This window comes from Moschus berezovskii, chromosome 17, assembly GCF_049115385.1.
Source record: "Moschus berezovskii isolate FMDL1 chromosome 17, NW_MosBer_1.0, whole genome shotgun sequence".
Taxonomy (NCBI): domain Eukaryota; kingdom Metazoa; phylum Chordata; class Mammalia; order Artiodactyla; family Moschidae; genus Moschus; species Moschus berezovskii.
In genome coordinates this window covers 51,739,379-51,883,557 of record NC_142476.1, presented here as the reverse complement: position 1 = coordinate 51,883,557, position 144,179 = coordinate 51,739,379, and the positions used below count along the sequence as shown (strand labels likewise).

The 144,179-nt window shown below is 39.9% G+C and overlaps 1 long non-coding RNA gene across 1 annotated transcript; it reads left to right on the top strand.

Moving 5' to 3' along the window:
• Positions 1-35,380: 35,380 nt before the first annotated feature.
• LOC148775154 (uncharacterized) lies at positions 35,381-98,761 on the top strand. The gene is made up of 3 exons (XR_016039477.1): positions 35,381-35,440; positions 49,283-49,585; positions 97,110-98,761. It is a non-coding gene; the product is annotated as an uncharacterized LOC148775154 (long non-coding RNA).
• The last annotated feature ends 45,418 nt before the right edge of the window (positions 98,762-144,179 follow it).

Genomic DNA, 144,179 nt, shown 5'->3' with positions numbered 1-144,179 from the left:
CTATTAAGATCTGCCTATTTTGGGATTGCTTTTTTAATTGAGCTGAATGAGCAGTTTGTTTATTTTGGAGGTTGATTCCTTGTTCGTCACTTTGTCTGCAAATATTTTCTCCCATTCTGGGTGTTATTATTTCTGATTATGGTTTTATTTGCTGTACAAAACCTTTAAGTTTAGTTTGGTCCCAGTTTATTTTTATTTTCATTACTCTCTGGTGGCTCAAAAAATCTTGCTGCAACTTATGTCAGAGGATTCTACTTATGTTTTCCTCTAAGAGTTTTATAGTATCAAGTGTTACATTTAGGTCTTTAATCAATTTTTGAGTTTATTTTTGTATATTTTTCATTCTTTCACGTGTAACTCTCTGTTTCCCCCACTTATTGAAGAGACTGTCTTTTCTCCATTGTGTATTCTTGCCTCCTTTGTCCTAGATTAGGTGACCATAGGTGGGTGAGTTTATCTCTGGGATTTCAATCCTATTCCATTGATCTATATTTCTGCTTTTGTGTCAGTAACATACTGTCTTGATGACTGTAGTACAGACTGAAGTTAGGGAGTCTGATTTCCTCAAGCTCCATTTTTCTTTCTCAAGATTGCTTTGGCTATTCAGGATCTTTTGTGTTTCCACACACATTTTAACGTTTTTTTCTAGGTTTGTGAAAAATGCCACTGGCAGTTTGATAAGGATTGCACTGACTCTGTAGATTGTTGGGTAGTATAGTGATTCTGACAATACTGATTCTTCCAATCCTAGAACATTGCATATCTTTCCAGCTGTTTGTGTCATCTTCAGTTTCTTTCATCAACCTCATAGTTATTGATGTATGAGTGTTTTGCCTCCTTAGGTAGATTTATTCCTAGGTATTTTATTCTTTTACATGTGATGACAAATGGGATTGTTTCTTTAATTTCTCATTCTGATAGTTCATTGTTAGTATAGAGAAATGCAAGAAATTTCTGTGTATTAATTTCATATCCTGCAACTTTACCAAATTAATTGATGAACTCTTAAGTTATCTGGTAGCATCTTTAGGATTTTCTATGTATAGTATCATGTCATTTGCAAATAATCTTCCCTTGTAGCTCGGTCAGTAAAGAATCTGCCTGCAATGCAGGAGACCCAAGTTCTATTCCTGGGTCGGGAAGATGTCCTGGAGAAGGAAATGGCAACCCACTCCAGTATTCTTGCCTAAAGAATCCCATGGACCAAAGACCCTGGAGGGCTACAATCCATGGTCGAAAAGAGTTGGACATGACTGAGCAACTAAGCACAACATAGCACAGGTTCCCTCTATGCCCATTTTCAGGAGGGTCTTTCTCTCTCTCTTTTTTTTTTAAATCATAAATGGGTATTGAATTTGAACTCAGTTTTTTCTGTGTCTATTGAGATGGTCATACAGTTTTTATTCTTTGTTATGTGGTGTATCACAATGATTTAATTGTCTTTTTATTTGCTTAAGTGACTTTTGCAGAGCACACGTTTTTAATTATGATGAAATTCAGTTTACCAATTTTCTTCTTTTTTGGTCATGCTTTTGTTGCCATATCTAGGAAGTCTTTACCTAACCTAAGGTCACAAAGATTTTCTCCTTAATTTTCTTCTAGGAGCTTTTTTGGGCTTCCCTGGTGGCTCAGCTGGTAAAGAATCTGCTTGTAAACCAGGAGACCTGGGTTTGATCCCTGGGTTGGGAAGATTCCCCTGGAGAAGGGAAAGACCCACTCTAGTATTCTGGCCTAGAGAATTCCATGGACTATACAGTCCATGAAGTCTCAAAGAGTCAGACACAACTGAATGACTTTCACTTTCATTTATGGTCTTCCCTGGTGGCTTAGTCAGTAAAGAGTCTGCCTGCAATGTGGGAGACTCTAGTTCAATCCCTGGCTCCAGAAGATCCCCTAGAGAAGGAAATAGCAACCCACTCTAGTATTCTTGCCTGGAGAATTCTATGGACAGAGGACCCTAGTGGGCTAGTCCACGGGATCACAAAGGGTCAGACATAACTGGGTGACTAACACTTTCAGTTTTAGGAACTTTATGGTTTTATGTTATGCATTTAAGTCTTTGACCTTTCTTGAGTTAAATTTTTTATATATGGTTATGATGTTTCATTTTTCTGGATCAGTTCAGTCAGTCAGTTCAGTTGCTGTCGTGTCCGACTGTTTTCCACCCCATGAACTGCAGCACGCCAGGCCTCCCTGTCCATCACCAACTCCCGGAGTTCACCCAAACTCCATGTCCATCGAGTCGGTGATGCCATCCAACCATCTCATCCTCTGTCGTCCCCTTCTCCTCCTGCCCTCAATCTTTCCCAGCATCAGGGTCTTTTCTTTTTTCTTTTGCATTTTCTCATTTTTTTATTCCCTAGAAGAGCTTGTATACATTGGAATCAATTTTGTCTTGACTGTTTAGTAACTTCTGTCAAATGAGTCAGCTCTTCACATCAGGTGGCCAAAGTATTGGACATTCAGCTTCCACATCAGTCCTTCCAATGAACACCCAGGACTGATCTCCTTTAGAATGGACTGGTTGGATCTCCTTGCAGTCCAAGGGACTCTCAAGAGCCTTCTCCAACACCACAGTTCAAAAGCATGAATTCTTCGGCGCTCAGCTTTCTGTATAGTCCAACTCTCACATCCATACATGACCAGTGGAAAAACTATAGCCTTGACTAGACAGACCTTTGTTGGCAAAGTAATGTCTCTGCTTTTTAATATGCTGTCTAGGTTGGTCATAACTTTCCTTCCAAGGAGTAAACAGTCATTATTTCTCCATAAAGTAGCATTAGTGTTATATTTTTTATAGCTGCCTTTTTCAGATTAATGAAACTTTCTTTTTCTTTTGATAGTGATGTTGAGAGTTTTTAACATGCTGGACGTTCAGTTTGGTCAAATATTTTCCTGCCTCTATTGAGATGATTGTACAGTTTTTCTTTTAAGTCTGTTATGATGAATTATACTGGACTGATTTTCAAAAGTTGAAACATCTTTGCATTCCTGTAATAAACCTCTCTTGATCATAGTATGTAATTCTTTTTATATTCTCCTGGAATTGATAAAATCTGTTGAACTTTTGTGTCCATATTCAGGAGGGATATTGTTTTGTAATTTTACTCTCTTGTAATGCTTTGTCTAGTTTTGGTATCAGGCTGACGCTGGGCTCATAAAATGAATTAGAAAGTTGTTCCTTCCTATTCTGTTTTCTGAAAGAAATGATATAGATTTGGTATTTCTCCCTCATACGCTTGGTTGAGTTTAATAAGGTATTTCTCCTGGCCTATATTATTCTCTGTTGAAACTTTTTAAACTTTGTATTCCATTTCTTTAGTAGAATATTCAGTTTACTTATCTCCTCATGAGTGATTTTTGGTAGTTTGCCTTTCAATAATTCATCCATTTCATTTAAGTTGTTGAATGGAAGCACTTAAAGTTGTTTGGAGTATTTCCTTAATCACCTTTTAGTGTTGGTAGTATCTATTGCGATGCCTACTCTTTCATTCTTGATATCAATAATTTGTGTTTTCTCTTTGTTTCAAGCTCAGTCAGTTTGACTAGAGGCTTATGAATTTTTTTTATCTTTAGATAAAATTGGTTTTTATAAATGTTCTTTATTCTATATTTTCAGTACTTTTTATGCTCTTATTGTATTCCTTTATGTTCAATTTGTATTTAATTTGCTCTTATTTTTCTAGTTTCTTAAGATGGAAGCTTAAAATTAATTTGAGGCCTTTCTTATTTTTCAATATAAACACTTCTACCACTTCTAACTTTTCCTGTAAACATTCTTTAGTTTGTCCAGAAATATTTGATATGTGATATTTTAATATTTGTGTAGTTTTAAGTATTTTATACATTCTCTTGAGACTTCCACTTTGACCAATGAATGAGTTAGGTTTAACTTCCAAAAATTGGGAAATTTTCAAATATCTTTATTAGTTTTAAATTTAATTCCACTATGGTCAGATGTGCTCTCTAGTAGTCTTCTCAGTTGACTCTTACTTGGGCATTGTCCAGAACAGAGGTAAATAATTTTTTTTGTAAAGTGTCAGATAGCAAATATTTTTGACTTTTAAGACCATACACTTTATCCCTCAACTACTCATTTCTGCTTTTGTGGCACAAAAACAGCCACAGAAGAAATGCAAATAAATAGGTATAGCTGTGTTCCAATTAGACTTTATTTATGAAAACAGATGGTAGATTGAATTTGGCCTACAGGTCATAATTTGCTGACCCCTGATCTCAGTGGAAACAGTGTCAGACTTAATTTTTTTGGGATCCAAAATCACTGCAGATGCTGACTGCAGCCATGAAATTAAAAGACGCTTACTCCTTGGAAGGAAGGTTATGACCAACCTTGATAGTATATTAAAAAGCAGAGACACTACTTTGCCAACAAAGGTCCGTCTAGTCAAGGCTATGGTTTTTCCCGTGGTCATGTATGGATGTGAGAGTTGGACTGTGAAGAAAGCTGATTGCCGAAGAATTGATGCTTTTGAACTGTGGTGTTGGAGAAGACTCTTGAGAGTCCCTTGTACTGCAAGGAGATCCAACCAGTCCATTCTAAAGGAGATCAATCCTGGATATTCATTGGAAGGACTGATGCTAAAGCTGAAACTGCAATACTTTGGCCACCTCATGTGACGAGTTGACTCACTGGAAAAGACTCTGATGGTGGGAGGGATTGGGGGCAGCAGGAGAAGGGGACGACAGAGAATGAGATGGCTGGATGGCATCACCGACTCTGTGGACATGAGTTTGAGTGAACTCCGGGAGTTGGTGATGGACAGGGAGGCCTGGCGTGCTGTGATTCATGCGGTCGCGGAGAGTCGGACACGACTGAGCGACTGAATTGAACTGAACTGAACTGATCTACCTTGGTGAATGTTCCATGTACACTTAAAAATGTATATTCTGTTGTTGAATGGAATACTTTATGAATATTAATTAGGTAAAACTGACCAATAATATTCAGGTCTTCTTAATCCTTGATTTTCTACTGTTCTGCTGATTATGGAGGTATTTTGATGTCCCTGAGAAAAATTGTGGATTTGTGTATTTTTCCTTTTAGTTCTCCATTTTTGATTCATATTTTGAAGCTTTTCCATATTTTGAAGCTCTGTTGTTTGCACTATACATATCTGGATTGTTTTGTGTTCTAGATATATTGACCCCTTTTTCTCCCCAGTAATATTCCTTGTTTTGACATTTACTTGGATATTAATATAATTCTCACTTTCTTTAGTTGTGTGATGTCATGTTTTATCATTCTCCATCCTTTTACTTTAACTTGTATATCATATTTATAGAGTTTCTCGTAGACAACATATAACTGAGCCTTTTTGTTTTTCCTATCTGACAATCTTTGTCTTTTAATTGGCATGTCGAGACCACTTACTTTGAATGGAATTATTGATATGGATTTAGGTGTACTCTCTATTTATTTTAGATTTTCCTTTTCTCTGTTTTTTACCTATTCACCATTTCTCTGTCTTTTAATTGGCATGTCGAGACCACTTACTTTGAATGGAATTATTGATATGGTTGGATTTAGGTGTACTCTCTATTTATTTTAGATTTTCCTTTTCTCTGTTTTTTACCTATTCACCATTTTTCTGGTTTTTCTCTGTTCACCATTTTCTGCCATGTTTTAGATTATTTCAGTGTTTTTTTAAATTATATTTTATCTCTTGGCTTTATGTCTTTGTATTTTTTTTAGTTGCTCTTTTAGGTCTTTCCAATGTACATATCTAACCTTTCACAGTCTACTTAGAGTTAGTATTTTACCACTTCAAGTAAGTGTTGAAGTTTTAATCATGTAGTTTTCTTTATTTTCCCCTCTGCCTTTATATTAAAGTTTTCATGTGTATTACATTTGGGCTCCCAGGTGGCGCTAGTGGTAAAGAACCTACCTGTCAATACAGGAGACATAAGAGATGCAGATTTGATCCACAGGTTGGGAAGATCCCCTGGAGAAGGAAATGGCAAACCACTCCAGTATTCTTGTGTAGAGACTCTCTTGGACAGAGGAACCTGGTGGGTTAGTCTCTGGGGTCGCAAAGAGTTGGATGTAACCGAGCAACTGAGCACACACACCAATGTATTACATTTATATGCACTGAAAATCCCATCAGACAATATTATAATTTTTGCTTTTAATAGTCACACCTACTTTAATGAATCTAAGAGGAAGAAATAAGCTATTTATCTAGATATCTATCATTGTCATTTATTATATTATTGCTCTTTCTTAATCTCCATGCCGTATCACTTTCAGTTAGCCTGAAGAAATTCCTTTAGTGTTCCTCTTAGAGCAGTTTTGCTAAATATGAATTGTCTTAGTTTTCCTTCATCTTAAAATGTCCTAATTTCACAATATTTTTCCTGCTAGGTATTTCATTAGTTAAACACAGTATTCTGGTTGGCTAGTTATTACATTATAGTTATTTTAAAAGAAAACTGTTTCACTATCTTCTGGTCTCCATGTTTTCTGATAAGAAATCCACAGTAATTTGAATAATTTTGCCTCTTTTTGTAATGTGTCATTTTCCTCTGGTTATTTTCAAAACTTAAGAAAAATCCTTGATTTCCTGTAAATTTATTATGATGTATGGAGGTATAATTTTCTTTGAATTTAACCTATCTGGGGTTTTCTGAGCCTTTTGAATTTATAAATTTATTTCTTTCACAAAGTCTGGAAAGTTTTCAGCCATCCTTTCCCCCTTTTTCACATTTTTCTGTGATTCCAATGACATAAATGTAAACTTTTTGCTATTTTCCTATAAGCTTGTATCCCCACCCCCTCCAGTATTTTCCCTTTCTATTCTTCAGGTTTGAATAGTTTCTGTTGATCTGTACTTATTTTCTGACTCTTTCCTTTTTTTTTAATCTCCCTTGAGACCACCTAGTGAATTTTGTATTTCCGATATTTTTCAGTTCTAAAATTTCCTTTTTTTTTTTTCTTTTCAGTTTCTGTTTCTTTATTGAGAGCTTCCTATCTCTACTTTGATTTCAGGAGTGTTTGCTTCTTGGAGTCTGGTTACTATCAGTTCAGTTCAGTTCAGTCGCTCTGTCGTGTCTGACTCTTTGCGACCCCATGAATCACAGCACGCCAGGCCTCCCTGTCCATCACCAATTCCCGGAGTTCACTCACACTCATGTCCATCGAGCTGGTGATGCCATCCAGCCATCTCATTCTCTGTCGTCCCCTTCTCTTCCTGCCCCCAATCCCTCCCGGCATCAGTCTTTTCCAGTGAGTCAACTCGTCGCATGAGGTGGCCAAAGTATTGGAGTTTGAGTTTTAGCATCAGTCCTTCCAATGAACACCCAGGATTGATCGCCTCTAAAATGGACTGGTTGGATCTCCTTTCAGTCCAGGGGACTCTTAAGAGTCTTCTCCAGCACCACAGTTCAAAAGCATCAATTCTTAGGTGATCAGCTTTCTTCACAGTCCAACTCTCACATCCATACATGACCACGGGAAAAACCATAGCCTTGACTAGATGGACCTTGGTTGGCAAAGTAATGTCTTTGCTTTTTAATATGCTATCTAGGTTGGTCATGACTTTCCTTCCAAGGAGTAAGCGTCTTTTAATTTCATGGCTGCAAGCAGCATCTGCAGTGATTTTGGAGCCCAAAAAAATAAAGTCTGACACTGTTTCCCCATCTATTTCCCATGAAGTGATGGGACCAGATGCCATGATCTTTCTTTTCTGAATGTTGAGCTTCAAGCCAACCTTTTCACTCTCCTCTTTCACTTTCATCAAGAGGCTTTTTAGTTCCTCTTCACTTTCTGCCATAAGGGTAGTATCACCTGCATAGCTGAGGTTATTGATATTTTTCCCAGCAATCTTGATTCCAGCTTGTGCTTCTTCCAGCCCAGCGTTCCTCATGATGTACTCTGCATAGAAGTTAAATAAGCAGGGTGACAATATACAACCTTGACGTACTCCTTTTCCTATTTGGAACCAGTCTGTTGTTCCATGTCCAGTTCTAATTGTTACTTCCTAACCTGCATACAGGTTTCTCAAGAGGCAGGTCAGGTGGTCTGGTATTCCCATCTCTTTCAGAATTTTCCACAGTTTATTGTGATCCACACAGTCAAAGGCTTTGGCATAGTCAATGAAGCAGAAATAGATGTTTTTCTGGAACTCTCTTGCTTTCTCCATGATCCAGCGGATGTTGGCAATTTGATCTCTGGTGCCTCTGCCTTTTCTAAAACCTGCTTGAACATCTGGAAGTTCACGGTTCACATATTGCTGAGCCTGGCTTGGAGAATTTTGAGCATGACTTTACTAGCATGTGAGATGAGTGCAATTGTGCAGTAGTTTGAGCATTCTTTGGCATTGCCTTTCTTTGGGATTGGAATGGAGACTGACCTTTTCCAGTCCTGTGGCCACTGATGAGTTTTCCAAATTTGCTGGCATATTGAGTGCAGCACTTTTTCAGCATCATCTTTCAGGATCTGAAATAGCTCAATTGGAATTCCATCACCTCCACTAGCTTTGTTCGTAGTGATGCTCTCTATGGCCCACTTGACTTCACATTCCAAGATGTCTGGCTCCAGGTGAGTGATCACGCCATCGTGATTATCTTGGTCGTTAAGATCTTTTTTGTACAGTTCTTCTTTGTATTCTTGCCACCTCTTCCTAATATCTTCTGCTTCTGTTAGGTCCATACCATTTCTGTCCTTTATTGAGCCTATCTTTGCATGAAATGTTCCCTTGATAGCTCTAATTTTCTTGAAGAGATCTCTAGTCTTTCCTATTCTGTTGTTTTCCTCTATTTCTTTGCATTGATCGCTGAGAAAGGCTTTCTTATCTCTCCTTGCTATTCTTTGGAACCCTGCATTCAGATGCTTATATCTTTCCTTTTCTCCTTTGCTTTTCACTTCTCTTCTTTTCACAGCTATTTGTAAGCCCTCCTCAGACAGCCATTTTGCTTTTTTGCATTTCTTTTCCATGGGGATTGTCTTGGTTCCTGTCTCCTGTACAATGTCACGAACCTGGTTACTATAACTGGTCTAAATTTTGTCTGATTCCAATATCTGTGTTATCTCACAATTGACTTTCATTGATTCTTGTTTTCCTGTAAGTTGTCAAATTTCCCTGGTTCCTTGCTTGTCAGTAGATATTTTTTCTCAATTGTACCCAGACATTTTGTATTTTACTTGAGAGTAGGTCCTATTAAACTCCTCTGGATAAGGTTTTTTTTTTTTTTTGGTAGTTAATCTTTAAATTTGGATTGCTTGTTTTATTTCATTTTCTCTGTGTGGCCTTTCAAGGTCTTTGCCCTTCTGCCTTCACTCTGTCCTCTGCCTGGGCACTCAGAGATGAATTCAGAACATCCACAAAATTCAGAGATCTCCCTCTCTGACTCTTTCTCGCCAGTGTATCCCCTAAATAATCTGGCTTCCGGGATCTCCTTTTCCTGATCATCTGACTAGAAAAAGTTTATCTGAAGTTCTAGTGACCTTATTACCCATAATTATGTATGAATGGGGCAACCCTCAGTTCCAAGTGGTGAGAATAAAAGGGGAGAGAGAGAGGCAAAAACATAAAAGTCATTTCTCCATTCTTTTTGTATCACAAGGTTCCCTTTATTTGAATTACTTTGGCCAGAAACATGGATTTTCTCCCAGGGATTTTGGTGCTGGAGTAATGGTGATTACAATGCAGATTCATGATTTGGGTTGCCCTTGGTTCAGGACTGGAAGGAAAAATAGGAGAAAAAAAAAAAACAAAACAGTGGGAATCACTTGGGTCAAAGTGGGAAGGCAAAAGAGGAAAAATATCAAAGAAACTCATCTGTATATGAATTTTTCAAGTTTAGGTTCTCCTCCCTGATCTTCTTCCAGGTAGTTGCTTTTGCGTGTTTGCCCACAGTTTTTCTGTAATCAATACAAGATACAGGCTGCAGTGGGCTTGCTCCACCTAGGCTGGCAATTGGGGTCCTTCATAAATATGAAATCATATTTTTGATGATTGTTAATTGCTCACAGTGTCTAACACCTAGATGATGACCAATGAGTATGTGTTGATTGAAAGGATAAATGAATAAAAAGTGAAGGAGAATAGAAGGAAAGGAGAAAAAGGAAGGAATAGGAAATATTGGAAAGAGAAACAGAGGGATGAATTTAGAATGTTTGGTTCCTAAAAGATTGCAATGGTTTCAGGCATAATTCTACATTATGGTCACTAGATGGCAGTAGAAACCAAGGTCTACTTCACAGTCTTTTAAAAACATACTCAACAATGATTATATTAACAATATACTTACAGATTAGGAAATGAGAGGAGTGGTTGTGGAGAGGGGGTGGGCATGAAAATTAATAAGAGGCAGTTTCTGCCTTTCAGGATTTCACAAATTAACAGAAAGAAAGACTGACCATAATATAACTCAGACTATGGTAATCCTACAGTAGAAGTGTAAACTAATATTAACGTAAGACAGGAAGGGGGATTAATTCTGATTTACAAAAACTGAAGAAGTCTTCACTGAACAACTTTTGTGATTGGCTTTGACAGTTGGGTAAAGGTTGAACATGCTAGGTGGGAGGAGGGAGGTGGTAGAGAGGAGGAGGTATTCCAAATAGAGGGTACAGATCTGGGAGGAATACCTGCTGCTGTTGCTGCTGCTGCTAAGTCGCTTCAGTTGTGTCCGACTCTGTGTGACCCCATAGACGGAAGCCCACCAGGCTCCCCCGCCCCTGGGATTCTCCAGACAAGAACACTGGAGTGGATTGCCATTTCCTTCTCCAATGCATGAAAGTGAAAAGTGAAAGTGAAGTCGCTCAGTTGTGTCCGACTCTTCGTGACCCCATGGACTGCAGCCTACCAGGCTCCTCCGTCCATGGGATTTTCCAGGCAAGAGTACTGGAGTGGGGTGCCATTGCCTTCTCCTAGAGAACAATAAATTCTGAAGTGTGGCTGCAGCATAACATATGTGAAGGAAATTGTGGAAATTGATGTTGGGAAGCTGAGTTGGCATCACGTTATGGGAATTCTTGCATGGGGGAAGGGTATTGTCTCCGAGTCCTGTGCACATGCTCCCGTCTCTGGCCTGGGTTCTGGGTGTGCTTGCAGTGCTTAGCAACAGTCCTCTGTGGTGGAGCAGCCTGGCCCAGAGCCTTGGACAGCCCCTGCTGGATCAGAAGCTCAAGACTCAACATCCTCTAGGGTCCTGGAGGGAAGTTATATGAATGCCTTGTCTGGGTGGGCTCCTTGCCGGACGCTGTCAGTCTGAAAGTCCTGGGTGAAAGCTTGTTATCACGTGGTGACCTGGACCCGGTATTACTAAGTCTTCCAATTTTTCAAGAGAGTTTGCAAACGCAAATTTATATAAAATTTCCTGATTTTTTTTTTTTAATTCATAGTTTGGCTCACTCTGTGCTTCCTAATCAAAACTATCTGTGGGCTGGAGCGGGCCCTTGGGCAGTCACTTCTTCCTGAGAGTCATCTGTAGGTTCCTTTCCTGATCTCTGTCATGGCTGAGGTCCAGACCTAAGTGTCCATGGAGGGAGTTCCTCTTTGCCGATTTTCCTGTCTGTGTGTGGAAAGGTTTCCTAATGGCGTGTCTCAGAGCGACTCCCCCCAGCCTTTCTATGAGCCACCCCCTACTCCCAGCCCTCTGCCTTCCCCTCTATGTAAAAGTCACGAGGCTGGCCACTCAGGGTGGAGGCTGGCATGCAAAGCACTGTATTCCTGGTGTTCTCCTTATGTCTCAGGTACATCAGTGCAGGTTTTAACTGTGACCCTGATGGTTCTTTGGTGCTCATTTAGAAGTTACTGTGGTCTTCAAAATTTTCTTTTAAAATCTATTGGTTCTTTAAGCTTCTAGGTTGCATTTAAAATAGGATAGTCTACTTATGTATCTATACATAGATTTTAATCACTTACTATTTCTTATTAATTAGAACCAGGGGAGAATTGGGAGTTTGTGTTTCTTTTGCTGATGCCTTATTATAGCTCTGTAAATCCCAAAGTGTGATCAGTATTCTTTGTTCCCTGAGTCCATAGAAGCTGGGAATCTGGTTCAAGGACTCTAGGGTGCCTGAAAAATGGAGGATGGAGAGGCAAAGGATGTAGGTTCAGAAAGGAAATAGGAAACTTTCCCCCCTCTTTTTCTTTTCCAGTGATCAGAGCCCCAGGTAGCATAGAAAGGGTCAGAAAGTCACAGCAGAAAAGAATAGATTCTGAAGCCATACTCTTTGAGGTTCTATTTCAGTTCTTCCCCTAATAATCTAGGTGACTTTGGGGACATCACTTAGCGTCTCTGTGCCTTAGTTTTCTTATCTGTGAAGTGGTGATATTAATAAATTATCTCATAGAGCTATCTTGAAGATTAAAATGGCCCAATGTACATGCAGAAGGTAAGCAGATAGGTATTTGTGTGTGTTTTAATATGAATGTTGCTGTAGCATTTACTTTTAAAGACCAATTACAGACAAAATTGAAGAATCAACAAAATGTCCTTAGGAATTCCAGCTTCACTTAACCCGCAGGAGTAAATACTTCCTTTGTGTGTCTATGTGAATGTGTATAGAGGTTGAAAGTCAGTGGTGACTTGTGTCCTATTTGGTTATGAATTTTCACCAGGTGGCAGCAGAGTATTATGAGAAGTCACAGAATTCAGTGTCCTACTGAGTAGAGACAAGCAAGCGATGGTGGCTTGAAGATCTGTCCATTGATGTCAGTGGGATGTTTAAGTTTCCTGCTGCTATTGTATTCCTGTCAGTTTCTCCCTTTATGTCTATTTCTGTTTATGTATTTGGGTGCCTATATGTTGATGAGTATAAAATCCTCTTCTTACATTGATCTTTTATTTTTTATTAAAAGTATTTATTTGTCTGCACCAGGTCTAAGTTGCAGCACGTGGGATCTTTGTTGAAGTATGTAGGATCTCTAGTTTTGGCATGTAAACTCTTAGCTATGGCATGTGGGACCTAGTTCCTTGACCAGGGATCAAACCCTGGGCCCCTTGCATTGGAAGCATGGAGTCTTAACCACTGGACCACCAGGGAAGTCCCTTGTGTTGATCTTTTTCTCATTATATAGTGTCCTTCTTTCTTTATGACCTTTGTTTTAAAGTCTATTTCATCTGATACGAATATTGCAACAGAGTTAGCAGATGCAAATTATCACATATAGAATGGATAAATAATAAGGTCCTAAATGGCAACCCACTCCAGTGTTCTTGCCTGGAGAATCCCAGGGACGGGGGAGCCTGGTGGGTTGCCGTCTCTGGGATCGCACAGAGTTGGACACGACTGAAGTGACTTAGCAGCAGTATAACATAAGGAACTGTATTAAGTATCCTTTCCATATGATGGAAAAGAATATGAAAAAGAATATATATATGTGTGTATGTGCACACACACATAACTAAGTCACTTTGATGTACAGCAGAAATTAATACAACATTGTAAATCAACCGTACTTGAATAAAAAAGGGTAAAGTAAATGAGAAAAGAGAGGGGTTGGCTTATTCAGGGCAGCCCTCATTCTGAAAATAATTCATTAGATCTGGCAAGTCAAGCTCCAGTATGAGTTCAAAAATACCATCTCCATATGAAAACTAGCAGAGAAATGTCAGGTGGATGAGAGGAGATTCTCTGTGAGGGGAGAGATGCTTGGAGAAATCAACATGGGAGTGACAAGAGTCACTCACTGAGTCAGTATGTGGAAGTTCAGTTGTGGGTATGAAATTCAGGGCCTGATCTGTATGTTGGAAGAAGAACCAGTTGTCTGTCTAGTTTACCTGGTGAAGTCTTGAAGGTGTTCTGTTCCACAGTTTAGCCCAGGGTCACCATTATGGCTCATCTGGGTCAGCTTTTGTCTCTGAAAGATCACTGTTATAATGTAAGTACAGGATATATCTCCAACCCCTTTAGGATAAAAGTTTAACTCTTATACAGTTCAGTCACTCAGTCATGTTCGACTCTTTGTGACCCCATGAATCACAGCACGTCAGGCCTCCCTGTCCATCACCAACTCCCGGAGTTCACTCAAACTCATGTCCATGGAGTCAGTGATGCCATCCAGCCATCTCATTCTCTGCCGTCCCCTTCTCCTCCTGCCCCAACCCCTCCCAGCATCAGAGTCTTTTCCAGTAAGTCAACTCCTTGCGTGAGGTGGCCAAAGTATTGGAGTTTCAGCTTTAGCATCAGTCCTTCCAATGAACACCCAGGACTGATCTCATTTAGAATGGACTAGCTGAGATCAATTCTTCGATTAGTTTATGCCACTTTGAAAGAGTGAATTGTCTCAAAGAAGGTAGTGGAAGCCAATAGTTTTAAGCCAAAAGTGGAGGGAAAGGTTAAAGTCATACTGCAGGATCAGAATTTAGGGCGAATTCCCACTCCTCATTTTGGCTGACAGCTAGGAGCTGGCCTTGCCCTATCAGGTAGTCCTTGGTATTGCTGGAGGTGGCCCTGTACTCTTGGCTAGGCTGTGGTGTTCTCTGGCTGAACAGAAACAATTTCACACAGCCAACAATATCTGACAAGGCCAGTCTGCAACCACAGGGGGCAATGCGGAAAAAAAAAAATTACTCGTTACTCAAGTCTGAACACAGATACAAATGAGAGCATGGTCAAAAGTGAGCACAAAAATGACCAAACATGCCAATAATCTGATGAACATGAGTGAGTGAGTTATATTTCTTTGCTGATTAAAGTTTGGCCATGTTTCACTCCTCATACCTTCTCTGGTAGCTCAGACGGTAAAAGTCTGACTGCAATGCAGGAGACTGTTCGATCCCTGGATCAGGAAGATCCCCTGGAGAAGGAAATGGCAACCCACTCCAATATTGTTACTGGGAAAAAATCACGTGGACAAAAGAGCTTGGTGGGCTACACCCATGGGGTCGCAAAGTATCGGACACGACTGAGTGACTGACACACAGCATACATTCCTCATACCTTTTAGGTAAGAGTTATCAGGATATGCAGTCATAGAATCCTGACGGTATCCCAACCAGACCAAGGCCTTGTTTCCTTAAATCCTCCCTCCAAATCCCCTAACACAAGGTTCAGTAAGAGAGTGCTGGATGTTTGGGAAGAGGATAGAATTGGAGAAGAACATGCCCCAGGAAATGGAAAGAAGGATGAGGCCAAAACCTCCCTGCTTCACAATGGGGCCTTTCTGTGTTCAGTGACCAGAAGCCAAGGACCCTGGCTGCATTTGTTGCTGACATTTATCCTCTGTTCCACATCTTAGCAAAGGAACCTGTGGTCCTCCAGAAGCCTGGCTGTCTGGAATGGGGAAGGAGTTTGTTCAGCCCACTGCCTCTTCTCCTTCCTAAGCAGCTGACTACTTCTTCTGATGTGGTTTTGTGGTTATATAGTAAGCAGCACTGCTCATGTGGACATGGTGTACTTTCAGTTTCTGAAAGTGAGTCACGTTGACTTTCCTCTTGGGAGTAAGAGTGACCCTTGCTGAGAAGGACTATATGACTAGAAAGAAGAAATACCAGAGGCCACCAGTGCCAGAGTGTTTACCACTGTAGGTAGTCACTAGTTTCTGGGAGTGGTATGTGTCATCTCTGTAAGCAAGGTGAACTAGGAAGAGGAATTTGATTTTGAATCTTCAAGTATTTGCCAACGTTTGAAGTCTTTCTTAATTCTCACTCATCCATTGGAGTGATGCTGATGGCTAAAGAGCTCAGGATCTATGGATGGACTCAAATAAGTTTATATTTGATCAGCTGGTATATGATGGGGAGGGTTTCCAAGAGGATTATTTGCTATGACTACATCTTTAATTTTTGTGTCTACTAACAAGCTCATGATACTGGACCACTCATAAAGTTCCTAAGAAATTATGGCATACCTGTTGAGAATTGAAGTTGAACTTGTAAAGAGCCAATAGACAAAAAAAGGAATTTCTTCTTTGTGGTTCCATTTGGTTAATCTTTCATGAAAGTGTGTAAAGCCAGGAGGAAGATATGAAGCAGTCATGTTGCTGCTTCTGGGCCCTTGATAAGCATTGTTCTTTAATTGTAGCGTTCTTTCACACTGAGCCAGGATGTAGCCTCAAGACACTTATCACTGTGCTCCAGACAGCCACTACCACCAGATCCCAGTGAGCATCTAGAACATCCCAATTTCTGTTCTAGATTCTCAGTTTAACTTTGTTCTTGAGTATCCAGGTTATGGGAGTGCCACATCAAGGAGGCTGCATTTCTTTCCTCAATAAGTAAATCCTTTTTAGTTGAAGAAAAGAGAAAATGGAATTATTCTTGAATTCTGCATCACTGATCCATCAACTATTACCTATTGCCTTGTTATTTGGGTGAGAGTAAGAGAGCTGAAAAGGCCAATAGTGGAGAAAGATGAGGCATTCTAAACAGTTTGTATCTATAAGTATACAAATATGGCGGCCACTTCATGGGGCTGAATTTTCAAGGCAATATGACATTCAATTCCTTTTAGGTATTAGGCCTGTCATTTGGTAGTTGCTGTGAGGTAGGAGGTAGCATCTATTAGAGAAGATTAGATTCAATAAAGAGACTTATTAAACTGTTAACATTTTAGAAGATTTAGCTTGTGATAGCTATTTATGCATTTTCCATAAAATGTACTTTTCAGTTTAGTCGCTCAGTCGTGTCCGACTCTTTGCGACCCCATGAATCACAGCACGCCAGGCCTCCCTGTCCATCACCAACTCCCAGAGTTCACTCAAACTCACCTCCATCGAGTCGGTGATGCCATCCAGCCATCTCATTCTCTGTTGTCCCCTTCTCCTCCTGCCCCCAACCCCTCCCAGCATCATAGTCTTTTCCAGTGAGTTAACTCTTCGCATGAGGTGGCCAAAGTATTGGAATTTCAGCTTTAGCATCAGTCCTTCCAATGAACATCCAGGACTGATCTCCTTTAGAATGTACTGGTTGCATCTCCTTGCAGTCCAAGGGACTCTCAAGAGTCTTCTCCAACACCACAGTTCAAAAGCATCAATTCTTCGGCGATCAGCTTTCTTCACAGTCCAACTCTCACATCCATACATGACCACGGGAAAAACCATAGCCTTGACTAGACGGACCTTTGTTGGCAAAGTAATGTCTCTGCTTTTTAATATGCTATCTAGGTTGGTCATAACTTTCCTTCCAAGGAGTAAGCGTCTTTTAATTTCATGGCTGCAATCAGCATCCACAGTGATTTTGGAGCCCCCAAAAATAAAGTCTTTAAAATCATATAAATATTAAATACAGTGCCTCCTGAGTTTTGGTTGCACTTAATAGATATAAGCTCTAGATTACATCAGCAGGAAAGGGACTTATTGGAAGGCAATTGCTTCAGAGAAGCAGCAAGAAGTTTAGAAAACAGACTTCCATCAAAAGATAGTCGCTACACTTATGTCAGACTGACACAGGAGCTTTGTGCTTGTCTGACTTCTCTTCATACCAGGAGTCCTTAATCTTCCGTAACATGAACCCATTTGGCCATTAAATGAAGTCTATGAGCTGATTCTCAGAATATTTTAAAATCTGTAAGATAAAGTATGCAGGCTTACAAAAGAAACCAATTATATTGAAATATAGTTATCAAAATATTAAAAAATCCCATGTGTGGGATACATAGCAACATATGCTTCTTTATTAATGCATTAGATAAACTTAACTGGTGATTCTAATTAATATTTCAGCTTCAGGAGTGATGAGCATAAGTGTACCTTGGGTATTTGCTAGTAGTTTACAATATCTGTAAGGATTATAAAGAAGATGAAAATACTTAATTTCAATATGAGACAAGGTCACAATTACTGCTAACACTACTGGGGTTAGTTTATTGCCTACATTCTTAATTGAAGGAAATGAAAAATTTTATTAGAAATTAGAGGAAATAATAGTGTATATATTTTCAATTCAATTTCATGGATTTCCCTTTATTCTGTTTATAGACTCCAGGTTAAGAATTCCTGTTTTAGACTGTGAGCTCCTTGATTTGTACCTAATTCAGCTTTGTGTGTATGTGATCCCCTTTTGTGAAACATCTGTATATATCCCTCTAGGTGGGTAGCTTTTTTGTCTGTAATGAGTGGAACATGATATTCCCCCCCCAAGCACTCATGGAAATAACTGAAAAACTGAAGCAACAGATCCCAGCCATAGTACAGATCATCATTCATACTGGTGGTTCTTGGCTTCCTTCTGTCTGGAAGAACTCCCGCTCAGCTCCTCTGCTGTCATTGTGCTCTGCTTGTTTTCCCAGTCATACCAGCCAAATGCTGCGGTGCAGTCTCCTGTGGTTCCACTGTGGGAGCTGGAAGCTCTTCTGGGTTGAATGGGTAGTGATGCCCTTGTCCTCGGAGAGGCCATGGGTTTCCCAGTAGTGGTTGTCCACCTAACCCTCTCTGAGAAAGGAAATTAACTTCTTTCTTGACAGTCATGATGATTTTCTGTCATCGTTATACTACTATCGTTGTCCTTGACTTATCAGAGGATTTCTTTCTGTCTCCCATTGGCCTACCTTCAGCTTCTCTGCCTTCCAGTTGCCTATTATTTCTTGTTTTACAATTGTGTTAAATGAACTTGTACTTTTCCTGTGTCCAGTACAAGTCTATTATGACAATATTAATTGTGTTGCTTGTCCTGTTAGTAACCCAAATATCTATTACTTACTTGGATCTTTATATTTACATCTGTGATGCTTTTGCTCCAGTGCCCCATATTACAGTTCAATGACCCTCTGGAAGGAAAAAAATTAGAACCAGAAATGACTTACAGACTGGACACTATTATGTTTGTCTCCTTCCTGCCGTCTTTATTTCAGCATGAAATATTGAAATAAAAACAATGTCAATTGTGAAAACATGGCATAGGGAAAAACTCTTTGAAATATCTGGTGGGTAAAAATAGTAACAATAACAGCAATAAATAAGTTTTCCCAATGACCTGAGCTTTGGAAAACTAATAGGTATTGCTGAATATTTTTCATCTCATTGATCAAAGCATCTACCTCCAAGAATGACAAAGATGCTTTGAACTCAGAAAATGAATGAAGAAAATTCATTCTGACCCACTCCACTCCATTTATTCCATAAACATTTTTTGGGGGGATTGTCTGTGTACCAAGAACTGTGGTTAGAGAACTTTTAGAAGACACTGTTGTGAGTTAGATCATATACTGGTTTGGAATCAGAACAACACTGAGATACAGCAGAGATTATTCTTCTTCTTGAAGAGATGAGGAAATGGAAGCACAGAAAATGGAAATGATTAAAGTTGGCCATCTATTTTCTGTCAACAACAGAGCTAGAGTTCTGAGATTCTGAATTTGTATCTAGTTGTCCTTCAGAAGTACAGACACAAGTCCGTAAAGTAAAGTAACTTTGGAAGATCACTCTCTTCCAAAACTATTTTTATTCAGTTCTGCTAAAACCAGCTGTTTGTTCACTGTGAGTTCATTTCTCCTTAGAAGAGCACCAGCCAAAAGCTCTGATTTGAGGAGCTTGAGTCCACGCTTACCTTCAGTCATTCTAAACCAGTTGACTGTACGTTTTTTAACTCAGGAGAAAATAGAATTCCCTTCAACGTAATTGTCTCTTTCTTCAAGGCATTCCTATGTGACTTTAGTAAGTATTCATTGAGCAGGTGCTATATGTAGAGTTTTGTACTCCTATTCACTCAGATGCCCATTCCTTGGGGCTTTTAGGCTGGAAAGACCTAAGGAGAAAATTGCAGAGTTATCAGATATGGTGATCTGAGGTGTTTCTAAGACATAAACTACCACTGAGGTATGGCCTCAAGGGAAGAAAAGTTGACCTCCTCTTTCTCCTATACTGTGTGAAGCTGCATTTTGATCCATCCTAGTAACTATTTGTGTGAGCACAAAATGAACTGAACTTTTGTTAGGTAGAAATAATTATTTGAATATAAGATAAATAATTTCTTTTTGCTTCATTTTTCTTCCTCCCCTCTTTGTTCTCTCTCTTTTTCTATCTCATTTTATTTTTCCCAAGAAATGCTGAGTTTAGAACCAACAAAGGAAGAGAGATATTGTATGAATAAAACATGACTTTTGCCTCAAGGAGATAGATATATGTTCCAGTGTAATGCAATGTGTTTTTCAGTAATGAAGCTACACATAAATAATTCAACCGCCTAGCTACTGGGGTTAGCCAGAGGAAGCTTTAGACTGTGGGTGAAACCTAAGTAGGGTCTTAGGGAATTGACAGATTATTTGTGCTTATAAATTAAAAACTCAATGTACTCCAAGAAATAAGTGTTAGAAGTTGCACAGACTATTTTTCTGGTTACCTTTATTAGTCGTGAGGGAAAAGAAAACTTAGGTTGAGAATTAGAAAATGTTTGAGAAGCCTGACTCCAACTCTTAAAACGTGGCCTTTAAGAAATTGGCCAGTGACTCTGAGGCACTACCTATTTCTACTAGAGCATTTCCTGCTTGTAGGTGATCTGAGGGTTCTGGTGGGAGGGTTTTAGAACTGATGCCTGGCAGATTCTGTCCCCCAAATAGTCTTTTCTAGCTCTTATGGGGCCCCCAACAACTCAAAACTGAAGTTGTTAGTTAAACCACAGCTTTAACTACTCAGCCCCCCAAGTCTTCAGTCATACTTGTCAATTACCCCTACGCCCACACAGAACCTGCCTTTTTTGTCTGGGTGATGCCAGTAAACCCACCTCTGACTAGGATCAGACCATATAGGAGGCTTAAAGCCCTATGGGATTTTCAGAATGTTTAATAGGGTGTCAAAACATCTATGGGGGACGGCCCCTAGAGACCCTGTGCCAACTGACTTCTACCCACCCTCATGCGTCACATATATATGGCAGCTTTATTCTGAAGTTCATTGGCAGTAAATTCTTATGAATAAGTATGTAACTTAAAAGAAGTATCAATTAACTCATTTCTGGAGACGTTTCATTTTTAGGAGGAAAAAGCCTACTGACGAAACTAAACTTCTGGGGGATCAATCCAGATTTAGTTCAATTTCCAAACCTTCTATTCCAACATGTGTGTTCATTGTATGAGACTATTAATACTCAGACTAATACCCTGAAAAAAATTGATTGTTGGCTGTTTTGTACTTCTGAATGCCAGAAATATTAGAGCAATAAAATTTTAAACAAAGAAGAGTTAATGATAGATTAACTATAGAATTAACTTGGAAGTTCTTTGTGTGTTGGGTAAATTGATTTCTTAATGTATGTATTTCTTAATGTCTCATGTATTTTTTTAAAAAGAAAGTTTTAGAAGCGCTGATTTTCTGAGACAAAAAGAAAATGTGTTCAATTAATGAAAACGGAGAGATCACAACAGACAACATAGAAATACAAAGGATCATAAGAGACTACTATCAGCAATTATATGCCAATAAAATGGACAACTTGGAAGAAATGGACAAATTCTTAGAAAAGTACAGCTTTCCAAAACTGAACCAGGAAGAAACAGAAAATCTTAACAGACCCATCACAAGCACGGAAATTGAAACTATAATCAGAAATCTTCCAGCAAACAAAAGCCCAGGTCCAGACGGCTTCACAGCTGAATTCTACCAAAAATGTAGAGAAGAGCTAACACCTATTCTACTCAAACTCTTCCAGAAAATTGCTGAGGAAGGGAAACTTCCAAACTCATTCTATGAGGCCACCATCACCCTAATACCAAAACCTGACAAAGATGCCACAAAAAGAACTACAGGCCAATATCACTGATGAACATAGATGCAAAAATCCTTAACAAAATTCTAGCAATCAGAATCCAACAACACATTAAAAAGATCATACATCATGACCAAGTGGGCTTTATCCCAGGGATGCAAGGATTCTTCAATATCTGCAAATCAATCAATGTAATACACCACATTAAGAAAATGAAAAATAAAAACCATATGATTATCTCAATAGATGCAGAGAAAGCCTTTGACAAAATTCAACATCCATTTATGATCAAAACCCTCCAGAAGGCGGAAATAGAAGGAACATTCCTCAACATAATAAAAACTTCACAGAAATGATACTTCATTACATCATATGCATTTAATAGCTTTTATTTCTTTGTACTTGATTGTTTCACACCTTATTTCCAAATGAACATAAAGAAAATAGGTGCAAAAATAAATGCTTTGGCTCCCCTACAAATTCTATCTGCATTTAAACACAGTTGCAAATCAATCACTTGTGGAACTTTTTTAAAATTACACTCCTCTCTCCACTATCTGCCATTTTTATTCACCAAGTCTGGGATGATGTCTGAAAAAATTGAGAGATGTTTTCAAAGTGATTCTGATGCTTTTCCATTTTGAGAATTACCAGTTTAGATTATTTTTTAGCCCTTGCATTCCCCATTTTACCTCTTCCCAGTTTGCTGCTTAATATTTATTGAGGGGACTTCCCTGGTGATCCAGTGGCTAAGACTCTGTACTCCCAGTGCTTGGGGCTAGGGTTTGATCCCTGACCAGGGAACTGGATTCTGTGTGCTAGGAGTTCACATGCTGCAACTAAAAGACCCCACATGCTACAGCTGGGACCTGGCACAAATAAATAAATATCTTTAAAATATATGTATGTATTGACTAACTTTTCTTTGCCCTTGATTATTTCACATCTCCTTATTTCAAAATGAACACAAAGAATTTGGAGGCGATGCCTGGCAGTAGCTAGACATCCAGTAGATCCTAGTTAGCTGGTTAGAGTATAGCAGAGAGTCCTGTAGAGGAGAGAGAAGTCTGAGGAGGAGAAAGTGGATAAACTTGAGTACCCAGAGATCCAAGTGGGAGGCGGATAGACTGGCTACCTGATGGGGATATAGGAGCAGAGTCAGCGTGTGTGTGCCTGCTCAGTTGTGTCCAACTCTTTGTGACCCCATTGACTGCAGCCTCTCAGGCTCCTCTATCCATGGGATTTTTCCAGGCAAAATTACTGGAGTGGGTTGCCATTTCCTCCTACAGGGGATCTTCCTGACCCAGAGATCGAACCCGAGTCTCATGCATCTCCTGCATTGGCAGGTGGGTTCTTTACCACTGTGCCACCTGGGAAGCCCAGGTGCTGAGTCAAGGGCATTGGTATAAGGCTGAGGAGAGCCAGTTGTTATCTAGCCTTTCCTGTTAACAGGAATGATGCAGAGGATTGTGATTCTTAGGGTGGAGCTCTTGATATTTTGCTTAGTTAGATTCTTGGCTTCAGAGAGGAATTGATCATCTCACTGGAACCTTCAAGAATGGATTCAAGCTATAAAAGGGATTGACAGTCTCCATTCAAATGGTTCCATAGAGCTTTAACTCTCAATGGAAATTTGAATTGCAACCCCTCCATTTTTATCATGTAACTACATACAGCTGAGAACATCACCATGAACCAGGAAGTAAGCATCTACCATTAGTGGAAAACTGTCCAAAGAAGTGAATTGTAAAGGACATGACTCTTGAACACAAATATTTTGGTCCTATACCAGCACTCTTTTCTACTTCTAACTTAAGCTTCTGACTTGAGTGTTCTGTCACTCATGGATTCGAAATCTGATGTCCTCTCAGTTTTTTGCTTTCCAACCTTGGAGGAATTTCCCCAGCGTCCAGCACCCCTTGAGTTTCACTCCCCACTTGAGTCGTAGCTTTCCAGGAGTTCTGTTGCTTCCTCTTCTTTCTTCTCCGTTTTTACAAACACTGCAGCACAATGACCCTTCCTTGCCTTTTATGAAACCACATAAAGTCATAACAAGTCAATGATGGTATATTAGAGTTTTATTCATGGGAAAGGGTGTATGGAATTTGTCTCAAATTTACTTTATTTCTAATGGAGATATGTGACCACTGTTCATTTTTTTCATTTTTCTTTGTCTTGGTACTACAAAGGCAATTAGTTCCTGAACCTTAATGACACATTTGATGGATGAGGATGAAATGAGATGATTTTCAGAAATGGTATTTCTCTCTTAAGAACAAAATGAATTCTCTTCAGAGAAGAACAATTCACATGATTGTGAAACAAAAGGTGATTTCTGTCTTAAAACTACTTGAAGTGAATTGAAGTGAAGTGACGGTTGCTCAGTTGTGTCTGACTCTTTGTGACCCCACAGACTGTAGCCTGCCAGACTCCTTTGTCCATGGAATTCTCCAGGCAAAAATACTAGAGTGGGTTGCTATTCCCTTCTTCAGGGGAACTTCCTAACCCAGGGATGGAACCTGGGTCTCCTGCATTGCAGGTAGATTCTTTACCACCTGAGCTACCAAAGGACCCATAAACCTACTTGAAGCACTAAAATTTCTACTAATCTGGAATAAGACAAAAGTTAATTTTGGTAGATTCACTGTGTATAAAAAAGGATGCATTCATCATAAGCAGCATTTTAAAGTAACAAATAGCATTAAGGGTTGTTTCAAATGTAAAACACAATCTCAAAGGACAAAGGAAAATTGAAATTTGCCAAAGTTTACCAGAATGTCCATATATACAGATTTACAGGTTCAATTTTCATGCCATTAGCTATTGAGCCTAGTAGACAAACATATTTAGGTATCACTTTTCTCTTCCTTTTAAAGTTAATAGACTTTATTTTTAGTATAATTAAAGAAGTTTACAGAAAAATGGTGAGTTGCAATACTGCTCCCTCTTCTCACATGAACTCACATGCAGAATTTCCCTTGTTCTTCACATCTTGCATTGCTGTGGTGGATTTGCTACAACTGGTAAACCCATATTGATCTATCACTATTAATTAAAGTCAATAGTTCACATTAGGGTTCCCTATTTGTGTTGTCCCGTTCTATGGCTTTTGACAAATGCATAATGTCCTATATCCACCTAGTGGTATTATATTGAATAGTTCTATCATCTTAAAATTTCCCTGTGTTCTGCCTAGTCATTCCTCCTTCCTTCTCCCTGAATTCCTGGCAGCTTGGAATTTAGGGAGAATGGACAACACAGTAGAGACTGTGTTTTTACTGTCTCTATAGTTTTGCATTTTTCTCTAATGTTATGTAGTTGGAATGATATAGTATGTAGTCTTTTCAGACTGGCTTCTTTCACTTAGCAGTATGCACTTAAGATCTTTCCATGACTTAGTATTTCATTTCCATTTATTTTATGAATGTACCATACTTTAATCTCTTCACTTATTGATGGACATCTGGGCTGTTTCTAATATTTGGCACTTATGAGTAAAACTTCTATAAATGTTCATGTGTGGGTTTTTGGGTGGACATAAGTTTTCAACTCATTTGAATAAATACCAAGGGGCACAATTTCTGGATCATATGGTAAGACCGTTTAGTTTTGTAGGAAATTGCCAAGCTGTATTCCCTTCAGCAATGAATGAGAGTTCTTGTTGCTCCACATCCTAATGGGCATTTGATGTTGGATGTGGATTTTCACCATTCTAATTATTGTGTAGTGGTACCTCACTGTTGCTTTGATTTGCAATTTTCTAATGTCATGTGATGCTGAACATATTTCCATATACTTATTTGCCATCCATATATCTTCTTTAGTAAAATGTTTGTTCAGAGTTTCTGCCCATTTTTAAATGAAATCCCAAAGTGTTTAGTAATTAATCAATTGAAAAGTTTATTTTCTTATTGTTGAGTTTTAAGAGTTCTTTATAAATTATGGATATAATTCCTTTGCCAGATACTTGTTTTGAAAACATTTTCTTCCCATCTGTGGCTTGTCTATGCAATTTCTTAAGGGATTATCTTTTTAAAACTAGGTGTGTTACACAAATAAGCAGTTTTCTTGGTTTTCTGGGAGTGTCCAGTTACAATGTTATGAAAGAGGAAGACAGGGAGATTTTATTTTAGTAAGAAAAGTTAAGTTCTCTTAACTATGATATCTTAAAATGAATTATCACAAGGACTCAGAGGAACATGTAAATGTCAAATTTCGTAGAATACAGAGGACATTGTAGGGGTAATTGGTGTCCTTGAAGAAGTAAACCCATACTAGTGGGACATGTATGTTCTCGCACAGGCCCGGTGCTCGTGACTTTTTATCCTGAAACTTATGCCTTGCGCTCAATCCATTCTTTTAATTTCCTTCTCTCTTGACTTATTGATCACCCACCATTTGCATCTCAGTCTGAAACCCTCATTTTATTGGCCATTGCGTGGTATTGAATCAAGAGCTTGGGCTTTCTTATCAGATAGCTTGAGCTCAGCTCTCTGATCTGTAAATCACAAGCTACGTGACTTTAGGGAAGTTATTATCTTCTTACAGCCTGTTTCCTTCTGTGCCTGCCCCACAGTCAGTTGAGAAGATTAACGAGTATGTGTAAAACATTCAGCACTGTGTCTGGCTCTGGTGCTCAGTTAATGTGTGTCTTCTCCCCATCCTTTTGATTTTTGCTGTATGGTTCTCCCTATCTCTATAGCCTATAACTCTTTTTGACTTCCAGTTTTCCTTGTTTGAGGCTGAATATTTCTCCAAATAACATTGAAAGTGATAACTCCCTTCCTTCCTCCCAAGCAATTCCTCTCTTTTAAGTGTCCTGTGGTCAGCCCCACGTGGTCTGTTCTGGTCTCTTGGTAAAACCCCCAAACAGACACAGTTAACTGAGTCTTGGACCTGCAGCTTCTCTTTCTCCTTTAGCTGTTGCTATTTCTACCCTTTTTAGAGGCACTGAATTCATTTATACTAACAAGTGTTTAGTGATGAACTACTATGTACTTAGCATTGTGATATAGTTGAGGGGCTCACAAAAAGGAAGATAATGTCTTCCCTTCAGATTGATGATTTACTTGGAGAGACAAGATATAATGGTAAAACAGACCCCAATATTAGACAGGGTGTGTCTAAATGTTAGGTACAGTCACATGTGAGCTGGTGCTTTTGTAGTATTCACTGGTATGTCACCCAAGTGACCACTACCCAGGTTTGAGCCCCAGACTCTGACCAAGAGAGATACCTGTTGGCTAAAGGAACCCAGAGAAATGAACACAGGCTTGATAGTGAGGGACAATGAAGAGAGGAGATTTATAGCATGATTGGAGTCAGTAGCTGGGGATCATTGGAGACCTTAGAAACCAGCAGTTCTGAGGAGTGGGAAAGAATCTATTAAACATAGCTTCCTAGAATAGGAGAATCTTCACTTTTTCCTCTCTCCCACTTTGTTCCTACCAATTTACTGTTAGTTTTATGGCTATGGACAAATATCTAGTGAGAACCAAAATTTGCAAGACTTCCATTATGAAATAAAATTACTAAATTTAATGTCAGATTTTGCCTTTAAAAAAAAATGCAATGCTTACTTTAAAAAAAAATACCCAACCTGGGTGCAAAGACTACTTTAGAAATCTTAGAGAATGAAAAAAAAGTAAATGCATAAGACAAATGAGACATTGGGAAAAAAAGTATGGGGGATACTAGATGAATCTAGGAGTGAACTTAGAATGTAACATTTATGCTATAAAGTTCACTACGTTTGCTGGAGTTGGGCCTGTCTAGGAACTAACCAGAAAAGTGAACATGATTGTTTACAAAATTTATAGGATTCCCTAGGTAACAGTGAATCCGTGGTAGAAAAGTAAGAGGAAAGTAACCATTCCTGATACTAGGCCATGGAATGTTTTTTCCCTCAGGGTCTTCATATAAAGATTAAGAATTTGACTTCAACTTTTGTAAGAATTTAATTGTACAAGGGCAGGAGGAGAATGTTTACTAATCAGAAACCATCATCTTTGATTTCTTTACATCAAAATTATAGGGTTTTTTGGTACTCTGTGATAACCATACTTAAGGCTGATTAACATTGTTGTATGGCAGAAATCAACACAATATTATAAAGCAACTATCTTCCAATTAAAAAAAAGTTAAAGGGTAAATTAAAAAAAAAAACTTTGCTTTTATTAAAAAAAAATTATAGGGTTTCTTTTCTACTTGAATATACCCAAGACCTCTCCAAAATTTCCTCATGATCAATAAGGGAAGAGGGAGGGGTCCTCATGACATTAAGAAAGGAAAGATGAGACATCTTGACATTCAATCCCCCATATTATCCCCTCTCCCTTACCTTCTGCTATGGACAATTCCTTGTGGCTCAGCTGGTAAAGAATCTGCCTGAAATGTGGGAGACCTGGGTTGGAGGGCTGGGTTGGAGACCTGGGTTCAATCCCTGGGTTGGAAAGATCCCCTGGAGAAGGGAATGCTGCCCACTCCAGTATTCTGGCCTGGAGAATTCCATGGACTGTATAGTCCATGGGGTCACAAACTGTGGGACACAACTGAGTGACTTTCACTTCACTTCATGGATAATTATTTCCCCCTTAAAATTTGTATGTTGAGGTCCTTATACCCAGCACCTAAGAATGTGACTGCATTTGGAAACAAGGCCTTTAAGGAAGTGACTAAGTTAAAATGATTTCATTAGGGTGGGACTCAATCTATTGGGACTGATGTCCTAATAATAAGAGATTAGAACACACAGAGAGCAGCCCATCCCTTGTATGCACAGAGAGGAAACCATGTGAGGACACAGCAGGAAGGCAGCCAAACCTGCCAAACCTTGACCTTGGACTCTGAGCCTCTACAACTCTGAAGAAACAAATTTCTGTTGTGAAATCCATCCAATGTGTGATACTCTTTTATGGCATGCGTGTGTAGTCACTTCAGTCATGTCCGACTTTTTGCATGAAACATAACCCATCAGGCTCCTCTGTCCATGGAATTCTCCAGGCTAGAATACTGGGGTGGGTAGCCTTTCCCTTCTCCAGAGGATCTTTCTGACCCAGGGAACAAATTCATTTCTCTAGCGTCTCCTGCATTGGCAGGCAGGATCTTTACCACTAGCGCCACCTGGGAAGCCCTAATAAATGACATACCTTCTAATTGGTCTGTATGCCACTGCAAGATTCCCTTGGCTTAAATTTACTTTGATCTGTCAGTATCCTTTTGAAAAACTGAAAGTTTAAACTTCCTATTCTCGTATCACTGCGGATGCTGACTGCAGCCATGAAATTAAAAGACGTTTACTCCTTGGAAGGAAAGTTATGACCAACATAGATAGCATATTAAAAAGCAGAGACATTACTTTGCCAACAAAGGTCCGTCTAGTCAAGTCTATGATGGTTTTTCCCGTGGTCATGTATGGATGTGAGAGTTGGACTGTGAAGAAAGCTGATCGCCAAAGAATTGATGCTTTTGAAGTGTGGTGCTGGAGAAGACTCTTGAGAGTCCCTTGGACTGCAAGGAGATCCAACCAGTCCATTCTAAAGGAGATCAATCCTGGGTGTTCATTGGAAGGACTGATGCTAAAGCTGAAACTCCAATACTTTGGCCACCTCATGCGAAGAGTTGACTCACTGGAAAAGACTCTGATGGTGGGAGGGATTGGTGGCAGGAGGAATAGGGGACAACAGAGAATGAGATGGTTGGATGGCATCACCGACTCGATGGAGGTGAGTTTGAGTGAACTCCGGGAGTTGGTGATGGACAGGGAGTCCTGGCGTCCTGTGATTCATGGGGTCGCAAAGAGTCGGACACGACTGAGCGACTGAACTGAACTGATTCTCGTATTCATGATTTTAAAAAATCTGACCCCAATCTGCCTTTCCCTACTTAATCCATAATACACAAACCTCCTCTAGTAAAACAGCTCCATATCATCTCCCAGATATGTTTTATATTTTATGCATTTGTATCTTTCCGCATTCTATGTGGAATATTGAAATTTCCATCCTTTGAGATCTTACCCATCCCTCAGTATCCATCATCTCAACTTCCCACTCATCTACAAAGCCTTTGATTGTCTTAACTATTAAAAGCATTTTTTCCTCTTCTGAGTTCTTACATTTTGTCATTATTTATTCACAAGTCTTATTCCTCCTGTTTGAGGGTAATATCCTGAAAAGTGCAAGTCGCATTTTTATGCCTATATGTAAAGTCCCTAGCACAACTTCCAAAGAGAAGGTGGTTCACTCATTTATTCATCCATACATTGCTCTTAGCCACACGTTATATTAGTCTGTGGTGGATACAACAGAGAGAAAAGCAAATGTGGTCTTTGCCCCAGGGGACTTGCATCCCATTGGAGGTACAGATAAATGAGTAATCAAGTAGGTTGCTGCTGCTGCTAAGTCACTTCAGTCGTGTCCGACTCTGTGTGACCCCACAGACGGAAGCCCAACCAGGCTCTCCCGTCCCTGGGATTCTCCAGGCAAGAACACTGGAGTGGGTTGCCATTTCCTTCTCCAATGTGTCAAAGTGGAAAGTGAAAAGTGAAAGTGAAGTCGCTCAGTCGTGTCCGACCCTTAGCGACCCCACAGACTGCAGCCCACCAGGCTCCTCCATCCACGGGATTTTCTAGGCAATAGTACTGGAGTGGCTTGCCATTGCCTTCTCCAATAGAGGTTGTTATTAGTACCTCGATAGAGAATAACGTCATGACTTATTTCAGACAGTGTGCTTTGGGAGGGGCCTGGTAAGGAGGTGCCATTGAAGCTAAGATATGTAGGGAAGAAACCAGCCCCAAGAAGCAGGTTAAGCAAAGAATAAATTCGTTCTCCAACTAACATGCTTAGAGCACAGTGAACAAGAGGGAGCGTGGCTGGAGGTGAGGGTAGAGAGGAGGTGACCACTACATCCTGCATTGTCTTGGGAAGGGGTTTGGGTTTTTTAGGAAGCCTTCAGAGAATTATAAGCAGGGAGGTGTCACGGCATGCTTTAAAAATCTCTCTGCTATGCAGAGAATGAATTGTTGAGTGAAAACGTGGAGACATATTAGGAAACTATTGTGGTATCCAGGTTAGAAGTGGTGGGTTGCAAACTAAAGTGGCAGTGGAGAAAGAAGTGGATGAGGTGTAACATTTTGGAGGTGGCCTTACAGATGGATAGGATGTGGGGAAACCGAAGAAGAAGGATTACTCCAAGATTTCGGTTTCTATTAACAATGTTTTCCCTTATTTAATTGTAAAATAGGACCTAATCATTAAAAATAGTCTTACACAATATACACATACACTATAGGAAATGAAAAGCTCCCAACTTTGTTAAATTCTGCTTCCCTAATAGCTCAGTTGGTAAAGGATCCACCTGCAATGCAGGAGACCCCAGTTTGATTCCTGGGTCAGGAAGATCCACTGGAGAAGGGATAGGCTATCTACTCCAGCATTCTTGGGCTTCCCTTGTGGCTCAACTGGTAAAGAATCTGCCTACAATGCGGGAGACCAGGGTTGGGAAGATCCCTTGGAGAAGGGAAAGGCTACCAAATCCAGTATTCTGGCTTGGAGAATTTCATGGACTATCCATGGAGTTGCAAAGAGTCAGACATGACTGAGCAACTTTCACTTTCACTTGTTAAATTCTACTTCTCAAGGACAATATCTTTAATAGTTGAATATATGTTTAACATATATATGTATATATATATACACACACACATATTTTTAATGCTTGTGGGTATATGTGTGTGGTAAAAAAGGAAAAAGAATGTCATTCAAAACAAAAACCAGCTACAACCACCTCTAACCTCCCTGGCATAGCAGAAGTCTATCTTAGGTAAACAGTATCTTACTTAGAAAAATTACCTTGGAGGCATTTTTGGTGAGTGTCCTGGGGAGAGAGGGGAAAACAAAGGGAAAGGTGAATTACTCTGAAAAACCAAGTGAGGGGATAGCCTGATCTGTAGGTAGCCTGGGAGAGAATTTCTAAAAATGAAAGATGGAGGGAGAGGGGGCACAGATGGAGGGGCTATCCAGTAGGGGGCTGAGGAAATCCTTGGTATGTAGTGGATGTGATCAAGGAACTTTAGAACAGGAGTGACTCTTATTTCTACGTGGTTCCCAGTTTTTCTGGACTCCCTCCTGAATTTTCATTAAACTTCTGTTACACATGACAGTTTCTAGTGGTGATTTAGCTTAAAGCTAAATAAAAATAGGAAGCTGGTATTTAACATGAGCAAAGCAGTCTTGGCAGTCTTGTGACTGATTGCCACACGTAGTGAGAGTCAGGTAGTTGAGAGTAAGGAGAATCAGGCTGCAGAGTAGACCGGAAATAGATATTATTTATTTCTGTTCTATGGATGAAAAATTCCCTCAGTTTGAAACTTAGGTACTTGTGCCATTTTATTTGAGTAGTTATAAAATGTTTTATCCCTAAGGGTGGACAGCAGAATCTGATTGTGTATGTGTGTGTGTAACGTATGAACTTTGTTCATCTTAGATCCAGGTATCTGGCTATAGTTGTTTCATTATTTAAAATGCATCAGCATCCCTGGCAAGGTATGACAAAATCAGTAGCAGGCAAGAAATCTTTGCATTTTCAGAGTCTTGGATGGCCCCATAAATAAGAGTTGGCAGCATTGTTAGGTGACTTTTAAATTTAGGTTTTTCACCTATAAGTTGAAGTTTTTCAACTTCAGCATTTAATTATTCTGTATTTGAAAGGTCACTAGAAACCAAGAGTTTTTTTTTTTTTTTTCAATAGTGTTGAAACTGGAAAAAAAAAGTTTAATCAATTTCCATTCAAACCAAGCTCCCTTCTTGCATTTTTTCCCTTTGGGGAGGTTATGGGGTAGATAGAGGCTGTGGGGAACAAGGCGGTTATTGTTTTTGTGAAACTTTTTGGTTTTGACTCTGACCTTTATCTTATAATAGAAGGTAGGGTGTTCTGTATTAAATGGAAGAAACCTGTGGTGAGGGAACAGAGAAACCGTAATAGGGGAAGCTTAGATATGACCTAACAGAGAGCCCATATTGTCTAGGGAGAATCATTTAGTAGCAGTAGGTAAGTTCTAAGTAGGACAATAGTGTGACCTGTAGCTGAATTCCAAAGACCAGTAGTTCAAGGACATTTCATAGGCTTGAGAACTGTTTGTCTTGCCAGTATTGATCAGTACCACCCTCTTTGTCCCTAGCTATATTCATAGCTCTTCTTTTTTTATTTTTTAAATTAGTTTATTTATTTTAATTGGAGGCTAATTACTTTACAATATTGTGGTGGTTTTTGCCATGCCTTCACATGAATCAGCTCTTCTTGATTCTCATTCAGTTTAGGAAAACACTGGCATATTCAGATGCCTTCAGAAAAACAAACAAAACCTTCAGGGTTACTCAAATCCACCCACAGCCACATCCTTCCAAACGTGCTTATTTCTATAAGACCTATATCTTTAGAAGATGGGAGGAAGGAAGAGATGTGAAAGGTTTTAGATCCAGTTCACCCTTTAGTATTTCCCAGATTTATAATATGCATAAATGATAAAAGCGAGGTTTTCTTCTTGGTTCTGTTGTTGATCTTGGGAAATTTCTAAAGAACCTAGGTGTTTTTTGTAACAAAGAACCCCAGGGCCTTGTCAGGACTAAACTGCTTTAAATCTTTTGCATGTTATTAACTTAATAAATGATTTGCTTTCAAGCTTTGTTGTTCTAGGTTATAAACTTGCTTGCTAATACAATGTGGTTATTTTAGCTTTTTTTTTTGCTTTTTTTTCGTGAGATTCTTATTTTGTTTGCAGTTAGATTTATCACTTTCTAGGGTGCTCCACAGAAAGCATAGTTGCCTTGGGACAGCAAATGCTTCATGAAAGTTATGATCTGGCAGCTTGTTAGAAGGGAAAACCAAATAACCAAATGAACAGTCTGTTTTTCCCTTTCCTTTAGACTCAATCAAAAGAATCCACAGTAAGGCTTCAGAAGGTGCTACCCCTAATCCCAGCTGGGGAATTCCTTGGTTCTTTCCAGCAATTATGGTTTACCAAGAACTGTCCTTACTTTGTGCTGTAATCTACAGCATCAATAACACCATGCTTGCTCAAGAAGCCTGCTTTTTGGCGTGAATGCCTACCATGTTTAGGCAAGAGCAACACAGAAGCAGAGAACTCTTTTAGGACAAGGATAGTGTCTTATTCCTCTGTTCACCCCTAGGGCTTAGAACAGTGCCTGGGACAATGTTAAGTATTAAGTGTTAATCACTCAGTCATGTCTGACTCTGCAACCTCATGGACTATAGCCCACCAGGCTCCTCTATCCATTGAATTCTCTAGGCAAGAATACAGAAATGGATAGCCATTCCCTTCTCCAGGGGATCTTCCCAACCCGGGGACTGAACCTGGGTCTTCTGCATTGTAGGCAGATTCTTTACCATTGAGCCAACAGGGAAGCCCAAAGGGACACTATTTACCAAGGGTGTTGAGGACGATCACTTTGGGATTGATCTCAAAATGGTGCTGCCTCTGCATCCTGGCTGCACGTTGGGAAACATGTTCCTGGTTCTTTGGTAAAGAACTCTGTGAATTAAAATACCAGGCCTTCTTTAAGGATTGACTCTGAACTGCTGGGATAATAAGTTGTTAATGACAGGAGTTTGGAAGTAGAAGCCACAGTAGCAAGACTTGCAGCTGCCAATGGCTGGTCTCTTAGCTCTGGTGGGAGCAAGGACCCATTGCCAAGTGGTCAATGTGTGCTGAACAGAGTACCGATCATAAGGATAAAGGCTGCAGTGAGAGAGGTTGGTATCTATTCAGTAGAACAGGAAACCCTGGGATACCAGGGAAAGGTAAGAGTTGGGAGTTTGGAGCCTGGGCCAACAAAATTCAGGGATTGAGGAGGTCAAAGACACTCAAATTGCTGTCCATCATGGGCAGATGAGGGCCTGGGGTAGAACAGGGTGATCGCAATACTCATAGATCCATTGAGTCAAACAGTTGACTCGATGAACAGACAGACATGGCAGTTGGCTTTCTTAACAAGTCCATAATTCCATCGTTTTAGTGAGAGCAGATGATTTGTAAGTTCCCAAGAGAAAACTGTGCTGTTGAGCAGAGATGCCATTTTCCCATGAGGGAGGGGTGTTTGAGCAAGTGTGTTCTCTATATGAAAGGCCTCTGCAGATTAGATCAGATGTGCAGTTGGGGTTTGCGTAGGGGCAGCCCACAGGTGAGAGGCTCCTCATTAGATCTGTGTCTGAGTGGGCTGAGCAAGTGGAGGAGGTTGCGAGGAGCCCCACAGGCTTCAGAACGTTGTCAGTTCCAGTCCCGTGTGAGTGGTTGGCTGGCTGCCCACCTGCTGCTATGTCTCTAGCGCAGCTCCACGTGCACACTTTGAACATGTTCTCACATGTAGATCCTGTTTATGTAAGAAGTTAGATCAAACACCCCCACAGTGTTTTAAGTACACACTGGAAGGGTATCCTCTTACCCCTGCCGTGACTCAATACACAGAGCAGAAATGCTGCTCTGTTCTCTAGACTCTGAATTTCTAAAGTGGAATCACTTGAGAATCACAGAAAACCATCCCTCTCAGTGACTGTTGTCCCGGCCAACTAACCTACCTGGCTTGCACTGCTGCAGGGCTGGGGGTTATTGATTAAAGAAAAAAAAAATTTCTTTTTTAAGATTTTTTTTTTGATGGACTATTTTTAAAATCTTTATTTAATTAGCTACAATATTGCTTTTGTTGTTTATGTTCTGATTTTTTTTTGTTTTTGTTTTTTTTTTTTGGCTGCCAGGCATGTGGGATCTTAGCTCTGTGACCAGGAATTGAACTCGCACCCCTTGCATTGAAAGGTGAAGTCTTAACCATTGGACCTCCAGGGAAATCCCAGAAAAACCAAAATTAATGTAAATGAATCACTTACTTTTTCATGTTCACTTTCTTCCATTCTGAAGCTCTCCTTTCTCTCTTTAGTATTTTCCTATCATCTTTCTCTTCAGTTAATTGGAATGAATTGCTCAACAAACTTGTTATTCAAACATGAGACATCTTTTTGCTCTTTAACTATTTGTTTGAACTGCTACACATTTTCTCAGTAAGGAAGCCAAAATTTCTCTAGAGGTTATTCTACTTAAATTGCCTAGTAACTTCAGGGTTGACACTGTGTAAAAATAGAGAGAACTGGGGTCTGGTCAGTTCCTTGCTTACCACCACAGGGACCTCTCCCCAGCTGGGCTTGTCCACAGCAGTGGCAGTGCCCCTGGTGGCCCTGACACCTTCGTCTTGTGCACTGGTTCTTCATCTGCACTTGGCCTCTGTTGGATATGGCTCTAGCAGAAAGTTCTTGGGGTTCACACACACAGACAACCAGGGGCAGAAACTGACCAACACTGAGAGGTTTCAGTTCAGTTCAGTCGCTCAGTCGTGTCCGACTCTCCGCGATCCCATGATCACAGCATGCCAGGCTTCCCTGTCCATCATCAACTCCCGGAGTTCACTCAAACTCATGTCCACAGAGTTGGTGATGTCATCCAGCCATCTCATTCTCTGTCATCCCCTTCTCCTCCCGCCTCCAACCTTTCCCAGCATCAGTGTCTTTTCCAGTGAGTCAACTCGTCGCATGAGGTGGCCAAAGTATTGCAGTTTCAGCTTTAGCATCAGTCCTTCCAATGAACACCCAGGATTGATCTCCTTTAGAATGGACTGGTTGGATCTCCTTGAAGTCCAAGGGACTCTCAAGAGTCTTCTCCAACACCACAGTTCAAAAGCATCAATTCTTCGGCAATCAGCTTTCTTCACAGTCCAACTCTCACATCCATACATGACCACGGGAAAAACCATAGCCTTGACTAGATGGACCTTGGTTGGCAAAGTAATGTCTCTGCTTTTTAATATACTATCAAGGTTGGTCATAACTTTCCTTTCAAGGAGTAAGCGTCTTTTAATTTCATGGCTGCAAGCAGCATCCGCAGTGATTTTGGAGCCCCAAAAAATAAAGTCTGACACTGTTTCCACTGTTTTTCCATCTATTTCCCATGAAGTGATGGGACCAGATGCCATGATCTTTGTTTTCTGAATGTTGAGCTTCAAGCCAACCTTTTCACTCTCCTCTTTCACTTTCATCAAGAGGCTTTTGAGTTCCTCTTCACTTTCTGCCATAAGGGTAGTGTCATCTGCATATCTGAGGTTATTGATATTTCTCCCAGCAATCTTGATTCCAGCTTGTGCTTCTTCCAGCCCAGCGTTCCTCATGATGTACTCTGCATATAAGTTAAATAAACAGGGTGACAATAAACAACCTTGACGTACTCCTTTTCCTATTTGGAACCAGTCTGTTGTTCCATGTCCAGTTCTGATTGTTGCTTCCTGACCTGCATACAGGTTTCTCAAGTGGCAGGTCAGGTGGTCTGTTATTCCCATGTCTTTCAGAATTTTCCACAGTTTATTGTGATCCACACAGTAAAAGGCTTTGGCATAGTCAATGAAGCAGAAATAGATGTTTTTCTGGAACTCTCTTGCTTTCTCCATGATCCAGCGAATGTTGGCAATTTGATCTCTGGTGCCTCTGCCTTTTCTAAAACCTGCTTGAACATCTGGGAGTTCACGGTTCACATACTGCTGAAGCCTGGCTTGGAGAATTTTGAGCATGACTTTACTAGTGTGTGAGATGAGTGCAATTGTGCAGTAGTTTGAGCATTCTTTGGCATTCCCTTTCTTTGGGATTGGAATGAAGACTGACCTTTTCCAGTCCTGTGGCCACTGCTGAGTTTTCCAAATTTGCTGGCATTTTGAGTGCAGCACTTTCACAGTGTCATCTTTCAAGATTTGAAATAGCTCAACTGGAATTCCATTACCTCCACTAGCTTTGTTCGTAGTGATATTTTCTAAGGCCCACTTGACTTCACATTCCAAGATGTCTGGCTCTAGGTGAGTGATCACACCATCGTGACTATCTTGGTCGTGAAGATCCTTTTTGTACAGTTCTTCTGTGTATTCTTGCCACCTCTTCTTAATATCTTCTGCTTCTGTTAGGTCCATACCATTTCTGTCCTTTATCGAGCCCATCATTGCATGAAATGTTCTCTTGGAATCTCTAATTTTCTTGAAGAGATCTCTTGTTTTTCCTATTCTGTTGTTTTCCTCTATTTCTTTGCATTGATCACTGAGGAAGGCTTTCTTATCTCTCCTTGCTATTCTTTGGAACTCTGCATTCAGATGCTTCTATCTTTCCTTTTCTCCTTTGCTTTTCGCTTCTCTTCTTCTCACAGCTATTTGTAAGGCCTCCTCAGACAGCCATTTTGCTTTTTTGCATTTCTTTTCCATGGAGATGGTCTTGGTCCCTGTCTCCTGTACAAGTTGGGTTCTAATAACTACAGTGAAAGAAAGTGAAGTTGCTCAGTCGTGTCTGACTCTTTGTGACCCCATGGACTGTAGCCTACCAGGCTCCTCCTTCATCCATGGAATTTTCCAGGCAAGAGTTCTGGAGTGGGTTGCTATTTCCTTCTCCAACTACAGTGAAAATAGCGTCAATATTCTCCACCTTTTCTGGTGACCATTATCACTCAAATGGTAGCACTCTTAGAGTCACAGAAAATTCAACATCTCTTTAATACTTTTCTCCTATGAAAAGAGTGCTTCATTGTGGTGGACAAAATGTAATAATTCATAAAACCATTTTCCTCCTCTTCACATAGGAAGACTTCATTTTTCAGCCTCTCTTGCTTCAAGGTGGAAACTGTGACGAGAAACACACAGAGAATGTGGGCCCGCGTGCCCTATTGTCCCCAGGTTTTGCCATAAAACCTTTCCACGTGCCCTTTCCTTTATCTGCATGGCTGAAAGTAAAGGATTCCAAGATGGTAAAGCCACAAGTAGGGGATAGCCTGAGCCCTGAGTCACTGCTTAGATGAAAGTCACCTATTAATAGGAAAGTAGTCAGTCTGCACGATCTCTTGGGAGCATGAGAAATACGTCTTTATTTTGTGAAGTCTTGAGATTTGGGGGCCTAACTGTTATCATAGAAGAGTCTATTCTTCTTTAACCAGTATACTTATTACTCAAGGCAATTTGCCATACCCCTAACCCAGACAATGTCATCCAGCTTATTTTTGCATAAGCAAGAGGAACCTTTTATATTTACCCACCCTGAACAGAAAGGTTTGCTTCAGACGGACTTGCTTACTGACTCCTAGACTTTAAAGGGGTTGACATTTCTAGGACTACACCTACATCAGTCAGCTTGGCTCAGTTATACTATGATAAAAAATGATCTCCAAATCCAAGTGGCTCCTACCAATAAAGGTTTATTTCTTGCTCAATTTACATTTCCATCACTGGTCAGTTGAGGCTATTGCTCCATATCTTCATTGTGAGACCCAGAATGACGATGCAGCCTCTATCTGGGGCATTGCCAGGCTCATGGAAGAGGGAAGTGGTATCCAGTGAACTTCATGCTGGCTCTTAAACTTCTGCTTGTAAGTGATGAAGCATAACTTCCGCTTGCATTTGATGGACCAAAGCTTACACGGTTAAGCCTGATGTCATGGAGGATGACATATAATCCTGCAGGGAAGAATACCATAGAAAGGGGAACTGGAATGTTTGAAAGAATAATAACGTCATCTATCAAAATCCTCAAAGTACACCCTCTTATTTTTGGTCTTGATAGGCATCCTGTTATTTTTTAAAAGGTGTAGGATAGGATACTAGTGGGAGTTTGCTTAATTTTTTTGAAAATACATCCTTCCCTAGTGTTGAGTCCAGAAAGAGGCTTACTTCTTGAAAGATAAGAGTATCAACTAAGAAACTCAGTGCTGTTTATTTTTATTGGAGTATAATTGCTTTACAGTGTTGTGTTTCTGCTGCACAATAAAGTGTATCAGCTATATGTATACATATATCTCCTCCCTCTTGGACCTCCCTCCCACCTCCTCCGTATCCCACCCCTCTACTAAAACTGTTCTTGGATCCAAGAATATGGGAGAAAGAAGTCTGTTGCATGAGCATTCATCCTTGCTGAGAAGATCCAAATGTGGACAACAAGAAACTTATATAAAGTAGTATACAAAATGAGGAAAATACAATTAGGTACAAAAGTGAGCATTTCTTTAGAATGCGAAGAGAAATCATAAATAGTTCAGTTCAGTTCAGTCACTTAGTTGTGTCCGACTCTTTGCAACCCCATGAACTGCATCACGCCAGCCTTCCCTGTCCATCACTGACTCCCAGAATTTGCTCAAACTCATGTCCATCGAGTCGGTGATGCCATCCAAACATCTTGTTCTCTGTTGTCCCCTTCTCCTCCTGCCTTCAGTCTTTCCCAGCATTCAGTTCAGTTTAGTCACTCAGTTGTGTCCGACTCTTTGCAACCCCATGAATCACAGCATGCCAGGCCTCGCTGTCCATCACCCTCTCCTGGAGTTCACTCAAACCCATGTCCATCGAGTCGGTGATGCCATCCGGCCATCTCATTTTCTGTTGTCCCCTTTTCCTCATGCCCCCAATGCCCCCCAGCATCAGTCTTTTCCAGTGAGTCAACTCTTTGCAAGAGGTGGCCAAAGTATTGGAGTTTACTCATTGCTATTTAAATAACATTTTGCGAAGGGATACACAATCTCCTTTGCTCCCTTTTCTGGTCAGCTTCTCTTTTTGTTAGCCTCATAACAGAATAACTTTCTTGGGCTATATCAGTTTTTTATTGTTGCTGTTACAAGTTATCACAAATTTAGCAGTTTAGTACCCATTTATTATCTTGTAGCTCTGAAGCACAGAGATCAGGACTGAGATGAGACATCAACAAGGGTCTGGAGCTTGCTTCCAGGCTCATTCAGGATTTGGCCAGGTTCAGTTGCATGTTGGCCTGAGGGATTCTGTTTCCTTGTTTGCAATTGGTCAGAGTATGTTACTAGTTTCTAGAGGCCACCAATATTCCCTGACTCATGGCCCCCTTCCTCCATCTTCAAAGCCAGCAACTGTGTGGGTTGAATCCTCCTGCTTCTAACCCCTCTGACCTTCCCCTTCTGCCTCATCTGGCCTCTGCTCACCTCTTCAGCAATACGTCTCTGAATCGTCTGCCTCCACTTCTGCTTTTAAGGGCTCATGTGATTATGTTGGCCCTACCCAGATAATCCAGGGTCATCTTCCTATTTTAAGCTCAGCTGATGTGCTATGCTAAGTCGCTTCAGTCATGTCCAACTCGTTGTGACCCTATGGACTGAAGCCCTCCAGGCTCCTCTGTCCATGGGATTCTCCAGGCAAGAATATTGGAGTAGGTGGCCATTTCCTCCTCCAGGGGAAGCTCAGCTGATGAGTGAACTTAATTCCATCTACAAAATCTCTTCATAGAAGTGCCTAGATTAGAGTTTAATAGCCAGGAGGTGAATCTCGGAGAAGGGTGGGGCACTTCCTTAGAATTGTGCCTACCACAGTGAGTTTTAGTTATATCTGTGCACCAGATAATTGGACTTCCCCTGCATCCTTTCATCTTGTTCTTAAGTCCAGTAGGTTTGCTGGTATAAAAATCTAGGAGAGAAAACTCTATAAACAAGGCAAGTCCTAAGCACAGTGACTTCCCTGACTAGCCCTTGAAGTTAGGAACAGAATTTGACACTCTTTTCTACCCAGCACCCTACAACTTGTGCCCAGTAAAGGGTCTATAGAAATTTGCTGTTTCTGCTGCTGTTGCTATCCTTGCCTTGGCTGCTGAAGAATGAAATAGACCTACCTCTCCATAAGTTTCAAGCAAATTCAGAAGGCCTGTGATGTGTTATGTGAAACACATTCTTTTAAAATAGCTTAATTTCTAGCTCAGAAAATGGTCCTTCAGGATGGCTCACAACCTTTTCCCACCCATCAGCCTCAGCCTACCATGTAGCCTGTTTGTGGAGAAGTGGGGTGAATGTGCATGCATGTTTATTCATTAATATGAAACCTGAAAGTGTGATGATTCTGAAATTATTAACAGAAAACTTAGGTGGATTCTAGCGGAAGACTCTTTTACACCCCCCCACTTCATATTCTTCTGTGGCCCCCATGGAAAGGAAGTTCCATCAAATCTGTCCTTTCTGGGAAGTACATGCAAGGGGGTTTCAGTGTTTCTTTCCACCTCTTACATGCTTGTCTCCAAGGGAGAAGGAATAGCTAGTCTCATGGGGAAGAGTCTGATGTCCTCTGGCCTAGGTCCAGTGTCTGAGAGAGTAAAGGAACGGACTTTCTGCTTTCTCCTGCACTGACTGCAACGTGGGTAGGTAAGAATAGTGTGCTCCTCCCTCTTCTTCCTCCTGTATGAGAGCTGTTCCAGGGTCCGTGCTGGCGTTTGCCCTCTGGAAGCAGGCCCAGACATAACTTAATTCTCCTGGACTTTCTTGGTTTCTCTGTCCTACTGTTGATGTGCCTGTGAAGTAGCTGGGTAACAATTTATGTCATCTTCTTAACAGACTTGATTGACTCCCCCAAGCTCTGGACTTAAGAAAGTCCCATTTTGACCTCAGGTCCACGGTCAGTGTTTTAGCAGGGAGTTCATTACTATGGGAGTTATTGGGCTTCATGAATAAACATTTACTTCCAAATTTGCCGGGGCTGCCAAAACAAAGTAGTAGAGATTGGTAGCTTAAACATCAAAGTTATTTTCTCACAATTCTGTAGGCTAGAAGTCCAAGACCAAGGTGTCAGAATGGTTGATTTCTTCTATTTCTCTCCTTGACTTGTTGATGGCCATCTTTTCCATGTTTCTTCGCATGGTCTTCCCTCTGCATATGTCTGTGCCCTAAACTCCTCCTCTTATAAGGACACCAGTCAACTAGGGCCCACATCAATGACTTTAACTAAATTACCTCTATTAAGATCCTATTTCCAAATAGAGTCACATTCTGAGATACTGGGAGGTTAAGCCTTCAATATGTGTATTTGGGGGAGTCCCATTCATCCTTTAACACCTATATATGGTTTATGTTCTCTCTACCAAAATATAGGTCCTTTGGTATAAGGTATCTGTTTTGTTAGATGCTGTGTCCAAAGCACTTAGACTTGTGTCTGGTGTGCAGTTAGTGCATGCACGCTCAGTTGCTTGGTCGTGTCCAACTCTTGAGATCCCATGGACTGTAGCCCATCAGCTCCTCTGCCCATGGAATTTTCCCAGGCAAGAATGCTAGAGAGTGTTGCCTTCTCCAGGGAATCTTCCCGACCCAGAGATCAAACTCATGTCTTCTGCCTTGGCAGGTAGATTCTTTACCATTGCACCACCTGGGAAGCCCATATAGTTAGTTCTCAGTGTGTAAACATTTGCTCAATAAATGGAGAAATTTGAATAGGTTAGATATCTGTAGAATTAAGACAGCTTGGATATCTACAGGATTTGATGGTTGTTAATATGTAAAGAGCAAGGCAGGAAAAAAAATCTTAGATGATTTCTAACTTAGATGATTGAATGACTAGTGGTGTTTCTCAATGCAATAGGAAACACAAGAAAAGGACTGGGGTTTGGGGAAAACTTTGTACATGCTGAGTTAGAGATAATTTGGAATATATTCAAGTGGAAATGTTAAGGAGACCTTTAGATGTATGGCATGTGGAGAATGCAGTGGAGAGATCTTGGTTAAAAATATAGATTTGAGGATCGTCAGTTCATAGTAAGTACTAAAATCAAGATGGCAGAGATCATCCACGGTAAAGAAGCTTCCTGAAATGCAGGAGACTCGGGTTCATTGTGATGATCCTCTGAAAAAGGGAATGGCTATCCACTCCAGTATTCTTGCCTATAAAATGCCACAGACAGAGAAGCCTGTAAATAGAGAAGGCTGGCTACAGTCCGTGAAGTTGGAAAGAGTTGAACTCGACTGAGCAACTAACACTTTCACTTTCAAAAAGAACACAGGTAGAAAGAGACCTGGGACAAAAGCAAGGAAAAAACTAAAATTTAAGGGTTGAGTAGAGGCAGCAAAGTTTGAGAACAGAAAGAAGAGAGCAGAAACAGCATATCATAGAATCCGAGGAGGAAAAAATATTGAAAGTAATGGTCACCCATGTCAAAGGATAAGAAGTGTTTCTCAAGGCTACTCCAAGGAATAATCCTCCCATGAAATAGTATTTGGAAAAAGAGTCTGTGGGCAGCTAAGTGAGAGAAATGCTGAAGTCTACTTACTTCTCTTGCAGAATCACACAACAGTTTAGCATATTAATGTCTTTGAAAAGCTTTGATGTTAAGAAACCTATACATTTTAATTTCTAATGTAATGTTTCCAAAGCTTATTTGACCTTAAATCTCTCCCTATTTTTCTTATATAACTAGTCTGAATAATAGCACAAAGAACTAGAAGCCGAGGAATTCTCTTTGGGAAACAATGTGATAGCATAATCAATTAGATAAGCATTGAAAATAGCCCTTTGCATTTGACAAATAAGGGGTTTTGTTGGTATTGCTAGAGTGGGTTTCTATTGAGTGATGGGACCTGAAGGAAAAAAATTATACAGGAGGCATAATCTGCTCCTTCTATAAGCTTGACCTCAAAGAGGAGGATAAGAATTAGGGCAGTGTCTTGCGTGGATGCTGTGTGGTGGTGGTGGTGGTGAAGTTGCTAAGTTGAATCCAACTTGCGACCCTATGGACTGTAACCTGCCAGGCTCATCTGTCCATGGGATTCTCTAGGCAAGAATACTGGAGTGGGTTGCCATTTCCTTCTTCTGTGTGGATGCTGTATAATGATAGGTGAATACATTTAGGAGAGAAGGAAATGGCCAAGTTTATAGATAATAGAGATATTGAGAAAGGGTAGCAAGAGAAACTGAGTCATCAGCAGAACCAGATCTATTAGGAAATAGGGGGAAACTGAGATCAGAAAAAAAGTTCTCCCATGTCCTAAAGACTGGAGGAAAGAAAAGGAGATGCAATTGTTCACGCAGGATAAGAGGCTGAAAACGTCCATGATAACCTCAGTTCCTCAGAGAAGAACACGTCTCAGACTTTATCTTTGGTGCTGAAACAAAAAGGTGCTCTCCTTCAAATCCCCCTTCCTGAAAAAGCTCATGTCTGATCTTGTTCATGTGAAAGTCCTTTCCAAATCTTATTATCGCTATGGTCAGAGAGTTAATTCTACTTTGAAGTCCTAGGTAGGCATGATTTTCCTGAGCCTTTTAATCATCTAACCTTCAGGTCTCTGCCTCTGGGCAGAAACTTGTCCTATGCATTTCAGTCATGTCCAACTCTTTGCAACCCCATAGATATCTATACTTTGACTTTTTCCTTCTCAGTATTTTTTATTTTAATTTTTCTTAGTTTTAAGATGCTAAAGGTCTTAAGTCGCATCCTATTATTCTTCTCCAACTTTCAGTCACCATCTACAAGCCTGAAAGCCATCTCACTTCTTTCCATGTACTCAACAAATATTTGTTTTGGTCACATACTATGCACCAACTACTGTTATAAGCACTGAAGATAAAAACATGGTAAATAAAAATATTATTGACTTTACAGAACTTCCATTCTAGTGAAGGACTCGGGCAAAGAATAAGTAAAGATTAAATTAGTTGCAAACTTGCAACCATTACCTTGCTGACAAAGGTCCTTATAGTTAAAGCTGTGCTTTTCCCAGTAGTCTTGTATGGATGGGAGAGTTTAACCATAAGGAAGGCTTAGCACCAGAGAATTAATGCTTTTGAAGACTCTTAAGAGTCCCTTGGACTGCAAGGAGATCAAACCAGTCAATCCTAAGGAAATGAATCCTGAATGTTCATTGGAAGGACTGATGCTGAAGCTGAAGCTCCAGTACTTTGGCCGTGTAATGCAAAGAGCTGACTCATTAGAAAAGGCCCTGATGGAGCAGGAGGAGAAGGGGATGACAGAGGACAAGATGGTTGAATGGGATCACCAACTCAATGGGCATGCGTTTGAGCAAGCTCCGGGAGATGGTGACGGACAGGGATGCCTGGTGTGCTGGAGTCCATGGGGTTGCAAAAAGTCAGACATGACTGAGGAACTGAATAACAGCAAATTGGTTTCTTAGGTTGGTCACCAGACAAGAGAAAAATTACTTAGAAGGAAGATATAGCTTGGACTGGATAATTGAACAAAACTATTCAAAGAGCAAAGATGATAGGAAAGATTTATCTGAAATACCAGACTAAAGAGTTGAAGGAAGTTTATCAGATCATATGAAAGAGCAAATCTATCAAGATTCACAGTGGAAAGACCCAACATGTGGCAAACCAAACAACATGTTCAAGACAGTGGTTAGCTTTTAGAACTGCATTCTTTTGGGTTAATTTTATCACTCTTGTCTGAAAGCAGCCCTACTTAAGAGTTTGTGTTAAATAACTGCCTAAAGGTCTAAGTCTATGCATTCTTAAGGTATCAGTAGCAGGGGAAAGCAGTCACAAAGCATACTTTGTGATTTGGATTTTCTGGTTAGGTTATTCAACAGGCAGGCAGTTGTCTTTGTGTTGATGGAAGCAGTTCTCTCCCTACTGGATGCAAGAAGCTCTCTCTATTTCAGGAAAACAAGACTATTGGGAAAATAGTCTTGTGTCAATTATGAAGACGTTGAGTTTTTGGTGTCTATGAAAAGGCCAGTTACTTTAATGCCTCAACCTAGAGTTTAAGAAGGAGATCTGGGTTGGAGACAAAATATCTGGTATTGTTTTATCCAATAGAAATGGACAAGATTGCCCAGGAATGGTGTACCGTGCTTTTTGTTATTGAGAGCAATATGCCAGATAGGGAAGGAAGTGAGTCTGAAAGGGCTAACTGGGAGAAACTTGAGAGGGTTATTAGATTGGTGGATCTGGTTAAGATGAAAAGCAAGTACAGGGAGGGTAGCTAAGTGATAGAAATGGAAGAGTAAGAGAGACTGGGGTGACTGACTTTAATCTTTGAATCTAGAGAGATTCTGAGGGACACAGCTATAGATGTGTCTGAGGAGTGATTGACAATGAGAAGAGGTCCTGTAGAAAAGGATTGCTAGGGAAGTTACAAAGGAGGGGCAGCATAGAGTAGCTCTAATGATGGAAGTATGCTGCTGCTGCTGCTAAGTCACTTCAGTCGTGTCCGACTCTGTGCGACCCCATAGACAGAAGCCCACCAGGGTCCCCCATCCCTGGGATTCTCCAGGCAAGAACACTGGAGTGGGTTGCCATTTCCTTCTCCAATGTGTGAAAGTGAAAAGTGAAAGTGAAGTCGCTCAGTCGTGTCCGACCCTTAGCGACCCCATGGACTACAGCCTACCAGGCTCCTCCATCCATGGAATTTTCCAGGCAAGAGTACTGGAGTGGCTTGCCATTGCCTTCTCCGAATGATGGAAGTATAGAAGAGGTTAAACCACAAAGGGGCTTCAGACACGAGAGGAAGGTGACTAGAAAGGTGAAGTATAGTGGACTCCAGTATGGCAGAGACAACTGGTCCCAGATGCCTTCTGGAGAGACGCCTGCAGGTAAACGCACTTCAGTTCTTTTAGAGTCAGTCACAACTTGAGATAGCTTATGGAGATTTAGGACTGATGCTAAAGCTGAAACTCCAATATTTTGGCCACCTCATGTGAAGAGTTGACTGACTGGAAAAGACTCTGATGCTGGGAGGGATTGGGGGCAGGAGGAGAAGGGGACGACAGAGAATGAGATGGCTGGATGGCATCACTGACTCGATGGACATGAGTTTGAGTGAACTCCGGGAGTTGGTGATAGACAGGGAGGCCTGGCGTGCTGTGATTCATGGGGTCATGGAGAGTCGGACACGACTGAGCGACTGAACTGAACTGAAGATTATTTATATATCTACTTTCAGTTGTGTGGATCTTTGTTGCTGCACCTGGGCTTTCTCTAGTTGTGGCAAGTGAGGGCTACTCTCTAGCTACAGTGTGCAGGCTACACATTGTGGTAGCTTCTCTTGTTGCAGAGCATAGGCTGTAGGCGCACGGGTTTCAGTAGCTGTGGCACACAAGATTTAGTCACTCAGAGGCATGTGGAATCTTCTGGACCAGGCATCGAACCTGTGTCCCCTGCTTTGGCAGGCAAATTCTTATCCTCTGTACCACCAGGAAAATCTGGGTTACAGTTTTGAGGGAATATTGGTTGTTGAGGGTGTGGCAACTCAGATTTTTGTGAGCCTCCATTGCATTGGTTCTGGGGTCAGAGTTATTGATGTGCAGACTTACACCAGGGCTTCCGGATAGAGGTCCTTGTTATGAGGGATCTGTAATCCAGGAGTTATACCCAGTGCAAGGAATCCATGCTGATCATTTTTCCCCTGAATCCCTTCAAATGTAGCATCCATCGTATGGGATTTCTGCAAGCTCAGACAGGGATTGGGAGAGAAGCAGGGCTCTATCTAACTTATTTCTGAGTAACCTAAAATCACTGCGGATGGTGATTGCAGCCATGAGATTAAAAGATGCTTGCTCCTTGGAAGGAAAGTTATGACCAACCTAGACAGCATATTAAAAAGCAGAGACACTACTTTGCCAATAAAGGTCCGTCTAGTCAAGACTATGGTTTTTCCATTGGTCATGTATGGATGTGAGAGTTGTACTATAAAGAAAGCTGAGCGCCGAAGAATTGATGCTTTTGAACTGTGGTGTTGGAAAAGATTCTTGAGAGTCCCTTGGACTGCAAGGAGATCCAACCAGTCCATCCTAAAGGAGACCAGTCCTGGGTCTTCATTGGAGGGCCTGATATTGAAGCTGAAACTCCAATACTTTGGCCACGTGATGCGGAGAGTTGACTCATTTGAAAAGACCCTGATGCTGGGAAAGACTGAGGGCAGGAGGAGAAGGGGGCGACAGAGGGTGAGATGGTTGGAAGGCATCACCGACACAATGGACATGGGTTTGGGTGGACTCCGGGAGTTGGTGATGGGCAAGGAGGCCTAGCATGCCGTGGTTCATGGGGTTGCAAACAGTTGGACACGACGGAGTGACTGAACTGAACTAGGAAGTGAACGGAGGAACAAAGTTGAAGATAGAGAATGGAAGGTCTTTGGAGCATTGTATATTGAGATAAAAGTTTGAGACTGAACGAATATCAGGTACAAGGGCAGAGCCCAATGTAGGGCCAGAAGCCACTTACAAATTCACCAAACCAAGGAGATGAAATGAGATCAGTAGGTCACATGTATTCCAGAAAAAAGAGAGAATGGTAAGATATGAAGTGGGTAAAAAATGAGGTCTAGTTATTAATATTAGGGTAAAAGAAAAAGGAATTTGATTATGTGCCATACAGCATATGATTGGTGTGGTATTAATGGTATGACTCCCCTTTTAAAAATAGAAGTAGTATAAATAAAAATAAGCCAAACTATTGTTGCATCAGAGAATTAACTCTTGGCAGCTTCTAGCTAGCATGGTGATCTTGAACAACCTCTTAAAGTCTATGGCACTGTATGTTTTCATCTGTAAAAATTAAGCAGTTGGGTCAAGTGATCTCTTGAAGTTTCTAGTAGCTCTGTGACTCTACAGCATTTATTCTTTCATCTTTCGGACCCCTGCCATCTTCCCCCAACCCCCTCTAGGGGCCCATATCACACTGAAGGGGTTAGTGGCTTTCATGCAAGGCCAGCCTTAAAGATTTGTTTTCTTTCTAACATTTAGAATTGAAGTAACTGCAGACATTCGGAGAGGCATAGCTCATATCCCACTGAAATTTAATGAATGACCTAACTTCTCTAGAAGGTAAGATGACTGTATTGTTTATATTTTGTTATTTGTTGTTACCAGGCAATCAATATGGACTTCATTGAAGTATCATGTGTCAATTGAATTTCATACCTTAATCACACTGGCAGAGAAAAGAGCGTAGTGGCTACTTTGGAGAATGGAGGAAGCTGGAAAGAAGGTAAAGAGTAGATACAAGATGACAGTGGGATGAGATCCAGGGAAGAGAGAAGGTCATCGAGCTGAGAAGGAATTGACTTTTCTTCATGTTAAGGGTGGCAGAGGGGAAGAATTCAGCTGATTACTACACAGGAGCATCTGGATCCAGGAATAACAAACCATACGGTGTCCAACTCCTTCAAAATGGTGAGTTTCATAAGCATTCTAATTTATCCGATGTGGACATTGCATAGTCAGAAAATGTATTCTGTGAACATTTCTTTATGGAAACAGGCCAATCAAAGTGAAGTATTCCAAATTAGTCTTTGAAAGGACCATGTCCCTATATTTGAGAAGCTGAGCTGAGAGGATTTGGATGAGGTGTTGGAAGTTATATGTTTTTTGTTTTTCTTTTGAAATATGAGAGTTGGCTTGGACTACACAAACTATTTTCTTCTCATTCCTATATTACCACACATTTAAAAAGGGTCAACAAGCTGCTGTTTTTCACTGACTGGCTTATTACAGGAACAATATCCTACAGGAAGGGGAGCAGAGTCATAGGCAAGCTTAAAACTTTACTTATGGCCATGATGTATCTTAATGCTGGTTTCACAATAGATTTTTCTCTATATGACATATACATCCCTTCCCCACTTCAGTACTTGTTATTAACTCATTGCCTATAAGGAGATTAAGGATTTGCTCTCTTTTCATCCCTTTATCTCATCCCCTTCTTTCTAACAAGCTGAATTTTTAATGTGAAGGTTATCAGAGGGATTCTTGGTTCACCCTAATTTGCCATCTCCAAATCATAACTTATTTTTAAAAAGAAAATTCGAACCCCAACTTCATAAATGTTGCAACAAATAGCTATCAATGCTACCTTTAAATGCATCCTGGAAGCAAGTAACATTTGAGAGGTTCCTTTTGACTCCGAATTATTAGATTCTGTGATTCGTTTGTGATTTTAATTGGAAATGGAAGTGAAATACTGATAGGTGACTATAATCTACAGGGGTAAAGAAATTAGAAAAAAGATGTGATGTGGGCATAACAGCCTTGAAAAATGCATTGATATATCTTTAAGATTACATATTTTTTAGGGTGTAGTTTGAGTTGGATCTTTCATAATCTGGCTATTTTCTGCCTAATTTTTCCTATTTTCCTTCTAATCAGCACCACATTTAGTAAATTGTTAAGATTCAGTGATGCTTTCCTTCATTAAAACAACCAGAAGAATTTTTTTTTCATCTGGATATCATTAAACATGGAAGAAATTAGGGACAATTAAACAAGGAATGATTCTCAGCCAAGTTTGACATTATAAAAAAAAGCCTTCAGAGAGCTTAATTTAACTTGCACATGACCCACCTGAGAGCAGAAAAATTATTTAATTCCAGACAAATTTAGTATAATTCTAGAAGTATATGATCTAAATTTCATGCTGTATAAACATTTTTTTCACTTAAGAATTGATACCAGTTTCTTCCTGATTGGTACACTGGGTTAGAAATTAAAAGATCTGAAATTTGAATAAATAAGACAGATAAAGACAATGAAGTATGAAGAACTATTAAAAGAAAGTTTTGAGGAAAACTGCTTCTTATCTTTAATTCAACTTTTAAGAAACCGTTGCTGGTTTTAAACTTTGAAAAATTCCTTCTGCTACATCACTCCCTCTTCTACTCTTTCTCTTCCTTTTCTTGTGCCTGTTCATGAACTTGTTCAGTCACAACTTGACCAGTAGTCTGCTTACATTTGTTTGGATACAAAGGAATTTCCCTCATGTGTGGAAACCAATCCCAGTTCAGCGGGAAGGGAATTCAGTTTGGATCTCCAGACCCCAGAGGAAGTTCTGAATTTTCTTTTTACAGGTTGTGTGACTTTAGGTGAATCATCTAACTTTTTGAACTTTATTTTATCATTTGAAATATCAAGGCAATAAAACTTATTCCATGAAGTTCTTATGAGGATTATATAAGGTATTTATGAATAATACTTTACCCAGTAGATTGCTACTCAGTTTGTAATTAAAGAAATAATCAGATTTAGAAACTGAAACAGACATGTGGTAATTCATCTGAGGGTCTTCTAAGGCAGAACTCACACTTACACATTTTCCTGAAAGGCCTTGGATTATATCACGTGGCAAAGTTCCTTTTTGTGTAAATGCTACCTGTGGGTGTAATCTCTTGTTAGCATCTGGTTACTTTGTTACTATTGTCTGGTTAATTATGAGAGGGAAATAGTTTCTGTCCTGGCAGCATTTTTCTTTTATTTTGGTGCTTTTTGTCAGATACTTGTGAGATACTTTTCCCCCTAAGTGCTGACCTTTATGTTAATGTGGGATGAGATATTACAGCAAGATAAGAGCTCCACAGGGTGTAAATAAATGTCACTTTTCAAATAGAAACCAGCATATGTGCTAGAAAAGAAAACCGAGATTTTTAGCTGGTCCTGTCTTAGAAACAGTAGGCTCTCTAATAGAAGAGGCTTCACATAAGGATCTATAGGTGATGCAGAATAAAACTTAAACTACTGCAAAACCTAACAAAACAATATTTCCCAAGATTATACACTATCTGCAGAAGATAATACAAACAACTAATTTATCACTCCATTTCATTCCTCAGGATCTCAGGTGTCAGGAAAAAGATCAAGGTCATTAACTCAGATGGTGCTTCTATTAGTCAGGTATGAGCTCTAGTACCAGCTAATTGGTATCTAGGAAACTTTGTCCAAGATGGGATGAGTCAAACTATTTTCCTTAAAGTCAAACATCTTAGAGATGGCTTTGCTAATAATTCATTATTAGGTTGCTAATACATTTATTAGGTTGGTAATACACTTGAGGTGGCTTTGCTGCTAAGCTGCTAAGTCACTTCAGTCATGTCCGACTCTGTGCGACCCCGTAGACAGAAGCCCACCGGGCTCCCCCGTCCCTGGGATTCTCCAGGCAAGAACACTGGAGTGGGTTGCCATTTCCTTCTCCAATGTGTGAAAGTGAAAAGTGAAAGTGAAGTCGCTCAGTCGTGTCCGACCCTTAGCGACCCCATGGACTACAGCCAACCAGGCTCCTCCATCCATGGGATTTTCTAGGCAATAGTACTGGAGTGGCTTGCCATTGCCTTCTCCGTGAGTTGGCTTTAAGTAGCTCCTAATATGCTGGGCTGGGTGAATCACATGCTGGGATCAAGATTTCTGGGAGAAATAACAACAACCTTAGATGGGCAAACGATGCCACTCAAATGGCAGAAACTAAAGAGGAACTAAAGAGCTTCTTAATGAGGGTCAAAGAGGAGAGTGAAAAAGCTGGCTTAAAACTCAACATTCAAAAAACTAAGATCTTGGCACCCAGTTCCATCATTTCCTAGAAAATAGAAGGGGAAAAGTGGAAACATTGTCAGGTTTTATTTTCTTGGGCTCCAAAATCACTGCAGATGTTAACTGTAGCCATGAAATTAAAAGATACTTGCTCCTTGGAAGAAAAACTATGACAAACCTAGACAGTGTATTAAAAAGCAGAGACATTACTTTGCTGACAAAGGTCCATCTAGTCAAAGCTATGGATTTTCCAATAGTCATGTATGGGTATGAGAATTGAACCACAAAGAAGGCTGAGCACTGAAGACCCAATGCCTTTCCAACCATGGTGTTGGAGAAGACTTTTGAGAGTCCTTTGACAGCAAGAAGATCAAACCAGTCAACCCTAAAGGAAATCAATCCTGAATATTCATTGGAAGGACTAATGCTGAAGCTGAGGCGCCAATACTTGGGCCACCTGATGTGAAGAGCCAACTCATTGGAAAAGATCCTGATGCTAGGGAAAATTGAGAGCAGGAGGCAAAGGGGGCAACGGAGGATGAGATGGTTAGATAGTATCACTAACTCAGTGAATATGACTGTGAGTCAACTCTGGGAGATAGTGGAGGACAGAGGAACCTGGCATGCTGTGGTCCATGGGGTCACAAAGAGTTGGACCCAACTTAGCGAATGAACAGCAACAACAACAAATAATTCTTTGGTCTTGATTTTGACTTTTCTTACCATTCAAAAACTGAGTCTGAGAATGGGCAGATTTCTGTTCATGAGTCATAAAACAGCATTGAGTATTTCTATCACCATGTAAGATGTTTCAGTTTTGAGAGAAGACTTGTTTCAATTCTAGTGAAGTTTTCTTGATACCTATTAACTCATGCTAGGACTTCTCTGTTGGAGAAGGAAATGGCAACCCACTCCAGTGTTCTTGCCTGGAGAATCCCAGGGACGGGGGAGCCTGGTGGGCTTCCGTCTATGGGGTCACACAGAGTCGGACACAACTGAAGTGACTCAGCAGGACTTCTCTGACAAATATGAGCACCATCTGGATTCCTGATTTTGCCCTTGTCCCTTATCTCTGAGCTAATTTTTTAGAGCAAACAAGTGCTACCTAGAGGTGTGTGTGTGGGGGTGGAGTGGGGTTGGCCGGAAGAGGTATGATCCTGAGTTGCATTCCATGTATTCTAAGAAAATCCTCAGGGAAGATCAGCCCCTTTGCTCACATTGATAACCCATTTGTTAGCACCTTTTAAAATTGACATTTTTCCTTTTCTTATGTTTATTTTCCTCATTTTCTCTGAGATCATTTCGTAAATAAACCACTTGTACCCAAGTACTTCTGCTTTTGAGTAACCCAGACTAAGACAGAACCATTAAAAAAAAAAGATCCTTTTGATATGAAAATCTAATGCAAAAATGTATTCATACTATTTGAAAACAAGCAAAAAAAAAATCCGTATATTTGTAAGAGGAGAAACCATAAATAACCCAAAACCAAATTAAAAAAAACTAGGTTGTTGTCAAATCACACACACACAAACACCACAGACATACACATACAGACACACACATCCCACACTCAGATTGATCTAAACAAGTGGGAAACAACTTGAGTAAAAAAAGGGATATACCAAAATAAAAAGCCAGAAAATAGAAAAAGTAAGATGCTGCTGCTGCTAAGTCACTTCAGTTGTGTCCGACTCTGTGCCACTCCGTAGACAGCAGCCAATCAGGCTCCGTTGTCCCTGGGATTCTCCAGGCAAGAACACTGGAGTGGGTTGCCATGATGGGAGATGGTAAATTAGAAATTATTGTGCTTGCATGTAGGCTAAGTCACTTCAGTTGTGCCCAACTCTTTGTGACCCTACGGACTGTAGCTCACCAGGCTCCTCTCCATGGGATTCTTCAGGCAAGAATACTGGAGTGGGTAACCATTGCCTTCTTCAGGGAAATCTTCTGACCTAGGGATAGAACCCGCCTTTCTTACATCTCCTGCATTGGCAGGCAGGCTTTTTACCATTAGTGCCTCCTGGGAAGAAATTATTGTGAAATACAGTCAAGAATCAGTTCAGTTCAGTTGCTCAGTCTTGTCCGACTCTTTGCAACCCCGTGGACTGCAGCACACCAGACTTCTCTGTCCATCACCAACTCCCAGAGCTTACTCAAATTCATGTCCACTGAGTCAGTGAATTCTTCAGTCAAGAATAGAACTGAAGAAAAGAAGTAAGATGCATTAAGATCTGGGGAGATTGATACAATGAGAATGAACACAATTTTATATACTTATATATAACATACTTTGCAATGTGTAATGACATGATGTATGTACTTTGTAAACTGTTGAATACTGAAATTCATAATCAAAGCATTATTATCAACAGGGTGCCTAGAAGAATGGTTGTCAATGAAGTAGATGACCATGGAGGAATAATACTGCACTAGAAGCCCTCTGGGATTTTTATTCTAGTTTACCTAAATTTTCTGACATTTGGGAAGTTAATTTCTCTGGATGTGTGTTTCTTGCCCTTGGAATAAATGCAATGATAAATCTAGACAGCATATTACAAAGCAGAGATATTACTTTACCTACAGAGTTCTGCCTAGTCAAAGCTATGGTTTTTCCAGTAGTCATGTATGGATGTGAGATCTGGACAATAAAAAAGGCTGAGCACCAAAGAATTGATGCCTATGGTGCTGGAGAAGACTCTTGAGAGTCCCTTGGAGAGCAAGGGGATCAAGCCAGTCAATCCAAAAGGAAATCAGCCCTGAATATTCAGAGGAAGGACTTGTGCTGAAGCTCCAATAATTTGGCCACTTGATGCAAAGAGCCGACTCATTGGAAAAGACCCTGATGCTGGGAAAGATTGAAGGCAGGAGGCAAAGGAGACAACAGAGGATAAGATGGTTGGATGATATCACCGACCTAATGGACATGAGTTTGAGCAAACTCTGGGAGATGGTAAAGGACAGGAAAGCCTGTGCTTCAGTCCATGGGGTCACAAAGAGTCGGACACTACTGAACAACCAAACAGCAAGACCATTAGATCAACATGAACTCAAGTTTTATTAAAATTTTTATTCAATTTTAATTGTATTTATTTAGCCATACAAAGAGGCATGTAAGACCTTAATTCCCCCAATAGGGGTTGAACCTGTACCCTCTTCAGTGGAAGGGTGGAGTCCTAATCATTGGACCCACCAGGGAAACTCACATTGTATTCACTTATTTATTTTTCAAAGTCTTTTCATATCCATTATAAAATTAGGGAAGTCCCCATGAACTCTAATTTTATAATGGATATGAAAATACTTGGAAAAATATAAAATTGCATGCAAATATGAAAACTTATTATTTTAAAAAGTAGAATGTGAGAGTTAACATTTACTTCTCTTAAGTTCATTTGGGCCGCAAAGATGAAGAGCACACCTCAAGAGAGTAGAATTTTGTCCAATCTAAAGTTCTCTCATTGATATTTCCCTTTTAAATTGTACTCATACCTAGTTTCTTTGTTCACTTATAATCCTTATGCAGTTAAATGTCTGATTTGAAGAACCCAATGTGTGATTTCCTTTTCTTATCATAAACCCCAAACACAGCATTGTTCCATCTCAAGATGGCTAAGCAAACTAATAGTTTGTATCCCTGGAAACCTGGAAAAGTTCTGGTGTCCCAAGTGCTTCAAGGAAGACTGTGCCACAATCTCTTGGTGAAATCTATTTCTCCCAGATTTTTCTTGGATATCTTTGGTTGTAAATTTCTATCATATGCTCAGAATTGTGAAATGTGTAACTAATTGTGCAACAGAATTACGAAAGTATTCCTTCCCTTACATAGCTTATAGTGTGACTGAGGAAGTAGGAAGAAAAATTCCATCCATGAAATTAATAGAAACAAATACAAGTTATTACTAATCTAGATACTTACTGAAAAGCTTCTTTAGGCTCACTCTAGGTGTTTTGCAGGGAAAGTAATGTTTGTGAATACTACATTATAGCAGTTCAGTCCATTATGGAGGTCAGAACTCTTAATATTATTGAGCATTGTCCTTTGAAATTATTTTACCAAACCACCTGATCGAGTGGGAAAGTGAATATCACAAGTAATTCCCCTTCTTCATTCTTCTTTTTCCTCCACACCCCATCAGGGAAAAACCCTTCCTATCTCTAGAACTTGCACGAAAAACCCGTGAAATAATCCGGCGATACTAAGATTAGTGACCCAACCTCTGCTTAACTAGCACATTTCAAAACCACATATGTCAAGGTCTTCTATACATATAGGTCAGTATGTGGTTTCCTCCGCTGTGGCTACTCTGGGAAGAGAAAGCAACAGTTTTGTTGTTTAAAAAAGGTGCTCGATGTAGCAAAGACTAAGGGGGAGATTGTGGGCTGAAAAAAACACAGGAGGGCCTGAAGGTCATCTTATTCATCTGGAAATTCTCCCACTGGCCACTGTTCCTCTCAGGCCATTGCTCTTGTTTTGAGTAAACTGGTTCTGCTCTAGTTGAGCAGGTCCCATGCCGAGGAAGGGCGGTGTGGCTTGGTGGGGGAAAGTGAGGAGATGGCCATCCACATATGTTGGCTGGATACCCACTTTCTTGTGTCTCTTATATCAACAGTCAAGTATTGCTGCTAAGAGATCTTTGAAGACTGAGGGAGAAGGGAAAAAGGCATGTTTTCACGAAATAGTAAAGGAATCCTGGAGGAGACAGGGGGAGATAAAGACATGGTGACTGCTTATGGGGGGCCGGGGTGGGAAGGTATTCTGTTTGTCAGTGTCTTGAGTGGTGGGTCATGGGAAATACATCAGGGCATTCTCATGTCAATTCAGGAAAAGTGCTGATTTTAAGTCAAGAACAGGGTAAATTTTTCCATGCTTCTTTATCATCAGAAGAGATCTTGGGTTGTAGTCTATTAGGTAATTTCTCCTCCCTTGAGGCAGAATAAGGTATTGGTTAAAAGTTCAGAATGTAGAGCAAGAAAGTGTGATTTAAAAATCGATTTTCAACACTCACTAGCACTGTGATCTTTGACAATTTATGTAACCTCTCTATGCCTCAGTTTCCTCTCACTTGTATAATAGAGATAAAAAAGCATCATCTCACAGAGAATTACAGGATTAAATAAGTACATAGACATAAAATGCTTGGCACATCATCAGCACTTAATAATTATTTCCCATGGAAATCACCTGCTAACCATCCCTTGCCCGCTCCCTGCCAAACCCAGGCTGCACAGCCTAGTGGTGGAATGCTTGAGATTTATAGTTAGATTGGATCTGGAGTCAGCCCAGTTGTGTCCCTGGCCGGCAGTGGGATATGGGACAAGTTATTTAATCTTTCTAAGCATTGTTTACTCCATCTGTAAGTTGGGATAATAGTGATATTTACTTCATGGTTTGTTCTGAGGAATGAATGAGATGATTTATATCAAGTTCCTCTTGCAAAATCTGGCACACAGTAGATGCCACTTCTCTAATACATGCACACATATCACGCACACAGACCACACTTGCACATACAAAATGGTTTTGCATCTTACAAAATTGTCTCTTCCTTCCTTAAAAAGATAACTTGAAGAAACGTCATCTTTCCTAATGCAGTGCAGAATAATGATCCTGAACTGATTACTTATGCCCAGGTGGCACTAGAGTTAAAGAACCAGCCTGCCAATGCATGAGATGTAAGAGACATGGGTTCCATCCCTGGGTCAGAAAGATCCCCTGGAGGAGGGAATGGCAACCCACTCCAGTATTCTTGCCTGGAGAATCCCATGGAGAGAGGAGCCTGATGGGCCCCAGTCCATAGTGTTGCACAGAGTCGGACATGACTGAAATGACTTAGCACTCATGCACTGGGAAAAATATATCCTTTTCAATTCTCCCTTACATTTTCCCTTTCTATCTGCTATGTCAGGAGCAGAAGACCAGGGAAATTGATGACAAAACAGGGGGGGAAGAGAAGAGGACCAAAGCTGACTTAGCATGTGTCTGCTTTTCTCATACGGAGAAGGCAATGGCAAGCCACTCCAGTACTCTTGCCTAGAAAATCCCATGGATGGAGGAGCCTGGTAGGCTGCAGTCCGTGGGGTCGCTAAGGTCCAGACACGACTGAGCGAGTTCACTTCCACTTTTCACTTTCACACATTGGAGAAGGAAATGGCAACCCACTCCAGTGTTCTTGCCTGGAGAATCCCAGGTACGGGGGAGCCTGGTGGGCTTCCGTCTATGGGGTCACACAGAGTCGGACACAACTAAGTGACTTAGCAGCAGCTTTTCTCATAAGTAACTTCCTGTCAGGACTGGCTACATAATTTGTAGGGCTCAGTGCAAAATGAAAATGCATGGCCCCATTTTCAAAAGTCATTAAGAATTTCAGGACAGTGACATCAGGGAATTAAACCAAGCACATGGCTCTCTGTAACTTCATAGCCATGGACCTGTAATGCTGGCCCTCCTCTCAGTCCTAGGGCAGCTGGAGAGAGGAGGCACCAAAGCCCCTTTTGTTGTTGGTTTGAAGCTAACTTGTCTGTTCTTTCCATCTGAGTCTAAATGAGCCATGTGGGCTTACTTCTAGGGGTCTGGAAGCCTGGAGACTGGGAATATGAAGTGTCATATACCCCCACCTCTGAGGGGAGGTGAAGAGAAATTGGGTTAGAACTGTCTAACCCAATCAATCAATCAATCAATTTGATCAGTTCATAGGAAATCCTCATAATTGTAGGAGGGATTGTCATACACAAGGGTGAAAAGTATAGTAATACCAGTGATTAGAGAATATTTGTGGGTGTGGCTGTGGTCTATAAGGATATAAAATGGTCACTTTCATGGTCTTAGAATCAATTCAGTTAATTTCTGCTTCTTAACAAAATTTTAAGCTCTTAAGAGGATTTATCTACCTCTTTTATTCGCTTATTAGAGAAGTGAAATCTTGAATTTCCTTCTAACCTTGTTAAATACTACTCATATTAGCTTGAGGGTATTAGGAGGAAGATGAGAAGAATGGATGTGACCAGTGATAGAAGCAAGGTCCGATGCTGTAAAGAGCAATATTGCATAGGAACCTGGAATGTTAGGTCCATGAATCAAGGCAAATTGGAAGTGGTCAAACAGGAGATGACAAGAGTGAACATAGACATTCTAGGAATCAGTGAACTAAAATGGACTGGAATGGGTGAATTTAACTCAGATGACCATTATATCTACTACTGTGGACAGGAATCCCTTAGAAGAAATGGAGGAGCCATCATGGTCAACAAAAGAGTCTGAAATGCAGTACTTGGATGCAATCTTAAAAACGACAGAATGATTTCTGTTTGTTTCCAAGGCAAACCATCCAATATTACAGTAATCCAAGCCTATGCCCCAACCAGTAATGCTGAAGAAGCCGAAGTCGAACGGTTCTATGAAGACCTACAAGACCTTTTAGAACTAACACCCAAAAATGATGTCCTTTTCATTATAGGGGACTGGAATGCAAAAGTAGGAAGTCAAGAAACACCTAGAATAACAGGCAAATTTGGCCTTGGAGCACAAAATGAAGCAGGGCAAAGGCTAACAGAGTTTTGCCAAGAGAACACACTGGTCATAGCAAACACCCTCTTCCAACAACATGAGAGAAGACTCTACACATGGACATCACCAGATGGTCAACACCAAAATCAGATTGATTATATTCTTTTCAGCCAAAGATGGAGAAGCTCTATACAGTTAGCAAAAACAAGACCAGGAGCTGACTGTGGCTCAGATCATGAACTCCTTATTGCCAAATTCAGACTGAAATTGAAGAAAGTAGGGAAAACCACTAGACCATTCAGATATGATCTATATCAAATCCCTTATGATTATACAGTGGAAGTGAGAAATAGATTTAAGGGACTAGATCTGATAGATAGAGTGCCTGATGAACTCTGGACGGAGGTTCGTGACATTGTACAGGAGACAGGGATCAAGACCATCCCCATGGAAAAGAAATGCAAAAAAGCAAAATGGCTGTCTGAAGAGGCCTTACAAATAGCTGTGAAAAGAAGAGAAGCGAAAAGCAAAGGAGAAAAGGAAAGATATAAGCATCTGAATTCAGAGTTCCAAAGATAGCAAGGAGAGATAAGAAAGCCTTCCTCAGTGATCAATGCAAAGAAATAGAGGAAAACAACAGAATAGGAAAAACAAGAGATCTCTTCAAGAAAATTAGAGATTCCAAGGGAACATTTCATGCAAAGATGGGCTCGATAAAGGACAGAAATGGTATGGACCTAACAGAAGCAGAAGATATTAAGAAGAGGTGGCAAGAATACACAGAAGAACTGTACAAAAAAGATCTTCACGACCAAGATAATCATGATGGTGTGATCACTGACCTAGAGCCAGACATCTTGGAATGTGAAGTCAAGTGGGCCTTAGAGAGCATCTCTATGAACAAAGCTATTGGAGGTGATGGAATTCCAATTGAGCTATTTCAAATCCTGAAAGATGATGCTGTAAAAGTGCTGCACTCAATATGCCAGCAAATTTGGAAAACTCAGCAGTGGCCACAGGACTGGAAAAGGTCAGTCTTCATTCCAATCCCAAAGAAAGGCAATGCCAAAGAATGCTCAAACTACCACACAATAGGACTCATCTCACACGCTAGTCAAGTCATGCTCAAAATTCTCCAAGCCAGGCAGGCTTCAGCAATATGTGAACTGTGAACTTCCAGATGTTCAAGCAGGTTTTAGAAAAGGCAGAGGCACCAGAAATCAAATAGCCAACATCCGCTGGATCATGGAGAAAGCAAGAGAGTTCCAGAAAAACATCTATTTCTGCTTCATTGACTATGCCAAAGCCTTTGACTGTGTGGATCACAATAAACTGTGGAACATTCTGAAAGAGACAGGAATACCAGACCACCTGACCTGCCTCTTGAGAAACCTGTATGCAGTTTAGGAAGCAACAATTAGAACTGTACATGGAACAACAGACTGGTTCCAAATAGGAAAAGGAGTACGTCAAGGTTGTATATTGTCACCCTGCTTATTTAACTTATATGCAGAGTACATCATGAGGAACGCTGGGCTGGAAGAAGCACAAGCTGGAATCAAGATTGCTGGGAGAAATATCAATAACCTCAGCTATGCAGGTGATACTACCCTTATGGCAGAAAGTGAAGAGGAACTAAACAGCCTCTTGATGAAAGTGAAAGAGGAGAGTGAAAAGGCTGGCTTGAAGCTCAACATTCAGAAAAGAAAGATCATGGCATCTGGTCTCATCACTTCATGGGAAATAGATGGGGAAACAGTGTCAGACTTTATTTTTTTGGGCTCCAAAATCACTGCAGATGCTGATTGCAGCCATGAAATTAAAATACACTTACTCCTTGGAAGGAAAGTTATGACCAACCTAGATAGCATATTAAAAAGCAGAGACATTACTTTGCCAACCAAGGTCCGTCTAGTCAAGGCTATGGTTTTTCCCATGGATGTGAGAGTTGGACTGTGAAGAAAGCTGATCGCCGAAGAATTGAGGCTTTTGAACTGTGGTGTTGGAGAAGACTCTTGAGAGTCCCTTGGACTGCAAGGAGATCCAACCAGTCCATTCTAAAGGAGATCAATCCTGGGTGTTCATTGGAAGGACTGATGCTAAAGCTGAAATTCCAATATTTTGGCCACCTCATGTGAAGAGTTGACTCACTGGAAAAGACTCTGATGCTGGGAGTTATTGGGGGCGGGAGGAGACGAGGACGACAGAGTATGAGATGGCTGGATGGCATCACCGACTCGATGGACATGAGTTTGAGTGAACCCCGGGAGTTGGTGATGGACAGGGAAGCCTGGCGTGCTGTGATTCACGGGGTGGCAAAGAGTCGGACACGACTGAGCAACTGAACTGAACTGAACTGAAACACATTTCAGTCTTCATGCCTGCATGCATGCTAAGTCACTTCAGTCGTGTCCAGCTCTATGCAACACTATGGACTATAGCCCACCAGGTTCCTCTGTCCATGGGGATTCTCCAGGCAAGAATACTGGAGTGGTTTGCCATTTCCTCCTCTAGGGGATCTTCCAGAACCAGGGATGGAACCCGAGTCTCTTATGTCTTTTGCACTGACAGGAGGTTTCTTTACCATTAGCGCCACCTGGAAGCTGTTTTCAGTTTTCAGGAGCTAGCAATGCATATCTGGAGAAGGAAATGGCAACCCACTTTAGTGTTCTTGCCTGGAGAATCCCAGGGACGGGGGAGCCTGGTGGGCTGCCGTCTATGGGGTCGCACAGACTCGGACACGACTGAAGTGGCTTAGCAGCAGCAGGAATGCATATCATCCTTTATATCCACATTATCCTTATCCTTTTATCTATTTTGTATCTTGCAGGGAAATTTGGTGATGAACTTTAATTCTTTGAGAGACTAAGAAGAACATATAGGTCATGGACAGAGGAGCCTGGCAGGCTGCAGTCCATAAGGTTGCAAAGAGTCAGATGCTTTGGTTCTTTAATTCTTTGAAAGACTACCATGTGGCTCAAAAGGCCCATATGTTCTTGTTCTGTGACCAGATTTGGGAGGGTGGGCCCTGGAGATACAGCAGCAGAGACCCTGGGAATGGATGTGGTGATAAATAGGGTAGAGAAGGGGGTTTCAAGGAAAGCTGCTAGAGTTTAAGGAAGGAGAAAGGTGGTGAGGAGGAGAGAGTTTTGGGGAGAAGGAGGTACTGCAGTGGGGGGCTGGAGAGAGGAAGAGAGAGCCCTGGAATAAGGAAGTCTAGGTTGAAGGGTTCTGAAGTTAACTTGTGGGTTAGGAAGTCCCTGGAGGAGGGGAATAGCAGGCCCCTCCCTTTCTTAGATGAATAGAAAGCCCCGAGGGGCCGTGGAGAGAACTCTGTTCATTGTAGATCCACTGGCACTACCACTCCTTAACTCTTTGGGTTGTTCTCTACTCCTCCCAGCAATTCAGAGTTCTTACCTGGAGAATTCCGTGGATAGAGGTGCCTGGTGGGCTACAGTCCATGGGGTCACAAAGAGTGATTAAGACTTCCCCCTCCTTCCCCCGCCCCAGCAATTCAGAGTCCTTTAAATGTAAAACCGGGGTGTGCAACAGGGGATTTCTAATCCCAGTCTGAGCCAGGCCACAGATTCCAGGGGAGCAAGTGATTCAGATGGAGGGAATAGATCAGAGAGAGAGAAGGAAAGCACACATGGAGATCAACGATGGGTGAAAAAGGAGGGAGAATGCAGGGGACTGGTGGGGTAGAGTGAAGCATGGGCATTTTTGTCTGTCATGTCTTTCCTAATTTTTTTTAATAACAATTTTAAAGTGATATTTGCACACCATATATCTCACCTTTTAAAAGTATGTAATTCAGTGTTTTTTAGTAAAGTTATAAAGTTGTGCAACAATCACAACTAGAATTCAGGAACATTTTTATCACCCCCTGTAAAAAAATTACCCATTAGCAGTCATTCTGCGTTCTCCCCTTGCCCCTAGTCCCTGGAAACCACACATCTGTTTTCAGTTCCTGTAAATTAGCCTGTTCTAGACAGTTCATGAAAGTGGAATCATACAATATGCTGCTGCTGCTGCTGCTGCTAAGTCACTTCAGTCGTGTCCGACTCTGTGTGATCCCATAGACGGAAGCCCACCAGGCTCCCCCTTCCCTGGGATTCTCCAGGCAAGAACACTGGAGTGGGTTGCCATTTCCTTCTCCAATGTGTGAAAGTGAAAAGTGAAAGTAAAGTCGCTCAGTCGTGTCTGACCCTAAGCGACCCCACGGACTGCAGCCAACCAGGCTCCTCCATCCATGGGATTTTCTAGGCAAGAGTACTGGAGTGGCTTGCCATTGCCTTCTCCGCATACAATATGCAGTCTTTTGAAACTGGCTCCTTTCAGTTAGCATTAAGTTTTTAAGGTTTATCCATGTTATAGCATGTATCAGTATTGTTTTCACTTTTTAGCTATAATAAATAATGGTGCGAAGAACAATTTTTTTTTAAATTGGGGTATAGTTTCTTTACAATGTTGTGTTAATTTCTGCTGTACAACAGGATGAAGCAGCTATGTATACACATACTGATACACATACATATTTCCCTTTCTCTTGGACCTTGCACCCTGCCCTATCCACCCCTCTAGTTCATCACAGAGCACCAAGCTGAGCTCTCTGTGCTATACAGCAGATTCCCACTATCTATCTGTTTTATATATACAAGTTTTTTGTGTGAACATATGTTTACATTTCTCTTGGGTATGTAACTAAAAGTAGAATTATTGGGCCCTGTGTAATTCTGTGTTTAATACTTTGAGCAACTGCTGTACAGTTTTCTAAAATGCTGTGCTAAGTTTCTCCAGTCTACCCCATGGATTGTAGCTCACCAGGTTCCTCTGTCCATGGGATTTTCCAGGCAAGGATACTGGAGTGGGTTGCAATTTCCTTCTCCAAAATGACTGAACCATTTTAGAATTTCACCAGCCATGAGTGAGAGTTCTAATTTTTTCACATCCTTGCCAGCACTTGTTATTTTCTGTCTTTTTGTTTTTAGTCATCCTAGTGGGAATGAAATGTTATCTCATTGTTTTTTAATTAAAGTGTAGTTGATTAACAATATTATGTTAGTTATAGGTATACAGAAAATGATTCAAATATATATATATATGCACACATATACAGACTATTTTCCATTATAGGTTATTACAAGATAGTGAATATAGTTCCCCATGATATATAGTAAATGCTTGCTGCTTATCTATTTTATATATAGCAGTTTGTATTTGTTAATCCCATACACCTAATTTATTCTCCCTTTCCCCTTTTGTAACCATAGGTTTTTTTGCTATGTCTGTGAGTCTGTTTCTGTTTTGTACATAGATTAATTTATAATTTTTTGATTCCATATATAATTGACTTTTATCTTTCTCTGACTTGACTAAATATAATACTCTCTGGGTTCATCTGTGTTGCTGCAAATGGCAATATTCTATTTTATGACTGAGTACTATTTCATTGTGTGTATGTATGTATGCATATTGCTGTTTAGTTTCATGTCCAACTCTTGTGATCCCATGGAGTGTAGTGCACCAGGCTTTTCTGTCCATGGGATTTCCCAAGCAAGAATACTGGAGTTGGTTGCCATTTCCTTCTCCAGGAGATCTTCCCAACTCAGGGATTGAACCCACATCTCCTGTACTTGCAGGTGAATTCTTTACCACTGAACCACCAGGGAAGCCCTATGTGTACACACACACACACACACACACACACACACACAACACATGTACATATGCTACACGCTTTTAAGCCAGTCATCACCTGGTGGACACTTGGGTTGTTTCCATGCCCAGCTATTGTATGAATGCATAGTGATGCTATGAACATTGGGGTACATGTATCATTCTGAATTGGAGTTTTGAAAGATAAGCATGAAAATGTAAAATAGATCATCAAAATTACAAAATGTGAGGGAAAGAAGTAGAAAAATATAAATTTGTTTTGCGTTTGAACTTGTACAACTATCAATTTAAAGCAAGAAGCTATAGTGAGGGGTCAACCATACTTGAACTCCAGGGTAGCCACAAATCAAAAATATAAAGTAGATTCACAAAAAAAGAGAAAGTAACTCAAGTATACTACAAAAGAAAATCATCAAACCACAAAGGAAAAGCAGAAAAAAAATAAAGCACTACAAAAACAATTGGAAAACAAAGTTTGAAATGACAGTAAGTATTTGTTTGTGTTAGTTGCTCAGTCGTGTCTGACTTTGTGAATCCCTATCAATAATTACTCTAAATGGCAATGAACCAAATGCTCTAATCAAAAGACTTAAAGTGGCAGGCTGCATTAAAAAAAAAAAGAGGACCTACAGTACGTTGCCTACAAGAGACTCACTTGAGGGTGAAAGACATGCAGACTGAAAGTAAGGGAATGGAAAAATAGAGTTTGTGTAAACATAAATAGCAAGAAAGCAGGGGTAAGCCATATTCATATGAGATAAAATAGATAGACTTTAAAACAAAGGCCATAAAAGCAAAGATATTATATAACAGTAAAGATATCAATACAAAAACATGATATTATACTTATTAACATACATACGCCTAATACAGGAGCACCTAAATATATAAAACAAATACTAATAGACATAAAGGGAGAAATTGACAGGAATACAATAGTAGTAGAAGACTAACACTCTACTGACATCAATGGACAGCTCATTCAGACAGAAAATTGGTAATGCAGAAGTCCTAAATAACACAATATACCAGTTGGACTTAATTGATATCTACAGTCAACTATATCCAACAAAACAGACCATACATTCTTTTCAAGCCCTCGTGGAATATTGTCTAAGATAGACCATATATTAGGTCGCAAAGCAAGGCTCAGCAAATTTAAGGGGACAGACATTGTTTCAAGTATCTTTTCTGACCACAATGGTATGAAAGTAAAAATAAACCACAGAGAGAAAAATGAGGGAAGAACAAACACAGAACAAAGAACATACTAAAAAGAAAACATCAACAAAGGAGTCAATTATGAAATCAAAGAATAAATCAGAAAATACCTAGAGATAAATAAATGAAAATATAACTTTACAAAATCTATAGGATGCAGCAAATGTGGTTCTAAGAAGGACGTTCATAGCAATAGAGGCATAACCCAAGAAACAAGAAAACTCTCTCCCTAAAATCTAGGAATAAAACCACCATATGACCCAGGAATCCCATTACTAGGCCTATACCCTAAGGAAACCAGAATTGAGAAAGACTCATGTACCCAACTATTCACTGCAGTACTATTTATCATAGCTAGAACTTGGAAGCAACCTAGATGTCCGTTGACAGATGAATTGAAAAAGAAGATGTGGTACATATATACAATGGAATATTATTCAGCCATTAAAAGGAAGACACTAAATGTGTTCTAATGAGGTGGATGAATCTAGAGCCTATTATACAGAGTGAAGTAAGTCAGAAAGAGAAAAATAAGTATCATATACTAATACATATATGTAGAATCTAGAAAGTTAGCACTGATGACATTGCAGGGCAGCAGTGGAGAAACAGACATAGAGAACAGACTTCTGGACATGAAGGGGGGGGTGGAGGGGAGGAGGGAGAGCGTGAGATGTATGGAGAGAGTTACATGGAAACTTACAATACTAAATGTAAGCTAGCCAATGGGAATTTGTTGTATGTCTCAGGGAACTCAAATAGGGACTCTGTAACAATCCTGGATGTTCATTGGAGGGACTGATGCTAAAGCTGAAACTGCAATACTTTGGCCACCTCATGCGACGAGTTGACTCCCTGGAAAAGACTCTGATGCTGGGAAAGGTTGGGGGCGGGAGGAGAAGGGGACGACGGAGGATGAGATGGCTGGATGGCATCACCGACTCTGTGAACATGAGTTTGAGTGAACTCCGGGAGTTGGTGATGGACAGGGAGGCCTGGCGTGCTGTGATTCATGGGGTCGCAGAGAGTCGGACACGACTGAGCGACTGAACTGAACTGAACAATCTAGAGGGGTATCAGGAGGGATATCACTGGCATCATCTGGGAAACCCATAGAAAACTACTAGAGTTTATCAATGAATTTGGTATGGTTGCAGGATGAAAAATTAATATACAGAAATCTGTTGCACTTCTACACACTAGCAACAAACTATCAGAAAGAAAAAGAAACAATCTTACATATTCAAAAAGAATAAAATACCTAGGAATAAACTTACCTAAAGCAGGAACACTAAAGGGCCTCTTGATGAGGGTGAAGGAAGAGAGTGAAAGAGCCAGCTTAAAACTAAATATTAAAAAAACTAAGATTGTGGCATCCAGCCCCATTACTTCATGCAAATAGAGGGGGGAAAGGTGGAAGTAGTGACAGATTTCCTCTTCCTGGGCTCTAAAGTCACTGTGGATGGTGACTGTAGCCATGAAACTAGGAGACTTTGCTTCTTGGCAGGAAAACTACGACAAACCTAGACAGTGCAGAGAAGCAGAGACATTACTCTGCTGACAAAGGTCCATGCAGTCAAGGCTATGGTCTTCCCAGTGTCATGTAAGGTCATGAGAGCTGGACCATAAAGAAGGTGGAGCACTGAAGAACTGATGCCCTTGAACTACGGTGCTGGAGAAGACTCCTGAGAGTCCCTTGGACAGCAAGGAGATCAAGCTACTCAGTCTTAAGGGAAATTAACCCTGAATACTCATTGAAAGGACTGATGTTGAAGCTAAAACTCCACTATTTTGGTCATCTGATGCAAACAGTTGACTCAACAGAAAAGTCCCTGATGCTGGGAAAGATTGAGGGCAGAAGGAGAAGAGGGCATCAGAGGATGAGATGGCTAGATGGCATTACTGATGCAATGGGCATGAACTTGGACAAACTTTGGGAGATGGTGAGGGGCAGGGAGGCCTGGCATGCTGCAGTCCACGGGGTCACAAAAAGTCAGACACAACTGGATAACTGAACAAGGGGGCAAAAGACCTGTACTCAGAAAACTATAATACAATGATAAAAGAAATTGAAGATGATATAAACAAATAGCTCTACAATGTTCTTGGATCAGGAGAATTAATATTGTTAAAATGACTATACCAACCAAGACTGACTCCCCAAGGCAATTTTCAGATTCAATGCAATCCCTACCAAAATAGCAAGGGCATTTTTCACAGAATTAGAATAATTTTTTAATTTGTATAAAGAAAAGGACCTGAATAGCCAAAACAATATTGAAAAAAACAACTAGGGAACACACTCCTTGACTTCAGACTATACTTCAAAGCTACAAAATCAAAAGAGTGTGGAACTGGCACAAAAACAGACACATAGATCAATGGAACAGAATGGACAGCTCAAAAATAAACCCCTGCACTTATGGCTAACTAATCTACAATGAAGGAGGCAAAAATACACAATGGAGAAAAGGCAGCCTCTTCAATAAGTGGCACTGGGAGAACAGGACAGCTACGTGTAGAAAAATGAAATTAGAATATTCTCTAATATCATATAAGGAGTATGTCAAGGCTGTATATAGTCACCCTGCTTATTTAACTTATATGCAGAGTACATCATGAGAAATGCTGGGCTGGATGAAGCACAATCTGGAATCAAGATTGCTGGGAGAAGTATCAATAAACTCAGATATGCAGATGACATCACCCTTATGGCAGAAAGTGAAGAAGAACTAAAGAGCCTCTTGATGAAAGTGAAAGAGGACAGTGAAAAAGCTGGCTTAAAACTCAACATTCAGAAAACTAAGATCATGGCATCTAGTCCCATCACTTCATGGCAGACAGATGGGGAAACAGCAACAGACTTTATTTTGGGGGGCTGCAAAATCACTGTAGATGGTAACTGCAGCCATGAAATTAAAAGACACTTACTCCTTGGAAGGAAAGTTATGACCAACCTTGATAGTATATTAAAAAGCAGAGACATTACTTTTCCAACCAAGGTCTCTCTAGTCAATGCTATGGTTTTTCCAGTAGTCATGTATGGATGTGAGAGTTGGACCATAAAGAAGCTGAGCGCCGAAGAATTGATGCTTTTGAATTGTGGCATTGGAGAAGATTCTTGAGAGTCCCTTGGACTGCAAGGAGATCCAACCAGTCCATCCTAAAGGAAATCAGTCCTGAATATTCATTGGAAAGACTGATGCTGAAGCTGAAACTCCAATACTTTGGCCACCTGATGCAAAGAGCTGACTCATTGGAAAAGTCCCTGATTCCAATGAGTTGGAAAAATTGGAAAAATTGAAGGCAGGAATAGAAGGGGATGACAGAGGATGAGATGGTTAGATGGCATCACCAACTCAATGGACATGAGTTTGGGCAAGCTCCAGGAGTTGGTGATGGACAGGAAAGCCTGGTTGTACTATTGTCCATGTGGTTGCAAAGAGTCAGACATGACTGAACAACTAAATTGAATTGACTAATATTTTGTTTTTTATGATAAGTGGAATTATTTCTTTATTTCTTATTGTTTATTGTTAATGTATAGAATGTAAGTAATTTTTGTATATTTATCTTGTCTCTTACAAGTTTTATGAATATGCTTATATATTTTAATAGCTTTCTTACTGATTCCTTAGCATTATCTATATATGATTATATCATCTGCAAATCGAAGTAGATTTACTTCTTCATTTCCAATTTGGATTTCTGTTATTTATTTTTCTATCAATTGCCTTCATAGAATCTCTAGTGTACTATAGGATACAAGTGGTGAGAGCAGACATTTTTGTTCTAGATTATAGGGGTAAAGCATTCAGCATTTTACCATTAATATGATGTTTCCTGTGGGTTTTTCATAATGACTTTTATCAGATCTAGAAATGTCTCTTCTAGGCATAGTGTGTTAGAGGTTTTGAAAATGAATGGATGTTGGACTTTTCAAATGCTTTTTTTTCAATCAATTGAGATGATCATCTGGTTTTCATCTTATGTTCTATCAATATGATATATTGATTGATTTTTGTATGCTAAACCAACCTTGCATTCCTAGGATAGATCCAACATTGCTGTGGTGTGCAGTTCTTTTTATTTGTTGCTGAATTTGGTTTGCTGGTAATATGCTGAGCATTTTTGATCCTGTATTACTGAGGGATATTGATCTTCTTTTCTAGTGATATTTGTCTAGTTTTGGTTTTGTGGTAACCCATGATCATCATATGAGATTTGGAAAGTGCACCCTTTTCTATCTTTTGGAAGTATTTGGAAATACTTATTCCTTAAACATTTCATAGCTTTCACCAGTGAAGCCATTTGAAGTTGGGCTTTTTTGGAGAGATGTTTGAAAATTACTAATTTAATACCTTTACTTAATACAGTGCATTCGGATTTTCAATTTCTCTTTCAGCCAGTTTCTATAGTTTGTGTCTTTCTAAGAGTTCATTTCATTTAATTTCATTTATCTGATGTGTGGGTGTACAGTTGTTCCCAGTAATTCCTTATAATTCTTTTATTTCTGTAATGATGATAGTGATGCTTTCTCTTTAATTCCTTACTTTAGTAATTTGAGTCTTGTCTTTTTCTTTTTCTTCTTCATCAGTTTATTTTTCTTCTTCTTCATTAGTCTAGCTAAATGTTTGTCAATTTTTTTTGGTCTTTTTGAAGAACCAGTTTTGGGTTTCATTGAATTTTCTCATTGTTTTTCCATCCTGTCTTTCACTTATTTTCATTCTAATCCTTATTATTTTCTTTACTTTGTATGCTTTGCCTTTAATTTGGTCTTTTTCCTAATTTCTTAAGGTTAAAGATTAGATTAGGATGGATTTCTTTTTTAATAATAAGGATTTAGAGCTATACATTTCCTGCAGGCACTGCTTCAGCTCCGTCCCATAAGTGTTGGTATGTTGTGTTTCACCGTCATTCCAATTTAACTTTGTGATTTCTTTTTTTGCCTATTATTTAGAAAATCATTGTTTAATTCCTACATATGGTCGTTTCCTCAAATCTCTGTTTTTGATTTTTATTTCATTATGGTATGAAAACATACTTTGTATAATTTCCACTATTGAATTTATTGATATTTGTTTTATGACATGGTATATCTTGTGGACTTTTGCATGTGCATTTGAAAAAAATATTATTCTGCTATTGATGGTAGCGTGGAGGAAGGAGTATCCTGTAGATGGCTGATTGGTCTACTTGGTTTATAGTTTTACCCAAATCTTCTCATTTATTGTTGTTCTGTCTTTGCCCTATCTACTACTGAAAATGTGTTATTGAAGTCTTCAACTACTGTTGAATTTTCTATTTCTTCCTTCAGTTCTCAGTTTTTATGTACTATATTTTGCACATTGTATTCTGTTATTAGATGCATTCATGTTTATAACCATTATACCTTCCTGTTGGATTGAACTTTATTATTATAAAAAGTCTTTTTTTCCACTAGTAACATTTTTTAAAACAGATTGTATTTTTCCTGACATTACTATAGCACTCAGCTTTCTTTTGATATATCTTTTCCCATTCCTTTACTTTCAACCTGTGTGTGTATTTTGATCTAAAATGTGCCCTTGTCTAGTACATATAGCTGGATCATGTGTTTGTATTTTAAATAGTTTTTCCAATATCCACCTTTCAATTGGAACATTTAATCCATTTACATTCACTGTAACTACTTTAAAGTAAGATTTACATCTGTCCTTTTGCTATTTATATACTATTTTTTAGTGTACTATTTCAATTCCCTTGTTTCTTTTATTAATTTTCATATTTTATAGACATTTCCCTAAAGCTTACAATTAATATCTTAAAACATTCTTGTTCAAACTTGCTCCAACATGGCTTCATTCCCTTCTCTCTCCTTTGTACTGTTTTTGCTGTACAAATTACATCTTTATATATCATTTGCCCATCAGCACAATTTTATAATTATTGCTTTATTCAGTTGTCTTTTGAAGCAGATAGGAAAAAACAAAAATTACAAGCCAACATTTATATTGCTATTTATATTTACCTATGTACTTTATTTGGAGAAGGAAATGGCAACCCACTCCAGTATTCTTGCCTGGAGAATCCCAGGGATGGGGGAGCCTGGTGGGCTTCCATCTATGGGGTCACACAGAGTCGGACACGACTGAAGTGACTTAGCAGCAGCAGCATGTACTTTATTTGCTTCCCTGGTGGCTCAGTGGTAAAGAATCCACCTGTAATGCAGGTGATGTGGGAGACACAGTTTCTATCCCTGGGTTGGGAAGATCCTCTGGAGGAGGAAATGGCAACCCACTCCAGTATTCTTGTCTGGAAAATTCCATTGACAGAGGAACCTGATGGTCTGCAGTCCATAAGGATGCAAAGAGTCAGACACTTATGCTCTTTAATTCTTTGTATGAATCCAAGTTATTGTCTAGTGTCTTTAAAAAATTATTTTAAATTAAAGGGTGATTGCTTTACAATATTGGTTCAATTTCTTTCATATATCAATGTGAATTAGCCACAGATGTACATATATCCCCTCCCTCGTAAGCCTCCTCCCACCTTCCACCCGAGGTGGATGAACCTAGAGATTATTATACAGAGTGAAGTAAGTCAGAAGGAGAAAAACAGATATCATGTATTAATGCCTATATATGGAATCTAGAAAGATGGTACTGATGAATCTATTTGCAGGGCAGCAATGGAGAAATAGACTTAGAGAATGGCCTCATGTCTAGTGTTTTTTAAGGCTGCCTAATAGTGTTGATCTGATAGCACTTATCTCAGGTTTTGCTTTTCTGAAAATATCTTGTTTTCTCCCCTTCTTTTCCTCTATTTATAGTATGTCTATGATGTGGATAAGTGTGTATTTCTATGAGTTTATCCTAGTAGGAATTTGTTGGACAATTTTGGTGTGTTAATGAATGTTTTTCATCAAATTCAACAAGTTTTCAGTCATTATTTCTCAAATATTCTTTATGTCTTTTTCCTCTCCTTCTAGGGCACCCATTATATGTATGTTGATATATGTATGTTTATACATGTATGTATGTTGGTATGATTTATGGTATCCCTTGCCAACAAAGGTCCGTCTAGTCAAGGCTATGGTTTTTCCCGTGGTCATGTATGGATGTGAGAGTTGGACTGTGAAGAAGGCTGATCGCTGAAAAATTGATGCTTTTGAACTGTGGTGTTGGAGAAGACTCTTGAGAGTCTCCTTGTACCGCAAGGAGATCCAACCAGTCCATTCTAAGGGAGATCGATCCTGGGTGTTCACTGGAGGGACTGATGCTGAAGCTGAAACTGCAATACTTTGGCCACCTCATGCGACGAGTTGACTCACTGGAAAAGACTCTGATGCTGGGAAAGGTTGGGGCGGGAGAAGAAGGGGACGACCGAGAATGAGATGGCTGGATGGCATCACTGACTCTGTGGACATGGGTTTGAGTGAGCTCTACACTGGGCTGGAAGAAGCACAAGCTGGAATCAAGATTGCCAGGAGAAATATCAATAACTTCATATATGCAGATGACACCACCCTTATGGCAGAAAGTGAAGAAGAACTAAAAAGCCTCTTGATGAAAGTGAAAGAGGAGAGTGGAAAAAGTTGGCTTAAAGCTCAACATTCAGAAAGCTAAAATCATGGCATCTGGTCCCATCACTTCATGGGAAATAGATGGGGAAACAGTGGAAACAGTGTCAGACTTTATTTTTTTGGGCTCCAAAATCACTGCAGATGGTGATTGCAGCCATGAAATTAAAAGACACTTACTCCTTGGGAGGAAAGTTATGACCAACATAGATAGCATATTAAAAAGCAGAGACATTACTTTGCCAACCAAGGTCCATCTTAGTCAAGGCTATGGTTTTTCCAGTGGTCATGTATGGATATGAAAGTTGGACTGTGAAGAAAGCTGATCGCCGAAGAATTGATGCTTTTGAACTGTGGTGCTGGAGAAGACTCTTGAGAGTCCCTTGGACTGCAAGGAGATCCAAACTGTCTGTCCTAAAGGAGATCAATCCTGGGTATTCATTGGAAGGACTGATGCTGAAGTTGAAGCTCCAATACTTTGGCCACCTCATGCGAAGAGTTGACTCTTAGAAAAGACCCTGATGCTGGGAGGGATTGGGGACAGGAGGAGAAGGGGATGACAGAGGATAAGATGGCTCGATGGCATCACCGACTCGATGGGCATGAGTTTGGGTAAACTCCGGAAGTTGGTGATGGACAGGGAAGCCTGGTGTGCTGCGATTCATGGGGTCACAAAGAGTCGGACGTGACTGAGCGACTGAACTGAACTGGTGAACTTCAAATTCATTCCGTTTCCTCCATTCATTGCTGGGCTGCTGGTTATCACAACTACCATGCTTCTAGGGTTGTTGGATTTCAAGGTTAGCCTGGATCTAAGGAGATGACCATGGAAATAGAGTAAGTTAAAATGTCACAGAGCTTACTGTTCTTACTGAAATTGAGCTGTTTTTCTTTATTAAATACCCCTTTGATCTTTGTATGACCTTGGTTAATTTCCAAAGTTCAAAAAAATTTAATTTTGACACTTCCCCCCGCCTCCCGCCGCCAAATTCTCATGCTTTTATGGATGAGCAGATTTTTGGGTGCCCTTACAGTGCAATCCAGAAATATTCCCTTTTCCTAATGTTTCAAACTCTTTTTCTCTTGATTATAGAATAATATTTAGAAAGTGCATAAAAGCATTCAGAAATTTTAAAAAGTCACCTGTGAATATAAGTTCATCATCACTTTTACTATCTTTCCTTCTGGTTTTGTTTATACATTTCCATAAGTTTATTAATTAATTATTTTCCCTGACTGAAGTAGTCATGAAGGTGAGGAGTATAAAAGAGATTTGAGGAGAGGAGAATATTGTACCTGGGGCCTGGAGAGAAGGTAGAGTTGAGGAAGAAATAAGTTCAAGTTGAAAAATGCAGAATAGTGTAAGGGAAGGAAATAGAACTCCACCTTCCAGCAATAAATACTGGTGGTATATTGGGGTGTTTAATTTTCTGTTGTGTCTATGAATACATCTATAAAATATACACTTTATAGCTACATGTTCACATATATACTTATATGGAAACACACAAGCATATGTGTCTGTGTGTGAGTGTATTTTTAAACAAATTGCAATCATATGGTGGATTTATGCTTTTCCCTTATATAATCAACATTTTCTGAAACTCTTCAAATTAATTTGGAAGCCCATTTTTCCATTAAGTAGATATATTTTAGTGAGACACTCTTCTATCATATTAGACAGCCACACAATTTCCAGTTTTGCCGTATTTTAAAAATATTACCCCAAATTTCCTTGTGTACTCCTAACCTGCATTTCTGATTAGTTCATTAAGATAAATTCCTAAAAGTGTCCTTTTACAACTTTTATAATTAAAACCTGTAGTACATGCTTTCAGTTTTACCCAAGGGTGAACGCTGGGTTGAACAGGGGTGTCCAAAGACTCCTTCTATTCCTTCTATCTTATGTAAATTTTTAAAATAGAAGGGTACAGAAAAGTACACAGACCAAAGTGAACACACCAGTGTACCCATCATCCATATCAAGGTGACAACAGTGATGACAACGATAATGATGAGAATGTAGTACAGTGCCATGCTAGATATAGTGGGAGAGACGAGACACAAAAAAGATTGTCCTTTTATGTGCACACGTATATATTATTAGTTGTATGTCCCTTAAAGAGGTCCAGATATCCTAAGGTCAAGGGATGCTGGGGAGAGAATTTTCAAGTGAGGAGTGTTACACAAGGGAAGCAAGGGAATACCAAGACAGGTGTGTTGTGAGAGGGGACAGTACAGTGGTAATAACAAGTGAGCTTTGGGGCAGTCCCACAGTGTGAGATGAGGAGAGACACTTTATGCATGACTTTATTTCTCTTACCTTAAAAGTTGAGGATCACTCTCTGAAATCTTCCTGTGTTCCTAGAACTGAGATAGGCCCTATGCATGTAGGAAGACTAGGATAGTAGAGAGATTAATCTGGGGCTGAATTTCAGTGTCTCTACTCTCTATCCAGGTGATCTGGGACAAGATACTCAAATTTTCTGTAACACAAGTTCCTCTTTTGTAAAGCAAGAATAGAAATATGTACTTCACAGGATGCCTGTCAGTGTAAAATGAGCCAACTCAAATTTAGAGCATGTGGCATAGGGCCTGAAATACAGCGAACACATAATAAACAAATATTATTCCTTATTCCCTCTCACATGATACAGACTCTTATCTCAATGAATTTATAGTTAATATCAAGGCAAGAGAAGAAGGAATTCAGTAACTGAAGACCCCGTGTACTAAATTATGAAGTGATGTGGTCAGATGATAAGAGAAAGAACGGTATAGAGGAGGAAAACATAAGTGATCCTTCATTTGCTGTACTTCTTTTTTTTTGATTAAAATGTTTTTCGTGTGCCAGCCTACACAATATACTCAACCTAATTAACCATAGGTGTCAAGATCTGTGAGACTACATAAAATTTTTACAAATTAGGTGAGTTGTTCAGCTTTGGTCAATTTAAGAGACAAATATTGGGTTCCCCAAACGTGGAATAAAAAAATGGAAAGTATCTTGTTTTGGAAACTTGGTCAGTTTGCTGCATATCGTCTCTGGATTCCCAAGAAAATTTTTGCTGTTTTATTCTATAGTTTCCTCACCAGTTATCAGAATTTAAGTAGATAAAATGTGGGCACAGTTTGCCAGAGAAAAACTGTAAAGAAGGGAGAAATAGAAGAGGAATAAAAGGGTGACTCTTTATAATTTTGTCAACCTTATCCCTTCTAACCTGTTAAGGCTTATGTGTCTTCCTTAATTACAGTGAGTGAATAAAGGTTACAGGTGAAGGGAAGAAGCTTGAAACAAGGACATTTTGCTATACATCAGTGCTGGTCTGTAAAATTCTAAAAGAAACCAAAAGGGTCTGAGATAAAATATGAGGATACAAGTAATTGACATTTAAAAATTATAAAATTTTTCTTCTAAATAAAATTGCAGAAGCCAAACTTTATATGATCTGAGAAAGGCAGAAGGGTAAAAGTAATGTAGACAGAAGAGCAAGGAAATGGAACTTTAGGGAAAAAAGAGAATTTTACAAAAAGGGATGTAGGTTGGAAGAGGATGCAAAAAAGAAAGTAAGAAGAAAAAAAATATGAGTAATCCCACAAGGAAAACAAACACAGCAGTCCAAGTGAGTGAGTAGGAATGAGTGTGTGAAGATGGGATGAACAAACAGGGGACTGGGGAGTGCACAGGGTAGGAGGAAAAATGGGGACCTGGAAAAAATGCAAAGAGAATAATGTAATAGTATTCAGTAATGGTTGAGGAAATGGTCAAAAGCCAATGATGGACAAGGGTGAAGATTGGGAGAAAAATGGTCATCGGATTATGGTGACATGAAAGTGAAAATGAGGCCATGCCTGTGGATCCTGATCTGTGTGAAGTAAAGCCGAAAGCACAGAATTGTTAGCTTATGAAGTGACATAAAGGGTTATCAAGGGAGAGAGACTAAGGCCACCTAGTATCCGTTCCTATAAACAACTCTTCCAAGAATCCTGTTCTATCTTACCCCAAGAATCCTGTTCTATCTTACCCCCTCCCCATCTTGTTCTCTAACATAGCAGTATTCTAACACTTGTGTGTAGCTAGGTGCTTGGGGGAATGAGTACCTGGTAAGAATAACATACACAACGTATAGATTCCTAGTTCATAGCACGTAAGGATTAGTTAAAAACACACCAAAAAATAACAAAACAAGGAAACTTAGAGACCCATCCTGAAGCCCATTCATAGGACCCATCTCTTCATCTCATTTATTTACATAAATGTAAAAATGTTGACCAAGTTTTCAAGTGGTTTGTTAAATGTTTTACCTACTAGAGAAAGATAGCTATTTTCATTCAGCAGAAAATTCATTTAACAGATCTTCATCAATAATTTACTATATGTCAGATATGTCCTCTAGGCAATGGGGATCTAGTCAGCCAACAACAGGAGAACAGTTTCTCTTTTTCCTCTAACTTGTGTCTCTGTGCACTCAGTTTGGGGACAAGGTGGGAATTCTGGCAGTGTTGTTAGTGGTAAACATGGAAGGATTATCACAGGGATAGCCTTATTAGTCCCATCCTATAATGAAGCACTGACTTGAAACAACTCCTTAGTGGCAGCTTTGCTGCCCGTAGGGCCCCATGTCTGGTGTTGCCACATTCAGAGTGCATGAAACCAGAGTTGTGCAGTGACTCGGAGCAGGAGCAGAAGGGGAAATGAGAACGTGGTACCGTTCATGAGGGGATGGGGCCGAACGTTAGAAGAGACTTACTTGCTTATCTATTTTTAGCACATCCTTCTGCTTCTAGTGATATTCAGGCATGACAGGCTAGCTTGAACTGGCTACCCATTCTAAATTTCCTCTTTATTTATAATACAGTAGATTGGGAAGGGAGGTATATGTGAGTGTGTGGTTTCTGATGCTTAAATTATTAACAAAGTGGGTTGTGGCTGCCCTGGATGTTCATTTAAATGCAATAAAATATTAAAAAAAGAAAACTTAGCATGACCTTGGCACCTGGGGATGCTTGGTTATGTAGCCTGTGAATAAAAGCCCTATAGGGGCCTCACTGTGTTACTTTTCACCACCTCTTGATTCTTACTGGCCTCCTCCCTTCCAAGCCTCAGCTGAGGGGGTCACCCAAAAGCAAGAGATTTGTTTTCTGTGACATTTGCTATTTGTTGCTGGCTCACTGTTTCGATGGGGGAGGTGTCATGCTAAAGTTTCTAGGGGCAGTAGACCATGCACTTTTTGACACTATTACTCATTTCTCTCATGGAGAATGTCACCAGTGTCACTTCCCCCATTTTTTTTTTTTTTGGTGTATTGGAGCTGCTCAAGTTCGTGTTGTCACTCAGGTGGCAAGTGGCAGACTTCACAGCCTCAGAGAAAGTGGGGGAGGAGGTGGCTCACCTTGTCTCCCCTTCTCTGTTCAAATGTTTCTGTGTTGATGAGTGCCCCTTTGGCTGCCGAGTCTGCTGCCCCTTTAGCAGGCTTGGTTTGCCCTTCGGGGCTTTGTGGTGGGAAGCCTCTTGCTTATTTTAGCGAGTCTGAGATCGTTGATGGGTTGTCAGGCTCCAGAAGGTGAACCCTTTAACAGAAATGTCTGTTGGTTTCAGTTTCTGCTCTTGACTCTGTGAAACCAAGGCACGGGGTAAAATTTCTCAGTTTTGTTTTCTCGTGTTGCGAGGTCTGTCTTTCTTCCCTCCAACAGTTTAATGCTCATGCATTAAAGCCCTCTCATGAGGGCTTGCTTTCTGAGCATTGATTTGAATTTATGTTTAAATTGTTTTCTCCTTAGCGTGAGAGGAATCTTAAAAACACCCTGGGTTTCCTCTGTGTGTGCAGGGCATGCCTCAGAGCCTCAGACCCGTGTTCCCACAGGTCAGGTGGCTGCTGTAATCAGTCTGAGGAGCACTGGATCAATCCAGGTTGCAGGGTCCTCTGGAGTCAGTCAACACGTGTGTGTCACTGAGTCTTCCCATGACCAGACCCTGAATGGATGCTACAGACAAGGGGCCTCATGCCTCCTGGAACGTCCATTCTTCTTTTATTCTGTACCATCTTTGGGGCCTGGGATGCTAAAAAGCACACTTCCAGCTTGAAGAAGCTCTCATCTGTTATTTTAAAATCCCCCCAAAAGATGATTCCACAGTGACTCTGTTATGTCTGGGGAGGACTGTGGTCTGGTAGACTTTCTGTCCAAGTTATATGATATTGGTGCTCAGCCAGGCAGTTCATACAGTGCAGGGGGAGAGAGCAACATCATCCTGACCCAGCCACTGTGTACGTGCCTCTGTTTCCTCCTGGTGACCCATGCTTCCACTAGTCTCACCGGTGTCTGAGAACAAACCTGAGAGCCAGAGCATTAAGGGGACCAAGAGTGACAATGGCAAAAGCCTCTGGCCAAGGTTCTGGTGACCTCTAATTTATTGCCAGCTGGCTGTGTGACCTTGAGTCAATGACTTATCTCTGTCAGCCTCAGTTTGGTTTCATAGGGCTATTGACAAATATTAGATGAGATAAAATTTAGCATTATGTTTCAGTTCAGTTCAGTCACTCAGTGATGTCTGACTCTTTGCGACCCCATGAATCACAGCACACCAGGCCTCCCTGTCCATCACCAACTCCCGGAGTTCACTCAAACTCATGTCCATCGAGTCGGTGATGCGATCCAGCCATCTCATTCTCTGTCGTCCCCGTCTCCTCCCACCCCCAATCACTCCCAGCATCAGACTCATTTCCAGTGAGTCAACTCATTGCATGAGGTGGCCAAAGTATTGGAGTTTCAACTTTAGCATCAGTCCTTCCAATGAACACCCAGGATTGATCTCCTTTAGAATGGACTGGTTGGATTTCCTTGCAGTCCAAGGGACTCAAGAGTCTTCTCCAGCACCACAGTTCAAAAGTATCAATTCTTCGGTGATCAGCTTTCTTCACAGTCCAACTCTCACATCCATACATGACCACAGGAAAAACCATAACCTTGACTAGACGGACCTTGGTTGGCAAAGTAATGTCTCTGCTTTTTAATATGCTATTGAGGTTGGTCATAACTTTCCTTCCAAGGAGTAAGTGTCTTTTAATTTCATGGCTGCAATCAGCATCTGCAGTGATTTTGGAATCAGTGAACTAAAATGGACTGGAATGGGTGAATTTAACTCAGATGACCATTATATCTACTACTGTGGACAGGAATCTCTTAGAAGAAATGGAGTAGCCATGATGGTCAACAAAAGAGTCCTAAATGCAGTACTTGGATGCAATCTCAAAAACGACAGAATGATCTCTGTTCGTTTCCAAGGCAAACCATTCATTATTACAGTAATCCAAGCCTATGCCCCAACCAGTAATGCTGAAGAAGCCCAAGTTGAACAGTTCTATGAAGACCTACAAGACCTTTTAGAACTAACACCCAAAAAGATGTCCTTTTCATTAGAGGGGACTGGAATGCAAAAGTAGGAAGTCAAGAAACACCTGGAGTAACAGGCAAATTTGGCCTTGGAGCATGAAATGAAGCAGGGCAAAGCTTAATAGAGTTTTGCCAAGAGAACACACTGGTCATAGCAAACACCCTCTTCCAACAACACGAGAGAAGACTCTACACATGGACATTACCAGATGGTCAACACCGAAATCAGATTGATTATATCCTTTGCAGCCAAAGATGGAGAAGCTCTATACAGTTAGCAAAACAAGACCAGGAGCTGACTGTGGCTCAGATCATGAACTCCTTATTGCCAAATTCAGACTTAAATTGAAGAAAGTAGGGAAAACCACTAGACCATTCAGATATGACCTAAATCAAATCCCTTATGATTATACAGTGGAAGTGAGAAATAGATTTAAGGGACTAGATCTGATGGATAGAGTGCCTGATGAACTCTGGATGGAGGTTCGTGACATTGTACAGGAGACAGGGATCAAGACCATCCCCATGGAAAACAAATGCAGAAAAGCAAAATGGCTGTCTGAGGAGGCCTTACAAATAGCTGTAAAAAGAAGAGAAGTGAAAAGCAAAGGAGAAAAGGAAAGATATAAGCATCTGAATGCAGAGTTTCAAAGAATAACAAGGAGAGATAAGAATATCTTATGCTTAGCACATAGGAAAAATTTGATAAATAACAGTTACTTTTATTAAGCAGTGTCACCTTAACTATTGTTAAAGATTGTCACTGTCACAACAATGGTACAGCCCATCTCACTCATCTGCCCACTTGGGAGCTTGATCTCTTGTCATTCATCTTTCTCCTCTCCTTCCTCCTCCCCACCATCACCATCATAATTTGCCAAGCACCAGCTATGCCAGGTGAGGTGGACAGTAAGAGCATTTAATGGCACTGTGTCATGTAGTCCCTACATCATTCCTTTCAGTCTTGGCTCAATTTTTTTATTCTCATTGAAGCTGAGTTTCACCCTTTTATTTAAGATTGCAAACCTGACCCCCACACTTCCAGTTTCCTGCTTATTGTCCCTCTTGGACTTACCTTCTAATATACTGCATGTTTACTACATTTCCTTAGTGTTTATTTTTTGTTTATATCTTCCTTTAGAATGTAAGTATAGGAGACTTCCCTGGTTGCCCAGTGGTTAAGAATCTGCCTTCCAATGCATGGAATGCCTGTTCCATCCCTGGTCAGGGAACTAAGATCCCACATGCTACCAAGCAACTAAGCCCATAAGTGGCAAGAAGAGGTGCACAAGAACTAGAGAAAGCCTGCACAGCACAATAAAGACCTAGCACGGCCGAAATAAATAATGATTTTCCAAAAAAATGTGAGTTACCATAAGGGTAGGGAATTGGTTTTTTTTTTTTTTAAAGAAATCTCACTCTGTCTTTAACGGATGCATCATAAGTACCAAAAGAATGCCTGGCACATAATAAATACACAAGTATTTCTTCATTTAATGCATGGCTGGTATTGATTGGGCAAAAAAATAGTCTTTATTTTACAGATAAAGAGAATGAATTCTGATAAGTAATGTAAACTAAGGTGAGAGCCAGTAGGTTTTGGAGTCTGGGTTTGACTTAATCTGAAAACCCAATCTCTTGATCCATTTTCTCTAACACTCTTGTCACTTAAGTACACTTGGGAATTTTTAAGGAATGTTTCCTATATGCTCACACACAGAGAAATCCCATTCTTGCCAGGTAGCAGCACAGCTAGGGGCTTGAAGCCCTTAGGTGGGAGAGCTAGGTGGTCTGTGTCAATGTGGAGGAGAAGATCTCTGTTTTCTTGGTGTTCCTCCCTTTTAGAAGCACCCCCAGAGAAGTGTCTCCTGTAGACTCATGCTTCCCAGAGGGTTGGCTGAGTTTTCAGTGTGACTTACCGCCACGAGTACATGGGCTGGACTAGGTGTGACTGAAGTAACAGCTGCCTTGCCGCACTCGTTCATATACTCACTTTCCTCTGACAACTGATATTTGTAGTTCATGCTGGGGTGTGACTCTGTAAACAGTGTTGTGTGATTTTTGAAAAATCTGAGTGATAAACAAACACATGAAAAGATGCTCAACATTGCTCATTACTAGAGAAATGCAGGTGGCAACCCACTCCAGTATTCTTGCCTGGAGAATCCCAGGGACAGGGGAGCCTGGTGGGCTGCCGTCTGTGGGGTCGCGCAGAGTTGGACACGACTGAAGAGACTCAGCAGCAGCAGCAGCAGAGAAATGCAAATCAAAACTACAATGAGATACCAACTCATACCAGTCAGAATGGCCGTCATCAAAATATCTACAAACAATAAATGCTGGAACGGGTGTGGAGAAAAGGGAACCCTCTTCGCATTGCTGGCGGGAGTGTAAATTGATACAGCCACTGTGGAAGACGGTATGGAGATTCCTTAAAAACTAGGAATAAAACTACCAGATGACCCAGCAATCCCATGACCAGCATATATCCTGAGGAAACCATAACTGAAAAAGACTCGTGTCCCAGTGTTCATTGCAGCACTGTTTACAATAGCCAAAACATGGAAGCAACCTAGATGTCCATTGACCATTGACAGATGAATGGATAAAGAAGTTGTGGTGCATGTATACAATTGAATAATACTCAGCCACAAAAAGGAATGCCTTTGAGTTAGTTCTGATGAGATGGACAAACCTAGAACGTATTACACAGAGTGAAGTAAGTCAGAAAGAGAAATATAAATACTGTATCCTGACGCATCTATATGGAATCTGGAAAGATGGTACTGATGAATTTATTTGCAGGGCAGCAATGGAGAAACAAGCATAAGAGTACAGACTTATGGACATGGGGGGGAGGGGAGGAGGGAGAGGGTGAGATGTATGGAGAGAATAACATGGAAACATATTACCAAGTGTAAAATAGATAGCCAATGGGAATTTGCTGTATGCCTCAGGGAACTCAAAAGGGGGCTCTGTAACAACCTAGAGGGGTGGGATGGAGAGGAAAATGGGAGGGAGGGGACATGGGTATACCTGTGGTTGATTCTTGTTGCTGTTTGACAGAAAGCAACAAAATTCTGTAAAGCAATCCTTCAATTAAAAAATAAATTTAAAAAAATCTGAGCAATAAGCATAGGTCTATTTGTATATAGAAAGAGCTATATTAGCAGAGTTGTGGCTATTCCCGGGAGATGAAATGCTGAATAGAGTCTCTGAATCATGGTTTGGCTTTAGTTTTTCTGAGAGTTTATCAGATCCCCTTGGGAAAGTCAGTGGGCAAGGTGGTGACTGAGAAACAGGAGTCACCACATAGGTGACCCCATAGTCATCCTCATCTTGCAGGGCTGTTGTATGGGACCGTGCTTTGGGCATCTGACAGAAATGTCGTCAGATGGAGTGGCTGCCCTGTATTTTCTGCTTCTGATCTCACCACCACATGCAGCCCTCAGGAGCAGGGCAAAGCAGGGGCATTCTCTGGTGTGAAAAGAACATCCTCAGCCGGCTGAAGTTGAAGGAATAGAGGAGTTCATAGGATCTTCGATCGGCACAAGGTCATGGCAAGCCAAAACAGATATGAATGTGGACCTGGCTTCCTAACATATTGTGTATTAAAAAGGATGGTCTGATTGAGGTGAGAGACACAGTGAAGATAGTCCTCGTCATATCTGTGTCTTATATCACATTGCTGAAGTTAGACCAATTGACTGGATTCCTCCCAGGAGTGTAAGGGTCTTTTTGCTAGAGTTCTCAAAGCGGGGGAGATGGCAAGAGATTGTCACATTCATCATTCACTATGGACCGCCCCTCACTCAGTGTTCTTCTTGGTTAAACTGTTTATTTTGTATTGGGGTATAGCTGATCAACAATATTGTGATGGTTTCAGGTGAACTGAAGGGACTCAGCCATACATATACATATCATTCTCCCCCAAGCGCCCCTCCCATCCAGGCTGCCATATAACTTTGAGCAGAGTTCCCTGTGTTATACAGTAGGTCCTTGTTGATTATTCATTTTAAATATAGCAGTGTGTAACTTACAGTTGCTGGGGGAAGGATGGGGGAAAGAGATAGGGAGTTTGGGATGGACAATTACTCAGTGTTTGGAATAGGTGCCGACACCCCCAACTGTACCTGTGTCCTCCAGATCCAGAGTCTCTCTGTTCTCTTTTCAGAGAACAAACCTTCAGATTTCTGCAAAACTAGGATAAAGGAAACAGAGAAGATGAGGGAACGTAGGGACTCTTAACAGCTTCTGAGATAGTATTCCACTCAGGCTTCCTTATCTCAGACATCCCTTTGACCCCCAAGTTCCAGAGACTTTGGGGCTTCTGGTTCCTGAGAACTTTGCAGGTTCTGTGATGTTAACTGGGTTGGTTCTCCCCATCTTTGTCTACTGTCAGGATGGGGCCTGGTGAGTTAGTTATCACTTGCCCATCTCTTGCTAGCTTCCAGACTGTGGAGCTGGGGTCTCTTTGGTTCTCCCATTGTTATGGATTTGGGTCTTGTTAAAGCTCCGTCTAGTCAAGGCTATGGTTTTTCCAGTGGTCATGTATGGATGTGAGAGTTGGACTGTGAAGAAAGCTGATCACCGAAGAATTGATGCTTTTGAACTGTGGTGCTAGAGAAGACTCTTGAGAGTCCCTTGGACTGCAAGAAGATCCAACCAGTCCATTCTAAAGGAGATCAATCCTGGGTGTTCATTGGATGGACTGATGCTAAAGCTGAAACTCCAATACTTTGGCCACCTCATGCGAAGAGTTGACTCACTGGAAAAGACTCTGATGCTGGGAAGGATTGGGGGAGGGAGGAGAAGGGGACGACAGAGAATGAGATGGCTGGATGGCATCACCAACTCGATGGACATGAGTTTGAGTGAACTCCAGGAGTTGGTGATGGACAGGGAGGCCTGGCGTGCTGTGATTCATGGGGTCGCAAAGAGTCGGACACGACTGAGCGACTGAACTGAACTGAACTGAAAGCTCCCTTTACTGCAGTTCTGGTTTTAGGAAGGATTGAAGGTAGATAGTTGTGTTAAGTCATCCACCTTATCCCTTAACCTAGACCCTCCCCAAATACAACTTCTTTCTTTTGCTGGGAACTCATTTGATATTCAGGGGGACTCATCTGCTGGCTATCAAGGTAAAAAAAAATAATTTGATAACTTAATCAGTTCCTTTATATAATACTCAGTCTCTCTATGGGAAAAATGCATTCTCTCTGGTTGCTCCCTTCTCCTCCTGTGTTTCTCCCAGATATCTCTACATGTGGGGAAGGAGGTCTGAGAAGAGGACTTTGTGTCTTTGGGTCCCATGTTCTCTGGAATCCAAGTGAGGTTCCTGTTTACCTGGCTGCTGTTTGCTTTTCTGGCATTTTCTTGTGCAGTTGGTAACTCTCATCTTGCTGCCCCACTTCTCTCCTAGCTTCTCAGAACCTGGCTGTGCCCCTTGGATTGGGATGGCTTATACCTGGTTCCCACTGGCTGCAGGCCTGAGTCTCCGCTATGTGCTACTGCTGGTCTCCTGGCCCACAGGTCCCCCTCAGAATCAGTAATAAGGCCACTGTCACTGGGGAATCAGTGGTTGATCTGTGGATCTTGCCTCACCCCCCACAGACCATGAGAACTAAAACTTTGGAAAGCTAAACTTTTGAGATTTCTTCTTCCCTGGGCCTCCTAATTGATGTGGTCATGTGCCAGGTTGGTGCAGGAGGTAATTATTTTCCAAGTCGAGTGGGGAGCAGAAACTCCTCCTGACCACGATGTTACCTGACTGTCCCTCCCCCTCTAGGGGCCAGAGCCTGCAAGGGGGGCAATTGGGACACATGTGGTTAACAGTCTTCCTCTTCTGCCTCCTCCAACTTTCTTTTATTAAAAAATGAACTGAGGATGACTTTTTCTTTTACCTCCTGAGTCATTTATTCCTTTTATCTTTGAGCATCAAGCCTCCCCAGGGACTTGCCCATCCTTGGTCCAGGGTTCTATCATTCCCACACTACAAGTGATCTATATAAATGTTGGATTAAGGGGTTTTATTTCCTTCGTATGGACTCTATTCTGACTGTTTGGACTCTGTAGCCCACCAGGTTCCTCTGTCCATGGGATTCTCTAGGCAAGAATACTGGAGTGGGTTGCCATGTCCTCCTCAGAAAAATAAAAATTACCTTCTGAATAAATCTACTTTGTATATCAGAAAATGAATATTTGCTCATTTTTCCCCTTTGCATTCCTTTTGTAAAGTATTCTAGTATTTTCCCAGAAAAATGGACTCCTTGGATTGACCTAGTCAAAAAAGGGAAAAGAGAGAAGCAGGTATTTTTTCAAAATATTACAAACTGCACTTGTGATATAATCACATCACTGTAGGTTGAAAAGAATCAGAAAACCTGGGATTGGTTAAGCATTGAGTTCCTGAAAAGGTCTTGAGTTGTGGTATTTTGGTTCCTGGGACAGAGTTTGGGGCAGAGGCTGACCACATGAATATTAGCTTATGAGGTGAGACCATTTCTAAACATCTTTCATTGTAAAATTGGGGTGATTAAATGAGAACTTTGCAAAGCACTTATAAGAGCTTCAGCTATTGCTCTCACCATTACTAATACATGCATGCATGCTTAGTCACTTCAGTCATGTCCAACTCTTTGTGACCATATGGACTGTAGCCCACCCGGTTCGTCTGTCCATAGGATTCTGTAGGCAAGAATACTGGAGTGGGTTGCCATGCCTTCCTCCAGGGGATCTTCCCAACCCAGGAAGCAAACCCGCATCTCTTATATCTCCTGCATTGCAGGCAAATTCTTTACCCACTGAGCCACCTCGGAAACCATTACTAGCACTACTTCTATTAATGCTGCATTCAGCAGAAGTCTATTGTTTTGATTTGAAACATTTCAAATGTTGTAGTCTTGCTAACTTAGGGTGCTCCCTTTCCAAATGATCCAGGATCAGTGGAAACATCTTTGAACTGGGAGATAAAACGTTGCAGAGAGACGCCAACACAGTAAGGAATTTCAGAAATAATTAATGGTAACACACTGATGAACAAATGAGTGGTTTGGCTGGAGATGTCACCTTGGACAAAGCTTGCCCAAACTTTGTCAACCTTGGTTTACTTTCATTCTTTGACATTTGTTTAAAGTCTCCAAGTTGGTGAATATTTTGGTCAGGTGGACTTAAAGGGTGAAAAAACTTCTATAAATATGAAAAAAAAAAAGCTTAACTCTTAGCTAATTCCATGGAATAAATAAAATGACTAGCTTTTTTGTGTGTATATATATATATATATATAAATACACATATATTAATTTGAAGTATAATCAATTACAATGTTATGTTAGTTTAAAGTGTGCAACACAGTGATTCAGATATATATATGTGTGTGTGTGCATGTGTGTGTATATATATTTACTTTTTCAGACTATTTCCCCTTATAGGTTATTGTAAAATATTGACTATTGTCCTCTGTGCTACGTTAAAATGACTAGTTTGATATGTTTAACTTAAAACATTTAGAAAACATTGAATGTGCCAAAATCTTAAAGGTTATTATTAGGCTATGGAATTTTGAGTGATTTTTAATACTTTTCTTTCCCCTATGAAATCTCCAAGCTTTCTTTATGATCTGTTACTCAGATCATCAGAGAAAATGATAAATGGAAAAGCAAAATGATAACATAGAACTGAGTTTTGTATCTTTTTTTAAAAATATATTTTTATTTATTTATTTGGCTGTGCCAGGTCTTAGTTATGGAATGGTCTTAGTTATCTTCATTGCTGCACGCAGAATCTTCTAGTTGCGGCAGGCAAATTCTTAGTTGCATTGTGTGAGATCTAGATCCCTGAACAGAGATCAAACCCGGGCCCCCTGCACCGTGAGCAGAGTCTTAAAACTGGTCCACCAGGGAAAGTCCCTGAGTTTTATATCTTAAGATAATTGATCCTAAGGCTTGTTTCCTATTTCACCATTCCATGTGAGCACACATACATTTAAAGAATATAATTTGAAATAGCTCAGTTTACACAAAATATCATACTAACCTCCTAGCAATATGATTGTTGCTAAAGATTAGTTTAGAAACAAAGATCAGTGCAAGTTGCTGCATTTCATCAATATGTTAAACTTAAAACAAGGGAATCTGATAAGAATGTTATTCTTTGGTTTAAATGAATACTTAAAGATTGTGTATGTGTATATAAAACATATATCTGTGTATATATGTTTGTATGCAGGCAATCCCTCACATATGCACAAGATATAATATGCAAGTCAAAATAAAAAGAGATTTTGAAAAATGAAGCAAGTCTTTCTCTGTATGATAAGAAGAGTGCCCCTAAGGTCTCCCCCAGCTACAGAATTCTCTTTTTCTGTGATTCAAACCAGAACTATATAGCATCAGTATTCATTGGAAAGACTGATGCTGAAGCTCTAATACTTTGGCCACCTGATGGGAAGAACTGACTCATTAGAAAAGACCCTGATGCTGGGAAAGATTGAAAGCAGGAGGAGAAGGGGATGGCAGAGGATGGTATCACCGACTCAATGGACCTGAGTTTGAGCAAGCTTCAGGAGTTGGTGATGGACAGGGAAGCCTGGCATGCTGCAGTCCATGAGGTCGCAAAGAGTCGGACACGACTGAGCTACTGAACTGAAGGTCACGCTAGCTGCAGAATTCTTTTTTTTCGTTATTCAAACCAGGACTACCCGTGGGAGAAAGTTGAGAAAAACTCACAATTGGCCACATGGTGGTGCAGTGACTCCTCACAGAAATAGTGGTGCCCAGCTTCCAGAAAGCAAATCATTACACCCCAAAGTTGAGTTATTCCAGGAGATGCCTGACCACTTTGACGAGCATCAGGTTCCTGGCAGGAGCAGAAACTTCATCATCTTCCTGTACACAAAGAAGTGGTTAGAATTCTGGCAAAATCAGTGCCAGTGCATGTGACTTTATTCTCTTCTGGTCTTGTGACTGAAAAAGATATTTGGTAATGAATTGTCTATACTGTGTTCTCTGTTCTCCATAAAGCAATGAATTAAATAATGGCTAGTTTACTATCTGCCTCTATAATAATTTTCCCTTTAGCCTTAGTCAGCTGTCTCTTGGCCCTGCCTCCCCACTAGTTGTGTTCTAATTCTTCTTCTTTCCTTCTCAGCTAAGTTAACACTGCCATGTCTGTACTTCGTCTACTCTTCAGCTCATCTGTTTGGAGTCCATATTCGCTTTTGCAGGTCATCAGTGCACTTTACATTGCCATGCCAGAGGATGCTTCTGCAGTCCTTATCCATACACCCCATCCTAAATCTCTCTGGCCTTTACTTCTTTGACTCCAATTCGTCCTGGTAGTCCTCCTAATTCCTTGGTTATTCCTTTTTGGTCTTCATGAACTCTTCCTTTTGTGCATATCCATTGACCATTAGTGTATCCCAGGGTTACAAAGCTGGAGGCTATTATACAGAGTGAAGTAAGTCAGAAAAACAAAACAAATACTGGATATTAGCACATATATATCAAATTTAGAAAGATGGTAACGATGATCTTACATGCAAGGCAGCAAGGGAGACGTGAATGTAGAGAACAGACTTTTGGGCTCAGTGGGAGAAGGCGAGAGTGGGACAATGTAAGAGAATAGCATTGAAACATATACATTGCCATGTGTAAAATAGATGACCAGTGCAAGTTTAATGCATGAATCAGGGCACTCAAAGCCAGTGCTCTGGGACAACCCACAGGGATGGGGGTAGGAGTTGGGAGGGGGATTCAGGTTGTGGGGGGACACATGTAAACCTGTGGCTGATTCATGTTGATGTATGGCAAAAACCATCACAATATTGTAAAGTAATTATCCTCCAATTAAGATAATTAAATTTTTAAAATTCTGTCTGTGCACACTTTGCTTGGGCAATCTCATCATTGTCATTATTTTATCCATCAGTGGAACAGTGATCAAGGCCAAAGTTTTCTCTTTAGCTTTGACTGTCATTCTCCACTCACCACCTTCAGTCCTTGCCATCAAGCCCCACCCCCCCCCTTACAGTGCCACGTGGCTTTTTTATTGCTAGTTTACTGGCACCACCATCGAGTTACCCAAACCAGAGACTTAAGGAGTCATGTGAGATTTCTCATTTCCCTAAAGCTTCTATGTCTAGACAATCAGCAGCTTTAGCTCTTAAATATTTTTTCAGATCTGTCTTTTTAGCCCTGTCCCTTAGATCAGGGATGTCGCACAGGCCCTTAGCCTCTCTTTCTTGGCGCATTGTAGTATGTAGTCAGTCTCCTTGCTTCCCTATAATTTAGCCTCTACAATATAGAGAGAATACTCTACAAAACCACATCATTTAACCTTCTTCTTTAAACAATTTTAGTGGCTCCTCATCATTTATAGATCAGAGTGCAAAGCTCTTACTATAGTTTACATAGCCCTCCATGCCTGGCTTACTCCCTCTGGTTGATTCCTGAGTTATCTCTCACCAGTTCTTGTTCTCAACATTGCAGCCTAATAATACTGCCTCTAGTTCCTCTAGTTCCCCATTGTCTGTGTCTCTGGATTTATTTAGTTTCCTTTGTCTCAAACTCTCCACCCATTTTACTTTGTCTTAATAGCTCTTACTCACCTTTTAACATTCTTATCACATGATATCTCTCTGGGATGTTTTCCTGGAAACCTTAGTTGGACTAAATGCCTCCCTTTCTCACTCTCATAGCACTATGTTTACCTACAACCTAGAACTTCCCAGGTTTTAATAAAATGATATATTTTGAAATGTACTTGTCCACTTCAATGGGCATGAGCTCCTTGAGAGGAGGGGTCACATCTACTTATTTTTCTCACCACCAGTTCCTAGCACAGGGTTTTGTGTATAATGAGTGTTTGATAAATTTTTATTGCACAAGATTTAAGATTTCTTGAGCCTCAGAGTCCTTGAGGGTGCTCTCTGAAGTCTGCTTTAGTTCTAAGAAAATTAAATATGGTTTTAGTTGGGGCCAACTTCCTGGAAGAGAGAAGACTTGAGCTGTGTTGTGAAGAATTGGGTGGATGGTGTTTGAATGATAATCAGACAGAACACTAACATTGTGTTTCTGACACAGAGTAGGGGGAGATGAGTTTGGGTTGGTAGAATTGGCTTATTAGAAACTTCTGATGAGGGGCAGGTGGATTTGGGCTTATCTACTCAGGCAGAATAAGCACTTGAGATTCTTGAACAGAGGAGGGGTATTTTCAGAGCCATCCTGCAGGAAGAACAATCCAGCACAAGATATAAAACCAACTAAGTGGTAAACAGGTGGGAATCAGTGAGGTCAACAGGATATCAAGGCTGTTCAATGGGTGCCAGATGCTGAGAACATGGACCAGAGTGGCGGTTCAGTGAAGAAAACAAAAAGAGTTTGAGCCACTAGAGGAAAAATGAACAAAGACTGGTTGCATGTCATAACAACAGAGAGCAAAGAGTCATGACATTTTCAGATACAGCAGCAGAAAGTTGGGGATACAATGAACAAGAAAGGAATTTGGAGAGGAAGGATGGTTTATGGGGCAGCAGGTGACTTTAGTTTCAAATCTTTGAATTTGAGATGATGAAACATTGCAATACTTCATAGGTACTAGGTATGCTCAAGAGATGCTGTATGCATTTGAGTGGGTGAACGAATGAATGGAATCTTAATGAAAGGGTTCGTCAGGCAGATGAAACCTCTGACTCTGAAATCTCATACTACTCTCTTGTTGGGTAGACCATGTCTGGAACTGTGACTTAGATTTATAAATTATCAACTTAGAGTTGTGAGAACTACTGGAGTATATGAACTTCTGAAGGAAAATTTAGCGGGGGAGAGAAAAGGAGAGGACTGAGGTGTGAGCCTGGGGTGCTTTCTTTCTTTGGAGTAAACAGAAGATCCATTGAAAGCCAATGAGTGTGTTAGGTTAGCTAGATACAGATCTGTTGCTCTGAGCCTGAATAGTCTATAACACAGTTACACAGCTCTCAAATAGAACAGAGTTGTTGGAATCTATCAGAAAACAAATTTGCAGTCATGAAAACTATGTTTCAACATATGTGGCATATAAGTAGTCAGAATATATGAAAGTTTTTATAGATTAATAAGAGAAAAATGAATATTCCAACAGAAAAATGGGCAGGAGGCATAAGCAGGAAATTTCAAAGACAAATATAAAAGTACAAGAAATATGCAAAAGTGTGTTCAAGTGCACTGAAAATAAAAATAAGATAATATGATTTTGCTCTTAGCAAGTAGGAAAATTTTTAGTTAAAAAGCAATACCCATGGTTTTAGTGCTTCACAGGTGGCTCTAGTAGTAAAGAACCTGCCTGCCAAGGCAGGAGATGTAAGAGATGTGGGTTCGATCCCTGGGTCAGGAAGATCCTCTAGAGGAGGGCATGGAAACCCACTCTGATATTCTTGCCTAGAGAATCCCATGGACAGAGGAGTCTGGTGGGCTACAGTCCACAGGGTTGCAAAGAGTCGGACACGACTGAAGCGACCTGGCACATACACATGCACCCAGTGTTAGCAATGGTATGGGAATCAGACACTTTGTGAAAAAGTAAACTCATGAATGCCAGTCTGGTGATAATGATTATATTCAATGCATTGATTTAGTTCCGTGAGTTCTTGAAATTTGAAATAATAATTGTTTCTCACTGATATAAATGTATGTGTTTATTTCAACTTTGCTTCCAGTTATACCAGGTATAATATAAACTCCTTCTTGCTGGTCTTAGTAGTTATTGAAGTGAATCTGTACACTGAATTGTTTTTAACTATCATTCTGAATATCTGAAACTCATGTCCACAGAGTCGGTGATGCCATCCAGCCATCTCATTCTCTGTCGTTCCCTTCTCCTCCCGCCCCCAACCTTTCCCAGCATCAGAGTCTTTTCCAGTGAGTCAACTCGTCGCATGAGGTGTTAGAATGATAAACTTAGTATGATAAACTCTGCTGCTAAGTCACTTCAGTCGTGTCCGACTCTGTGTGACCCCATAGACGGAAGCCTACCAGTCTCCCCCGTCCCTGGGATTCTCCAGGCGAGAACACTGGAGTGGGTTGCCATTTCCTTCTCCAATGTGTCAAAGTGAAAAGTGAAAGTGAAGTCGCTCAGTTGTGTCTGACCCTTAGCGACCCCACGGACTGCAGCCTACCAGGCTCCTCCATCCATGGGATTTTCTAGGCAAGAGTACTGGAGTGGCTTGCCATTGCCTATTGCTACAAATGGCGTTATTTCATTCTTTTTTATGACTGAATAATATTCCATTATATATATGTACCACATTTTCTTTATCCATTCATCTGTTAATGGACGCTTAGGTTGCTCCCATGTGTTGGCTACTATAAATTTTCTGGTCTCTTCTTAATGTTTCATGGACATATCTTCTATCGTTTATCACAGTGTCTTGTGCTTTGATTTTCTGCCTAGAAATCAGTAATTTTTAAGCTTCGTAAACTATTAAATCTTTGAAAAAGTGAAGCAGTGGTTCATAAATGCAGAAAATAAGCTGTCAGAAATACATTTTTTTCAGACATATTTATACTCCAGATCAAGCTAAAAATAGATGATTTATTTAACTTTGCATGCTTTAAATTCTAAATCTACTTTCTAAAAAAATATTGAGTAAATACAAACTTAGAGGCTTAGTGGTGTTTAATTGCTAAGTTGTGTCTAACTCTTTTCAACCCCATGGATTGAAGCCTGCCAGGCTCCTCTGTCCATGGGATTTTCCAGGCAAGAATACTGGAGTGGGTTGCCATTAAAGTGAATGAACCCATCAATTGCCATAATCAATACTTGTAAAGAATTTAGTTAACCCTAAATGTTACTATTTTTATTTGCCAGGGGAATCATGTGCAAACAACTTCCTCCTCACTCTTGGGAAGTTATCCTAATGCTTTCTAGATAATGATAGATAGATAGATGACAAATATTTGGAAACAATGGGAAATTGGTTAAAAAATTATAAATACATAACAAACTAAACTATTTCACTTTTCTAACAAACATAGAATGAGGTAAGTGACTGCAGTTATTTGTTACTGCTTGTTCAATCAGTCTTCGTTTCTTTGGTATTGCCAAGAACCAGGAGGAGAAAAGAAGCCCAGTTATTACTCATTAGGCATGTCAGAACGGGTTACACGTTCAAGTTCAGTTTAAGTTTATACTGAAGTCTTACACTGCTGCTCATTTTTACTGAACTGTTTTTTTTTCCTCCCTGAGGCAATGACATATATTTGGCATATTTACAAATGCTGAGCAGCATGGTTTCATTATTTTGTACTGCAGGGAGTCGGAACATGCACAGGTAGTTTTTAATTTTTGATGGTTCGATTTAGAATTTTTTGACTTTACAGTGGTGCAAAAGCAGTGCGAATTTCGTGGAAACTTTACTTTGAATTTTGATCTTTTCTTCAGCTAGTGATGTACAGTATGATATACTCTCATGATGTTGGCCAGTGGGAATGAGCCACAGCTCCTGTCACTACACTATCATGAGAGTGAACAGCTGATAAACTAACAACCATCTGCCCCTAGCCAACCATTCTGTTTTTCATTACAGTATCCAATAACATGAGATATCCAGCACTTATAAAATAGGTTTGTGTTAGATGATTTTGCCAACTGTAGGCTAATGAAAGCATTCTGAGGACATTTAAGACAGGCTTGACTAAACTATGATATTTGGGAGGTTAGGGGTATTAGGAAAAACTCTGATGCTGGGAAAGGTTGGGGGCGGGAGGAGAAGGGGACGACGGAGAATGAGATGGCTGGATGGCATCACCGACTCTGTGGACATGAGTTTGAATGAACTCTGGGAGTTGGTGATGGACAGGGAGGCCTGGCGTGCTGTGATTCATGGGGTCGCGGAGAGTCGGACACGACTGAGCGACTGAACTGAACTGAACTGAACTGACCCAGGATATTTTCAACGTATGATGGGTTTATGGGGATGTTAGCCCATTGAAGTTGAAGAAGATGTGTAGTTTTATACTAATCTTATTTGGAGTATTACTGTAACTATGGAAATGTATTGTTTCTCATAGGTGCTCTCAGCAGAGAAAAGATCACAAATGTTGATCAGATCAAAAAAGATCTGATGTCCCAAGGACAAGTCACTGGACAATTCTAGTCATCTGTAGTGGAGGGCTATAAAGATTCTAGGAGACACCTTAGAGAACTTGTTCCAGGTTCATGTTGCCCATCTCACAGGAATGGAGGTAAATATCTTTATGCTTCAGTTTACCAGTGTTTTTTAAAAATCTGTAAATGATTTACTATTTCTATTGTGTTTGTCATGTGGATAATACTGGTATTTGGCCAGAGATCTAGGGTTGCAAATCCTAGAGTTCTTTGTAACTGAAGCTCCTGACCCAGACATTCCTCCCAAGAGAAATATATTCAATGAGGTTCAAGTAAGGCAAAGCACATTTAGTATTTCTATGGAATCCTTGATTCAAAGACCAATATAGTTACTTGTTATGGAGTTAGAGACTCCTCTTTGCCTAAGCCCCTACTGAAGTAATTCTGTCTCCTTGCCCTTCCCTGGCCCTATCCAGTCTAGGCTTCTGTACCATTCAGTTCTCAATACCAGGGGAAGCAAATCCAAGGAGGTGCAAAATAGACAGTATATTTTTTAGGATCTAGCATATCTGTGGTTTAACCTGTATGCCTAAGGGGAGCATACTCGGTCACATAGGTGAAAGAGTTAGTTACTGAGGCTTGGAGTTTTAATCTGTTTTATCAAGCGCTCTATTTCCTGGTTATTTAGTTCTGTTAATGTTTTTGAATTTAATCCAAAAATGATGGTTAGGGGAAGTAAAGAGGAAGACATCAATAAGTAATAATTATAGAGAGACAGGATGGAAGGAATATATCAAAGTGGTCAAGAGAGGTGGCTTTATTGTCAGATTGCCTGGATTAAAATGCTATTTCTGTCACCTCATAATTTAGTCAAGTGCTTAATGATTTTATTCTCCTGTTTTCACATCTGTGAAATGAAGATAATAATAACTGTAAGAATAGAAGAGGCAAACATTTATATGCTCTGAGTGCTTAATGTGTTTGTCATTATTCAGGCATATCATTCCACCATAACCACAGTCATGCTTCTAGGAAGTGGTCATCAATGTCCAGAAAATTTTAATAGTGGACACAGGTACACTTGTTTGCTAGGGCAAACTACTCAAATTGACTGATTTTAAAAATAGGCAGACAGTATACTAAGTTGTAATGGAAAGTACAGTTGTTGGTAACGTAGAATGTTTTGTTCTGATTGGTCAGTTCTCTTCATGTGAAAAAAAAATTGGGGAGAGTAAAATTGTAAAAATAAATGGGTAGTGTTATATGTAAATGCTAAAAATTATATATGGGCATACACACTGAGAAAACCAGAATTGAAAGAAACACATGTACTCCAATGTTCATTACAGCACTGTTTATAATAGCGAGGACATGGAAGCAACCTAGATGTCCATCTGCAGACGAATGAATAAGAAAGCTTTGGTACATATACACAATGGAGTATTACTCAGTCATTAAAAAGAATACATTTAAATCAGTTCTAATGAGGTGGATGAAACTGGAGCCTATTACACAGAGTGAAGTAAGCCAGAAAGAAAAACACCAATACAGTATACTAACGCATATATATGGAATTTAGAAAGATGGTGACCTTAACCCTGTATACGAGACAGCAAAGGAGACACAGGTGTATAGAACAGTCTTTGGGACTCTGTGGCAGAGGGTGAGGGTGGGGTGATTTGGGAGAATGGCATTGAAACATGTATATTATCATATGTGAAACGAATCACCAATCCACATTCGACGCATGATACAGGATGCTTGGGGCTGGTGCACGGGGATGACCCAGAGGGAGGATATGGGGAGGAGGAAGGTGGGAGGGGGGGTCAAGGAGGGGAACACATGTACACCCGGGGCGGATTCATGTCAGTGTATTGCAAAACCAACCAATATAATATTCTAAAGTAATTAGCCTCCAATAAAAAAATAAAAAAATTATATATAAATTGGGTTGTAAAATTATAATCAGAAAGTTGAAAGAAAGACAAAATTAGACTATGAAGATATTATGTAAGGTGTTCAACTTTGATCAAATGCACTCATCATCTCCTAGAACAAACATGTGGGTTGGTAGGTTAGAACTATCTTTATCAAATGCCATAGAAAACATTAGGCAAAACTATGCTTTTTAGGCTTCTTATTTCTAGGCTTCAAGTAATCTGTCTCCAGTGCCGTTAATAGTTTTCAATTTCAGATATAAAACACTAACATGGTTGAATTTTCAGGTTCATTAATTGCAGTCATATTGTAGTCTTATTTTTGTGAGGTTACATGCTGTTTTCCCTGATTCAGTTCAGAGGTTTGCAAATCTCAGGCACACAATTTTAGAGATACCATTTTAAAGTATCACTTGTCAAGTGTTAATGAGCATAGGAAGTACCTGGACATCTCGCTGAAAAGCAGAATGTGACTCAACAGGTCTGGAATGGTACCTGAGTTTCTGAGCTTCTAACAAGCTCCAGGTGTTATCAATGATATTGGTCCAAAGATATACTGTAAGTAGCAAGTTTGTAGGTTACTTGTATGGATCCTAATGTCCCCCATTGCCTCTAATTTTTTCCTGTTAGAAAAAAAAGGTTTTAAGTTCTGGAAATAGCATATGAAGTGAGTAGTTGTACACAGGGGGATTCTCTTTTGTTTCCAACAGCATATCACTTCTCTGATCATTTCATATGGCTCTTACTAGAATGTTTGTGACAGTGTTTTGTAAACTGTGAAGAGTTGTACAAACTAAGTGGCCTGCCTGCATCATTAAAGTAAATCATCCTGGCCATGTAGGTTGTCCATGTAACAAGAAACAGCAAAGCAATGCCTATTATTCATAGCATTGTCCTTGTGTTTTGACATGGGTTTTTGTTTGAATTCATTGTTGTGTTCTGTGAAGTCTAGCACAGGGAGTGCCCCTTCCAAGGAATGAGTCTTTTGTTTACACTTTCTGTGAACATCTCTTTGAACAAATTGCCAAAGTGTATTTTTTGGTACACCACAATCTCTGTTGTAAGTCAATATTTCAAACATATGCTCCATATTTGATGAAATTTGTTTTGCTATTTTCACTTGATGGAGTAATAAACATCATACTTGCTTTTAGACACTTTTAGACATCGTTGATACTTTTAGGCATTATTTATATATGTAGATACTTTTAGACATTATTGATACATTTTAAATATTTTTAGACATTTTTGAATTATCATCATAACAACTACCATTTTTGGGGTTCCTACTTTATACCATTAACTGTATATAGTGTATGTACATTCCGTTCCGTTCCGTTCAATCGCTCAGTCGTGTCCGACTCTTTGTGACCCCGTGGACTGTAGCCTACCAGGCTTCTCCGTCCATGGGATTCTCCAGGCAAGAATACTGGAGTGGGTTACCATTTCCTTCTCCAGGGGATCTTCCCGACCCAGGGATCGAACCTGGGTCTCCCGCATTGGAGGCAGACGCTTTAACCTCTGAGCCACATTATTTTTTCCTAATCATTGAAACACACTGGGAATGCTAGGATTTTGTATTGGTCAGGACAGGTTCAACTAAGCTGTTAATAAATCACCCCTAAAATTTCAGTGCATTAGCAAAACAAACATTTATCATCCAGTCGTGTAAAGTCCAATGCTGGTCAGGAAGGATTCTTCATCTTATGAGACTATCATCTTGATTGCTGCCTGGCTCTTAATTTATAAAGATGACTGAGTGACAACAAAGGAGATCAATGCCATTGAAAGAAAAGTTTGTCATTATTCCCAGTTCCCCTAGAAATAGAACCTTGACTTACCATGCAGGGACACATGGGGAAGCACCAAAGTTAGTTAAGAGGCAGAAGCAGGAATAAGGGAAAACACATAGGTCCAGAATCTTTATCGTGTTTTCTGTGGGAAAGGCAAAGCAGGACAGGGAAACTGCTTAGGACTGGTTTTCATTATGTTGGTAGGCTCGGCAATAGGGTTGGTCTCTAGTTCTCTGGTACCTGGCCCTGAGTGATTTAGGGCGGGAGAAATACTGGCCTAGTATATGAGAGTTAGATAAAGAAGGCAGCTAAATATAAGGACTTGGGATTGGTTGGAGGGTTTGTGATGTAATTATTGTGCACTCAAGAAAGCTGGGTCACAGGGGAGATATAAACAACTTTGGCCATTTGGTTCTGATTAATGGGCTTCCCTTGTGACTCAGCTGGTAAAGAATCTGCCTGCAATGTGGGAGACCTGGGTTTGATCCCTGAGTTGGGAAGGTCCCTTGGAGAAGGGAAAGGATACCCACTCCAGTATTCTGGCCTGGAGAATTCCATGGACTGTATAGTCCATGGGGTCATAAAGAGTCAGAAACAATTGAGCAACTTTCACTTTCACTTCATGTAGACAAATACAGAATCTAAGAAAGCATAGAGCACATCTTGACACATGGCCTCTGAGTCTACCATAGCATGAGAAGAGAGAGCTGAGTGTCTCCATGGGATATTTTTAAAGATCAAATCTCCCTTTCCATATCCTACGTCTAATGGCCTTAGCTCACTCCTTGGAAAGCTGAGAAATGCAATCTTTCCATTGATTAGAAAAAGAAAAGGGTTTGGTGAACACATGTGTTGGCTCTGCCATACTGCAATTATCTCCAGTTTATAAAAGAGCAAACTAAAGTTCTTGTAGATTGTGGTTTATTCAAAGTACTCATCTTGCAAATAGAAAAGCCCGGGATTGAGTCTAGACTTTCCAAAGTCCTCACCTTTCCCTGTATTATGTGACTTCTGAACTGAATGTCATAATCCTGAGCATGATAGATAAAATGGGCTGACTGATATTTCACAAATGTGTAATTGAGAAGGCACTTAGGGGGAGTTTAATTTATTTTAATTTCTTAACCATTTTTAGAATTGAAGTAGTTAATTTACAATTTCCCTGGTGGCTCAGATGGTAAAGAATCCATCTGCAATGCAGGAGACTACGGTTCAATCCCTGGACTGGAAGATCCCCAGAAGAAGGGAACGGCAACCCACATCAGTATTCTTGCCTGGTGGGCCCCAGTCCATGGGATTGCAAAGAGCTGGACACAACTGAGCAACTAACACATACACACACACACACACACACACACAGAGTTAATTTATAATGTGTTAGTTTCAGGTGTACAGCAAAGTGATTCAGTTATACATATATATGTGTATATATCTATCTTTTTTCAGATTCTTTTCCATTATAGGTTATTACAAGGTATTGAATATAGTTCCCTGTGCTACCTTGTTGCTTATCTGGGTACTGGGGTTATAATTAGTGAAAAATTCATAAAATAATTGAATGAAGAGCTTAGAAACCACCTGGGTCTTAGTCCCGTTCAGATCATTAAATACAAAGAAAATTGCCTAATTTTTCAGTTACATTATCAAATTTGGAAGATCAACAGTTGGAGGCGTAAATGAACCTGGTAAATAACAGTTAAAGACCTTCAATTTTTCTCTGAAGAGAGAGAGATGAAGAGCATAGTCTTATCACTAGCAGGTACTTTTTGGTGAAGTAGATTGCTGAGAGTCTGGCCACCATTGTTGGGGTCACCATACCACATTCTTATCAGTGGTACCTTGATAACACTGCTGGGGAGAGTCATATTCAACATTGCTGATGATGAGGTCAAGGAGGGTACTGTCCAACACACTGGTGCAGAAAGTCCCCAGTTTTCACCACAATGAGTTCCTGGAAATTATGTCATAAAGCATATAAACTGGATCTTATTTTGCCAAATAATATTACACATTGGGGGAGTGAAGGTTGTCCTACTGATCAAGTACTAAATATCAACTAACTCAATGTTTTTTGTTTTTTTTTTGCCCTATTGGTAGTTCAGAAATTTTTTGTCCAATGTGATGTCGTTTTTTAATATACTTAAAAATATCCTGCTACATTCTAGATGTTATACTCATAGAGGAGGACTGCTGTTTCATCTTTTTTCAAAATGTCATGATCCAGGGGTATAAAGTTTACAGTGCTGAGACCATCATTTCCAGAGGCATCAGGGATGCTGACAAGGGCTTTGTATTGGGACTCTGGAGGCCTTTACTTATTGGGCATAACTATTCATTGGCTGGAGAAGGAAATGGCAACCTACTTTAGTATTCTTGCCTGGGAAATCCCATAGACAGAGGAGCCTGGCCGGGGGGCTACAATCCATGGAGTCGCAAAGAGTCAGACACGACTGAGTGACTAACCGGCATTCATTGGCTCTGTTGTTGTGGGCAAGTCATTTATTTGGGGGCTATAGTTTTCTTCTTTTATAATTATGAGGAGGCTGATTTTCTTAGGTTCCTTCCACCTCTGTATCCTAGTTACGTTGTGTAGGATATTGGTCTGGGTCATCTTAGAAAGCATTTCCCCATTTGTACTGCTATTAAGACAAGAAAATGGATGTGTTTTGAAATAAAAATATATTTTATAGTTTGTTGCATAAATAATGTACATTTTCCATGGTGATCTGAAACACCACAGGTTTATGGTGAACAGTTATTACCTCATCTTTTACTTGCAATGTCTGTGAGTAAGTCACATGTAGCTGAAAAGTGCAACTTCTCTCTCCTCCCAGAAAGTGTTAGGAATATATCCTTTGTCTATTGTATGACATTTATTTACAATTTTAGGAGGAAGAAAATTAATAATGAAACTTGAATAATCACCCATAATGTTACTGGTTTCCATATAGCCCATTATTGAAGACTCATTTATTTATCTCTTGCCATCTGTTGGCATTTGATCAAAAACCAAAAGATGCAAAAATGAGTCATGGCTTCGTGAGTCTTACTCTCTCTCTCTGTACCCTTTGCCTTTATGGCTGTGAGTGAGAAAGAAGGTGTGTCATACCCAAACCCACTGATAGCCAGTAACAGAGGAAATGAAGGGAGCTCTTCAAAGCCCAAGCCAAGAATGTGTGTTTGTTGTGGTGACTAGCTTGGAAAATGAAAGTTTGATGTTGTTTTACTGTGATAATTATTTTGATCTTCCAATGTTATACTCCTGAGAGAGGAGAAAAAGCGGGAAACAGAATTTGGTATAGTACACATTTCCTGAAAGAATGGAGATTCCATGGCTCTTGTGAATGTTTTGACGTTTGGTGTCATTGAACAAAAACACTACTGTGGATTAAATGTTCGTGTCCCTCCAAAACTCGTATTTTGAAGCTCTAAGCCCTGATGTGATGGTATTAGGAGGTGGACCTTTGGAACAGAATAAGGTTTACATGAAGTTGTGAGGGTGGGATCCTCATTATAGGATTACTGTCTTTAAAAGAAGAGGAAGAGAGCACTCTCTCTGTGTACCCAGGACAGGCTATGTGAGCACAGAGTGAGACGGAGGCTGTCTGCAAGCCAGGAAGAGGGCCTTCACCAAGAACCAAGGGCTTTCAGCACTATTACCTTGACCTTGGACTTTTCAACCTCTGAAACTGTGAGAAATAAATGTCTGCAGTGTAAGCCTCCCAGCCTATGATACTTTCTTATAGCAGATGGTGAAGGTGGTGTTTGCTGTTTGTGAATAATCTGCTTTGGCATTTAAATTCCCCAGGATATACAGATTCATAGTAAACAGAATGTAAAGAGCCAACTCATTGGAAAAGACTTTGATGCTGGGAAAGACTGAGGACAAAAGGAAAAGGGGTGATAGAAGATGAGATGGTTGATTGGTATCACTAGATTAATGGATTTGAGTTTGAGTAAACTCTGGGAAATGCAGGATAGGGAAGCTTGGCGTGCTACAGTCCATGGGGTTGCAGAGTAGACATGACTTACCAACTGAACAACAACAAACAGTATTACTTTCTGACTTTGGTACTGGTATAACCATATTATCCCTCTTCTCACCTCACACCTCCTATGCTGAAATAACCCACCACCAGCTGAGCTGACCAAGACAGACACCTTGTATTGAATGAAGTGTACCTGTCACAAAGGGGAAATCAGAGTACTTTTCCTCCCATAAGGGTGGCTCCATCCTAAAATAGCCTATAAGACTTCTCTGCTAGAACCAGGATCAAGTAGCTATTTTAGGTAAAGGGAGCTATCCGGTAGCACTAGTAAATAGTATCACAAAAGTACTTTTAAAATCTTGAATCATAGATAGTCAAATTGAGGAGGAAACCCAGCAGTCATCTAGTGTAATAGATGAAGAGACCCAAGAAAGTTGGTGATTTCTTCTGGTCCCATATTCATTAACAATCCCTTTTAGCACCTGATCTCCGGAAGCTAAATCTGGTGTTCAGTTCAGTTCAGTTCAGTTCAGTCGCTCAGTCGTGTCCGACTCTCCGCGACCCCATGAATCACAGCACGCCAGGCCTCCCTGTCCATCACCAACTCCCGGAGTACACTCAAACTCATGTCCACAGAGTCGGTGATGCCATCCAGCCATCTCATTCTCGGTCGTCCCCTTCTCCTCCCGCCCCCAACCTTTCCCAGCATCAGAGTCTTTTCCAGTGAGTCAGCTCGTCGCATGAGGTGGCCAAAGTATTGCAGTTTCAGCCTCAGCATCAGTCCCTCCAATGAACATCCAGGATTGATCTCCTTTAGAATGGACTGGTTGGATCTCCTTGCAGTATAAGAGACTCTCAAGAGTCTTCTCCAACACCACAGTTCAAAAGCATCGATTCTTCGGCGATCAGCTTTCTTCACAGTCCAGCTCTCACATCCATACATGACCATGGGAAAAACCATTGCCTTGACTAGACGGACCTTGGTTGGCAAAGTAATGTCTCTGCTTTTTAATATACTATCAAGGTTGGTCATAACTTTCCTTCCAAGGAGTAAGCGTCTTTTAATTTCATGGCTGCAATCAGCATCTGCAGTGATTTTGGAGCCCAAAAAAACAAAGTCTGACACTGTTTCCACTGTTTTTCCATCTATTTCCCATGAAGTGATGGGACCAGATGCCATGATCTTTGTTTTCTGAATGTTGAGCTTCAAGCCAACCTTTTCACTCTCCTCTTTCACTTTCATCAAGAGGCTTTTGAGTTCCTCTTCACTTTCTGCCATAAGGGTAGTGTCATCTGCATATCTGAGGTTATTGATATTTCTCCCAGCAATCTTGATTCCAGCTTGTGCTTCTTCCAGCCCAGCGTTCCTCATGATATACTCTGCATATAAGTTAAATAAGCAAGGTGACAATATACAACCTTGACGTACACCTTTTCCTATTTGGAACCAGTCTGTTGTTCCATGTCTGGTGTTGCTCCCATATATTGTTACATCAGATAACAATTCCTCATATCTCTATCTACTAATATCTGTCTGTCCATCTATCTATCTAGCATAAGTTTGCTTTTATTTAAGAATTTGAAAGAGGGCTTCCCTGATGGCTCAGCAGCAAAGAATTGACCTGCCAAAACAAGAGATGTGGGTTCAATCCCCTGGAGATAGAATTTCAGTATTCTTGCTGGGATAATTCCATGGACAGAGGAGCCTGGCAGGCTACAGGCAGTGGGGTCTCAAAGAGTCAGACATGACTTAGCAACTAAACAAGAAGAAGAAGAAGAATTTGAAATACCATCTGTGGTATACACTTATACAAATATATAATATCTTAAAATTTTTTTTTATTCTGGTAAAAGTCACATAATATAAAACATACTATTTTAACCATATTTAACTGTATGGTTCAGTGGCATTAAGTACATTCATGCTGTTGTGCTACTCCCACCATCATCATATAATATTTTAAAGACAATTAGTATTATACAGTACCTATTTGTTATTACCTATTTAGCTCTTCTTCTTCTTCCCCCTTTTTTTTTTTTTGGAAATGTCTCTTTTTATTATGGTAAGAACACTTAAAATGAGATCTACCTCATTAACAAATGTATAAGTACGTAGTGTACTATTGCTAAATATAGTCACCATGAGGAACAGCAGATCTCTAGAACTTATTCATATTATAGAACTGAAACTTTCTACCCATTGAACAGCAACTCATCATTTCCCTCTTCCCCCAGCACCTGGCAACTACCATTCTACTCTCTGCTTCTATGAGTTTGACTATTTTAGATCCTTCAGATAAGTGGATTCATGCAGTATTTGCCCTATTTAACTCAGCACTATGTTCTCCAGGTTCATCCATGTTTCTGTATATGGCAGGGTTTCCTTCTTTTTTAAGGAGGACTAATATTCAATTATATATGTATATATACACACGTACATTTTCTTCATTCATTCATCAATGTACATTATAGATTTTTATCTTCAAGTGATTTTCATGTGTAGAGCAAGAAACAAAAAACAAGAGGCTTTTATTCCTCTTTTTTCCTCTGTTATGGTGAGTACAATGTTTTGTACATGATTGCTACTCAATTTTCATTTACTGTTTTACTCTGTAAAACATTATTAGAAAAGGTATTAACTATCTCAGCTTAACCAGTGTAGAAATTAAGGCAAAGTCCTGTCTGGCTCTACCAACTCTCTCTGCCTCAGTAGTCTTATCTAAAGATTGGAGATGATTGTACCCTTTCCTCAGGATTAGTGCATCAGATGGAAGTTGGCTACTTTCCCATCAACACCTGGTGACTATTTCTCCTTCCCTTGAATCTGGGCTGAGCTGTGACTGCTTTAACCAATAGAGTAGTTTGGAAGTGATGCCATGTCAACTCAGCCCTAGCCTTTAAGACAACAGAAAGCTTCTTCCAATTTTCTAGAGCCTGAGCTTCTATGTCTCTTGCATCTCCTGCACTAGCATGCAGGTGCTTTACCAGCTGAGCCACTGGGGAAGCCCATTATACATCATAGTATGTTATAATGTCATATGTTATAGTATATTATATTAATCAGAGATAGTCACAGGCCTCTTGGGACCATGAGATTTAAATTTAGCATACTGGTGGCTCAGATGGTAAAGAATCTGCCTGCAGTACTGGAGACCTGGGTTCGTTCAATCCCTGAGTAAGGAAGATCCCTTAGAGAAGGGAATGACAACCCACTCCAATATTCTTGCTTGGAGAATTCCATGGACAGAGGAGCCTGGTGGGCTACAGTCCATGGGATCTCAAACAGTCAGACATGACTGAGTGATTTACATTTTCACTTTCAACTTCAACACAGTATATTAATTTGAGATAGTCACAAGCCCCTTGAGCCATGAGATTTCAATTTGGCATATTACTTATGGATTTGTACTCTTCATTCATTAATTCACTTAACAAATGTTTTTTGAACATGAAAACTGTGGCAGGAGCTGTGTGAGTTCCTGGGAAAACAGGAATGAATTAGCAGACAAGCATCTTGCTATCAGGGTGCTTAGTTTTGTGGGAGCAATTTATTAATAAGTGAACAGATAATTATCTTTCAAAGAAAAGTGTTATGCAGGAAAAAAATGTTATTGTGAGACTGAAACACAGAGAAAAGCATGGCAGACAGGGAGGTCAGGGAGTGACTATATTGGTGATAAGTGCAATTCAGTCACGTCTGACTTTTTTATGACCCCATGGACTGTAGCACACCAGGCTTCCCTGTCCATCACTAGCTTCCAGAGCTTGCACATACTCATGTCATTCAAATCGTTGATGCCATCCAACCATCTCATCCTCTGGCATCTCCTTCTCCTCCTGCCTTCAATTTTTCCCAGCATCAGGGTCAGTTCTTTGCATCAGGTGGCCAAAGCATTGAAGTTTCAGCTTAAGCATCAGTCCTTTAAATGAATATTCAGGATTGATATCCTTTAGGATTGACTGGTTTGATCACCTTTCAGTCCAAGAGACTCTCAAGAGTCTTCTCCAATGCCACAATTCAAAAGCATCAATTCTTCTGTGTTCAGCTTTCTTTATGGTCCAGCTCTCACATCCATACATGACTACTGGAAAAACCATTGCTTTGAGTAGATGGACCTTTGTTGGCAAAGTAATGTCTCTGCTTTATAAGATGCTGTCTAGGTTGGTCATGGCTTTTCTTCCAAGGAGCAAGCGTCTTTTAATTTCATGGCTGCAGTCACCATCTGCAGCGATTTTGGAGCTCAAGAAAATAAAGTCTGTCATGGTTTCCATTGTGCCCCATCTATTTGCCATGAAGTGATGGGACCAGATGCCATGATCTTAGTTTTTTGGAATGTTGGGTTTTAAGCCAACTTTTCACTCTTTCACTTTCATCAAGAGGCTCTTTAGTTCCTCTTCACTTTCTGCCATAAGGGTGGTGTCATCTGCATATCTGAGATTATTGATATTTCTCCCAGCAATCTTGATTCCAGCTTGTGCTTCTTCCAGCCCAGCGTTCCTCATGATGTACTCTGCATATAAGTTAAATAAGCAGGGTGACAGTATACAGCCTCGATGTACTCCTTTTCCAGTCTGGAACCAGTCCATTGTTCTATGTTTGGTTCTAAGTGTTGCTTCTTGATCTACATACAGATTTCTCAGGAAGCAAGTAAGATGGCTTGGTATTCCCATCTCTTAGGAATTTTCCACAGATTGTTGTGATCCACCCAGTTAAAAGCTTTGGCCTAGTCAATAAAGCAGAAGTAGATGTTTTTCTGGAACTCTCTTGCTTTTTTGATGATCCAACAGATGTTGGCAATTTGATCTGTGGTTCCTCTGCCTTTTCTAAATCCAGCCTGAACACCTGGAAGTTCTCAGTTCATACTGTTGAAGCCTGGCTTGGAGCATTTTGAGCATTACTTTGCTAGCGTGTGAGGTGAGTGCAAGTGCACAATAATTTGAACATTCTTTGGCATTGCTTTCTTTAGTGTTGGAATGAAAATTAACCTTTTCTAGTCCTGTGGCCACTGCTGAGTTTTCCAAATTTGCTGGCATATTGAGTGCAACACTTTCACAGCATCATCTTTAATGATTTGAAAAAGCTCAACTGGAATTGCATCACCTCCACTATCTTTGTTCATAGTAATTCTTCCTAAGGCCCACTTGACTATGCATTCCAGGATGTTTGGCTGTAGGTGAGTGATCACACCATAATGGTTATCTGGGTCCTGAAGATATTTTTTGTATAGTTCTTCTGCGTATTTTTGGCACCTCTTCTTAATATCTTCTGCTTCTATTAGGTCCATACCATTTCTGTCCTTTATTGTGCCCATCTTTGCATGAAATGTTCCCTTGGTATCTCTAATATTAGCAATAGGCTCCCTTTTGTCCTCCAGGCCTCAGCCTAACCGTTGTGTCTGGGGATGTTACTCCAGGCAAAAAGGAGCAAGTGCAAAGTTCCTGAGGGAGGAAAATTCTAGAAGAGAAAGGGAGACAGAGTGCCTGCATCCTACTGTGAGATGAGGGGCGGGGTGGGGGTGAAGCTGAGTAGGGGCCTTATCATTCAGGGCTTTGTTTACTCCATCTTGACAGGAACTTTAGGTTTTACTCTAAGTGAGAAGGAAGCAAGGCTTCCCTGGTGGTTCAGTGGTAAAGAATCCACCTCCAATACAGAAGACACAGGTACAATCCCTGGATCAGGAAGATCCCCTGGGGAAGGAAATGGCTACCTGCTCCAGTATTCTTGCTTGGGAAATCCCATGGACAGCCTGGTGAGCTACCATCCATGGGATTGCAAAAGAGTCAGACATGACTTAACAACTAAACAACAATGAGAGACAGGCCTGGTTTATATTTGAGAAAGATTATTCAGAATGATGTAGAGATAATGGATTCACAAACAGAGAAAGTGAAAATGAGAAGAGCATTTAGGAGGCCACTGCAGAAGCAAAGGGAGCAAAGGGAACAGATTTGAGGAAAAGTAGAGATACTGGGCTGGATGACTCACAAGCTGGACTCAAGATTGCCAGGAGAAATATCAACAACCTCAGATACACAGATGATACCACTTTAATGCCAGAAAGCAAGGAACTTAAGAGCCTCTTGAAGAAGGTGAAAGAGAAGAGTGAAATAGCTGGCTTAAAACAGCATTTAGAAAACTAGGATCATGGCATCTGGTGCCATCACTTCATAGCAAATAGATGGGAAAAGGAAGAAAATGAAAACAGTGATAGATTTTATTTTCTTGGGCTCCAAAGTCATTACGGATGGTGACTGCAGTCATGAAATTAAAAGACACTTGCTCCTTGGAAGAAAAGCTATGACAAACCTAGAGAGTGTGTTAAAAAGCAGAGACATCACTTTGCTGACAAAGATATGTCTAGTCAAAGCTATGGTTTTTCCAGTAGTCCTGTATAGAATAAATGAGAATTGTACCGTAAAGAAGGCTGAATGCCGAATTGATGTTTTCACACTGTGGGGTTGGAGACTTTTTAAATTATTTAAGTTATTTATTTTTTAATGGAAGGATAATTGCTTTACAGAATTTTGTTGTTTTCTGTCAAACCTCAACATTCAGCCATAGGTATACATATATCCCCTCCCGTTTGAACCTCCCTCTCATCTTCCTCCCCATCCCACCCCTCTAGCTTGATACAGAGCCCCTGTTAGAGTTTCCTGAGCCACACAGCAAATTCCCATTGGTTATCTATTTTACATATGGTAATGTAAGTTTCTATGTTACTCTTTCCATACATCTCAACCTCTCCTCCCCTCTCGCCATGTCCATAAATCTATTCTCCATGTCTGTTTCTCCTTTGCTGCCCTGTAAATAAATTTTTCAGTACCATTTTTCTAGATTCTATGTATATGTGTTAGAATATGATATTGATCTTCCTCTTTCTGACTTACTTCACTCTGTATAATAGGTTCTAGGTTCATCCACTTCACTAGAACTGACTCAAATGCATTCCTTTTTATGGCTGAGCAGTATTCCATTGTGTGTATATACCACAATGAATGTTCCTTAAACATTCATCTTTCAGTGGACATCTAGGCTGCTTCCATGGTTTAGCTATTGTAAATAGTGCTGCAATGAACAATGGGGTACATGTGTCTTTTTCAATTTTTGTTTCCTCAGGGTATATGCCTAGGAGTGGGATTGCTGGGTCCTATGGTGGCAACCCACTCCAGTATTCTTGTCAAGAGAATCCTGTGGACAGAGGAGCCTGGTGGGCTGCTGTCCACAGGGTTGCACACAGTCAGACATGACTGAATGACTTAGCATGCATGCACACATGTATTGGAGAAGCAAATGGCAACCCACTCCAGTAATCTTGCCTGGAGAATCCCAGGGACAGAGGAGCCGGGTGGGCTACCATCTATGGGGTCGCACAGAGTCAGACACGACTGAAGCAACTTAGCAGCAGCATGGTGGTTTTATTCCTAGTTTTTAAAGGAATCTCCATACCATCTTCCATAGTGGCTGTATCAATTTACATTCCCGCCAACAGTGCAAAAGTGTTCCCTTTTCTCCATATCCTCTCCAGCATTTATTGTTTGTAGACCTGATGATGGGCTTCCTTGGTGGGCCAGATGGTGTGCAATGCAGGAGACCCAGGTTCAATCCTAGGGTTGGGAAGATGCCCTGGAGAAGGAAATGGCAACCCACTCCTATATTCTTGCCTGGAGAATCCCATGGACAGAGGATCATGGTGGGGTACAGTCCATGGGATGGCAAAGAGTCAGACACGACTGAGCAACTAACAATTTCACTTTCATTTTCAGACCTGTTGATGGCCATTCTGACCAGTGTGAGGTGATATCTCATCGTAGTTTTGATGTGCATTTCTCTAAAAATGAGCAGTGTTGAGCATCTTTTCATGTGTTTGTTAGCCAACTGTATGTCTTCTTTGGAGAAATGTCTGTTTAGGTCTTTCCCCACTTCTTGATTGGATTGTTTTTCTGGCATTGAGTTGTATGAGCTGCTTGTATATATTGGAAATTAATCCTTTGTCAGTTGTTTCATTTGCTATTATTTTTTCCCATTCTGATGGTTGTCTTTTCACCTTGCTTATAGTTTCCTTTGCTGTGCAAAAGCTTTTAAACTTAATCAGGTACCACTTGTTTAGTTTTGTTTTTATTTCCGTTACTCTAGCCCCATGGGTCATAGAGGATCTTGCTTTGATTTATGTCATCGAGTTTTCTGCCTATTTTTTCTCTAAGAATTTTACAATTTCTGGCCTTACGTTTAGGTCTTTAATCCATTTTGAGTTTATCTTTGTGTATGGTGTTAAGGACCCTGATGCTGGGAAAGACTGAGGGCAGGAGGAGAAGGGGATGGCAGAGGATGAGATGGTTGAATGGCATCACCGACTCAATGGACATGAGTTTGGGTAGACTCTGGGAGTTGGTGATGGATAGGGAGGCCTGGCATGCTGTGATTCATGGGGTTGCAAAGAATCGGACATGACTTAGCAACTGAACTGAACTGATGGTGTTAAGAAGTGTTCTAGTTTCATTCTTTTACATGGAGCTGTCCAGTTTTCCCAGCACATCTTATTGAAGTGGCTGTCTTTGCCCCATTATGTATTATTGCCTCCTTTGTCAAAAACAAGGTACCCATAGGTCCTGGATTTACTTCTGGGTTTTCTATCTTGTTCCATTGGCCTGTATTTCTGTTTTTGTGCCAGTACCATACTGTCTTGATGACTGTAGCTTTGTAGTATAATCTGAAGTCAGGAAGGTTGATTCCTCCATCTCCATTCTTCTTTATCAAGACTGCTTTGGCTATTTGGGGTCTTTTGTGTTTCCATATTAATTGTTATTTTTTGTTCTGGTTCTGTGAAAGATGCCATTGGTAATTTGATAGGGATTGCATTGAATCTGTAGATTGCATTTGGTAGTATAGTCATTTTCACAGTATTTATTCTTCCTACCCAGGAACATGGAATATCTCACCATCTGTTTATGTAATCTTTGATTTCTTTCATTAGTGTCTTATAATTTTCTGTGTACAGTTCTTTTGTCTCCTTAGGTAAGTTTATTACTAAATATTTATTTCTTTTTGTTGCAATGGTGAATGGGATTGATTTCTTAATTTCTCTTTCTGATTTTTCATTGTTAGCATATAGAAATGCAAGTGATTTCTGTGTATTGATTTTGTTTCCTGCAGTTTGGCTAAATTCACTGATTAGCTCTAGCAATTTTCTGATACTGTCTTTAAGGATTTCAATGTATACTATCATGTCATCTGCAAATAGTGAGAGCTTTACTTCTTCTTTTACGACCTGGATTTCTTTTATTTCTTTTTCTTCTCTGATTGATGTAGCTAGGACTTCCAGAACTATGTTGAATAACAGCGGTGAAAGTGGACACCCTTGTCTTATTCCAGGTCTTAGGGAGAATGCTTTCAGTTTTTCACCATTGAGAATAATGTTTGCTGTAGGTTTATCATATATGGCTTTACTATGTTGAGGTAGGTTCCGTCTATGCCCATATTTTAAAAGTTTTAATCATAAATGGGTGCTGAATTTTGTCAAAGGCTTTTTCTGCATCTATTGAGATTATCATATGGTTTTATCTTGCAATTTGTTAATATGGTGTATCACGTTGCTTGATTTGCATATATTGAAGAATGCTTGCATTCCTAGAATAAACCCAACTTGATCAAGGTGTATGAGCTTTTTGATGTGTTGCTGAACTCTCTTTGCTAAAATTTTGTTGAGGATTTTTGAATCTATATTCATCAGTGCTATCAGCCTGTAGTTTTCTTTTTTTGTGTTGTCTTTGTCTGATTTTGGTAGCAGGGTGCTGGTGGCCTCATAGAATGAGTTTGGAAGTGTTCGTTCCTCTGCAATTTTTTGAAAGAGTTTTAGAGGGATAGGCATTAGCTCTTCTCTACATGTTTTACAGAATTCTCCTGTGAAGCCATCTGGTTCTGGGCTTTTGTTTTCAGGGAGATTTTTGATCACAGCTTCAATTTCAATGCTTGCAATTGGGTTGTTCATAATTTCTATTTCTTTCTGGTTTGGTCTTGGAAGATTGAACTTTTCTAAGAACCTATCCATTTCTTCCAGGTTATCCATTTTATTGTCATACAGTTGTTCATAATAGTCTCTTATAATCATTTGTATTTCTGCATTGTTTGTTTTAACCTCTTCTTTTCTATTTTTAATTTTTTTGATTTGATTCTTCTCTCTTTTTTTGTTCTGAGTCTGGCTAAAGGTTTGTCAATTTTGAAGAACCAACTTTTAGTTTTATTAATCTTTACTATTGGTTCTTTCATTTCCTTTTCATTTATTTCTGCTCTGATATTTATGATTTATTTCCTTCAACTAATTTTGGGGGCTTTTTTGGTTCTTTTTCCAGTTGTTTTCGTTGTAAAGTGTGGTTGTCTATTCAATATTTTCTTGAGGTAGGATTGTATTGCTATGAGCTTCCCTCTTAGAACTGCTTTTGCTGCATCCCATAGGTTTTGAGTTGTTATGTTTTCATTGTCATTTGTTTCTAGAAATTTTTTTATTTCCCTTTTGATTTCTTCAGTAACCCATTGGTTATTTCAAAATGTGTTGTTTAATCTCTATGTACTTTTGTTTTTTACAGCTTTTCCTTGTAATTGATATCTAGTCTCATAGTGCTGTGGTGGAGAAGATGCTTGATACAATTTCAAATTTCTTAAATGTACTGAGTTTTGATCTGTGACCCAAATCAAACCTGGACTACCCTGGAGAATGTTCCATGTGCACTTGAGAAGAAGATGTATTTCTTCCGCATTTGGATGGAATGTCCTGAAGATATCAATGAGATCCATCTCGTCTAATGTATCATTTAAGACTTGTGTTTCCTTATTAATTTTCTGTTTTGATGATCTGTCCATTGGTGTGAGTGGAGTGTTAAAGTCTCCTACTATTATTGTGTTTCTGTCAATTTCTCCTTTTATGTCTGTTAGTGTTTGTCTTATGTACTGAGGTGTTCCTGTGTTGCATGCACAGTTGTTTACAATTGTTATGTCTTCCTCTTGGATTGATCCCTTGACCATTATGTAGTGTCCTTCCTTATCTCTTGTAATCTTCTTTATTTTAAGGTCTATTTTGTCTGATATGAGGACTGCTACTCCAGCTTTATTTTGCTTCCCATCTGCATGGAATATATTTTTCCATCCTCTCACTTTTAGTCATATGTGTCTTTAGGTCTAAGGTGGGTTTCTTGTAGACAACGTATATATGGCTCTTGGTTTTGTATCTATTCAGCCAGTCTGTGTCTTTTGTTAGGAGTATTTAATCTGTTCAAATTTAAAATAATTATTGATATATATGTTCTTATTGCCATTTCCTTAATTGTTTGGGGTTGATTTTGTGGATCTGTTTTCTTCTCTTGTATTTCTTGATTATTTAACATTTGTTGTAAAGCTGATTTGGTGGTACTGAATTCTCTCAACTTTTGAATTCTCTCAGCTTGTCTGAAAAGATTTTTATTTCTCTATCAATTTTGAATGAGATTTTTGCTGGGTGCAGTAATATTGTTTGTAAATATTTTCCTTTCAGTACTTTAAATATATTCTGTTATTCCCTTCTGACCTGCAGAGTTTCTTCTGAAAGATCATCTGTTAAACTTATGGGGTTTCCCTTGTATGTTACTTGTTGCTTTTCCCTTTCTGCTTTTAGTATTCTTTCTTTGTGTTTAGTCTTTGTTAGTTTGATTAGTATGTGTCTTGCTATGTTTCTCTTTGGGTTTATCCTCTGTGGGACTCTTTGCACCTCTTGAACTTGATTGACTGTTTCTTTTTCCATGTTGGGGAAATTTACAACTATAATCTCTTCAAAAATTTCTCATACCCTTTCTTTTTCTCTTCTTCTTCTGGGACCCCTATAATTTGAATAGTCATGTGTTTGATACTGTCCCAGAGATCTCTGAGACAATCCTTAGTTCTTTTCATTATTTTTACTTTATTCTACTCTTCAGAACATTTTATCTTCCAACTCACTAATTCGTTCTTCTGCTTCAGATATTCTGCTATTGATTCCTTCTAGAGTATTTTTAATTTCAGTAATTGTGTTGTTTGTCTCTGTATGTTTATTCTTTAATTCTTCTAGGTCTTTGTCAATTGATTCTTGCATTCTCTCCATTCTGTTTTTGAGGTTTTTGATCATCTTTACTATCATTATTCTGAATTCATTTTCAGGTAGTTTACCTATTTCCTCTTCATTTATTTGGACTCCTGTGTTTCTAGTTTGTTCCTTCATTTGTGTCGTATTTCTCTACCTTTTCATTTTTTTTTTTTTTTTAACTTACTGTGTTTGAGGTCTCCTCTTCCCAGGTCTCAGGGTTGAATTCTTCCTTCCTTTTGGTTTCTGCCCTCCTAAGGTTGGGCCAGTGGTTTGTGTAAGCTTTGTATTGGGTGAGATTTTTGCTGAGTTTTGCTTGTCAGTGTGTTTGTTTTTCCTCTGATGGGCAAGACTGAGTGAGGTGGTAATCCTGTCCGCTGATGAGTAGGTTTATAATTTTGTTTTGTTGTTTAGATGTGATATCATGCACAGGGTGCTACTGGTGGTTGGTAGTGCCAGGTCTTGTATTCAAGCGGTTTCCTTTGTGTGAGTTCTCACTATTTGATACTCCCTCACTGGAAAAGAGTCTGATGCTGGGAGGGATTGGGGGTAGGAGGAGACGGGGACGACAGAGAATGAGATGGATGGATGGCATCAAAAAACTCGATGGACGTGAGTTTGAGTGAACTCCAGGAGTTGGTGATGGACAGGGAGGCCTGGCGTGCTGTGATTCATGGGATCGCAAAGAGTCGAACACAATTGAGTGACTGAACTGAACTGAACTGAACTGAGGGTTAGTTCTCTGGTAGTCTAGGGTCTTGGAGTCAGCACTCCCACTCCACAGGCTCAGGGCTTGATCTCTGGTCAGAAATAAAGATCCCACAAGTGGTTTATTATGGCATTAAGTGAGATTAAAACAAATACCCAAAAACAAGTAACCAAAATGAACCTCAGACAAATGGCAGTTACAAAATCGGGCAAATAATAAATAATGGAATGCACACATATACACCCATAAGCAAAATCAAAGCAACCCAGCAAATATAAAGTACAATAGATTGACCTGGTGAAGAAAGGAAACAAAAAATTATACCTACCAGTTAAGAACAAAACTGACTAAAGCACAAACTGGAAAACAAAACTGAAGCAAGGTACCAACTGGGAAATACAGCAATCAAAACAAAACTAACAAATACATTGAGAGGAAAGGAAAGAAAGAAAAGAAAGAAAGAACAGATATCCAAAGTTAAATAGAGGTAGATGAAGAGGATTTATATACATTAAAAATTAACTGCAAGGGGAAAACAGCAGTAGGAGAAACAAAAAAAGGAATAAATGTAGAAAAAATAATAACAGGTTTAAAAAAATAAAATTAAAAAAGAGAGAGAAAAAAAAAAAGGAAAACTCCACAGAACTGCAAAAGCCCAGTGTAGAGGCAGAGGTTTATAACAACAATAAAAAATGTAACTGAGAAAAAAAAAACTCAAAAGCTTAATTAGATTTCATAGTGCCAATAAATGGGACAGGGTGGGGGAGGGGAACAAAAGAAAAAATCCAAAAGTTTCTACAGAACAAGTCAAAACAAAAGAATGGGTCACTGCTGTCAGAGTCCTTTCCATCACTGGGAGTCACAGTCCACCTCACCTCCCTAGGATGGCCTCCAACACTGTACTTATCTCTGCACCTGCTGTGGGAGCAGCTTAGTTTCTAATCAGGTCCTACTCCTGTGTGTTCTTGCCTCCAATGTCCACAGCTATCAGAACTAGTGCATATTCTTTTGTGGGAACTCTCAATGTCCTTTTATATATGCCATAGACACAGAGTCTGCCGAGTTGATCATTTGGATTTAATCTTCAGCTTGTACAGCTTGTGGGAAGGTTTTGGATCTTCTTCCTTAGCCACACTGCCCCTGGGTTTCAAGAGTGGTTTTATTTCCACCTTTGCATGTGGGTCATCCACTGGGGGTTGTTCCTGAGGCTGCCCTGAAGTATTTGGGTCTGCCACAGTGAGTGCCAGGTGTGGAGGTTGTGCAGCTGCTTGGGTTACAGGGATTCTGGCAGCACCAGGTACTCAGGGGAGTTGGCAGCTAGGGCTGCAGGAAATATAGTGCTCTAGAAGGGTATGGCAACCAGTATTGGCCAATACACTCCAGTATTGTTGCCTGGAGAAGCCCCCTGACAGAGAAGCCTGGCATACCATAGTCCACAGGGTCATAAAGAGCTGGATGTGACTGAAGTGACCCTGCATGCATAGATTCAAAACTTTTTTTGCCTGTGACAGTTCTACCCCAGTGAGGATTGAGCTCGAAGGTGGCACAGCTGCTTGGCTTACAGGGACCCTGGCAGCACCAAGTGTGCAGGGACATGGACTGTCTCTGCCACAGGAGTTATGGCTCTATCAGAGTCTTTTTCTGAGCCTCTTGTAGCAGCTGATCAGAAGGCCTCTTTGGCCAGTCTTTCTCCATAGCTCTGCCTATTCAGACACTTAGAGGGCTCCCTTACCTGGGATCCTTCTCTGTTGTTCGACACATCAGGCATATAGAGGGGACACCCTGGCTGCAGTCCTACTCTGTAGATCGGCATGTCAGGCACTTAAAGGGGCACCCTGGGGGGTCCTACTCTGTAGTTCAGTGCGTCAGGCATATGATGGGCCAGCCTCTCTGTTGTTTAGCTCTGGATGCTGGAGTGTGGGGAGAGAGAGGCTATGGTGATGGCTCTACCCACTACATGTGACTCAGCAGTATCACCTTCTTCCATGGCTGCCTGTCTTTCCTCCACAGGCATTTCCCACCACAATCTCTTCCCTCACATCCCCTCAATCCGTCTGTCTGCACTCAACAGCAGCCCTCGCACTGGGATTGCTCCACAATCCCTAAACTCCAGTTCCAAGCTGCTGTGCCTTCTAGAGGACCTGTGCCCCTGTCCAGGGTATGTATGGCTGTGGCAAGGCCTGCCTGATTCTCATTCCATTTAGGCTGCCACAGATCAGCAGTTTCACTCTTAATCTTAAATGTTTCTCCTCTGACTCAGACGATTGCCCAGATGTGGAGATTGGACCCCTACTTCAGTTCTCCCACCTGCCAAGGGTATGTCCAGTCCTACTAATACTCCTGTTTTTCCCCCTAGTTCCTTCATCCTACTGAGTTTTGTGTGGTTCTATATATTCTTTTCTTCTGGTCAGGTACTCCTGTCCACTCTCAGGTGGTGTTCTGCATGCACTTCTGTGTCTGAAGGTGTATTCCTGATGTATCCGTGGAGAGAGATGTATTCCACATCCACCTACTCCTCTGCCATCTTGGAGAAGATTCTTGAGAGTCTCTTGGACAGAAAGAGATCAAACCAGTCAATCCTAAAGGAAACCAACCCTGAATATTCATTGGAAGGATTGATGCTGAACCTGAAGCTCCAATACTTTGCCACCTAATGCAGAGAGCCAACTCATTGGAAAAGACCCTGATGCTAGGAAAGACTGAGGGCAAGAGGAGAAGGGGTGTATGTGTGGGTGTGAATGTGTAACTGATGATTTTTTGTAAGCCTCTTAAGGGTTAGAACTTTGCCCAATTTACAGGGTCTAAGACAGTGATTTCCAACCAGGACAGAGGTAGGAAGGGCCAACAAAAATAATCTATGAGTTTCCTCACAAGTACAACCTTTCCCACCTCAACCTCCCTCTCCTGGAAGATTCTGAGACTATCATCAAAATGAGCCATGATTACTGATGAGAACCTATGTTATTCCTGAGATGTTTTTGCATAAGAAAAATGATGAGAACCCAGATCCTAAACAATAATTTTGCATATTTGTTTAGTTCAATTGAGAATGGTCATGTGCTTCATGATATTTCAAAGTTATAGATATATATAATTATATTAGAAGATTATGTCAACTATGTCAATTATTGGAAATGTGAGATAATGTGAAGTAAGTAGGATATCAGTTCAGTTCACTTCAGTTGCTCAGTCATGTCCGACTCTTTGGAACCCCATGAATCTCAGCACACCAGGCCTCCCTGTCCATCACCAACTCCCGGAGTTCACCCAAACTCATGTGCATCGAGTCAGTGATGCCATCCAGCCATCTCATCCTCTGTTGTCCCCTTCTCCTCCTGCCCCTAATCCCTCCCAGCATCAGAGTCTTTTCCAATGAGTCAACTCTTCACATGAGGTGGCCAAAGTATTGGAGCTTCAGCTTTAGCATCAGTCCTTTCAATGAACACCAAGGACTGATCTCCTTTAGAATGGACTTGCTGGATCTCCTTGCAGTCCAAGGGACTTGCAAGAGTCTTCTCCAACACCACAGTTCAAAACCATCAATTTTTTGGCATTCAGCTTTCTTCACAGTCCAACTCTCACATCCATATATGACCACTGGAAAAGCATAGCCTTGACAAGACAGACCTTTGTTGGCAAAGTAATATCTCTGCTTTTTAGTATGCTACCTAGGTTGGTCATAACTTTCCTTCCAAGGAGTAAGCATCTTTTAATTTCATGGCTGCAATCAGCATCTGCAGTGATTTTGGAGCCCCCCAAAATAAAGTCTGACACTGTTTCTACTGTTCCCTCATCTATTTCCCATGAAATGATGGGACCAGTTGCCATGATCTTAGTTTTCTGAATGTTGAGCTTTATGCCAACTTTTTCACTCTCCTCTTTCACTTTCATCTCATGTAAAATAATATGAATACAATGACTTTATTTATGTAAAATATTCAGGATATTTTACAGAACTGAATAATGCAATTAGCTTTTGTTTAAATTTTGTAGGATCCTTTTCTTTCAAAATTGGGTAAATACAAACCTCAGTATTCCGTGACAGATCTTCTATACAGAATTAACTCTCCAGATGCTTCTAGCAATCAGGATCTTTTTTACCAAATTAGCGTATGAATGACTTCTATAGAAATTCCCCTCAGAAATATACAGAACATAAAGTCCTAAGGGATAAATTCTTTTTTTGTTTGTACTTCTCAGCTTTATTAAGACACACTTGACCCCCAAACTCTTTCCCCAAGGGACACCTGTTAACAGCCTCAGGGAAAATATGAGTTCAGGGCTTGTTTCCCCATGTCCATGGGCTTTGGTGACTCATCATGAGCTTTTCCTGTTATAACAGGATGAGGAGCCTCTTTATAGGATCTTAAATTCTGTTTTCTATTTACCTTGTCAATCATTTGAAAGGACTTTGAATATTATATCTGATGACATTTTCAATATATATTTCTATAGACTCTTTTCTTGAAATATATTGGTCAAAATGAGACTATATCATAAGATAGGACAAATCCTATAGCTCTTATTATATACTGCCAGATGACCCTCCAAAGTGATTGAACAACTTCATTATTTTATGAAATATAAATGTATTTTTACATTAATTCAATGAATATAAAGTGGTGCCTTATACTTGTTTTAAATTATATTCTTTAATTATTACAAAGGTTGAAACTTCCCCACACGTTTTGTCACCATGTTTACTAATCTATAAATTACTCACATCATCTTAATTCTTGTTAAACTTAGCTATCTTTATGAAAAGTTAGAAATATACTCAGGAAGTAGAAATAGAAACTGAATACAAACCACTTGATTTTTTCTTTTAACATGGGACTAAAGAATCAGGCCCAGTTGACTGAATAGAAGAAGGCAGCCTTGCCTCTTCCCTCTCCCCTGATCCCACCTTCTCTTCTCCCACCAGAGAATGTAAATTTCGTGAAAGCAAGGAGCATGTCAGTCTTTTCATTTACACTGTGCTTGTCATGCAGTTGGTATTTAATAAATAGTAATGGAGAGAAAGAAGGAGGAAACAAGGGATGGAGGGAGGCCTTGTTCTTCTCAGAAATGTCCTAGTAATTACATTATCCTTGGATTTATTTAGCATTTAACAACATAAAATATACTGTAATTCTTATTTTTTTTTTCATATTTTTCTCGATCAAGTCACATAAATCCACTGGCTGCATTTTATTCGAGGGGTCTGGTCTCTGAGGTTCCATTTGGTCTTAAGATGATGATGTGATCTGAAAGATATATTCCAAGAAGAACTTCAGTCCAAACTTCACTAGAGAAAAAAATTTACATATCCAATACAGGCAGGAGTGTCCCTTTTTTGGACTTTCCCCATCCCTTGCACGAATGGGCACACACACACACACACACACACACATGATCACACGCTAATTCCTGCCTGAGAATCTTTGCTCAGGGAGTTTCCCCTCCTAAAATACCCTATCCTTCCCTCTCTGCTCACCTACATCCTTCCTACCCTTCAAAGCTTTGCATAAGTTGTATGTGAAGCCAAAGAATCGTAAAGCTGCTGCCTCTATATTGTCTTGACTTTCTGTTTTTCCTTTTACAAGTTTTAAGATTCCGTGAGCCCCTCCAGACTTCTCCTGTAAAGATGGCCAGCAGCTCCAGCAGATCACCCAACAGGGACCCTGTCCCTGCCCACTTCTGATGAAACTCTCAGACCTTGGAGAGGTCCCGGGCCATGCCCCGGGGCAATCCCCCCAGGCCTGGAGCTGACGTGGTTTGAACTCCCACGCAGAGCTGCTCTGCCCTACTTCTGGATTTTACTGTAACTTGCTTAGCAGCCAGAGGTGCTGAAGATGCAGAAAGGCTCTGTGGGTTTGCTTTTGATAATGTTTCCAAAACTGTTAGCATTTCCTGCCCTTGTTAATAGTCTCCTTCAACTCTTTTCTTTTTTTTATTCTTTTTTTGTGGTCATTGCCTGTCCTTCCTGGGCTTCATTCCATTATTCCTTATTATTCATTTTGGTTATTCACAGTTCTCTTTATCAGTGTTTCTCATCAGCATGCTATGAGTTTCTGCATTCCATTTCTGTCTCCTTTGCCCATACTACCCTCCCCCAAACACCCAGATCTCCCCTGCCTTTCTTCCTTCTGTCATCACTGTCACATCTTTCCTCCAGCATCCAGTTACTATCCCTTACATCTGTTAATGTTATTTAAGTATCAGACTTCTTAAGGAAAAAAGAATCCAAGTCATTTAGTGGAATATTTGATATCAGACCAATCTTAGTTCAAATCTGACTTCTGACCCTAGTTGTTTGACCTTGGGTGAGTTACTTCAACTGATTTGAGTCTCAACTTTATCCTATCTTAAAGAGAGATGATGGGGCTTCCTAGGTGGTGCAATGGTAAAGAACACACCTATCAATGCAGGAGACATAAGAGACATGGGTTAGATCCCTGGGTCAGGAAGATCCCCTGGAGAAGGAAATGGCAACCCCCTTCAGTATTCTTGCCTGTGAAAACCCATGGACAGAGGAGCCTGACAGGCTACAGTCTGTGGGGTTGCAAAGAGTCAGACACAACTGAGTTACTTTATAATCACACACACACACACACAAAGAGGGATGATACATTTTAAGTTTCACATATTGTAAGGTTTAACGAGTTACTTTCAGAGAGTGCTTGATATCTAACAGGTAGTATTTCTCTATTTCTATTTTCTACCGTTTTATGATGAAATTACTCTATTCGTCTGTGATTGTTAGCTTTCTATTCATTCATTTATCCAGCAAGCACTTGAGCACTGAGTACAGGGGAGGCACAGGTAGGATTGGAGATACGTTGATGAAATGTGCTAGGCAATGTCCCTGCTCTCAGAGTTTATAGTCTAGTGGGAGATTCAGGCAAGGAAACTGGCATCCCGCTCATCATTCTCCCCAACCCCTCCTTAGGAAAATCTTCATGAGCACATGTTTCCATGTGTCAGATACTGTGTTTCATATTAGAATCCCACATGAGTACCACTTCCCTCCAGGAGCTGCAGCTTTACAACTGCTTTATGTGTCAGATAGAATGATAATTCAGATAAAGAAGTGACCATTTATGGAGCGGGTCAGGGAGAGGAGAAGGGTGTGGGGTGGGCTTCACCGAAGAAGTGAGTCTGAGGGGGTTAAGATTATGTTCAGGGTTGTGGAATAGGGTTCCAGAGTAAGGTGTATATCTGAAAGATAACAATATGAAGTCATATGGCTCTCCTGGGCAATGGGAGCCCTGCAAGGAATTTAGTTCTGCTGGTGTATAAGCAACAAGGTGGGGAATGGTAGGAAATGTGCTGATTAGTCATGAGGGACTTGATTGGAATGCCATGACCGAGAGTTTGTGTTTTGGAAGCACAGGAGAGTCAGTAAAGTATATACAGAAATTCATTTAAGAAATCTACTGGCTTTGTATAGCACAGGGAACTCTACCAAGTATTCTGTAAAACTTATATAGGAAAGGAACTCGAAAAAGAATGGGGAAAAAAGTGTGTTAAGTCGCTCAGTCATGTCCAACTCTTTGAGAGCCCACTGACTGTAGCCTACCAGGCTCCTCTATCCAAGGAATTCTCTGGGCAAGAATACTGGAGTGGATAGCCATTCCCTTCAGTAGGGGATTCACAACCCAAGGAGTGAACCTGGGTCTCCTGCATCGCAGGCAGATTCTGTACTGTCTGAGCCACCATGGATATATATCTATATATATACATAAATACTGGATTCACTGTGCTATATACCTGAAACTAGCACAACACTGTAAGTCAACCATACTCCAATAAAACATTATGTTAAAAAAGAGGTAGATAGGGAAGAGTCAGAAGGCAGGGGATCTAGGAACTAGGATGCTGTGTCTCTAGGAACTAGGATGCTGTGTCTCTAACAAATGAGGAAACTAAGGTATGGAGAGGAAAAGGAGCAGTTTTCAAGGTCATAGAAAGGGTAAGAGGGGATTCAGACCTAGGTAACCTGACTCTGGAGCCTACATTCTAGCATGTTTGATGAACTAAATAACATAGATAATTGTAAACCTTAAACTTTAGTCACTCATAAACTTTATGTTTAATTTTTAAAGTTCATTTATTTAAAGTTTCATTTATTTAAAGTTCATTTGTAACTTACATGGAGTGTAGTTGGTTTACAATGTTGGGTTAGTTTCAGGTGTACAGTTAAGTAATTCAGTTGTACATATACATATATCTATTCTTTTTCAGATTCTTTCCCATATAGGTTATTACAGAACACTGAGTAGAGTTCTTTGTGCTGTACAGTAGATCCTTGTTGATTATTTTGTATATAATAGTGTATATATGGTAATTCCAAACTTCAGATTTATCCCTCCAACCCCCCTCCACCTTTCCCCTTTGTTAATTATAAGTTTGCTATCTAAGTCTGTGAGTCTGTTTCTCTTTTGTACAAATACTTTTCTACATTGAGTACAGTATTTTTAGATTCCACATATAAGTGATATCATATATTTGTCTTTCTCTGTCTGACTTTGTATGATAATTTCTAGGTCCATCTATTTGCTGCAAATGGCATTTCATTTTTTTATGGCTGAATAATATCTGATTACATATATGTACCACATATGTACATTCATCTGTTGGACATTTAGACTGCTTCCATGTCCTGTTGTAAATAGTGGCTTCAGTGAACATTGGGGTGCATGAATCTTTTTGAATTATTAATTTCTTCAAGTATATGTCCAGGAGTGGAATTTCTGGGTCATATGGTAGTTATATATTCAGTTTTTTTCAGAAACCTCCATATTGTTGTCCATGGTGGCTGTTCCAATTTACAGACCCTGCATTCCAGTTTACATTTCCTACAGTGTAGTAGGGTTGCCTTTTCTCCAAACTCTCTCCAGCATTTATGTTTGTAGACTTCTTGATGGTGGCCATTTCTGACTGGTGTGAGGTGATATCTCATTGCAGTTCTGATTTGCTTTTCTCTAATAATTAGCAATGTTGAGCATCTTTTCATGTGCTTTTTGACCATCTATATGCTTTGGAGAAATGTGCATTTAGACATTCAGGTCTGCCCATTTTCAACTGGGTTTTTTAATTATTATTGAGCTGCATTACCTGTTGCCCTTGTCATTTGTACTGTTTGCAAATAATTTTTTTTCTCATCCTGTGGATTGTCTTTTCATTTTGCTTATGCTTTCCTTTGCTGTGCAAAAGCTTTAAATTTAATTAGGTCCAAATTGTTTGCTTTCATTTTTCATTACCCTAAGAGGTAGATCCAAACTATATTTTTATTGCTGTGATTTATGTCGCAAAGTGTTCTATTTTCCCTCTAAGGGTTTTATTGTGTCCAGTCTTTCATTTAGATCTTTAATCCATTCTGAGTTTATTTTTGTATATGTTATTAGAGAATGTTCTAATTTCACTCTTCTACATGTAGTGGTCCAGTTTTTCAAGTGCCACTTACTGTAGAGACGGTCTTTGTTGTATATTCTTGCCTCCTTTTGTCAGATTAATTGACCATAGGTGTGTGGGTTTATTTCTTCTGCTCCATTGATCTATAAGTCTGTCTTTGTGCCAGTAGTACACTATTTTGATTTCTGTAGCTTTATAATATAGTCTGAAGTCAGGGAGACTTATTTCTCCAGCTCCACTTTTCTTTCTCAAGCTTGCAAGTACTATTTGGAGGCTTTTGTTTTTCCACACAAATTTTAAGATTTCTTGTTCTAGATCTGCAGAAAATAGTATTGGTAATTTGATAGGAATTGCATTGAGTCTGTAGATTACCTTGGGTAATATAGTGATTCTGACAATATTGATTCTTCCAATCCAAGAATATGGCACACTTTTCCACCTGTGTCATCTTCAATTTCTTTCATCAGTATCTTATAGTTTTTGGAGTATAGGTCTTTTGACTCCTCAGATAGGTTTATTTCTTGATATTTTATTCTTTTTGATGTAATGGTAAATGAAATTGTTTCCCTAATTTCTCTTTCTTATCTTTCATGGTTGGTGTATAGAAATGCAACAGATTTCTGCATATTAATTTTGTATCCTGCAATTTACCAAACTCTGATTAATTGTAATAGTTTTCTGGTAGCATCTTCAAGGTTTCTTGTTATAGTATCATGTCATCTGAAAACAGTGACAGTTTGACTTCTTCTTTTCCAATTTGTATTTTTTCTTTTCCCTTTTTGCTCTCTAATTGCTTTGTCTAGGACTTCCAAAGCAATCTTGAATAAAAGTGGCCAGAATAAACATCCTTGTCTTGTTCCTGACTGTAGAAGAAATATTTTCAGGTTTTCCCTGTTGAGTATGATGTTAGCTGTGGGTTTGTCACATATGGCCTTTATTATGTTGAGGTATGTCCCCTTTATGCTCACTTTCTGGGGAGTTTTTATCATCAATGGATATTGGATTATGTCGAAAACTTTTCCTGCATCTATTGAGGTGATCATATGGTTTTTATGCTTCAGTTTGTTAATGTGGTATATCACATTGATTGATTTACAGATATTAAAAAATACTTGCATCCTTGGGATAAATCCCACTTGATCATAACATGTGATTCCTTAATGTATTGTTGGATTCTGTTTGCTAAGATTTTGTTGAGGATTTCTGCATCTATGTTTATTAGTGATATTGGCCTATAATTTTCCTTCTTTGTTGTATGTTTGTCTGGTTTTGGTATTAGAGCAACGGTGGCCTCATAGAAAAATTTTGGAAGTATTCCTTTCTCTTAAGTTTTTTAGAATAGTTTCAGAAGGATAGGTGTTAACTATTCTCCAAATGTTTGATAAAATTTATCCATGCAGCCATCTGATGCTGGACTTTGGTTTGGGAATTTTTAAGTCACAATTTCAACTTCAGTGCTTGTGATTGGTCTGTTCATATTTTCTGTTTCTTCCTGGTTCTGTCATGGGAGATTGGTGGCTCAGAGGTTAAAGAATCTGCCTGCAATGTGGGAGACCTGGGTTCGATCCCTGGGTCAGGAAGATCCCTTGGAGAAATAAATGGCAACCCACTCCAGTATTCTTGCCTGGAGAATCCCATGGATGGAGGAGCCTGGTGGGCTACAGTCCACGGGGTTGCAAAGAGTCGGACAAGACAGAACGACTTCACTTTCAAGGATTTGGTCATTTCTTCTTGGTTGTCCATTTTATTAGCATATAGTTGCTTGTAGTATTCTCTTATGATCCTTTGCCTTTTTGTGGTATTAGTTGAAACTTTTCAATTTCTAATTTTATTGATTTGAATCCTCTCCCATCACTTATTTCTGCTCTGATCTTTATGACTTCTTTCCTTCTACTAACTTTGAGTTTTGTTTATTCTTCTTTCCCTAGTTGCTTTAGATGTAAGTTTAGGTTGTTTATTTGAGATTTTTCTTGTATTGCCATAAAATTCCCTCTTAGAACTGCTTTTGTTGCATCCCATAGGTTTCAGGTCATTGTGTTTTCATTGTCATTTGTCACTAGGTATTCTTTTATTTCCTCTTTGACTTCTTCAATGCTCTATTGTTTAGCAGTGTATCATTTCTCTTCCATGTGTTTATGTTTGTTTTTTTATAGGTTTTTATTTTTCTTTTAGTTGATTTATTATCTCATAGTGTTGTAGTTGGAAAAGATGCTTAATATGATTTCAACTTTCTTAAATTAACTGATGCTTGATTTGTGGCCCAGCATGTAAACTATTCTGGGGAATGTTCTAAGTGCACTTGAGAAGACTGTGATTCTACTTTCAAATGGAATGCTCTGTAAGTATCAATTAAGTCTGTTTGGTCTAATGTGTCATTTAAGGCCTGTGTTTCCTTACTGATTTTCTGTCTGGATGATCTGTCCATTGATGTAAGTGGCATGTTAAAGCCCCCCACTATTATTGTGTTACTGTCAATTTTTCCTTTTATGGCTGTTAGTATTTGTCTTATATATTAAGGTCCTCCTATGTTGGGTGCATACTTATTTGCAATTGTTATATCTTCTTGAATTGATCCCTTGACTATTATTTAGTATCCTTCTTTGTCTCTTGTAACAGACTTTATTTTAAAGTAAAGACTGGAGAACAAAGGGCTGAGCAGAGCGAACCGGCTGCAGTCGGCCCATCCCCCATCCCCCGCCGAGACAGGCAGGAAGATCAGCCAGAGCCAGAGGGGACAACCGCGGCCCCAGAAAGGCATCTGATACAAACTGCAGGCAGGCTTGTTGCTAATCAAGACTTCTTGGGCTCGGGCCGGTCGATATCCACCTGAGAAGGTGCTCCAGTTGTACACCCAGAAAACCGAGTGGCAGGGACTGGGAAGGCGATAAGTCGCAGCGACCGCGCTCACCAAACACCTGGTCACCTGAGCTGCTCGGACCAGGGAAGGCACAAAGCACAGGCCCAGCCAAGTCTGCGCCTTTGTGGAGTACCTGAGAACCTGAACTTGAGACGCTCAGACCTGGGAAGTGCATACAAGCCAGCACCGGCCTCAGACAGTTCCTGGCAGAGCAACCTAGAGCCTGTGAAGTGTAGACTGGGACAACACACGCGCTGTGAGCTGGGGCAAATCCAGTGTGGCCGAGACGCTGCGAGCACTCCCCACAGACGCGAGAGATATTTGTCTGCAGCGTTCCTCCCTTCCCAGAAGAGGACTGAACAACTGAGCCTTAAAAAGTGTCCACCTGCCCCCTAATATCAGGGCGGAAATTAGACACTGAAGAGACCAGCAAACAGAAGCTAAAACAGAGGGAACCACCTTGGAAATGACAGATAGAGAAGTCTAGAGACTACTCCAAGAATAAGACCAAAAACCAGAGGCAAGAGGCTTAAGCCCAAATCCTGAAAACACCAGAGAACTCCTGACTCCAGGGAACATTAATCGATAGGAGCTCATCAAACGCCTCCATACCTACACTAAAACCAAGCACCACCCAAGGGTCAACAAATTCCAGAGCAAGACATACCATGCAAATTCTCCAGCAACACAGGAAAATAGCCCTGAGTTTCAATATACAGGCTGCCCAAAGTCACTCCAAACCCACTGACATCTCATAACTCATTACTGGACACTACATTGCACTCCAGAGAGAAGAAATCCAGCTCCACCCACCAGAACACCAACACAAGCCTCCCTAACCAGGGAACCTTGACAAGTCACCCGTCCAACCCCAAACACAGCAAGGAAACTACATAATAAAGAGAAGTACACAAACTGCCAGAAGAGGGAAAGGCCACCCCAAGGAAAGCAATATAAGCAAGATGAAGAGGCAAAGAAATACCCAGCAAGTAAAGGAACAAGATAAATGCCCACCAACACAAACAAAAGAGGAAGATATAGGGAATTTACCTGATAAAGAATTTCGAATTTTGATGGTGAAAATGATTCAAAATCTTGAAAGCAAAATGGAGTTACAGATAAAAAACCTGGAGTAAAGGATTGAGAAGATGGAAGAAAGGTTTAATAAGGACTTAGAGGAAATAAAAAAGAGTCAATATACAATGAATAATGCAATAGATGAGATCAGAAACACTCTGGAGGGAACAAACAGTGGAATAACGGAGGCAGAAGACAGGATAAGCGAGCTAGAAGATAGAATTGTAGAAATAAATGAAACAGAGAGGAAAAAAGAAAAACGAATTAAAAGAAATGAGGACAATATTAGAGACCTCTGGGACAATGTTAAACGCTCCAACATTCGAATCATAGGAGTCCCAGAAGAAGAAGACAAAAAGAAAGACCATGAGAGAATACTTGAGGAGATAATAGTTGAAAACTTCCCTAAAATGGGGAAAGAAATAATCACCCAAGTCCAAGAAACCCAGAGAGTCCCCAACAGGATAAACCCAAGGCGAAATACTCCAAGACACATATTAATCAAATTAACAAAGATCAAACACAAAGAACAAATATTAAAAGCAACAAGGGAAAAGCAGCAAATAACACACGAGGGGATTCCCATAAGGATAACAGCTGATCTTTCAAAAGAAACTCTTCAGGACAGGAGGGAATGGCAAGACATACTTAAAGTGATGAAAGAAAATAACCTACAGCCCAGATTACTGTACTCAGCAAGGATGTCACTCAAATATGAAGGAGAAATCAAAAGCTTTACAGACAAGCAAAAGCTGAGAGAATTCAGCATCACCAAACCAGCTCTCCAACAAATGCTAAAGGATCTTCTCTAGACAGGAAACATAGAAAGGGTGTATAAACTCGAACCCAAAGCAATAAAGAAAATGGCTACAGGATCATACTTATCAATAATTACCTTAAACATAAATGGGTTAAATGCCCCAACCAAAAGACAAAGGCTGGCTGAATGGATACAAAAACAAGAACCCAATATATGTTGTCTACAAGAGACCCACCTCAAAACGAGGGACACATACAGACTGAAAGTAAAGGGCTGGAAAAAGATATTCCATGCAAATAGAGACCAAAAGAAAGCAGGTGTAGCAATACTCATATCAGATAAAATAGACTTTAAAACAAAGGCTGTGAAAAGAGACAAAGAAGGAAACTACATAATGATCAAAGGATCAATCCAAGAAGAAGATATAACAATTATAAATATTTATGCACCCAACATAGGAGCACCACAATATGTAAGACAATTACTAACAAGTATGAAAGGGGAAATTAACAACAATGCAATAATAGTGGGAGATTTTAATACCCCACTTACATCTATGGATATATCAACTAAACAGAAAATTAACAAGGAAACACAAACTTTAAATGATACAATAGACCAGTTAGACCTAGTAGATATCTATAGGACATTTCACCCCAAAACAATGAATTTCACCTTTTTCTCAAGTGCACACGGAAACTTTTCCAGGATAGATCACATCCTGGGCCATAAATCTAGCCTTGGTAAATTCAAAAAAATTGAAATCATCCCAAGCATCTTTTCTGACCACAATGCAGTAAGATTAGATCTCAATTATGGGAGAAAAACCTTTAAAAATGCCAACATATGGAGGTTGAACAACACACTGCTGAATAATGAACAAATCATAGAAGAAATCAAAAGAGAAATCAAACTATGCATAGAAATGAATGAAAATGAAAACACAACAAGCCAAAACCTCTGGGACACTGTAAAAGCAGTGCTAAGGGGGAAGTTCATAGCAATACAGGCACACCTCAAGAAACAAGAAAAAAGTCAACTAAATAACCTAACTCTACATCTAAAGAAACTAGAAAAGGAAGAAATGAAGAACCCCAGGGTTAGTAGAAGGAAGTAAATCGTAAAAATTAGGGCAGAGATAAATGCAAAATAAACAAAAGAGACCATAGCAAAAATCAACAAAGCCAAAAGCTGGTTCTTTGAGAAGGTAAATAAAATTGACAAACCACTAGCCAGATTCATCAAGAAACAAAGGGAGAAGAACCAAATCAATAAAATTAGAAATGAAAATGGAGAGATCACAACCGACAACACAGAAATACAAAGGATTATTAGAGAATACTATCAGCAATTATATGGCAATAAAATGAATAACCTGGAAGAAATGGACAGATTCCTAGAAAAGTACACCTTTCCAAAACTGAACCAGGAAGAAATAGAAAATCTGAACAGACCCATCACAAGCACGGAACTAGAGGCTGTAATCAGGACTCTTCCAGCAAACAAAAGCCCAGGTCCAGACGGCTTCACAGCTGAATTCTACCAAAAATTTAGAGAAGAGCTAACACCTATTCTACTCAAACTCTTCCAGAAAATAGCTGAGGAAGGGAAACTTCCAAACTCATTCTATGAGACCACCATCACCCTAATCCCAAAACCTGGTAAAGACCCCACAAAAAAAGAAAACTACAGTCCAATATCACTGATGAACATAGATGCAAAAATCCTTAACAAAATTCTAGCAATCAGAATCCAACAACACATTAAGAAGATCATACATCATGACCAAGTGGGCTTTATCCTAGGAATGCAAGGATTCTTCAATATCCGCAAATCAATCAACATAATACACCACATTGCTGCTGCTGCTGCTGCTAAGTCACTTCAGTCGTGTCCGACTCTGTGTGACCCCATAGACACATTAACAAACTGAAAAATAAAAATCATATGATTATCTCAACAGATGCAGAGAAAGCCTTCGACAAAATTCAACATCCATTTATGATAAAAACCCTCCAGAAAGTGGGAATAGAAGGGACATGCTGCTGCTGCTGCTAAGTCACTTCAGTCGTGTCCGACTCTGTGTGACCCCATAGACGGAAGCCCACCAGGCTCCCCTGTCCCTGGGATTCTCCAGGCAAGGACACTGGAGTGGGTTGCCATTTCCTTCTCCAATGTGTGAAAGTGAAAAGTGAAAGTGAAGTCGCTCAGTCGTATCCGACCCTTAGCGACCCCACGGACTGCAGCCTACCAGGCTCCTCCATCCATGGGATTTTCTAGGCAAGAGTACTGGAATGGCTTGCCATTGCCTTCTCCGAGAAGGGACATACCTCAACATAATAAAAGCTATATATGACAAACCCACAGCAAACATTATCCTCAACGGTGAAAAACTGAAAGCATTTCCCCTAAAGTCAGGAACAAGACAAGGGTGCCCACTCTCACCACTACTATTCAACATAGTTCTGGAAGTTTTGGCCACAGCAATCAGAGCAGAAAAAGACATAAAAGGAATACAAATTGGAAAAGAAGAAGTAAAATTTTCACTGTTCACTGATGACATGATCTTCTACACAGAAAACCCTAAAGACTCTACCAGAAAACTACTAGAGCTAATAAATGAATACAGTAAAGTTTCGGGATATAAAATCAACACAGAGAAATCACTTGCATTCCTATACACTAATAATGAGAAAATAGAAAGAGAAATTAAGGAAACTATTCCATTCACTGTTGCAACGAAAAGAATTAAATACTTAGGAAAATATCTACCTAAGGAAACAAAAGACTTGTACATAGAAAACTATAAAACACTAGTGAAAGTAATCAAAGAGGACACTAATAGATGGAGAAATATACCGTGTTCGTGGATTGGAAGAATAAATATTGTAAAAATGAGTATACTACCCAAAGTAATTTATACATTCAATGCAATCCCTATCAAGCTACCAACGATATTTTTCACAGAACTAGAACAAATAATCTCACAATTTGTATGGAAATACAAAAAAACCTCGAATAGCCAAAGCAATCTTGAGGAAGAAAAATGGAACTGGGGGAATCAACCTGCTGGACTTCAGGCTCTACTACAAAGCCACAGTCATCAAGACAGTATGGTACTGGCATAAAGACAGAAATATAGATCAATGGAACAAAATAGAAAGCCCAGAGATAAATCCATGCATCTATGGACACCTTATCTTTGACAAAGGAGGCAAGAATATAAAATGGAGAAAAGACAGTCTCTTTAACAAGTGGTGCCGGGAAAACTGGTCAGCTACTTGTAAAAGAATGAAACTAGAACACTTCCTAACACCATACACAAAAATAAACTCAAAATGGATTAGAGAGCTAAACGTAAGACCAGAAACTATAAAACTCCTAGAGGAGAACGTAGGCAAAACACTCTCTGACATAAATCATAGCAGGATCCTTCAAGACCCACCTCCCAGAATATTGGAAATAAAAGCAAAAATAAACAAATGGGACCTAATTAAAATCAAAAGCTTCTGCACAGCAAAGGAAACTATAAACAAGGTGAAAAGACAGCCTTCAGAATGGGAGAAAATAATAGCAAATGAAGCAACGGATAAAGGATTAATCTCCAAAATATACAAGCAGCTCCTGCAGCTCAATTCCAGAAAAATAAATGACCCAATCAAAATCTGGGCCAAAGAACTAAACAGACATTTCTCCAAAGAAGACATAAAGATGGCTAACAAACACATGAAAAAATGCTCAACATCCGTCATAATCAGAGAAATGCAAATCAAAACCACAATGAGATACCATTTCACACCAGTCAGAATGGCTGCTATCCAAAAGTCTACATGCAATAAATGCTGGAGAGGTTGTGGAGAAAAGGGAACCCTCTTACACTGTTGGTGGGAATGCAAACTAGTAGAACCACTATGGAGAACAGCGTGGAGATTCCTTAAAAAACTGGAAATAGAACTGCCATATGATCCAGCAATCGCACTCCTGGGCATACACACCGAGGAAACCAGAATTGAAAGAGACACATGTACTCCACTGTTCATTGCAGCACTGTTTATAATAGCCAGGACATGGAAGCAACCTAGATGTCCATCTGCAGATGAATGGATAAGAAAGCTTTGGTACATATACACAACGGAGTATTACTCAGCCATTAAAAAGAATGCATTTGAACCAGTTCTAATGAGGTGGATGAAACTAGAGCCTATTATACAGAGTGAAGTAAGCCAGAAAGAAAAAGACCAATACAATATACTAACGCATATATATAGAATTTAGAAAGATGAAAATGATAACCCTGTATATGAGACAGCAAAAGAGACACAGATATATAAAACAGTCTTTGGGAGTCTGTGGGAGAGGGTGAGGGTGGGATGGTTTGGGAGAATGGCATTGAAACATGTATATTATCATATGTGAAACGAATCGCCAGTTCAGGGTCGATGCATGTTACAGGATGCTCGGGGCTGGCATGCGGGGATGACCCAGAGGGAGGATAAAGGGAGGAGGGAGGTGGGAGGGGGGTTCGGGAGGGGGAACTCATGTACACCCGGGGCGGATTCATGTCAATGTATGGCAAAACCAACCAATATAAGATTGTAAAATAATTAGCCTCCAATAAAAATAAAAAAAATAAAGACTGTTACTATTTTGTCTGATATGAATATTGCTACTCCAACTTTATTTTGATTTTTATTTGCATGGAATAGCTTTCTCCAGCCCCTCACTTTCAGTCTCTCTGTGTCCTTAGATCTAAAATGGGTCTCTTGTAGACAGCATATATATGGGTCTTGTTTCTGTCAAGCCAGTCTATATCTTGCTTGGAGCATTTAATTCATTTACATCTAAGGTAATTTTCAATATGTGTGAATTACTGCCATTTTGTTAACTGTTTTGGATTTTTGTTTTGTTTTTTCTTCCTTCCCTGTTTTGTTCTCTTCTTTTTCGATTTGATATCTTCAGTATTATGCTTGAATTCTTTTTCTGTGTGTATATGTGAATATCTAGTGTAGAGTTTTGGTTTGCAGTTATCATGAGGTTTTCATACAGGAATCTACACACACACAAGTTGTCTTTAAGTTACTGGTCTCTTAATTTCCAATGCACCTAGTATCTTGTATTTGTATCCTCTTCTTCTCATGATTGCTGGTTTTGAGATCACATTTGTGTGTGGATGATTTCCTATCTTTTTTGTATGTTTACCTTTACCAGTGAGCTTTCCCATTCATAATTTTCTTGTTCCTAGTTAAGGCCTTTTCTTTTCCATCTAGAAAATCCCCTTTTGCATTTCTTGTAATGTTGGTTTGGTGGTGCTGAATTCTCTTAACTTTTGCTTGCTTATAAAGCTTTTGATTTCTCTGTCAACTCTGAATGAGAGCCTGGCTGGATAGAGTATTCTTGGTTGTAGGTTTTTCCCTTTCATCACTTTAAATATATTGTGGCACTACCTCTGACCTGCAGAGTTTCTGTCGACAAATCTTCTGATAACCTTTTGGGGATTCCCTTTCATGTTATTTGGTTTTTTTTTTACCTTGTTGCTTTTAATGTTTTCTCTTTGTCTTTAATTTTTGTCAATTTGGTTAATGTGTGTCTCTCTGTGTTCCTCCTTGGGTTAATCTTGTATAGGATTGTCTGCACTTCCTAGACTTGGGTGACTGTTTATTTTCTTGTTAGGGAAACTTTCAGCTGTTATGTCTTTAAGTATTTTCTCAGGCCCTTTCTCACTTTCTTCCCCATCTACGACCCCTATAATGTGAATATTGGTGTGTTTAATATTATTCCAGAGGTATCTTCAGTTCAGTTCAGTCGCTCAGTTGTGTCCGACTCTTTGCGGTCTGTCCTTATTTCTTTTCATTCTTGTTTCTTTACTCTGTTCCACAGCAGAAATTCCCACCATTCAGTCTTCCAGGTCACTTATCTATTCTCCTGTCTCATTTATTCTATTAATTCCCTCTAGTATATTTTTCATTTCATTTATTGTATTATTCAATTTTCTGTTCTTTATATCTTCTAGCTCTGTTAAAAATTTCTTGTATCTTCTCACTCTGTGTCTCCATTCTTTTTCCAAGATCTTGAATCATCTTTACTATCATTGCTCTGAATTCTTTTTCTGGTAGATTATCCATCTCCATGTCACTTAGTTGTTCTTCTTGGGTTTTATCTTGTTCCTTCATCTGGGACATACTCCTCGGCTGCCTCATTTTGTCTAATTTTCTGCGTCTGTGTATCTGTTCTGCAGGCTGTAGGATTGAAGCTTTTTTGCTTCTGGTGTCTGCCCCCTGTAAGGTGAGACTATTCTAGAGGCTTATGCAGACTTCTTGTTGGGAGGGACTGGTGCTTGCCCACTGGTGGGTCTTGTCCCTCTATTGGGCAGCCCATGTCAATGACTGTGTTTAGAGGTGAGTGTGGACCATGGAAGACTTTAGGCAGCCTGCTGACTGGTGGATTGGGCTGTGTTCCCACCCTATTCATTGTTTGACCTGAGGCATCCCAGCACTGGAGTCTACAGGCTGTTGGGTGGGACTTTATCTTAGCATCAAAGTGGTAGCCTCTGGGAGGACTCACACCAATGAGTACTCCCTAGTACTTCTACCACCAGTGTCCTGGTCCCCATAGTGAGCCACAGCTACCCCTGCCTCTCCAATAATCCCTCCAAGATCAGCAGATAGGTCTGGCTCAGTCTCCTATGAAGTCACTGGGTCCCAGTGGGCACAAGACTTTGTTTGCACCTTCCTAGAGTAGAGCTTCTTTCCTCCAATCCTGTGGAATTTCTGCAATCAAGTCATGTTGGCCTTCAATAAGTGCTCTGGGGGGCCTCTCTTCCTAATGCCAGACTCCCAGACTGGGGAACCTGATGTGGGGGTCAGAATTCACACTCCTGTGGGAGAAACTCTGTGATATAATTGTTTTCCAGTTTGTGGGTTGCCCATCTGGAGGGTATGGAATCAATGGTATTGCAAATGTGCCTCTCCTACTGTCTTGTGGCTTTGTCTTTGTCTTCTAATGTAAAATATCTTGTTTGTTAGGTTCCAATCTTTGTGGATGGTTGTTCAGCAGTTTCTTGTAATTTTGATATTTTTGCTACAGGGAGTGAATTCAAGTCCTACTCTGTCATCTTGACTTCCTCCCCTTCTATTTAAAAAACCTAAATTTTAGCATCGTCAAAATCCCCCAAAGATTTGTTAATGCACAGATTGCTGAGCCCCATCCACAGACTGATTCAGTAGGTGAAATGGGGCCTGATAATTTGAAATGCTAATGAATTCCCAGATGATGTTGAGACTATAGAAGTTGAAAAGATGGTGAAATCAGAGCACTAGAATACTCAAGAAAAGACAGTGGTATAGTTAGTAGAAATATGCCTTGATGCAAAGGGAGCATGTTCATCAGGAAATTGAGTGTAGAGTCTGTTTGAGGCAGGGAAGGTGATGTGAGCAGGGCATAGCTGTGGAAGCGCGATGAGAAATTAAGGCCTCACAGAAAGGTGGGTTCCTGTTGGGAAGACATGGAAGATAGGACTAGAGATAAGATTAGAAATACAGTCCTATCTCAAGACAGATTCCAGAGGGTCTTGAATATCTAGCTATTGAGCTATGGATCTTCTGTGTAGATAATTTAAAGCTTAATGGAACTGGTTTACTCACAGTGTTTATTTAGGGGTGGTATAAATTATGAATTGGAGAAAGGAGATAAGTTAGAGGGAGACCCCAGTCCCCATCCTCATTGCTTGAGCAGAAGAGCCCCAAGTATGTTCCTCAGACGTTCACTCCTGAGAATTTTCAACTGGCTTCTTCTTCCTCCTTTACCTAGTTGCCTAAACTTTAAACTTTATGTTCTTATTTATTTTCCATTTCTTTCTCTAATTTGTTTTTCATATTTAATTCATTTGTTAATCTTCAATTTTGTTTAATCTGTAAGTCTGATTTTTTAACCTTTCAAATATTTTATATCATTGATAAAATATCTTTAGACATAATCTTTTATCTTTTCCTTTATTATTTTAAGCTTCTTATCTATTTAAGCTTTGGCTTCTTATTTATTTAAAAGATCCAGATTTAATTTTTTTAAGTCAATATATAGGATGTTTAGTAAGAAATTTTTTTTGGTACTCTCTCAAATTTAATTCTTGCATTTATTTTGTTTGCAGGTTCAGAATTTTGTTTATTTTCAAAATTTAATACTTGTTCTCATGTTAAATTTTAACCATTTTTGTAAGACTTTGAGGTTTTTATTTTTCTTTCCTTTATTCTCATTCATTCATTTTGTCTTTTCTATAAGGTGTAGAACATCTTTGATTTCCTGGAAATTATATACTGAAATCTCATTTTTCATCCCTTTTTGATAAATACAAGCCTTAAACATCTAAACCTTCTGCTATGTATAGTTATATGTATTACAGACAAGAATAAAATAGGAAAACAGTGATTATGAGTAGAGGGAGGGCCTATCTTCAAACTGACATTTAAATAGTGGCATGAATGCAATGAAAGATGCAGCCTTGTATATTTTTGGTGTAAGAACCTTTGAGATAACTTGAATAGCATGTACCAAGGCCCTGAGGTAGGAGCATGTCTGATAAGTTCAGACCTAAGAAGGCAGTGGCTGAAGGGGCAAAATAGTAAAAAGACAAGTATTCAATAACATCAGGGAGGAGTGGTGGGATATAGATATTCATGTACGGCCTTATAGTCATTTTAATAACACTGGATTTTATTTTCATAAAATTGAGAAGTCCTAAGGGCTTCTAAGTTAGAAAAGGGATATGTTCCCCTTTATACTTGTACAGGATCATTTTGGTTCTCTTTTGAGAGTATATATTACCCAGAGAAGGGTAAGGGGAAGAAGAAGGAAGGTAGTGCAATAATCTGGGCCAAATATGAGGGTGCAGTTGGGTTAGGGTGGTGGCCTTGAAGGTGGTGAGAAGTGGTAAGATTCTTGATAGATATAGAGGTGTGAATTTGATGATGCAGTAAATGTGGGGTATGAGAGAGAAAGAGAAGTTGAGGATGACTGAAAATTTTTTGATCTGAGGAACCAGAAAATAAATTGCCTTATTTTGAGATGGAAAGACTACAAGAGAAGCAGGCAGCACACACAGAGGGCACTGGGGGTGGAACCAGGTTTTTGGATTTGGTGAGATTGGCAATAGATTGATTTGCAAGTTTAGATGGTAGACATCCAAATTGAGATATCAAGTAAGTAACTGAATAAATGAGTCTGGAGTTCAGCAATCAAGTTCCATGGAAGATACAAGTTTGCATTTCTGAAGTATTAGCATAGAGATGGTATTTAAAACTGTGACACTAGATCAGATCACCTAAAACAGTGCTTTTCACTTTCGGACCACAGCTATAGTGAGAAATGCGTATCACGCCACAATGTGGTACACAGGCACACGCACGCTGATTCAAAATGGATGAAACAAAACTGATCCTTACCACAGATGTCGTACTCTGACATTTTCAGTGATATTTCTTTTATTTCATTAAAAATAACTGGTTATGGCCAGTTAACCTCACCATCTACTAATGGGTGGCAGCCCACATTTTGAAAAGCCTTGACTTACGATATGAATAAAAGCAGAGAAGAAAAGAGGTTTGAGGATTAAGTTCTGGTGCCCAGTGAAATGTTTAGTGTTTAGGAAATGAGGAAGGGCCAGCACAGCAGCCTGAGAAGGTGTGGTCAGTGGAAAACCAGTTCTCTTGGACACCACATGGTCTGTATCTCTGCTCCCCAAGCCCCCTGGTTCTGGCTCTCTCTCTCATCTCCCCTCCCCTGGCCACTCTCCTCTCTACTACTTCACTCCATGGATGGGCATCGTATTGCTGATCATCCTATTCACGATGCCAATTGTCTTGCTGTATCTCACTGTGTGTACTGTTCATTGAACCTGGGGTAGGCAATGCATGAGCTAGAAGTCTGGAAGGAAACTCAAGGAGCTATAGGAACTACAGATGCATTTATTCTCTCCTGGATGGCACAGCACCTGTAACAGCAGACACACTATATCCTCTCCTCTCCTGGCTGACCCAACAAACACAGCCATGATGCAACAGTAATATGCCTCCGCTTTTTAGGTGGAGGTTATTCATGTGCATAGCACAAAGTAGCCTGTGACCAAGCAAGTACCTCCTGATGTGGATGCACAGTGCTATAAGTGATCTCAGCTATTACATAGCCATTATTCACAAAACATGGGGCAAGAGAGCCTGAAAACACAATCTTGGCTAATTTGCTCTCTCCCCACAGGCATGGAGGCATCCCCTTCACTGTCTAGAAACGAGTGTGTTTAATTGACATAGATTATATATTTGGGACTAACATAGTGGGATTATAGTCCATGCAGAAGTGAGCTATAATTAAGTGTTACATTTTTCTTTCTTTTTAAATTATAGTTGATTTACAATATTTCAGGTGTACAGTGAAGCAATTCAGTTTTAAAATTTATTTATTCTTATTTTTTAATCATTTTTGAATTGAAGTATAGTTAATTCATAATGTGTTAATATCAGGTGTACAACAAAGTGATCCAGTTATACGTATATGTATGTGTATATATCTATTCTTTCTCAGATTCTTTTCCATTATAGGTTATTATAAGATAATGAATATAGTTCCCTGTGCTATATAATAGGTCCTTGTTTATCTCTTTTATATATACTAGTGTGTATCTATTAATCTCAAATTCCCAATTTATCCATATTTTCTTTTCTTAACATTTCTTAGCAATCTGCTGCAGAGCAGGCTTCTCACTGGCCCTATTTCTTGTTTGCTGTTCTATGTTGTGCTAAGTCGCTTCAGTTGTGTCTGACTCTTTGTGACTCTATGGACTGTAGGCCACCAGACTCCTCTGTCCATGGGATTCTCCAGACAAGAGTACTGGACTGGGTTGCCGTGCCCCCCTCCAGGGGATCTTCCTGACCCAGGGATTGAACCTGTGTCTTTTATGTCTTCTGCATTGTCAGGAGGGTTCTTTACCTCTAGTTTAGGCCTCAGGTACTCACTGCAATTTCAGGTCTGCCCAGCCCCTTCTTTCCCCAAGTTCTGTTTTAATCTCCTTTCCCATCTCTAACCAGGAGAGCATGCCAAAATTCTTTTTGTTTATTAAATGGAGAAATGTAGCTTAACTTTGAGCCATCTTTTTCTTTCAGACTAAACATGGGGTCTATTTTTACGTAAGTAAGGGCTTATTAAGACGCTTTTCCAAACAAAAAAGAAGTTTTCTTCCCCAAAATAATTCTGCACTCCTCTTAAGGGAAGCCAACCTGAATACACAGAGCTTTCAAAACCTCATTTTCCTGTTCCTGTACCACATACTGCTTTTCTAATTCTTGGACCCCAAAGAAGAGTTCTGGAAACTGCAACAGTCTGAAGGATTGCCACAGTTGCTGATGATAATGCTGTTTTTATTATACTTGATTATTTTAATTTTTAAATAGCTAGTTATATAATTTTATTTATCAAAATGAGTGTATAAACAAAGTGCTCTTATAACCAAATACTGAAAAATACACTTAAAAAATACAAACCCACTTAAAACTTTAAAAATCCAATGTGATAAACTATAATTAAAGCGGGATATCTAACATTATGCCAATATGCAATTAAGGAGACACAAGTTTGTTGTCAGAGGTATAGCTCTCAGGGCTACGATGAAAAAATTTATTTTAAAATTTCTTCCATAAAAGACTATAAAATGACTCTGTTATCATAGAGCATATGCCAAAGGAATCAGTAGTTGCACAGGACATTATGCAATAATGTCAAATATTCGGGCTGTACATTTAAGCTAATTTCCACATTGTTTGACTTCAGGGTTGCATCAGCATGAAAAAAAAAATGTGAAGTGATTGTGGAAAATGTTCATGCTTAGAACAGAGGTTGGTCTGGCATGCTTCCTATTTTGTAAATAAAGATTTGATGGAACACAGTGAAGCCCACTTATTTAGCATTGTTTATGGCTGTTTAGGTTTGTGAAGTTGAGCAGTCAGACAGAAACTTTATGGCCTACCCACTGCCCCTTAAGACTAAAATATTTACTACCTGCCCTTTATAGATAACGCTTGCTGATGACTTTAGAAGGTCAAAAACTGTTGCTCAAAGTTTTCAGTCTCACCATTATGATGTCTTTACCCAGCTACAAATATGAAAATTTAATTTTGATTGTATTAAGATATTTTGATGAGAGAATTTAATTATTGTGAAAGTCTTAAATTTGTTCTTTGAGTATATATGGTAATATTTTTCCTTTTCTATAAAGTGGAAAACTTGAGAGATTATTTTGGCAAACCACTCAGACACAGGAGTATGGATTTTTAAAAAAATTTTCTGTAAAAAACTGGGAAACTAGTAGTGACTGCTAGATATGATTGAATGAGAAACATTTGCGATAAATCAGTTTATGTATTTTGTTATTCTTCTTGATGTGTAAGTTAT